The 128296-nt window shown below is 37.6% G+C and overlaps 4 protein-coding genes across 4 annotated transcripts; 1 reads left to right on the top strand and 3 right to left on the bottom strand.

The window, feature by feature from the left end:
• Positions 1–29459: 29459 nt before the first annotated feature.
• On the bottom strand, positions 29460–64543 carry LOC114364953 (ubiquitin carboxyl-terminal hydrolase 8-like). Its single transcript, XM_028321309.1, has 9 exons — positions 64520–64543; positions 64199–64378; positions 63579–63738; positions 53330–53445; positions 37056–37144; positions 36030–36166; positions 35449–35527; positions 34303–34390; positions 29460–29559 (listed from the first exon to the last, which is right to left on the bottom strand). The coding sequence occupies exons 1-8, from the start codon at positions 64541–64543 to the stop codon at positions 34309–34311; spliced, it is 867 nt and encodes a 288-aa protein (XP_028177110.1). The 3' UTR covers positions 29460–29559; positions 34303–34308.
• A 16616-nt stretch (positions 64544–81159) lies between these two features.
• On the bottom strand, positions 81160–93133 carry rempA (intraflagellar transport protein rempA). The gene is made up of 13 exons (XM_028321306.1): positions 92614–93133; positions 91316–92536; positions 89669–91228; positions 89422–89596; positions 88877–89055; positions 88389–88535; positions 83601–83639; positions 83056–83168; positions 82427–82556; positions 82133–82205; positions 81945–82037; positions 81522–81638; positions 81160–81277 (listed from the first exon to the last, which is right to left on the bottom strand). Exons 1-13 carry the CDS (start codon positions 92758–92760, stop codon positions 81183–81185), a joined length of 4089 nt encoding a protein of 1362 aa, XP_028177107.1. The 5' UTR covers positions 92761–93133; the 3' UTR covers positions 81160–81182.
• Positions 93134–93264: 131 nt separating this feature from the next.
• nbs lies at positions 93265–95441 on the top strand. Its single transcript, XM_028321307.1, has one exon. The coding sequence runs from the start codon at positions 93371–93373 to the stop codon at positions 95357–95359; it is 1989 nt and encodes a 662-aa protein (XP_028177108.1). The 5' UTR covers positions 93265–93370; the 3' UTR covers positions 95360–95441.
• On the bottom strand, positions 94308–97334 carry LOC114364952 (ribosomal L1 domain-containing protein CG13096). Its single transcript, XM_028321308.1, has 5 exons — positions 96862–97334; positions 96628–96766; positions 96019–96445; positions 95629–95782; positions 94308–95540 (listed from the first exon to the last, which is right to left on the bottom strand). Exons 1-5 carry the CDS (start codon positions 97236–97238, stop codon positions 95471–95473), a joined length of 1167 nt encoding a protein of 388 aa, XP_028177109.1. The 5' UTR covers positions 97239–97334; the 3' UTR covers positions 94308–95470.
• Positions 97335–128296: the final 30962 nt, after the last annotated feature.

The raw sequence follows: 128296 nt of genomic DNA, 5'->3' as shown, positions 1-128296 counted from the left end.
GTATAACCGGAAAACCGAAAAAATGCCGCTTTCGGTGGCCCCCACCACTTAAGCACAACTCCGTCGAAGTCGAAAACTTAGGAGAGTCTTAATGGGCAACCAATGAAGCCATTAAAACAATAAAATCTTTTGTAGGAATTATTTCCGATTTAAAAGCTAATTCTACTGGACTAATAGGGTTTTTATTAGTATACGAATGATTTTCAGTTTCAGTTATCTTTGAATCGCGTATTGTTGCAATAACATAGGGTTTTTAAAGTTGACTTATCGGCACATTCTATCGGAATACTTTGATTGGTAACGAAGATAAAAATATCTCTCCAAAACCAGTTAAAACCAGACTAACTTGAAAATACATTATTTGAATTTGACTGTACTCAGTCATATTCCCGTTTTCACAAACAGGTCTCACAGTGCGCGTGGACGCACAGAGTGACACGCGAACCAATCACAGAGCTCTATTCAACGCTGTGCATTCGATTGAGAATACGGGCGATAGATATTGAATTGAAATTCAACCAATCAAAAGCCACAATCTAGTATACTGGAGACTGAATGTTTTGAGCTTCGTCCTGTCCGGGCATATGGACCTACTAGCTTTCCACCCGCGGCGTCGCCCGCGTGGAATTTTGTCTGTCACAGAAAAACTTTATCGCGCGTGTCCCTGTTTCAAAAACCGGGATAAAAACTCCTGTCCTTTCCCGGGACTCTATCTCTATGCCAAATCTAATCAAAATCGGTTCAGTGGTTTAGGCGTGAAAGCAAGACAAATAGACAGAGTTACTTTCGCATTTATAATATTAGTATAGATTCTAGACTAATAAGATACGTAAAGAATTTCCACGACCAGTGGAGCTACAAGAATGACAATCAATACCCTGATAATGAAAAGTCAAACAGGTAATAGATTTCAAAGATAATCGCTAATAACCTTCACGAGGCTTTCGATTTCTACTAAGACTCGCCACAGACTGCAGACTTTTACGCCCGTATTCACAAACATTACTATGAGGTCTCACATTGCACGTGGACGCACAGGATGACACACGAACCGATCATCATCTCAGCCATAGGACGTCCACTGCTGAACATAGGCCTCCCCTAATGCTTTCCATGTTACCCGGTTGGTAGCAGCCTGCGTCCAGCGCTTTCCTGCTACCTTTATGATGTCGTCGGTCCACCTTGTGGGTGGACGTCCCACGCTGCGTTTTCCGGTACGCGGCCTCCATTCCAGAACCTTGCTGCCCCATCGGCCGTCAGTTCTGCGTACTATGTGCCCTGCCCATTGCCACTTCAGCTTGCTAATCCATCGGGCTATGTCAGCGACTTTAGTTCGTTTAAGGATCTCCTCATTTTTGATTCGATCGACCGAGCATAGCCCTCTCCATAGCACGCTGTGCAACTTTGAGCTTCTGTATAAGGCCTATAGTCAGAGGCCACGTTTCCGAACCATAAGTCATCACAGGAACCGATCACAGGAGCTCTATTCAACGCTGCGCATTCGATTTGCTGCTTCACTTCCCTATATTATTATGCAAGCATCTAAGCCTAGCCACAGACTCAGACTTTGTCGGCCGATAGTGTGGTCGTGCTGTTTATCAGTATGAAAGAGCGGACGTTGGTGTCGGCCGACTAAAAGTCTGCGGGGAGACTAATTTGTATGATGAATCGGCCGATACCAAATCAACTTGTAATGTGCGCACTTCCATACGTCTTCATACTGATAAACAGCCCGACCACACTATCAGCCGACAAAATCTGTTGTCTTAGGGCGCTTGCAAACGCACGGCAAGCACGCGGCATTCGTCCGGCACGTAACGTCCAAATTGAAAGCGCCTTTAGACTCCTCCAGTACGTACGCACATTACACCGATTTGGTATCGGCCGATTCCTCATACAAATTAGAAGCCGACCTAACTGTAAACTGTAACTATCGGCCGATAAAAAGTCTATAATCTGCGGAGAGTCTATGAGGAATCAACCGATACCAAATCAGTGTAATGAGCGCACTTCCATTTATGTTCATACTGATTAACAGTCCGACCTTAGGGGAGGCCTATGTTCAGCAGTGGACGTCCTATGGCTGATATCATGATGATGAACAGCCCGACAAACGACAAAACTATTGATAATTTGAAGTCACGATAGCCGAACGGTGAAGGGGTCGGACTGGCCGACGTGATCCGGGGAACGCGGGTTCGGTCCCCGCCGCCGCTCGACTATTGTGGTGAGCTCACTCGTGACACAAGCATATTTAGCTCAGTACGAGGGGTTAACGGGACTACTAGTAATTTGTGCAATAACAAATTGCTAATAAGCTGCTGATTGACGGTACAGGTGATGGAAGAGCTGGCACATTTCTTGGCCAAAGAATCAGTTTGGCCAATCAGCGCGGAAACGCAGCCAGCATTCTGGACACCATGTCGCATTGCTTGGACAGCGATTTGGGACATATTTTTTATTTGTAAATATTTAGTCCATTTAGGCTAATAATCTTTAAAAAAAAAAACCCTGCTTCTGGCGCAGTCGGGTAAAAAGTCTGCAGTTTGGGAGCCTAAAGCGATTATCCCGACCGTGACATTGGCCTGTCCCATATTTCAAGTCGAAAAGACTCCACTGTCCCTGACCCGCTGGGACCTCGACTGAAGCTCACGCTACACCCAACCTTGGACAACTTCCTGTCCCATCATGAACGTTAATGTCGGATATTCGAAGTTACATTGTCGTGGGTAAAAGGGCATTTAAAATGGTGAGTAGATACCAGCGTCAAATAGTTCGTGACACAAGTGGCAAAAAAATTTACAGCAAAACCTTATTCCAATTGTAACAAAGACGTGTTGTGAACTTTTTGGCTACTTTGGGTGTCACGAATTATTTGACGCTGACTGTACATAGAGTTTTGGTAAAGGGCGGTACATATTATTAAACGACACTGAAGCATCAATGTGCAATAATCTGGTCTTAATATGCACCTGATGTCGTGCCCTGAGTGCCCAAGCAACTGCACTCAGGAGGATATGATGCTGCTGACAAAGCCATTCTTGTGGCGGAGTTTTGGGCTGACAATGTGTAGTGTAGGTTTGTTGTTGACACGAAAAGAAGAAGATGTAATTTTAAAAAAAGACATTTTTTATGCAAGACAAGGCCGGTATTTGACCGCAATAGCACCTGATGTTAAGAGCGTTTACGTCTAGCGTGGCATGTCAAGTTTAGGTAATTTCGATGCTATTTTTATTCACACTAAAATAATTGTGACTGTGTGCGTTTTCTCACGCTCTATAGTCAAACCAAAATACTTTGATCCACCACCGTAAAAGTGTGCCAGGCTGTCAAGTGACAGCTCAAGGAAACTATAAAATCTTCAAATCTTCCAACACCGACTCCATAATTATAAATCATGGTATACATTAGTCCTAATAAATAATAAATACATAAATTCTTTATCAAATAGTAAATTATCAAAGGTTTTTTACTATTTTGAGAATATTTTATACAGCCTATGTTCAGCAGAAAAAAATTGAATTTTAATGGTGAGAGATTTTTTCAAATCGGTTCTATTCAAAACAAACTTTTCCTGTTAACTATTCTTTTTTATCCGGGCAATGCATAACATTTCATACCCACCAGCTGCGGGGGCAGCTAGTGGGTTATGTGGGGTTCTTCCTACCAGAAGGTGGGTAGCCCCTACACCCACTAAAAACCTGACTGTTTCTGCCATGATCCATATGAGTGATATGAGGGAACGCGGGACATCGCCATTGGCTGTTTAAAATGGTACCTGCCTGCCTGTAGCATTCGTCCTTAGCCGCCACCAGACACCTCCATGTCTAGCGACCGAGGCCTGTTAGGAAGGGACAGTTGGAGACCATAAGCTGTCCTCTTGCGCCCAGGGTGTCGGCGGCGGATAACCGGAGTGTCGGCTGAGGCCTCTCGCTCCCGCTTTCTACTGCTTCTTTCTGTGAAAGAACACTTTCACAGAAAGTAAGCACACTATACCATAAGATTATTTGTCTCATAAGAATATATTTTATACTAATGTAGATATTGTTTCCGAAAGCGAGCGGGTTCATTCCGTACCTGTACGCTTCATGCGTTCTCTAGCAAAAGCTGAAAATCAGTGTTCTGCCCTTTTGAGGGTAGTGTTTATACTGAGCTCTTTGCTTTTTGCATCGCTGCGGCACACATCACTCTGACGCAGGGAACTATTTGAAACGCTAGTCATCTTTATCTTATGTTGTTTTGTCACTTTTGTTATGTTGCAACTGTTGAAATTATTAATAACCTGTGTAACAAAATACCAGTGGTGTCACCTAGTGTGTTTCTTGACTAACTAACTTTATTTCGATATTGAATTGAATTTCAATAGCAACTATACATAATGTGTGTGTTAAAAGCATTAAAAAAAGTGTGTTACAACAAATAAACAGTTTATCTATCTATCTCACGCCTCTTCCCGATTGGTAGGGAGAGGTCATTTCCAACCGCCGCTCGTTCGCTTAGGCTGGGCACTGTTGGAGCGTGTCAGTCTGCTGCGGTGACTCACGTGCCAAGACTGCAGTGTTAACTGACAACCATCTACAGGCTCTCGGCCTATACGGTGGAGGAATGGCCCGAAGCACCCATGGCCCGGTAGAACCTGGGTCGCCCTTTGTGTGAGGCGATCATGCCGTCGCACCCACTCCTCTAATACAGGCAGAACTGCCTCTATGGTGCGACGTAAAATTTGGCTGACGGCCAGGCGTACCCTTCAGCACTCTAGGGCCTAGATCCTCAAGCCTCTACCTTTTGGTTTCCACCTCTCGTGGTGCACGTACACGTACATTTCCCCTTGGGACCTATGGTCACCTCGCAACTGGCGTCTATTCTCGGTTGTCGACACTAGCTTTGTCGCCACTGAGGATAAATGGCATAAATAATATCGATTGTCACCAGTGGTGACACATACTTTCCCAGTTGTAGCTACAGGCTTTCTCACAACTTATGACAAATTAGAAAAATACATCCCAATTATGCCTAGTGGGGACGTACACAAATATTGACACAAATGTCATCGTGCATGACATACGTAAAGTAAAAGTCAAGTAAGACCAGATGAATACAAATATTATTAATTTTATTAATAATTCGTACGCGTGGACCTCGTTTTACTCCTTAGTTCGTAAAATCTGTTGTTTGATATCATGTTGATAGATGGCGTTTCACGGCTTCCCCCGCATGAATATTTACGAACGTCAAAAACAGTAGTTTGTCCAGCGCTGTAGATTTTAACCAATGACGATAGATTGCGCTTTTTAGACACGTCTTATTTATTTATTGAAATTTATTTGTCACATATCGTCATAAATTATAGCCTATAATTATGTTAATCTGGTTTATAAACAATAATACTGTAAAGTTTCAACAAAATCCGTTCAGTAGTTTTTGAGTGAAAGAGTAACAAACATCCAGACATCCAAACTTTCGCATTTATAATATTAGTAGGATTGTTATACGTCGCCACTAATGACAATATTTTTTTTCCCATTTATCCTCAGTAGGGACATAGTCAGTGTCCACAACCGGGAATAGACGGACTGCGGATACTATGCGGTATCCACGAATTACCTCAGCCTGTGCCTCAGTGATATCATGCGTTGCGCTTTTTTGAACAGTAGGATGCTCCACGACTACACAGCACTGTGCCATACTCGAGCCCCATATAGGACCATATAACGCGCGACGCAAAAGTATAGTCAGCGACTCAGTGCAGCCGGGCCTCCGAGATTAGGCATCAACCGGCTTAGTGCGCCGGCGGTAGCCAAAAGCTTAGGGGTGAGACGATTCAAGTGGCGGTCAAATGACCACTGTCCAACTAACTACAATCCGAGGTACCTACCGCAAAGATTTTCCGACTGTAATATGTTGTGTATGTTCCCCCTACAACTAGGTGGGACCCTGCTGGCAGAGCATTCCTATTAACTATTCTGTAACCACCTATTTATGGCAAATAAATTATTAGTATTATTCCTCTTTATAATATTAGTAGGTATACATACATAACTTGCTGTTCCAAATTTTCGTCATTCGTTTTCGTTTCATCGCTAAAAATAACTTAATTTTATTTTTCATTACGTCTGAAATAGAATTTGTAGTAAAAATAGACTGTAATGAAAAATAACAATAAAATATTTTAATTACCACGTGATCGCAAAATCTACCACCAAGATTTTGCGGATACACTATAAAAGTCCAGCTACCTGTCAAAGATCAACGTACGCGTGACACATGTCAGCAGAGCACCGAGCGACGTGACCTCACTCTGGAACGCCTCGAGGCGGACTGAATTTGAACGATTCGTGCGCGGCGATTTATAGTAGTTTTCAAATACTCATAGAAAAAAAATTACAATGAATTATTTTAAATTTCAAAGTAAATATTTTAGATAAGATATTCTTCTATTATATTAAGCTATTTTTGTGTTGAATAAAGGAAGAATATTGGTGAAAAAATCACTTTGATTTTTGGGTATTTCACGTTCTTTTAATTTGTGATTTCTTATTGTAAAATGCTTAAAACTAAAAATTTTCTCAGATAACTATTTGCCCAAGGATCTATGCTATAGGATATAAATGTTTGTTAAATCGTTTTCACAGTATTTTTATACAAATTTCAGCTTGTAAACTGACGCTAAAGTGGAAATTTACAAAACCTGTGTGGACTTATCTTGATAGAATTCTTAAATACTGAACTAATCGCAATATTTTCTCAATTAACTATTTAGAAGACGAAATTGCCTAACTATTTATGCCTATAACATATTTGTAATATTACTGGTTAATGATTGTAACGAGTTGAAAAAGTACTGTTTTTGCGCCAAACGGCGTAAACGCTCTTAAGTGAGATGCAGTCTAGGATGGTACATATCTGCCCTGTAAGTGCCATTTCACTATCGCCTTGAAAAGGCCCGAATTATAGTGTTATCTAACACTGAAATAATTTTTCAAATTGGACCGGTAGTTCCTGAGATTAGCGCGTTCAAGTAAACAAACAAACTCTTCAGCTTTATAATATTAGTATAGATTATATTCATCCCCTTTTCTTCCCATTCTCATAGATGTTTCAAAACGGATCAGCAAGCGGCCGGTATTTCATGTCACAACTCACAACCTTGATTCGGTTTTCTTTTCAGTGTCAATAGTTCTTTTATTTTACAGTTATTATTTGTAAGAATATCTCGCCCGTGCAAATCGAACGCACAGCGTTGAATAGAGCTCTGTGATTGGTTCACCCTGTGCGTCCACGCGCACTGTGAGACCTCATAGTAATGTTTGAGAATACGGGCGTCTTTCTATGTACGATGTTCACATGTTATCAGTCAATTTTCAGCCGCAGAGGCCTGTAGCAAGCCGTCCTTGGCCCGTCACTGACCCCGCGCCAAGGTCACGCCGCTACCAACCTAAATGTTTATAGGCTGTATTGAACAGCTGATTTGTGTTGCTATATAAAAGCAGACTCATCTGTAACTAGAACTAAGCGTTTCGATGACTCTTTTATAATGCGAAAAGCTAGGGACTGGAATTCTCTGCCTGCTACTGTCTTTCCCGAAGATAATCCAGGCCTTTTCAAGAATAGACACTTACATGGCAGATATGTGCGTAGTACATGAAGCGAGCTTCATCCGAAATCTTCAATAGGAACTGGCTATCTAATTGTTATGACGATAGAGTTAAGATGGTGGTAGCTAGCCAGGGGAATTTAGAACAAGCCATAACACCAACAAAGCCGAGCAGAAAGTTTTGCCTCCACTTTGAATTGAACCCTGACCTCTAGTAGACTTAGAGACAGAAAGAGTCGGTTTAGTTAAAACTGAACTGCTTGTCTAGTAACTCAATAGAATTTGACAAAATCCTTGGCTTTCACTGCCTTGAAGTGAGGTAGGTATCCTTGAGGGACAAGGCCAGAGGAACTTCGGAGGTACGAAAGGTGGCACATCATGGCACCTTGTGCTGTTTGTAATAGATGCGACTTTGCAACAGAAATGTATCTGTAAGCTTTTGAATCGAGGAAGACAATAATCCATACTTTTAATGAGAAAGTAACTCGGTCTACATTTCACGTCAATACTGAACCAATTTTGATTAATTTTGGTACGGAGCGAGGTTAATTAGACCTTGAACACCAGATTATTGACTATATTTGTACTTTTAAATAATAATTAACCTGCCTCCTACACGTCTTCCGACACTCGAGAACTTTTCTGCCCCTGATGGCGTTTCTATTCTACTATCCAGTATAACATGACAGTTTAACTTTCCCCCAGGACAAACTTGACCTTCTCTGGTTGGGTTTTTATTAGCGGTTAAGTAGATCCTGGCTACACAGGAGTTGCAGCGGTGGGAACGAGAGGTGGGCATAGTCCCGTTTATCCAGTATATGTACATTGCTTTCGTATACCGTTCAGTGTTTTCTAAGTCATCATGAAGTCAACGGTTTTCCTTGGCCTTGTTGGCTTGCAAAAAGCACGCCATTTTTTATCAGTTTTTTTCGAAGTGATTGTGATAGTGTTTTTGTTTACTCTTACTGAATAATACTGTGCAATTACGCAAGTATTGTGCCGTTGTTGGGCAAAATATTTTATGGTTTAGTTTGAAATAAGGGTCATTGGGTATCCTTACAATTTGTCCCAATTTTGAGCAAATATTCTGGTGTTGATTCCCAACTCCAGCTGTAAGTGATTCCATGTGAAATATGTATGTGGGAGGCCTTTGTCCAGCAGTGGACGACATTACCCTACTAATTTTAAAAGAGGTAAAGTTTGTGAGGTTGTACGGGCTAATCTGACAATCATTTTACCAATATAGTCACATTATTTGTGAGTGTCATTTTAACCCGATAAATTAACTTTCTGTGACAGAAAGTTTGTATTTAAATTAATTCAGGTGCTTTGCTAGAAAACGCCAATTTGTATCAGGCAACCCTAAACACAGGCGGGGCTGGGGTAGATGTAAAATAAATTGAAGACAGAAAAGCTTGCTTTTGCGCGGTTTCCGCAACTTCCCCTCATTGTCTGAAAGTCTGGGGCTTGAAAACTTTACTTTTCCTGGCTTCAGGTTCTTTTGCCTTTGTACTATTTTGAAGCTGTTTTGTACGTCTGTAGGCGTTTGATCACAGACAGTACGACTAGTCGTGACGACTAAACGCACAACTATCATGGTACTAATAGTAGTAGTCGGCCGTAGTAAGGACAATCAGTTCAGGTGGGGATTCTCAGATGGTTCAAACTTGGAGTGCAAGTGTGGTTATGTTCCCCAGTCGATGAAGCACATGATGTCGTGCCCTGCGTACTCAAACTACTGCACGCAGGAAGCTTAATGAATGCTACTGACAACGCCACTCTTGTAGCGGAGTTTTGGGCTGACACTGCATAGGTTTATTGTTGACACGACAAGAAGGTAGTAGTAATGACAGACTAACGGAAGATCCGTGTGAAGGGAGTTGCACTATGCCGATTATGGTTGTCAGAGAATTACAAAGCTATTAAATGGGACTCTTCCCGCCAGAAGAACAAGGCACCAGAAGGTATCCACGAAAATCGCGTAGGGAAACTACCACCATCGTTCGTTCGTTTCATTCAAATGACGTCCACTGCTAGACCAAGGCTCCAAAGGCTTCCCCCAAGGATTTCCAAACGACCGGTCCTACGGTGCCCGCATCCAGCTTCTACCCGCGACCTTCACCAGATCGTCGGTCCACCAACAGGTTTAAAAGAAATATGATTCCATGTCTCGGAGAGCACGTTATCTTTTTACCATGGTGCTTATTATGCGAATTAATTTCATACGTCTAATCGCCCACACAATATGTTTCATTATGCCAAACATTGGACCACACAGCCCTCCAAAGCCTGTGTGTGATGCACATAACAATTGGCTGTTGGGACCAAGCTTGGAGCATTATGCAACGTGTGGAGTGGCGTAGGCGTACTGCAGAATAGAATAACGACGCGGGACGAGATATTAGCTCGTAATGCAGACCCTAACTAGCTACGGTCATAGTTGAGTTTAAATGAAGTTGAGCAGCGTTTCCAAATAACATTCGTTCGTTCGTTTCAACCGAAAGACGTCCACTGTTGGACAAAGGCCTCCCCCAAGGATTTCCACTAAGACCGGTCCTGTGCCGCTCGCATCCAGGCACCTCCCGCGACCTTCATCAGATCGTCGGTCCACCTAGTGGGAGGNTAGTGTAGCCTGCCCACGCTACGTCTTCCGGCTCGTGGTCGCCACTCAAAAACACTTCCAAATCACATGCGATGAAGAATTCGTATATGAATTATTGTATGTTTTCTCCATTATTTACGGTTTTAATAAGCCTTGAATGCAGGCAGCGCAAGACAGGTCGTTGTGGAAATACTTAAGGAGGCCTTTGTCCATGGGACGTCATTTGACAGGAACGATCGAAGCCCTAAGTACAACGATCTTGCCATTAGGTGCACGCATATGCAATTTTGGAATTTTAATACCTGAATAATACCTACGAATCATGGTGTCAAGCCTTACTAGCCGCCATAAACGTCTGATAAGCTTAGCCGCACGTGNAATCATGGTGTCAAGCCTTACTAGCCGCCATAAGCGTCTGATAAGCTTAACCGCACGTGCTAATCACATTAATTTTCGATCAATCAAGTGAGTGGATTCAATCCTGCAATATCTTGACCAAACTGGATGATAATGCAAGTAATTAACACCGTGTCCTGTCAGGGTTCGAATCCAGTAACTCACGATTACTCTCTCAAAAACTGATATCATTCTTTTTTTTTTGTTTTTTTTATGTGACAGGAGGCAAACGAGCAGACGCATCACCTGATGGTAAGTGATTACCGTCGCCCATAGACACCCGCAGACCCAGGGGCGTTACAGGTGCGTTTTAAGGTGAAGATACGCTCTCCTCTTGAAAGCTTGCAGGTCGTATCCGTCCGGAAACACCGCAGACCAGTCTATTCCACAGTTTGGTTGTACGGGGCAGGAAGTTTCTAGAGAAACGTACTGTTGTGGACTGCCAACCATTCGAAGCAATACGAGACCAATGGTGTCGGTGTCGGATTGGCTGAATCGAGATCCGTGGAACGCGGGTTCGATCCCCGCCGCTGGACTACTGTGGTGAGTCCACTCGTAACACAAGCATTTAGCTAACCACCAGGGTTGAATGGGACTAGGGTTGCCAGGCGTCCGGCTTTAGCCGGACATATTTGGCTTTTTACGGTCGTGTCCGGCCAAAAATTGTCTTGTCCGGCCTGTCCGGCTTTTGTTAGGCTTTTTATGTGGTTGCCGCGCCAGGCGAGTCGAGCTACAGAATAATATCAAGCGCACGCATCAGGATGTTGGTCAACCGATGATGATAGAATTCACTTGTAAGCTATGACACTAATTGCACACACATGTCCGGCTTTTAGGGTAAAATGTCCGGACAAATGAAGCAGAGTCCGGCATTTGTTTTTTAGGACCTGCAACCCTAAATAAGACAAATATTCTTAAAAAAAACACCTGACCCTGGAAGATTCACAGATGGAAACCTCCATCACGTGCCAAATATATTTCTTTGAACGTTCAACGTTTGGATCCAAAATATTTTTAATCATAACAAAATTGCGGGCAGCTTGTTTACTTTGGCTGGTCATTAGTCGCAGAACTTATTGACACAGGAATTAATTATGTGCTATAACTTTTGACCGTGGATCCACCTGCTTGAAATGATTTCCTGAACAGCATTGCAAAGAAAAAGTTTGACTTTTACTTAAAAGCTGTGCACGTGACATTGGCGGAACAGTGTGCCCTCAGTGTAAAAATCACAAGTTTATCGCCATCAACAAAAGAAGAAGACTTTTGGACTGTTAGAGACGCAAATATTAGGCCTCCCCAAACCGCCTAGCCAGTATGGGGAGTTGTAAACTGAATCCCATCAAAAACAATAGGTACTTGTCAAAAAAACCAAGTCTCGCAACTCAGTTGTTCTACGGTAAAAAGTTGTGAAATCCATGTAATACCAAGTCCAGGCCAGGAAATCTTTAACGTTTTTCATAAATATATTGACTTGGCCATCGCATGAAAACACGTGTAAATTAAATTATTTAGTGCGTATGGGGAGTTGTAAACTGAATTCTCCATTTGCCTCTGCTAAATTAGAAAGGGTTGTGTTCTTGCAGGGGAGACTTAATGAACTGATGATGTTATAGCTTTGATATCAAACGTAACATACACTTTCTTACTTTTTCTGTCATCATAGTTACATAGAATCAGATAAAGATACATAAATAGTACATGACTAGGTACCTATACAAATACATAAACATTCGGCCTCCACATACATATTTTATGACTTACATAGAAAATGCAAATTTTAATCTCCGAAACTACAAAACTCACTTACTCAACGTCAGGCTTCGACAAAAAACGAAGCAATCACCTGATATAGATGACCCACGCTGAACTGTCCCGCCAAACTCAATGACAGGGGGGCGCTACCATCGTTCAACTATATGGTTTCCAACATGGTAAAAATCTGAACCAGCGATCCGGTATTGACGGTGGCGCCCCACTGTCAATGTCATCGACAGGACAGTCCAGTATTTTGGAACTATAACAATGATAATATTGACATGTAAATGTGATGTCAAATAATTAACAACGACGATATTCCCATTGTGGAATTGTTTTTTTATTGCAATCATTAAAAATGTTTTTGGAAATTACGTTTGCTTAAATCACAACAGTTGCATTGGCTTGTGGAGCTCGTAGATAAGTAGATATGTAACTGATAAAATGTTTTATCATATCTGTGTCTGAGACAAAGCATTATTTCAGCAGCATTGTACGCTGTCCTATATTTTTTTATCGTTGTTATCCCTTGCAGGACAATATGGTGGGTGATATTTTTTAGGGTCTCACACTAGTGACAATGTAGTGGTCAGCTAGACTGCTAAAATCCAGAAGCCTGTAGCGGCTTAGATAGGCTACTTGAAGGTTCTTTCGGGGGAGATCTGGGATTGTTGGAGTAAGAAGAAAAATTACAAACCGCACAATGGCCCATTCAAGAGGCTAAGTGCGATTCGAATGTAAAGTGCAAGTTGCACTAAGGACCAAAATAAAATATATATGTGTATTACACACATAACACATGTCCTCAAATGAATTTAAATCAATTCATTTGATAGTAATTTGGTTTTGATGCTGAAATGTAGCCGAAAGAAATTTTCTACTATCCGTGATTAAACTGTTTGATTTGTGAAGATTTAGTTTGTTTTCATAAAGTATAGATGACAACACATTAGATTAAACATTTTTGTTGCACACTCAACCTTAACAACAACATACATAAGAATCCACAGGGTTCAGCTTTATTTGAAAGAAAGAAAGAAAAAAAAATGATTATTTGGCACCAAATTGGTATTTGATGTGCTATGTACTTCAATTTTTTTTTAAGAAATGATGAAACCAATTAATTAATTATAAATTATTTCGAAACATCAATCAGAAATGTTTACATTAACGTAAAAAAGAATATTAATGACTAATCCCTGATTTAATTGATTTTGTCATTTAATTTTTTACTATTAAAGGATTAGTAAGTTAAAGTACCTATGTAATTAGGCGTTCTAGTTTACTAAGCAAGTTTAATTAGAAAAAAAAAGTCACTAACTAATGTGTTATTGTTTTACTAAAAAATGAAGTTATGGAATGTAAAAACAACTTTTTGGAATGTTTAATCACTAGTCCAGTTTTAAAATGTAGTATGAGAATGAGCAGCACAAGTCGATACATTATCGTTGCAAAGTAGAACCTATTGCAAGTGTGTAAGATCCCACACTGTCTAGCTTATCTTGCAGTGTTAGAAAAATGAGACTAACAAAGCTAAATATTTTTTTATTTTTTTTTGCTGTGATCATTTGCAATCAGTCCCAAGACTATGAGCAAATCTGTTCTTTGATGCTGTCATGCGGAGTGGCTTCCCATTGGAAGCATCAACTCATCTGCTGCCCAGAGCTACTGGCGGTCCTCTAGCTCCAGGATATGATGACGTTTCAGTCGTCTCACATACTGGTCCATGGTGAGTTGGCGAGCAAGTTCGTTAGGATGATGGATTAACCGCTCTTTGTAAATAATTTAAAAATCATGTTTCTTATTAGACTGTGCTGCTTCTTCTCAGCACTGGCCCATTTATTGTCCTGAAGCAGTGGTAGGGATAATACTTTGACATTTAAAAGTGCCTTTTAAAAGCCTACTTGTAAAATAAATGCCTTTTTAAGACGGGAAATGTAATTTTTCATGTCAAATTATTAGGTATTTCTTTCTTTCATTGTATGCCACGCCTCACCTGGAATAAGACCAACGAGCTCCAGGTGGAAAAAGATCATTAAACGTAATTTTCAACGAAATTAATGTTAATATTTAGCTATCGTTATACATATTTAAGTATTTTAAGTTCAGAATGTAAGTACGGATAATTTGCAGTATACTTGTTACGACTAAACAACATTCAGTGTAGAAATTAACAAAATAAGTATTTCAACTATCTGTGCTGAACGTTAGTTTGAAATTGCAAGTTTTTTATACGGTTCAATACTTTTAAATTTCATAAAAAATTAAGGAACAGTAAAAACTGTAAAATATAAACCAAATTGACAGTTTGATGTTCTTAAAATGAAATAAAAATAAATTAATGTAAGCAACAATATGTGTAGAAAAATTAAAAACAAAAGAAGTTAATGTTCTTAGAAGATTCTTATTAGAAAATTATCAAGAACTAGCTGACCCGGCGAACTTCGTACCGCCTTAGCGTAGAGATTTTCTTTATATTTTTTTCCGTAAAAACCTTGTACAGAGTATTAGAAAACTACAAAAAAAAAATCAGCCAAATCGGTCAAGCCGTTTTCCTGTTATGTCGTGACAACGGAAAACGGGTTTCATTTTTATATATATAGTTATCAAGAATGAAATCCTTCACAGTCAATTGTTTTAGTGCGGGAAATTAATTAAAGTTGAAACTTGACTAAATGACTGGACTGAACAGTGTGCAGATGTAAGATAATAACTAAGCTCCTAAAGCAATGATATCCAATAAGATGTGTCTCTTATAATTGGGTAGGGACATTCAATGGACCAGGCAATTGACAATAATTGTGACAAAAACAATTTGGAGGTCACACTGAACTATGGCGGCGCAAGAGAAAAAAATAAATAAAAACTTTACACACAAAATTCTACACTTTTCCTATACGATTATAAGATGTTAACCATACGGTTGTCAGTGACATGTATTACAACGCGCGGAAGAGTAAACAAAGTACAACCTAAACTGGTTGTATTAATGTTATTTTTTTACAAACCAACACGTTTCGCCCCCTTATCCATCACTGAAACGAGTTTTGGAGTAATGTTTGGGCCAACCTTACTGATGTATGCAAGCGAAGAGTGGAAAAAACCAATGGTCACCAACACAAAAGTACACATAATATAACACTTTAGGCATCACTGTCGTCCGCACACACTTCATAAACAGAAAAACACACAAATACAACACTGAAACCACTGAATTACACCGCCAAGACCTTTTGTACGCACCTTAGTTTTAGTTATGACATGTGTAGCTAGTTTTACAACTGCGAAATTTCCAGTCCCAATTGTTTTCTCCAGCTCATAGTTACCGACGCACACGAGCTGGTCTATCGGGAAATGTTTGCTTTTGTGCATCGGCTTGATTTCGTTATCCATTTTTGTGAAAATCGAGTGAAAATCCACCCGAGACACAGCCTGTCCGAATTTTTTTGTCTACTGTTGTTAGTTCGCGTCGTCCGCCGCGCGGCGCTACCGTCGCTCACGTCATTGCGATGGGGACGTTAATGTGGACGCTCCAAGGTTCCATTAACAAACTCGTATAATTTAAATATCGGAATAACACTAAACAAACATTTTAACTCACGAAACTGCTAATGTGAATAGTAAACACTTTTCTAATTATTATCTAATCGGCCGCGCCGTACATCGCTGGCTCTTATCAGTGTTTCTGTTATCAATGCGTAGGGGATTCAATTGAACATCGCTCAGTCGTGAAAAAAGTAGTCAATTCACAACCTTTACACGGCTATTCGTGTCTCGCTCGCGCTCATTCATTATTAGTGTGTTAGAGAGGGATGTGTAGACTAATCTCTGTCATGCGACTAGGTGTGTGACGTCAGAGGGGGCCGCTGACGTCACACGCGGTAAATTCAAATGATCAGACGGGGTACCGTACGTCAAAGAGAACTATTGATTTCAGCACTGCGTTGCATTCACAAATTGAGCTAGTGTGAGGCTAGTGGATACGCATAGACTGCATTGTATTACGTCAAGGTTTGCGTAGGTTACCAACTTGTGACGAATTTCAGGTTCTCCTCGTGCGGAAGCCTTTAGGGGAGGAGGTGCCTGCGCCTTGTTTCGTTCATAGTGATATGAGCAGACGTACTTAGACGTTGAGATGAAAGGAAACTGAACTAAGCTTGTCATTGTTGAATTTCATTCATAATGCGCGAAGTTTATTAATAAATCTATTTTTGTTATACGACAAGACAGGGAAGAGATGTTATTTTAAATAACTGCTCAAATGTAGACTCGAGTAAGCAAAATGCTTTGTTCAACTTTACTAAGAATGCGAATTCAACATTGTTTTGTGAAACTACATACAAAATAGGTAATGTAGGTTCAACTAAAGAAAACTATTGTTTGAAATGATGTAGATAGGTAGGTAAGTACATTAGGTTAGGTATAACACCACCACATTTACTTTTATGTGTCAAAGAGCAATTTACTCTTGTCTGACTTGTCTCTCCCATAGTAGGATTCACATTTTTCAATTTAATTGAATAATTATTCCAAAGCTACTAATACTTAACCGATTAACAGCAAACTGACAAATAATTCGGTTTTCAGGGCCTTATAAAGTGTTTTCATCAGACTGCTCGACTGTTTATGATGAGGTACACATCTTGCTAACAACGGAGAAACTAACGCCCTTATTCACGATGCTTGCTTATGTGAAGCAGCAAATCGAACGCACATACCTGGTACTATCTGGGAGCACGGCAGTGCCCCCACCAAGTCGAACAAAAAAGCGGCACGGCCGTAGTACCATCCTTTTCTTGAAGCAATTCATTCGACCGCTTGTAACTTATTCGTTGTGGATAAAACTAGAAGGCTGAATTTTCATTAGCTATGCAGGCATTGCAAAGACACGGTATATTTCAAATTTCATTAAATTTGAACCAGTAGTTTAAGAATTATAACGGGTCATAGTTTCTTAATTTTGTCACTCACTGACTGACTCACCGATCATCAAAATTCTAAATGCACTTCTAGCAGACCTAGAAGCTTCAAATTTGGAATATAAGTAGTGTTTAATGTATGAATCAAGGAAAATTAAAATATTTGGGGGCACGGTAGTGCAACCGCCAAGTCGAGTAAAATTTTTCAATTTCGGTCCAGTTTTCTAGATACATAACTGCTGTCTACAAAATACAAAAAGAAATGAGATCCCATCAAAAACAATACTTGTCAAAAAAACCAAGTCTCGAAACTCAGTTGTTCTACGGTAAAAAGTTGTGAGATCTATGTAATACCAAGTCCAGGCCAGGAAATCTTTAACGTTTTACATAAAATTATTGACTTGGCCATCGCACTAAATAATTTAATTTACACGTGTTTTCATGCGATGGCCAAGTCAATATATTTATGTAAAACGTTAAAGATTTCCTGGCCTCATGGCCTGGACTTGGTATTACATGGATCTCACAACTTTTTACTGTATAACAACTGAGTTGCGAGACTTGGTTTTTTTGACAAGTATTGTTTTTGATGGGATTTCTTATTCTGTGGCACAACATTGAATAGAGCTCTGTGATCGGTTCGTGTGTCACCGTGTGCGTCCACGCGCACTGTGAGACCTCATAGTAATGTTTGTGAAGATGGACGCAAGACCCAGTTTCCACCAAAACAGACCGGAGGAGGAGACATGAACAAATAATGGATACCTTTAAGATTGGTTATTCAAACGCATCTTCCACTCAGCTTTGGTGGAAAGCAGGCTTTATTTATTTTATTTATTTATTTATTTACTAGCTGACCCGGCAAACTTTGTTCCGCCTTAATGGCAATAAATAAGCAGACTTTTTTTTATTTCGAACGGGATAAAATGTATCCTATGTNGACGTTGAGATGAAAGGAAACTGAACTAAGCTTGTCATTGTTGAATTTCATTCATAATGCGCGAAGTTTATTAATAAATCTATTTTTGTTATACGACAAGACAGGGAAGAGATGTTATTTTAAATAAATAACTGCTCAAATGTAGACTCGAGTAAGCAAAATGCTTTGTTCAACTTTACTAAGAATGCGAATTCAACATTGTTTTGTGAAATTACATACATAATAGGTAATGTAGGTTCAACTAACTAAAGAAAACTATCGTTGGAATGATGTAGGTACATTAGGTTAGGTATCACTAAGTTAACACACACCACATTTACTTTTATGTGTCAAAGAGCAATTTACTCTTGTCTGACTTGTCTCTCCCATAGTAGGATTCACTTTTCTTAATTTAATTGAATAATGATTCCAAAGCTACTAATACTTAACCGATTAACAGGAAACTGACAAATAATTCGGTTTTCAGGGCCTTATAAAGTGTTTTCATCAGACTGCTCGACTGTTTATGATGAGGTACACATCTTGCTAACAACGGAGAAACTAACGCCCGTATTCACAAACGATGCTTGCTTATTAGGCCAGTAGAATTAAACACAAAAATGAATTAAATCGGAAATAATTCCTACTAAAGATTTTAGTGCTTTAATGGCTTCATTAGTTGCCCATAAAGACTCTCCTAGGTTTTCGACTTCGACGGAGTTGTGCTTAAGTGGTGGGGGCCCCCGAAAGGGGCGCTTTTTCGGTTTCCCGGTTATACCGCGTAAAGGACTTACCCTATCGAAAAGTGGTCTTCCTGACGATTGAAGGGCATTAAAATTTAATCCTGCATTAAATAAGACCAAATTCATATGTTTTGAACAAACCATTCTCGTACAAATGTTCGGCAAAGTAGAAAATATGTGTAAAATTAATGACCCTCTCCACGTCCAATAGCTCGTCGTCGTCACCCGTAGGCTCCCAAGCGATCCCAATCGAACGCACATACCTTGGTACTATTTCTTATTCTGTGGCACAGCGTTGAATAGAGCTCTGTGATCGGTTCGTGTGAGTCCACGCGCACTGTGAGACCTCATAGTAATGTTTGTGAATACGGGCGTAAGGCCCGGTTTCCACCAAAACAGACCGGAGAGGAGATGAACCAATAACGGTTACCTTTAAGATTGGTTATTCAAACGCATCTTTCCACTCCGCTTTGGTGGAAAGCAGGCCTTATAGAGCTTAGCACCTTTTAGGTACGGAGCCATAATTTTGTAGCTGGGAAAAATCACCTAGAAGGTTACTTTCGTAACCTTTTAGGTGATTTTTGAACTGCATTGGTTACTTTTAGGTTACACTAATGAAAAGGTTACTTTTATATAAATGGACTAGGCGTTCCAGATACGCGTAAACTGAGTAGGTACGCGTACCAGGGTACTCGCAATCCGTACGCACCTTTATATTCTCTCATGTGAGTCATGACCCCATGTGAAATTGTATTCTCAAGTTGACTGGGTTTATTCAGAATTCTCGATATTAGAAAGAGAAAGTCAAGTGTGCTCAGGGACTTATTTATAGAAACTTTCTTTCAAATCAAATTAAAATATAAAACATCTAAAGCGTGTATTAAACGGCCATTAGCCCAATAATCTTAATACGTAATTCTTACCCTACATGAAGTGTCCACACAATCTAATAACGTAGAGGACATTTTTTTCGAACATTTTAGGGTTCCGTAGTTCTGACAAGGAACCCTTATAGTTTCGATATGTCTGTCTGTCCGAGGTTTTGCTTGGAAACTATTGGCACTAGGGAGCTATAATCACAATTAAAACTTCTTCCACGGACCTCCCCCCCACCCTCCCTTTTATGAAGGGCAAACGTGATTAGCAATGAGCTGGACCCTGGAGTTGAAAGGGAACAAAAGTCATTTTCGATTGCTTGTTTGTCACCCTAATTGAGTTCGTGTGAGACAGAGAGGGAGAGAGAGAAATAAATATAGATGACCCACGCTGAACTGTCCCACCAAACTCAATGACAGGGGGGCGCTACCATCGTTTAACTATATGGTTTTCAACATGGCAAAAATCGGAACCAGCGATCCGGTATTGACGGTGGCGCCCCACTGTCAATGTCATCGATAGGACAGTCCAGTATTTTGGAACTATACCAGACAATACATCTGTGACAGCTAAAACTTCGTAATCGCTCACAGATATGGATTAGAGTAGATACAGCAAGTTGATCGTCAAAGCGTGCCATTCCGATATGTCCAAATGGACATACATGGTCGAGTGATGTTCATGTAATCCGATTACAACAATCGCTTACGATGATTTTACGAGAACAGTAGTACGAACACGGTAGAATGAAGATATTATTTACGGATTGAGAATTGTAATTAACAGCACAAGTAGCAAATAATTAATTAGAATAAAGTAGCAGTAGAAGAAGTATAAAGTAGCATTGTTTTTAATACATATCCTGCGATGTACTCTTAAGAGTTAAAACCATGGTCCCTGTATGTGGTGCACTCATACCGATCCCAAGGAACCGTACTTACTCATAGCAATAAGACACACACCGATCCATGTATTCATGCACTTGACAAATTTATGTCTTGAAACGCTGGTAGGGTAAAAAAAACNTCCTTTTTTATGAAATCGAGACTTTTCAGTCGATTTATCTTATTGTAATTAGGTAGGTACTTTGAATTCAATAAATAAGTAAGTACATGATGCGTTTTGTTTTTGTTAGTTATAAAATAATTAAAAACGTATTAAAATTTTCCCTACTTTCGGGAAAATCGCCTTCACTGTCTACACTCCCCAACAAAATTGACACTAATGACATAAGATTTTTGCCTCACTCTTGACGAAGCGTTTGTATGAAGACTATCCAGTTTTATTAATCTAAGCTTAGGAGTCAGATTATTTCTTAAAAAGAACTGAAGTTAAATTTATAAGTACAAATTTAAAAACTGTTTTATTGATTTAAGTCTGTGTAAATTTATTAATAAGAGTTTAATAGTATTATTACTTAAGTACTTTCAGATACCTACTTACATACAGCAATAAGTGAGAGTCAGACTGATTACTAACTTTATTATTTAGAATTTTCATAATTTTACTAGTACAAATAGTACGTACTTACCAAAAATTACAATTAATACCGAAAAATATAAATAAAAGTGACTTTATTTTCTATAAATACGTATTTTATTTTTCTTTTTATGTACTATAATCAAAACTGAAAATCACTAAATACTAGACCAAGTAACTTTGCAATCCGGCCGGATCCGGACGGATCCGGCCGGATTAGCGTCAATCCGGTGAAATCCGGCCGGATTGAAAATGATACCGGATTGCAATCCCTAGTTGGGAGTAACCTAGGGTGAATTAATATGAGATCTTTTTGCCCCTAGAGGAGGGCTAGAAGGGAAAATATAGAGGGAATCAGGATATACATCTACTATATAAAAATAAGTCGGGTTTTCCTCCCTGACGCTATAACTCCAGAACGCACGAACCGATTTCCACGGTTTTGCATTCGTTGGAAAGGTCTCGGGCTCCGTGAGGTTTATAGAGGAATTCAGGAAAAATTTCAACAGAAAAGCGGGAAGGCGGTAAAACGGGATCCACGCGTACGAAGTCGCGGGCGGCCGCTAGTACTTTATCAATAAATAAAACAACTTTTTAAATAATTACTCATTTAAATATATATTTCTATAATAGAAATCTGTTACGTATCTATACATAAATATTACAAGGACGCCAGTCCCGGTTCATTATTATAAAATACAATTACAATAATAATAAATTAATTTAATATTATTTATTAATAATTTAATAATAATTACGGTGATTTTCAACAATTTAGCGACTTCTTTGGTTAAGTTAAGATTCCTTTGTGAAAATAATGAAAATGAGAATTAATTTACAATAATAATTATAATATCAACAATTAATAAAATTATAAAATAATGTACAAAAACAAAACGATCATACAATCTTTCAAACATTGGCGTGCCGCCATATTGTATCATAGGGTTGCCATCTTTGAAAAATCCTCATTTTGGGTAAATAAAAAAACAGTTATACATAAATAACTGTATTTATTTACCTATTTTCAACATCGCTTCCGAGGCAATATAATATTTGCCCAGAATTTTTCATATGAGTAACAAAGCTACGTTATTGCTCGTTCTAACAACAAAATTTAATATTTATATGGGTATCTAATACATTTACATGGTAATAAAATACTAAGAAGGCAACCTTATTTTATAAGACGTTTACGAGGGGGCTCTGTTAATAAATAGTTTTTTTACAGCTGTTGTGACGTCATCAGTTTAAATGTAATAATACTATTAGATATTTCTTTGTCATATCAAAATAAGATATAATTCGAGTTCACAGTTTTTTCAATAATACATCGTGCAGAAATAAATACTAGGAAAATACGGTACAAGGTAAAAATACTGAAATATACATTAAACATTGATTTACTAATACTGTTGTAAAATGACGCCACAAGAGCTTTCAAAATAGGGATATCAACACCATTAGTCAATGGACTAACTTTTTATTGATTTTAAAGATTGTAAAATTCAAATTTAACGGCTAATTGAAACCTTATCTAGGTTTTCAATTGTTTTTTTCATAATTTGTTTCGGAATTTATTGATTAATGGTGCCAACTACCGTATATTCTGTGGGCTCCCCTAACCCCCCATAAACGGTCCACACTTAATTTTACCTATCTGTTTGTTAGCTCTCTAAGCAACTGTGAACATATCCATTTTTACAATTTAAACTTTCGATTTGACAAGTGCTCGCTGTAATCTGTGGAGATTTTTGTTGAGCAACGCCATCTATTGGCGGGAATCAGTACTATTATAACTGATATGACTATTAAATGATTATAAACCTTATTTTGTAACAGATAAAGTCGAATTTGATAACAGATTTAGAATCTAAGGGCGATTAGCAATTTTTTTAACGTATACTTGTCAAACCGAATAAACCAACTCACTCAAATAAAATATTATGAAATACTAAGCATTGCTTAAATGCCAAAACACACTTGTAACAGTAGTTTTTTTAAGTTACCCCACCGAGACCTTAACTAAAGCCCGGTCTGTGAGCACGTAGAATTTTGTCCAATGACACCAAGCTACCCATCCTTATCGCTCGCGCGTAATTATATTGCTGTCGCGACTGTGCGACGGGCGCCCGCAGTGAGTGTGCGAGCGCGACAGCAACATAATTACGCGCGAGCGTAGTAGGGTAGCTTGGGGTCATTGGACAAAATTCTACGTGCTCACAGACCAGACTATACCAATGTTGACGTATTTCAAACCATATTCCCTTGCGTTAAGATCAAAAATCAAAGGCTTAAGATCCCGGTAGGGCTAAAGGGCTATTCACATGGTACTATAGATTTAATAGACTACTTGACAAATAAAAAAGGTTACATTTTGAATTGAATTTTGGTTAATTTCAGGTTAAAATGAATTCTAGGGATGGGCCATCGTTCTACATTTGGTTTATCGATATTGCCATAAAATCGATCATTTTATTCCCCATTTGATCTCAATCATACCTAATGGTAAATGATGATGAAGCATGCTTTCTCGGTAAATACCAATTTATTCGAGTAATAAAGACACCTAGGTTTATAGTATTAATCGAGTTGCTCTTAAACGGCTCTGGCGTATATTGCTATCATAAATTGAACCTTATTCTCTTGTCATAAGATCGAAAATCAAAGGATTTTTACCTGCTGCGTCAGGAGGGTTGTTTTTTTTAAACATGTAGAGGGTTTTAAAACTCGGCCCATCCCTAAAAAATTCAATACAGACAATAGCACATCAATCAAACGCTAAACGTGGCGAGTGACGTCATCGTCAAACGTTCCTATGACGCCACACGTCGACGTCAAAGTCTGAAAGAGACCTAGCCTAAACACTGTGGCATCTATGTACTTGTGATAGGGGCTATATTGCAACGAAAATGTGATGTGCTCACTGTATTGGTCAAATATTTCGCGACACCCAAAGTGGCCAAAAATTTGACAACCTTATTCCAATTGTAATAAAGACGTGTTGCGAACTTTTTGGCTGCTTTGGGTGTCACGAGCTATTGATGCTGTTTTTTTTATGCATAACAAGGCAGGTATTTGACTGCAATCGCACCTGTTGTTAAGCGAGATGCAGTCTAGGATGGTACATATCTGCAATGTAAGTGCCTATTCACTCTCGCCTTGAAAAGGCTGAACAAGAATTTAAAAACAATGTCAAGTAGACTATGAGAGTTTAACGAAGTGACTTATACTCGACCATTCGAGGGCTGGAGCGCAACACTGGAAGAAGACAGAAAAATAATAATTAGAAACATTAAAAACAAAAGATAAACAACAAAAAAGAAAAAAATATTGAAAAGACAAAAAAAAAAAAATCAATGAAAAAAAAAAGTTCTGGCAGTACATAAAACAATTCAAAGACAAAAAAATGTGAGTAAACGAAAAAGAAACAGTTCTGGCAGTGCATATCTTGATTATTTTAACCGTAGAACTTCTAAAAAAAGAAACGAAAAACAAAACCTTGATTATTTCACTTCAGATTAAATATGTAGCATGATAAGTCGGATTTAACGGTTTAAAATCAAATCAAAATGAATTTTTTACATTTTTGTGAGTAAAAAAAAAAAAAAAAAGTATGGTAAAATGTGAATAGGCCTTTAGGATTTTTGTTGAAATCACCCCCTGACAAATAAAAGTTACAAGCGTGCTGAAAACTAGTGCAAAGTGACGTTTAGTATGGAAATGTTATTTTAAACTATAGTGGGACATCATTGACATAGCCACGATAGCTGAACGGTGAAGGGGTCGGACTGGCCGACTCGTGATCCGGGAAACGCGGGTTTGAATCCCGCCGCTCGACTATTGTGGTGAGCCCACTCGTGATACAAGCATATTTAGCTTAGCACGAGGGGCTAAAGGGGGCTATTCTTAAATATAAAAAAAATTGAAAGGTCCCAGATATGACATTGAAAGGAGGGCGCTACTATCAACACTGGGTTATTAGTGCAAATTTTCGCCACTTGACGTTTCAGAATTGATTGACTATTGAAGCCCGGTCTGTGGGCACGTAGAATTTGGTCCAATGACCCCGAGCTACCCATCCTTATCGCTCGCGCTCTGTCGCGCTCGCACACTCACTGCGGGCGCGCGTCGCACAGTCGCGACAGCAATATAATTACGCGCGAACGATAAGGATGGGTAGCTTGGGGTCATTGGACAAAATTATCCGTGCTCGCAGACCAGACTATAGTATTCAGCGTGTAACTTTTATTTTATTAAGGTTAGTGTTTTGCAAGGCAATCCAATTTATTTTTCTTTATCTACGCTCGACTGTCGCACGTTTGAGCGCGGTCACAACGCAATTAATTACATAATTTGCATTAAAGACTAGCTTTTTATAAAATTAGACGATTCTCAATATCTTGGGCACATTCTCTATGAGTTGTATCTGCATTCAAAAATAACTCTTTTGTACTTGAAATTGAATCGAAATTTTACTGTCATACAATCTAATCGTTTTGTACAGTGAACGTCAAATAGTTCCTGACACCCAAAGCAGCCAAAAAGTTCGCAACACGCCTTTATTACAATGAGGGTTTTCGCGAATGAAAAATCCGCCAGATGGTAATACGTAGACGCGAGGTCCAAATGCTGCATGATTGGTTATTTTTGACATGACATTGACAGATATGCCAAAATCCACCAATCACGCAGCAGTCAGACCCCACATCCACGTCCCGCCATCTAGCGGATCTTTCATTCGCGAAAACCCTCATTGATATAAGGTTGTGTTGTCAACTTTTTGGCCACTTTGGGTTACACGAACTATTTGACGCTGATTTTAAATAAGTATTGATCCATATTACAGGCATGAATCTACATAAAATAATGGCATCACTTGCACTCCTTATGGATTAGAAAGAGAGAACAATACATGGATTGTATCAGACCATATTGAGTTTGGAGTTCCTTCTGTAATTCACCTCAACTTGTGTGTGGCAAATCATAGAAATTGAGTCTTATTGGATTGCAATAAGTGCTACTTCGCAGCAAGAATATTATGTCTGTGCTGATAACTGAATAAAGAAAAACCGCACTTAAATACATACATAGAGGTCATGTTTAGAGAATGCGCCCAAAAGCTGGAATCATGTGTTCTCTTTAAATTATTTTAATTTGTATAACAATATCCCATCTGAATGATGGTTTTATTTTTGGGGGCACATTGTGGTATTTAAAACTCTGTAATGTAACACTTGAAGTAACAGTCTTTGTGAGCTTGTCACCCGTTGTGCCACAGAGGTGACAATTAGGAAAAAAAGGTTAATATTTGTCCCTAATGGCATGAATAGAAAGTGAACAGTTGGGAAAAATTGTCACATTTGTCACTCGAGTGACTGGAAAGCGACTAAAGCCCGTATTCAAAAACATTACTATGAGGTCTCACAATGTGCGTGGACGCATAGGGTGACCACACGAACCAATCACGGAACTCTATTCAACGCTGTGCGATCGATTTGCTGCTTCACTTAAGCAAGCATCGTTTGTTAATATGGGCGTAAGTTGGTTCGTGTGTCACCCTGTGCGTCCACGCGCACTTTGAGACCTCATAGTAATGTTTGTGAATACTGGCGTAAGATAACTTAGAATAATGAGCCACATTTTTTTAAATTAGAACAATAAACAGAAAGTTTTCTAACTTAGAACCTTAAACCTCAATTATTCTAAGTTATCACAACCGTTGAAAAATCGGGTCTCAAAAATATAACTTAAAAAATTCCCAATGTCAATGTGCCCCCAAAATATTTTTAAATCTACCAATAATTTATCCTTAACATCGTGAACACATTTACTGTGAATTCCTACACTTTACTTCCGTAATTTGTACATTTTTTCAATAACCGCCATCTTGGATTTTTATTTTAAACAAATTTCAAAGCAAAGTGATGATTGTTAGGATAAATTTCTCATATTTTTAATATTTTTATAATATTTCTTGGATTTAATTTGTTTTTAAATAGTAATTCAATAAGATTTTTTAATTTAATTTGGAGTATTCACCGAAATATGACTAGGATCTCAAGAAAACCATAAAAAATGTACTAATCAAAATACTAATCAAATATACACACCAACACATTTATAACGAGAAACGATTATTTAAACGCATTTTCCAAATTAATAAATCTATTTATTAAACATGATTTTTAAATAAAATAATATATTTTCTATTATATTAGTTGTTTGTTTGTTTCATAAATAATATAATATCACCTCTATTGTAAAAGCCACAATTGGTTTGAATTAACTATTATACCTATTACATATTTTATTTTTTGTGAATGTATTAACATATTTATTTCAACAAAACGAAATCGATCTAGCAAAGGTACATAATATACAGGCATATTTCATAATAAATAGTTGTCTGCGCTATGTATGTAGTAAATAAATTATTATTTGTTTTGATATATTAAAAGAAGTATGGATATTATTTTTAAAATATGTAAAAAAAGCATTTTATTTTATTTCAAATCAATAAACTGCATTTTTAAATTACATTTCGTAAAGCCGAAATGTGTTTTAACCACAATGAAATAATATTATTTTCATGTATTTGATTTGATGAAATATTTTCTTTGTATTGTCGAAGTGAAAGGTTAGTTATTATTTTGATTTCAAACTTTTGAAGTATGTATTTATTTATTTGTTATGTATTTTATTTATCTAGCATCCGGCCACTGACATAAAATTAATATTTGGAGCCTATTATTGACGCTCATAAAATATGCGCGGACGCGAATGTATAGTCACCGGACAGTGTCCGAAACTTGAGATTGTCATTAGTGTCCGAAACACCAAGACTGGAAAAGAGTGACCGTAAATTATGGTTATTGGCTAAACTTTGGCTGATGTCTGTAGATTTTCAGAATTTTTTAAAATGAATCACGAAAAACATTTTTTTATTATAAATTCAGTGGGAATAACCGAATTTAAAATTAAGTACACTGACACATTGAACTGTTTGATAACTACGCAATGTTATTTGACACAGCAGTGTCCGACGTCCGGACAGCGTCCGAATTTCACTATTCACTAACTGCTCGTTTGAACGTCCAGCATCCGGATGACATTTTAAGCTAAGGTTTTTAAGCGATCAAGTGTCCGTAAACCGCTGTCACCGCTGCCCGCTGGAAACGTCTAGCGTCCGAAACTGCGAACGGTACAGTAGTGTCAGGGTGTTATTATCAAGTGTCCGTAATCCAGAGGGTTTCCGAGCATCACTGTCCGTTCTAATGACCAGCATCCGAACAGTACAGTAGTGTCCCACTGTTGCAATCAAGTGTCCGGATCCGGACACTTCCCGGACAGTGTCCGAATCTGTCCGTTCAAGCAGGCAGTTTTATTAACGCGTCCGGCCAGCGTCCGAAGTGTCCGGGCTAGCGTCCGAAGCACGGACACAGCCGGCCCCCCGCCCCAAGCGCGCGCGCCAGTACCGTTCGCTACGCGCTGTTCCGCGCCAGCTCGTAGAATAGCACGTACGCCTCGGAAGACACCACGTTGCGCTGGTTGATCGGTGTTACTCTGGAAAGATACAAGTAAGAAATAAATAAATTATCATATACATAGCAGGAAGGCGCTGGATGCAGGCAACTACCACAAAATATAACAGAAGGTAAACTCCATACTAAGCGCGCTCGAGCCACGCACACATAGACACCGCTCACGTACGCGTTATCAAGACTGTCTTGGACGAATGCGAGGCGCGACTGCGTTCGCTTGAGTGACGCTGCTCACGCGTTTGTGAAATAATTTTTATTGTGCGAAAATGAGTGAACAACAAAAAAGGGGTATTATAACATTTGTTAAGTAGATGGTTGCTTACACTCAACATTAAAAACTAAATTTTCGTTTTTTAAACTACCAATTGATTCCGGGAGGTAAGTAAGGTATTTATTTGTATTTCAATAGTTCGTTTAACGTTGACAAATTAAAAGCCAACTCAATTATTAGGAATATCCAAGTGTTTTAAAGAGGTTTTAGGAATTATTGGATAATAGTGTCAACCACCCAACTACATACTACGTCATAGTACTTCCTTCTCGTGTATTTGTTTGCAAACTATTACTATAATAATAACGTACTAAACATAACTACACAATTATACGTGGATANGCCTATTCGCTCTCGCCTTGAGAAGGCTGTACAAGAATTTAAAAACAATGTCAAGTAGACTATGAGAGTTTAACGAAGTGACTTAGACTCGACCATTCGAGGGCTGGAGCGCAACACTGGAAGAAGACAGAAAAATAATAATTAGAAACATTAAAAACAAAAGATAAAACACAAAAAAGAAAAAAATAGTGGAAAGACAAAAAAAAAAATAATCAATGAAAATACAAGTTCTGGCAGTACATAAAACAATTGACAAGACAAAAAAATGTGAGTAAACGAAAAAGAAACAGTTCTGTACCTCTAGTACGAAAAACTTTCGAGTTCGTTTCGTTGCGTCACACACACACACAGACACATCACAGCGCCCCCTATATTATAGCCGCCCTAGGGGGCGCTGTTTAATTTTTCATACAAAATTTTAGAGGTACTGGCAGTGCATATCTTGATTATTTTAACCGTAGAACTTCTAAAAAAAGAAACGAAAAACAAAACCTTGATTTATTTCACTTCAGATTAAATAGCATGATAAGTCGGATTTTACGGTTATCATTTTAAAATCAAATTATCAAAATGATTTTTTTTACATTTTTGACAGTAAAAATAAAATAAAAAGTATGGTAAAATGTGAATAGGCCTTTAGGATTTTTGTTGAAATCACCCCCTGACAAATAAAAGTTACAAGCGTGCTGAAAACTAGTTCAGTGACGTTTAGTATGGAAATGACATTTTAAACAACATTGACATGGCCACGATAGCCGAACGGTGAATGGGTCGGACTGGCCGACTCGTGATCGGAGGAAAGCGGGTTCGGTCCCCGCCTAGGGTTGCAAGTGTCAGGACATGTTTGACTTTTTACGGTCTTGTCCGGCCTGTCCGGCTTTTGTTAGGCTTTTTATTTGGCTGCCGCGCCAGGCGAAAGTCGAGCCACAGAATAATATGAAGCGCACGCATCAGGACGTTGGGCAACCGATGATGATAGGTAGTGAAGTAGGGTAAAATGTCCGGTCAAATGAAGCACAAAGTCCGGCTTTTGTGTTTTTGGACCTGGCAACCCTATCCCACCGCCGCTCGACTATTGTGGTGAGCTCACTCGTGACACAAGCATATTTAGCTTAGTACGTACGAGAGGCTAACGGGGGCTATTCATAAATAAAAAAAAATTGAGTATCCCAGATATGACATTGAAAGAAGGGCGCTACTACCAACACTGGGTTATTAGTGCAAATTTTTGCCACTTGACGTTTCAGAATAGCTTGACTATTAAAGCCCGGTCTGTGAGCACGTAGAATTTTGTCCAATGACCCCAAGCTACCCATCCTTATCGCTCGTGCGCTGTCGCGCTCGCACACTCACTGCGGGCGCCAGTCGCACAGTCGCGACAGCAATGTAATTACGCGCGAGCGATAAGGATGCGTAGCTTGGGGTCATTGGAAAAAATTCTACGTGCTCACGGACCAGACTATAGTATTCAGCGTGTAACTTTTATTTTATTAAGGTTATTGTTTCGCAAGGCAATCTAATTTATATTTCTTTATCTACGCTCGACTGTCGCAGTTTTGAGCGCAGTCACAACGCAGTTAATTACATAATTTGCATTAAAGACTAGCTTTTTATAAAATTAGACGATTCTCATATATCTTGGGCACATTCTCTATGAGTTGTATCTGCATTCAAAAATAAATCTTTTGGACTTGAAATTGATTCGAAATTTTACTGTCATACAATCTTATCGTTTTGTACAGTGAACGTCAAATAGTTCCTGACACCCAAAGTAGCCAAAAAGTTCGCAACACGCCTTTGTTACAATGAGGGCTATCGTTTTAGCGCTCACTAGTTAGCGCCACTGTAGAGTAAGGTCCTGTCACTTGCTAGTAGCGAAGACAGTGGCGCCAACTGGTGAGCGCTAAAGTGGTAGGAGGACTATCGCATTTGCACTCATCAAGATGGCGCCACTGTAGAGTAAGGTCCTGTCAATCGCCAGGGGTGCCAACTGTTAAGTATAAAAACGATAGCCCTCATTGGAATAAGGTTTTGTTGTCAATTTTTTGGCCACTTTGGGTTACACGAACTATTTGACGCTGATTTTAAATAAGTATTGATTAATATTACAGTGGCATGAATCTACATAAAATAATGGCATCACTTGCACTCCTTATGGATTAGAAAGAGAGAACAATACATGGATTCTATCAGACCATATTGAGTTTGGAGTTCCTTCTGTAATTGACCTCAACTTGGGTGTGGCAAATCATATAAATTGAGTCTTATTGGATTGCAATAAGTGCTACTTTGCAGAATATTGTCTGTGCTGATAGCAGAATAAGAATAATCGCACTTAAAAACATACAAATAGAGGTCATGTGTAGAGAATGCGCCCAAGAGCTGGAATCATGTGTTCTCTTTAAATTATTTTAATTTGTATAACAATATCCCATCTGAATGATGGTTTTATTTTTGGGGGCACATTGTGGTATTTAAAACTCTGTAATGTAACACTTGAAGTAACAGTCTTTGTGAGCTTGTCACCCCTTGTGCCACAGAGGTGACAATTAGGAAAAAAAGGTTAATATTTGTCCCTAATGGCATGAATAGAAAGTGAACAGTTGGGAAAAATTGTCACATTTGTCACTCGAGTGACTGGAAAGCGACTAACGCCCGTACTCACAAACATTACTATGAGGTCTCACAGTGCGCGTGGACGCACAGAATGACCACACGAACCAATCACGGAACTCTATTCAACGCTGTGCGATCGATTTGCTGCTTCACTTAAGCAAGCATCGTTTGTGAATGGGCGTAAGATTGGTTCGTGTGTCAGCCTGTGCGTCCACGCGCACTTTGAGACCTCATAGTAATGTTTGTGAATACGGGCGTACGATAACTTAGAATAACGAGACACATTTTTTTTAAATTAGAACAATAAACAGAAAGTGTTCTAACTTAGAACCTTAAACCTCAATTATTCTAATTTATATCAACAGTTGAAAAATCGGGTCTGAAAATTATAAACCTAAAAAACTCTCAAATTCAAATTATTTATTGCATGTCACATGGGTAAGGGTTGAAAAGAACATAATAACTCTCAAGGTCAATGTGCCCCCAAAATATTTTTAAATCTACCAATAATTTATCCTTAACATCGTGAACACATTTACTGTGAATTCCTACACTTTACTTCCGTAATTTGTACATTTTTTCAATAACCGCCATCTTGGATTTTTATTTTAAACAAATTTCAAAGCAAAGTGATGATTGTTAGGATAAATTTCTCATATTTTTAATATTTTTATAATATTTCTTGGATTTAATTTGTTTTTAAATAGTAATTTAATAAGATTTTTTAATTTAATTTGGAGTTGTCACCGAAATATGATCACTAAGATCGTAAAAAAATCATAAAAAATGTAAATACTAATCAAATCTACACACCAACACATTTATATCGAGAAATGATTATTTAAACGCATTTTCAAAATTAATAAATCTATTTATTAAACATGATTTTTAAATAAAATAATATATTTCCTATTATATTAGTTGTTTGTTTCATAAATAATATAATATCACCTCTATTGTAAAAGCCACGATTGGTTTGAATTAACTATTATATTACATATTTTATTTTTTGTGAATGTATAACATACTTATTTCAACAAAACGAAATTGATCTAGCAACAATACATAATATACAGGCATATTACATACTAAATAGTTGTCCGCGCTATGTATGTAGTAAATAAATTATTATTTGTTTTGATATATTAAGAAAGACAAAACATGGCAAATAAGAGATTGGTTGTTATTTTTTAAAATTATGTTAAAACAAACGAACATTTTATTTTATTTGCATTAAATGTTTGATTTCAAATCGATAATCTGCATTTTTTTAATTATATTTCGTAAAGCCGGCATCTAGAACAATGGTAATTTTGGTATTTTAACCACCATGAAATATTATTTTCATGTATTTGATTTGATGAAATATATTTCTTTGTATTGTCGAAGTGAAAGGTTAGTTATTATTTGATTTCAAACTTTTGAAGTATGTATTTATTTATTTGTTATGTATTTTATTTGTCGAGCATCCGGCCACTGACATAAAACTGATATTTGAAGTCTATTATTGACGCTCATAAAATATGCGCGGACGTAAATAGTCACCGGACAGTGTCCGAAACTTGAAATTGTCAGTCAAGTGTCCGAAACACCAAGACTGGAAAATAGTGACTGTAAATTATGGTTTTTGGCTAAACTTTGGCTGATTACTGTAGATTTTCAGAATTTTTAACATGAATCACACAAAACATTTTTTTTTATGAATTCAATGGGAATAACCGAATTTAAAATTAAGTACACTGACACATTGAACTGTTTGATAACTACGCAATGTTATTTGACACAGCGTCCGACGTCCGGACAGCGTCCGAATTTCACTATTCACTAACTGCCCGTTTGAACGTCCAGCATCCGGATGACATTTTAAGCTAAGGGTTTTAAGCGATCAAGTGTCCGTAAACCGGACAGTATCCGAACTTCACTGTCACCGCTGCCCGTTTGAAACGTCTAGCGTCCGAAACTCCGAACGGTACAGTAGTGTCCAGGTGTTATTATCAAGTGTCCGTAATCCAGAGGGTTTCCGAGCATCACTGTCCGTTCTAATGACCAGCATCCGAACAGTACAGCAGTGTCCCACTGTTGCAATCAAGTGTCCGGATCCGGACACTTCCCGGACAGTGTCCGAAACTGTCCGTTCAAGCAGGCAGTTTTATTAACGCGTCCGGCCAGCGTCCGAAGTGTCCGGGCTAGCGTCCGAAGCACGGACACAGCCGCCCCCCCGCCCCAAGCGCGCGCGCCAGTACCGTTCGCTACGCGCTGTTCCGCGCCAGCTCGTAGAATAGCACGTACGCCTCGGACGACACCACGTTGCGCTGGTTGATCGGTGTTACTCTGGAAAGGAAAAAGAATAATAATAATAAGAAATAAATAAAATGACGACCTCAAAAAATATTATATTCTGATATTAGTCTGGTCTCCGAGCACGTCGGTACCGTACCCATCCTTATCGCTCGCGCGTTATTATGTTGCTATCACGCTCGCACACTCACTGCGACAGAAACATAATTACGCGCGAGCGATAAGGATGGGTAGCTTGGGGTCATTGGACAAAATTCTACGTGCTCAGAGACGAGGCTTTAGCCAGTCTATTGAAAATAAATAGTAGTAGTAGTAAACTGCACCCAGGAGGATTTAATGAATGCTACTGACAACGCCAATCTTGTGGCGGAGTTTTGGGATGACACTGTGTAGGTTTGTTGTCGACACGATAAGAAGAAGCCACCACTCGCAAGAAAACAATAAAGGCTCTTAAATTTAGTGTTGCAAATGGACGACAAACGTCCGGCTCAAAAAGTCAAAGATTTCGTAAGAGGCAAGCGAGCATCAGGCCTCCCCAACCCGTCTGGCCAGCGTAGGGAGTGTAGGACAAATCCTCCATTTGCCTCTGCGGATCTGTCATCATCATTTCAGCCATAGGACGTCCACTACTGAATATAGGCCTCCTCCAATGCTTTCCATGTTGATCGATTGGTAGCGGCCTGCGTCCAGCGCTTCCGTGCTACCTTTATGATGTCGTCAGTCCACCTTGTGGGTGGACGTCCCACGCTGCGTTTTCCGGTAGGCGACCTCCATTCCAGAACCTTGCTGCCCCATCGGCCGTCAGTTCTGCGTACTATGTGCCCTGCCCTGCCACTTCAGCTTGCTAATCCGTCGGGCTATGTCAGTTCGTTTATGGATCTCCTCATTTCTGATTCGATCTCGTAAAGAAACACCGAGCATAGCCCTCTCAACGATAAACTTTTATCGTTTTATCGATTTTAGGCGATAAGCCCATGCATTTGTCGCCTAAATATCGACTAAATTTTATAACGGCACGCTTCCTAGTCCTAGGTCATCTTCCTATGGTGGAGACTCAATGATGATGATGATGATGATGATAATATCCTTACCTGGAGTCGTTATACTCGTGCCAGTCGCCGGTGTACGGATGCTTGCAGTACGCTGTGTAGTGGCCGGAGTATGTCGTGCCTGCAACCAAATAGCTAGTCAGTATGGCGTCTTATGTCGTTGGGGTAGGTATCATTTTGCAATGACAAAAATGTAGTTTCAGTAGACAAATTGACAGTAAAGTATGTTGCACCTTGTTATAGGCAAGTGGGTACAAAGTTGGGTGGGTGGGTACAAAGTTGGTGGGTGGGTACACAAGTTCACACATGGAGGTTAAGTAGAGGTATCTATTTGGAGTGACATTTTATTAACCATAGTTATATTATAGACCTTCATCGGATCGCTCCAGACATAACGATGTTCGCAGACGCGTCTTGTTATTACGTCACTAAGAAAAGCGCCTTACAACACAAGCGGGTGGGTGGGTACACAAGTTAGGTGCGTGGGTACACAGTTGGGTGCGCTGTACCTGAGTGGTTGCTGACGGCGTAGAGGTTGTACACATTGTACCTGAGTGGTTGGGTACACAAGTTGGGTGCGTGGGTACAAAGGTTGGGTGGGTACACAGTAGGGTACGCTGTACCTGAGTGGTTGCTGACGGCGTAGAGGTTGTAGACGGGCTGCGCGCGCACGGCGGCGTAGGGCGCCATGTCCAGCCCCGTCAGCGGGAACTCCACGAGCACGTTCAGTTTGCCGCGGAAGCGCTCGGTTGGGGAGAACCTTGAGATAAGATACAGTCATTGCTTATCCAGTCAGCGCCAAATACTCAAATAGTTTGTGACATCCAAAAAGCCAAAAAGTTAGAGCGTGGTTTAGACTACAAATTTTGTAGAAAACTACCGCAAGCTGTTTACTACTATGTATGTAAATAGCTGTGGCAAAGTCAACTTCTGCAAGTTTTATTTCTATTCTAAACCTCGCTTTACAATTGGAATAAGGTTGGGTTGTCAACTTTTTGGTCACTTTGGAACGAACTATATGTACATCTTAGGGCAGATTCTAACATGAAGAATCTATCAATTAATTCAACCCAAGAATTTTGGGGCTTTCGATTCGATGATAGTTAAGAGCTATGATACTTATCCCCATCCCGTATCCATCCATCGTATGGCCATATCATGGCCCACCCTGAAAATCCTACTAATATTATGAACTGGCTTTTGCCCGCGGCTTCACCCGCGCGAAATTTAATTTGTCACAGATCGTCGTAAATTACAGCCTATATGTTATTCTGGGTTATAAAAATTAATACTGTAAAGTTTCATCAAAATCCATTCAGTAGTTTTTGCGTGAAAGAGTAACAAACATCCAGACATCCACACAAACTTTCGCATTTATAATATCAGTAGGAAGTAGGATGCGAGTTTGTATGGATGTTTGTTACTCTTTCACGTAAAAAGTACTTAACGGATTTTGATGAAACTTTACAGTATAATTGTTTATAACCCAAAATAACATATAGGGCTCTGTGACGAACTAAAATTCACGTGGGTGAAGCCGCGGGCAGAAGCTAGTAACCCATAGATACGCCAATGATTGTCAGTTTTTTGTATGTATTATATTGTGAGTGTCCAGCTAAGTCTACAATAACGCTATGAGTGAACCTCACCGTTTCAGATGCAGCACGAGAACTTGCGGAAACTTGTGCACGGTGAACCACTTCAGACACTTGCGACGCACGCCGCACTTCGAGCACGTCTGTGGACAACGCACAACAGGTAGAACCTTTCTTAGAAGTCGAGAGAAAATATCGTATGCAATCGAGTAAACTAAAAATATTGGGCACGTAATCAGTCTCACAAATGTGATTAGCTGTGAACTGTGATAAGTACAACAAATATCATGAATTTCGTATGACGCAAATTATTGATGGCCCTCACATAGCGGGGCACAAAGTATGCAGAACTGACGGCCGATGGGGCAGCAAGGTTCTGGAGTGGAGGTCGCGTACCGGAAAACGCAGCGTGGGACGTCCACCCACAGATATATCGCACATTTATCAACCTGGAAAGGGATCGTAACCGTATCAACTCGAGACGGTCAGTATTCTTTGTATGAAACTCCATACTGCAACGCCTCGCCTCGCGGTTAGCTCGCGAAAGGCAATACGGTGTTGATTCCTTTCCGAGTTGTTAAGTCTGCTATGAGCTTAAGGTTAGCAGGGAGGCGCTGGCCGGGCAACATGGAAATCATTGAAAAGGCCCGAAGGAAGTTCTGCAGTGGACGTATTATGGCTGAGATGATGATGATGATGATCGGAGGGGATGCGTCGGTAGGCAGTATACCAAACTGAATTTGAGCCACATTTCGGCATGCTTGAGGATGCCGCCGGATGTCTAGTCATGCTAAAGGATGTCCTGCCGCGCCATCCCGATAATGTCGCTCAGTCCCTAATATGGTATATTTTTTTATTCACAACGAGGAAACTCTTGGCCTGTATCTCACCTGATGGTAAGTGACGATCAGGCCGAAGGTGGAAGCGAGCTTCACCCGGAAACCTCAACCACGGAGGAACTGGCTATCTTACCTCTAACTGCCGGAACACTACAATGCTGTCAAAGTCAAAGTCAAAATTTCTTTATTTGTTTGGACTAATAAATAGTTCTTACAAATCGTCATTTTGCTCTTAAGGAGCCTCTACATGTCTCATAATCTTTTTACCCTACCTGTTGTTATGGCAACAGATTTAGCTAAGATGGTGGTGGACTTAGAACAAGCCTTACCACCAACCAAACCGAACAGAAAAATCTGCCCCCACTGGGAATCGAATCCCAGACCTCTGCATCTGGAAAATTATTGAACTCTACTTGTACAGAAGAGGATGACAGCAAGCAATTTATACACCAAACACAGAAACTATCTGACATACTAGAGAAGCAAAACCCATATTGCTCCTCTGTCCACACTACATCATCTAAAGAAGCGGAAAAGACACGCAATATATACATTATAGGCGACGAGCAGCTAAGGGGACTTTCCTCTGTCCTAAAGAAAACAAGATCAGGTCAGTGGAATGACATATACAACACTTCAGCAATGATACTCACAGGCGCATCAAGCTCTCAGGTACTGCCATACTGTGAAAATCTAGCAAAGAATTTGACCAAGGATGACATTGTGATTTTAAGCTTGGGCTCTCATGACAATGACTTGCATTTGCTACATTCAAACCTCTGTACAGCAATATACTTGTTAAACAAATCATTTATTTATATTGTCCCTATATTGAGTAACTTACACTTTAATGAGTATAAAATGTATAAATCTATGGAAATGTGGATAAAACATTTTCCCAGGTGTAACCTAATTGAATATTGTGATCTTTTGACATGTAAAGCTTCTTTGATTTTAAACAAAATGTGTAATAAAATAAGTATAGACATTGACTATAACGAGTATAAAGCTCAGTTTTTGACATATAAAAATGTGATAAAAATGATAAATGATAAAAATAATGTTAATAAAATTAGTAAAAATCTGTGTAATACAATAAGCTCCCCTAAAAAGGGTACAATACCATTTTATTTTAAAACTAAGTGTAAAGTGATTACCAACATTAAAGATGTAAATAATACGCAGAATGCGAGTGCAAATGTAAATCAGCCATTGCTTAACAATACAGACAAGACATTTTTTCGTCCCGAATAATACAGATGTACTATTTACAATCCTCCATCAAAATATACATGGATTAATATCTAAAAGAGAAATTATCGAGATCACTTTATCTGAAATTAATTTTGATAGTCCGGATGTCCTTTGTTTCACAGAAACATTTGTGAAAAATGGGGATGAAAAACATTTATTTCTAAAAAACTATACGCTGGCGGCTTACTATTCTAGAGAAACTAAAAGGGGGGGAGTTTGTATTCTGGTGAAGAATGGACTGATATACCATAAAGTAAAACTAGGCAACGATAATCTAGCCGTTGATCACAACTTCGAATACTGCTCTGTCAATATAAAAAATATAAACACAATTATAGTCTGCATATACAGAATTCCCACCTCAACTAGATTTAATATTGACCAGTTCTTTTCTAGGTTCGAACTTCTTTTACATAGCTTTATTACTAAATATCCCAAGAAAAAAATTGTTATCACGGGTGATTTAAACATTAACACACTCGAAAATAGTTGCAAAAAGGAACGGTTATCTGAGTTACTGAACATTTATCGTTTAAAATCACATATTACTGTGCCCACGAGAGGTAAATCTTGTATTGATTTAATCTTCAGTAATATCGAAAATGCCACTGGGTCTATTCTAACGTTGTGGCTTTCCGACCACAATACTGCACAGTTATTGACCTTTCCAGTAATAAATAAAGGCATGATACCGACGAAAACGTATTTATACAAGCGTTGTTACTGTGACGAATATGTTGAAAAATTTAGAAATTATTTGAGCAAGTTATCATTTTCTAATATACTTTGTAATAAAGACTTAAACTTGGCCTTCAGGGACTTTCATGATATTTTCAGCACACTTTACAAATCATGCTTTCCTATACGCAAAGTCACCATTAACCAATCATCCAAACAAGCTAGGTGGATTACGAAAGGTCTAAAAAAGAGCTGCAAAACTAAAAGAGTGTATAGGTACAAATATTATACTAGCAAATCTAAAAGCGATAAAATCAAATACCTAAAATATAATAAACTTTTAAAAGCATGCATAACTAAGGCTAAAATAAACTCAAATAATAAGATTGTATTGGGTAGTAAAAACAAATGTAGAGCCACCTGGAATGTCATAAAAAGTGAAACTACGGCAAACATTTCACGGGAACATATACGTGAAATTTTACACAATAACCATGTAGAGACTGATCCTACTGCTATTGCCACTGTGTTCAATGAACACTTCACCAGTAGGACCAATACTGCTGACTCCAGAATAGAACTGCCCAGTAGTCAAAAACAAAATAGCACAATATTTTTGACTCCAGTGGATGCCCAAATAGTGGAAAAAATAATTTCATCTTTAAATAGCACCCTTTCGGAAGGTTATGACGGTATTTCCACAAAGGTTATAAAAGCTTGCAAAAAAGAACTAAGTACTACTCTAGCCTACCTAATTAACCTGTCATTTGAAACTGGTACATTTCCGGAAGAATTGAAACTCTCAATTTCTAAACCACTATTTAAAAAAGGAGATAGAGTAACTGTGACAAACTATCGTCCATTAGTATTGATACCAGTAATATCAAAAATTTTTGAAAAAGCCATGCATTTTAAACTAATGTCATTTTTTAATAAATATCATATTATAAAAAAATCTCAGTACGGTTTCCAAAAGGGAAAATCAACGTCACAAGCAATGTTTGACATGGTAAACGAAATTTTGCAAAACACCAACCAACGTAAGCATACATCGGTGTTATTATTGGATATGACCAGTGCATTCGATTTGGTACCTCACGACCGCCTATTAACAAAACTTGACTACTATGGAATTCGGGGACCAACCTTAAAATGGTTGCAATCATACCTGAATAATCGACGTCAATTTGTAGAAATAACATACCTAGATAAATGTAATGTAACGCAAATATGTAAATCACAGGTAAAGTGTAACCCACTTGGTGTACCTCAAGGCAGCGTGCTGGGGCCGCTCCTATTTCTTCTTTACATAAATGACCTACCAGATATCTTGACACATAAAACCATTCTGTTTGCTGACGACGTATCGGTCATAATCACTACAGAAAAAACCTTATCTCTGGACGAACATAATCTTGACATAATTAATACACTGACATTACTTAATTCATGGCTTAATGATAATAATTTAATGATAAACTTGACTAAAACAAATCTAATTAATTTTAATAATTTAAAACAGAATCATGACAATATAAATTTTAATAATCAATTAATATGCTATAAAAAACAGGCTTCATTCTTAGGAATTACACTAGACTCCAAATTAAATTGGCAGACACATACAGATAAAATACGCAACAAATTGAATGGTTTCTCATACGCGTTGTACAAATTATCTAAAGTAACTAGTAAAGAAACAGCCACCGTTGCGTACTATGCATACGTAGAGTCGTCACTTAGGTACGGTATCATAATGTGGGGAAACAGCCCTGGAGCAAAGCAAGTATTTATTGCTCAAAAACGCTGTGTTAGAGCTTTATGTGGGATTGCCCCTGACGTATCATGCAGACCACACTTCTTGACTATGGGAATATTAACACTAGCCTCCATCTATATTTTGGAGATAGCAAAATTCGTAAAGTCAAATCACGAACTATTTACTGAAGCAAAGGACTATTATAGGACTAATACAAGAAATCCACATAGACTCATATTAGACATAACACCTAGAACTGCATGTTTTCAAAGAAATTGTTACGCAATGTGCATTAAGATTTTTAATAAAATACCTGCTTGCATGAAAGAGCTTCCTTACACTAGTTTTAAGTCGACATTACGAAAATGGCTCATACAAAATGTCTTCTATACAATTGACGAATTCCTAAATAATCAATCTCTAATGTAATGTAATTTAATAGTGTGACATTTTATTAATTTTGTAATGAATATTTGTATGCTAAAATTTAGCATTATGGGGGCTTATTCGCAAGAACAAGGGGCACGCTTTCATCAAAATATAGTGAGATTTGAGAGACGACGTTACCAAGGCCAGTATACTGAAAGCATGATAGGGTTAGATTTTTATGCAAAAAATCTTCTATGGAACGTGACAGGAAATTAGAACTTTTCATTTTTAATAAATATTTGGATTCTATTTTAAATTTTCTCTTGTGAGAATGAATCTTAAATGGATGTTTGGTATGTTTTAATAGTTAGAAAGAATGAAAAAAAGAAAGATAAAAATATATTTGTCAACAAATTGAATCATCTCTATGTTCATGTTTCATACATTCATTGATATGAATTTTTCTATTTTTTACACATAAAAGCAAATTCAGAACAATTTTTTGTTGTTATTCTTAATTCTAGGTCATAAAGCAATAAAAATAAGCTATGCATAACCCGTGCGCAAAAATGCTGTAGACAGTTGTAATTTATGTATTTTGAGGTCGACTTAATTCCAAATTCTGTATATAGGTACATTTTTGCTTTCATGAGTTATTGTTGCTCGAAATTTAATGTGTCATGAATGTTACTTTGTCCACCCGTACTCTACTATACGAGTATTATAAATAAATACATTCATTATTATTATCACGAAGTACGAGTATGTATTTATAAACACAATGTACATGAACACTTTTGTGTACATTTGAAAGAGTCTGGAGGTTACACGAGTGTCCCACTGTGCATTCTCGAATCCCCAAGATATAAAACACCCAACAAAAGAACACGTGGAGTTCAACGATATCTAGCCTGGAGACATGTGTTATTTGGATTATTGGAAGGGGATAATAGTCAACAAGAATGAGGAAAATTGTAGGGCACGTACACAGGTCCATTGTGTTAATAATAAATTGCTCCGAATAACTAGCCGAAAAAGAAACTTATCTATGAGTTCGTTCGTTTCAGCCAAATGACGTCCACTGCTGGACAAAGGCCTTGTAGCGTTGCAGTTTTGCTGTTTTTGTACCCCTGTACGACAACCCAATCCGCACACAATATTCAGCGTAGTAGTAGTAAAAAACAAAAGAGCGGGCAACCCCACCCCTACCACGCTGTGGGCTCGGTGTCCGAGCGGTCTCATTCCTTTGTGCGCACGCGCAACGACCGCACGCAGTATAAGAAAAATGCTTAAGTGACGTCACCAGGACGTTTTTACCGACAAAAAACGTAATTATTTTAAGTTGTGCNATCTCGGCGGCCGTATATCAAAATCTACACGTGGAAAGCATAATATTTCTTCATTACAACGAGTACCAACCGGAGTAAAAGTCCGGAGGCAAGATGAATAAATTAATTAACCCACCGAGCCTTATATAAATAGGAATGTGAGGGACACAAAATAAGACAATTGTATGAGATTGGAGAAATTGTTGTGTTAATAGAATCAGGGTAACGCGACGGGCGGGGTAGCGTGCGAATACGTTACTATGCCGCGGTCAACCGCGTCGGACGGGGCTTCACTGGACGCGTGTGGATGATAGTCACGTAGTGTGGTTTCAATAATCTGATTATTGGTTTCTATTGGCGTTTATATCACATATTAGTGCGGTTAGTAACTGACATAAAATCCTGTTTGAAAGCTCCAACCAAAAATATGTTTTACTTTCTTTCGGTTAAAACTGAAAATAAGACAGTACTTTGTTCAGTATTTAGTCGAACAAAAAAAGATTTTACATGATGCTTCCGATTAACTCTACTTAGTATTATTTCTAAATTTGAAGATAGACACACCTTGGCGCAATTATTTTTTTATCTTTCTTGTAAACAAATTAATAATCACATATTTCAACTTGGATTTAATTGTACCCCGATCTTCTTTTTTCATGAGAGACTGAAAGAGTTTTATTTCATCTATTTTCCATACGTAGTCAAATTGCATCATGTCACCGGGCTGTAACTTCAAACACTCCGAGTTTTGATGTGTAACTTACTAACTTACATCTCTCGTCTTCGGCTTAAGATTAACAAAACAAGGGAGCTGAAGTTTAACAAACATTGTTTACGGGTCACGGGTCCATTACAGTAAATAATGTATATTAACCAGCCTGCTAACTTTCTCATGCTTGAGACATCACATCATGTATAATATAGGTTAGTGCATGCAAATATTGCATAGCATAAGTAGTTTTAATACGTCCTTTATGTTAATTGAAATAACTGGCACACGTATTAACAGACGATCACACGTGAATCTCTCCGTCACATCTTATGCATTTGTGATTATGGTCGACTTTGATATAAACATGTATATTCTGTGTTGTCATCTGTATAGGTTTGTATTTGTTTTTTTTAAATCCTACATAAAATATTATAAATGCGAAAGTTTGGATTTTTGGATGTCTAGATGTTTGTTACTCTTTCACGCAAAAACTACTGAACGGATGTTAATGAAACTTTACAGTATTATTTTTTTATAACCCAGAATAACATATAGGCTATAATTTATGACGATCTGTGACAAACTAAATTTCACGCGAGTGAAGCCGCGGGCAAAAGCTAGTATTAAATGAATCTATCACAACTAACATAAGATGCCACATCGTACTTCATCTTTCGTACTCAACGGCTTTGATAGCTTACACCACTTTTGTCTCCCCTTGAAAGACCCATTGCAGTAAACCCATGCAAACAGCAGTTTAATTTCCCTTGAAAAAGCCGCAGGCGCTGTTCAAATATTTGGCACGGAGCGACTCGTTTATTAGATTTCTTCGACCTCTGTAAATAAATTTAACTACATATTTTCATCAATTTTTTCGTCAAAGCATGTCCCAAAGAATTTTATACCATCTACATAAATGTGAAAATATGTATATGCCTGTTAATGAAAGTATAATAAAAATAACGAGATGCAATTTCATCTTTGCATTTGATTTAACAAGAAAAATAAAGTACATTTTTTATTTACTAGAGTCATCTAGAAGAGCATTATAATAACTTTTTTTTTTCATAACAATTTCAATTTGCCTTTGTTTCAAACACAAATTTTGATTTGAATTATTTGTAAGTGCCTAAATCTGACAATAAGAAGAAAATAACACATTTATCTAAAATTGCTCGCTCTCAGTGAGGCCACGAAAATTCTCTCTAAATATTTGGTCGGAGGCAACTCGTTTATTACATTTCCTCGGACGGCGGCCCCTGCACAATTTAATTGTGCTCTCCACCTGTGCACAAATTCCCTTATACATACAAAGCGATGTCTTCTGAACGTTAGCTTTATTCCTCTTAATAGCACAGCCAGACATGTAATATATTGGCTCAAATAAGTGCACGTGTTTGCAGAATTAAGGCTAAGGTAAATTCGTTTGGGTGACGCGCGTGGGCCAATCCAAAATGAGAGTACGAGTTCGTAAAGCTATTTTACAAAGCTGATATGATGAAAGATTCGATTTACTTTCAGTCCATACAAAAATTAACACCTGAAGCCTTAGTGTGAGTTTACATCAATTGCGCACACTAGTGAGCGCGTTAAAAAATATAGGAAAATTTTAGTTCTTGAAAGTTTCCGCTAGGGGAGCTGTACAAATGTACAAACAATCCGTCATACATTTATTTTATTGTTAGGAGAACAAACATCATTTAATGTAAAGGTTCGGACAAACCAACGCGTGCAGCGATGGCGATGGCGATGGCGACCACTGCGCGTGCAAAAGTTGTTTCACACTGCCGCGACCGCGATGGCGATCACTGCGCGTGCAGGTTGTCACTGTCACCACAACTGTCCCGCATATTGTCAATCACGCCTATTCGGCAAAATGGAAACTGAATTTAATGATTTGTTTGGAGCTTTTGATGCAATTGAGACAGTGGAAACACTTTTTCACTCAAGTTTATTCAGGTGGCCATATATTATAGAATGAGACAGGATTACATGCGGTATAGGTAGTAGGTATTGGTTACTCATAACCAAGCTATATTTCTGGCTTCGTTTGTAGTCCCTAGAGCCCTAACAATACCTTTTAATTAGATTTAAAGAAAGGTTTGATAGGAAGGAGGACTGCACTAAGGCTTTCTTGGCCTCAGTGGGGTAAATGAAACAACGCGGACGGTTGATATCTGGTTTATTACTGTTATGCTATTCCTATATTATTATACAAGATTTACATAATGTACACAATTCAATGTGTCCAGTCCAATGTGCCGTCGGTGTAGAGTGCCTACGGTGCACGTGCGCACGTTCGTTCAGGGTTCATGGGCCAGTCGGCTAGCATGTTGTAGGTCGCGGTCGATGCTGACGTGCTCGTACAGTATCCTTGTGGGCAAGTAAGATTATAACCAATCCATCTTTTTTCGTTCTTATCGTTAAATCTTGGTTAAATCGCACAAAACTACACAGAACTCAACACAACATCTATCAAAATCAATTTTCATTTTTGGTGCAACAGTCATCTTGACATTTACTTTTTTTAAGGCAAAGGAAATTACATTATGCACCCAAACCACAAAGTACATAATAGTCCAAATACATTTTTTGTCTTTAATAATAAATAACCCAAACATACAAAAAGACATCAGTTTTGATCAACTAGGTGTTTCTAGTGGTAGAAGTAAGTTTAAGTTGAAGAAGCAGGTTCTCGAGAAAACTAGAATAATTTCTTTATTACATAAAAATAAATTCTGATATTGATACTTTATTCTAAAACCTTTTTTATTATTCAAGTAGGTCAGACTAGTGGTATGTTATGAATAATTCATTTTTAATTGTGTAAAAACTTTTTAACAGATCCTACTTACTATTTATTACATCGATTTTAAAAAACAGAAATGTCACAGAGACAAATGTCGCGATGATTGCTGATCGCTGCGTGCAGACGCTGCATAGATCGCCGCGACCAATGACAGGACGCGTTGATGTAAACACATCGCTACAAATTCATACACGCTGTCTGGTCGCCATCGCCATCGTCATCGTGCACGCCAGCTGCACGCGTTGGTCTGGTCTAACCTTAATTGTTTACGCGTTCGCTAGTCAACTCACACTCAGCCCTCTGGTGATTTTACGTTCCAAATTATCTGATCTCTACATTTTAAAGTACTAATACTAGAACAATTTCAAACAATATCTACTCACAAATTATGATGTTGACAGTAACCCTCATCATACCATGACAGCGGCATATTTATAAGTCTTATCTGACTTTTGTATCATATTGTTTCATTTTGTCTGGATTCTATGGCAAGCCGTTGTTAATCAAGCCAATGTTTTGATTCCATTTCAAAGTTGAGAGTGCCTTTTGTCTAATATCCTTTGTTATGATTCAGCAAACTACAAATTAATAGATAGCACTTACCACTGCGAATGGTATTAATTTCTCAGCGGGCGCCTCTATTTGTTTATTTTAGCTTCTAATTTGTTTTATTTCAAGCGAAAGTCCGATGGGAACCGCAATTTAATTTACGTTTTATGGATGTTTCCATCTTTTCAGTTTTTGTTGGGCTGTTTTATATTTATTTGGCATGTCCTATTTTTCAAACCGACGATTCTTTTGCAACAACGGCTCTCAAAAAGGCTCGGTCAAATTGGAGTTAAATTCACGCCGTGTGCGTTTTGGCGAACAAAACCGTGGCGTGAAAAAGTGATGAAATATGTATCTGGAAAAATAAATAATTACCAGCGGACAAAGGTTTATATGGCTATTGGATTTCGCGATCATTGTTGACTAAAAGTTACCTGCTCTCGATACAAAATGTGATTATATTTTTGAAATATTATGTGAATGGATACATTTTATTTCAAAGTAATCTTATCAAAATTGTATACTAAAAGAAGGCCTTTAAGGCGCTTTAAGGAAAAGCTTACGCTTTCCTCTTAGGTTATTATTACGTTACTACTACTTTCTGGAGGTATAAATCCGATCATTATAATAATGACAGGTCGTGCATCTCAAGATCGCCGTACATTAAAAAATAATCATCTAAATAATATAGAAGTAACTGACAGAGAACCCAAGTTTTACCTTATTTTCTTGCTACTACTTATTTGCGATGCATTCGAGCGGAGCGAGCGAACGGAGTGAGTTCACCTCCGCACAATGACTGCTGCTGGAATAGGTAACGGAAAATCAATTTGTTCGAGTAATATCTGTCGGTACCAATTGCTGAAAGTTGTCGTGTCGCGAAACCTTGGATTGGGGTCTTATTCTGAATAAATTTAATTTATGCTATATCCTGAGATGCAAGTGCAACCCTAGTCATTATATTATCATAGAATAAATCTTCAAGAGCCCGTAAAGAAAACTTTGTTCATTCGTTTCAGCCAAGAATTTCCACAACCGGTCCTGTGCTTATCATTTTAAAATTAATGAATGTTCCAATTTCAAACCCACTATGGACTTTCATGTCCATAGTTTGCAGAGACCGAAACCGGTCAACACTCTTGTTTTAAAATACTCGCAAGTTTTCTTTCAGTGGGGAAGTTACCATACCCATGTACCCATAGTACATAGTACCCATGTGACATGCAATAAACAATTTGAATTTGAATTTACTTACTTAGATGCGGGTAGCACAGGACCGGTCGTTGTGAAAATCCTTGGCTGAAACAGGCAAACGAAGAATATCATCATTCAATAATACTGACAACGTCATCCAAAACTCGCACTGACGTAAACCTTCCAGAAACTTCCAGAATAACGCGTCCCAATCTCGCTCGCCTTCTGAATACTGCGTTTAATATTTTTGTCGGGTCGAGTCGACGACTCCGCACGAAGACGGCGCACGGTAATCAGGGAAATTATTTACTCATGTCTACGAGCGTGCAGGGCTGCGGCTGACGGGATATAACTAAATCTTGAAGACCCTCGACTTGGGATCATATAATATATGCGATGAAAAATTTTTGAAGCTAGTATTTACGTGATAAGCTTGGGTTTTTGTCGATCTTTCTAGTAGTTTCTGGAATAGGTAATTTATAGTTTATAGCATTGAATGGTTGCGTCTCTAGGCCTTATATTCTTACGTATGACATTAGAGTTGTGACCTAAATAATTGTTACACTCCACATTATGTAAGAAGGTATAATTTTGTAAAGTGTAGCTGTAGGTATATCACATTTCAAATAAAGAGGAGTAGCTAAAGTAGTTTATACCTCTTATTTTTGCACATATTGATTTCATATGACTTCTCCATGTAGTTTAGAACTTTGCTGTTCTGTATCAGAATCGAATGGTATAGCATGATGAAAATCATTGTCTGAATTTGAACAAATTTTAACATAATTAGATTTTGTCTTGTTATAATATCAACTTTATAACAAACACCCGAATAGTGAATTTCTTTTGAACTCCTATAGTTCCCGAAATAAATTCTTAAAGAATACATAAACATCTTCTGCGTTAGCTCGCTTCATCACAGATCACTTTTTTACTTTCCTGGTAAGATGATTTCGATCAAGAGCCGGTCCATTTACGCAAAAAATTCTTCGCTGATTGCTTTTCATTCACAATTTTCATTAACAAAAGCATTCTCAGCCCACCTAGCTCCCTCACCAAGGGCATCAGCCCTAGTACATTTCGCAAGCAGAATGGGAAGCCAAGGGGGAATACGCTCCGGGGACGCTTTGTAAATAGTCACCGCAGTGGCTTCTTGCAGATTAATTTCAAGTGAGAGTGCACGGAGAGCCGTATTGAAAACGCAGCCTGTGTTGAACTATGCTTTGCTTTGCTCAAGTCTTTAAAATGGGTATGGCTTTTTTCTTGCAAGGCTTTTAGCGTCTTGGGCGACCGACCTGAGCTATCGGTCATGGATTTTACGACCATGGCAAACCTTTTAAGGAAATGGTTATAAAGAAAAAGTCCTTATCGTGGATATTTTAATATTTTTACCGCAGTCATTTATTTTAAGAACTATCATTACATGTCTACTCATCTATTTTCGCAACATAACATCATGACATGATTTGCAAGCATCAGTGATGAAAAAAATAATAATAATAATGTTATGCACATAAATTGTATTAGCATAACTCGCACTGACTCGAATTTGAATTTGCCTATAGTTAATTTTTTTAATTTAACAGTAGTATATTTTCTAATAATGTGAAAGTCAGCTTTTAATATTTGAAATGTGTTTGTTCTAGATTCCCGTTGAAAGGGATTGATCTTTCATCTAAGCAGTCAATTCAAAGGAAGTCATTGAGGTAGTTTAATATAGTGCTGATGAACCAATACGGCGCTATTTCCATACCAATAAACATCGTTGTTCTGCACGATTTGCATTCGCCCGAGTTTAGCGTCTGAGAGCTGAGCGTCTTGGAGTTTATTGTAAATAAGATCGATCCGCTGACCTGAAATGCTTACTATTTCGTAAGCTGCTAATAGCTAGTAATACTAGTATCAGGAATTGTATCAGGAATACCTGCACATGGGGACAAAAATTAAGAAAGGATTGCAAGGACTTGTACTGTACTTTCTCTGAAATTAAAGCACGCCTACCTTTCTATGTCAATACAGCTTTGAACAAACAGTCTCACATATAAAGCAAAACATTGTGGTATCACAGATTACTTTAAATTACTTCGTAGAATATTCTGTTTGACTTACTATTCGATTATACACACGTCATTTTATTTCTATGGTGTCATAGAAATCGAAATATTACCAGTTTATTATTCTTTATGTGGGTTATAAATAAGTTCTATACCCTTAATTTTAAAGGCTAGATTTATGGTCAAAAAACGTATATTAATTCAAGGTTCAAAGTTAATTTCGGTCTCTTTACGCATACAGTACAACGCTTAAAGCTTAAGTAAGACCTAAATAAATTCTCCCAAAAAGTAACAGAAAGCACCGTAACGAAATAATATAGTGGTCCTAAAGGCAAAAGTAAATTTGCAAATCGTAACTTTACATAAAGGGCCTGTTGCGGCCTGTTCCGGAATAAACGGTGTGATTTTATTTGTACCGAGACGCCTATAAATTGTTCCTGGCTCTGGTTGGTTCAGAAGTTTTTACAGCCATTTTATACGTCCGAACTATTGCTTCAAGTTTTTACGACTATAATTATGACGAGATTTTTACCAACGATGTTTTCGGAAACAACTAAGTTGGGTGTATGTCAGTCCATTTGGGTGAAATATTACTCTTAATTTTGGCTGATGCCCGCCCATTTATTATGTATTAAGTTCTTGTTATTGTATTAAATTAAAGTTTATTACGGATTTTAGCGCAGTAACTAAATTATTGATACAAACAAGCCTACGTACCTTTTCTTCCTTTAACTATTCGCAAATTTTCTTTTTCACCATTAGTGAAGCAAAGTATTTAATGGCAGTATCTAGTTACATAATGTTATTTATTCCCCTCCAAATAAAGCCATGCTTTGGGCTCAAGAGTGTCCGTTCTAGCTTTACAAGATCTAAATAAGTACATATTGCGAACGTTTTAAAGACTTATTTGCTACCAACTCTAAAATGTATGCCAAGCAAGACTTCGATTAACGGCATACACCCAATGCGTGGGGATTTTCCAAAACGTCGTACATCTTCCTTATTTATGTTTACAGCTTATACTGGCCGCAGCCATTTCCTATATAGTTTGAATCCGTTTATCGGATTTCAAACACGTTTCGGTCGAATCCCATATCGTAGGACTTGATATATTATAAGAGTGGCGCACCCTTACAAAATTAATGCACGCTGCGAGAATCGGAATGATCCCGCAAAAAACTCGGATACAATAAGAATGTTCTGCCTGGACAGCTAAGATGGCTCTTCAGATGTATGTACGAAGTTTTTGCTAACAGGTAACCAGACCCGCTTCTGAAATAAAAAGGCTCAAGTTTATTAATAATTCATTTAAACACTTTTATGGGTGCTATCGCGGTTAAATGGATCAGTTGCACCTTTGCGGCCATTGTTTTGGACCATTCTAAAATGTTTTATCAGTCTCGTATCAGGTTTATGGTCAGTAAATAAAAAGTTTTATTTTTGTTTCGATGTAACTTGTTTGTTTTCAAGTTTGGAGTCAGATTTCTTTTGATAGCGCTGAGCTTAATTTGTTAGTGCCTTCTGAAATAATAATACATCTTCATAATAATGCCTAAATTCTACATAAATGTTTGTGACTATTACACTCTGTATAAAATAATAGTAACATTTTGATATCAGTACAAGGAAGTATTTCCTTTTTAAGTGAAACAAGGAAGAAGTGAATCTTCAAACAATTCAATATAATACAAGGACTCAATCCAAAGCAGAAACGATGAAGAGACAACCCAATTTATCTGGTCCAAATGATTCCTTGACAGCGAGTAACTCTTTGAACAAATGAATACTTATTTCCAGTAAGCCCCCTTTGGTAAAGACCGTCCGTCAGTCTCAGGAACTTTTTGTGCAAAAATCCAGACGAGAATTCCAGACATATTTTCGCGGATGTCAGATGTGATGTGGAGTGAAAATAATGCCAAGACTACTGGCTTGCTTGTAGAGAGATTAAATTTATGAGGAAGAAGTAAATACACGGAGTTCAAAATGAAATTTTTACTCTCAAGAGCAGAGTCCTAATAAAAAGAATAGATAATGGATGAAATGAATAGTCTAATATTGAATTTTATGATCATCGTAAAATTTGAACTATCCATTTTTATTTACTGCATTACGTGTTCGGTTTACTTTCTAAGGCTGGGTTGCATCATCTTATTTAAACCTTAAAGTTAGGTTTAAAGTTTAGGTTAGGTTACCGTTACTGTTAAAGTTAGGTGGCACAACTCAGCTTATGTAAAGTTTGTAATATCAAGGTATTTTAATTAAGGTCTGGATGTTGTGTAAGCACTTATTATGAGTTCCATTAGAAGTATTTCCAAAGAAAAAAATGAGTAATAAAATTTTATTCTATTTTTTGACAGGTTTCTTTGGAAGTGGCGCCCTCTCTGACGTTTATTTGAAACTGGTGTGGCAATTCATGCTTTATCTTTTCGTAGGTTTTTATCTGGGCACACACCGATTTAACCTAGCTATGTATCGTTATCAGTGATAACTCACAGTTACGGTTAAATCGAGTGGAGAGTAGACAACACTATAATTATTAGTTTTTTATTTGTGACAGTGATAGTGAAATAGTGATGGCTGGTGCAGGAAGGGGTGAAGGGACAGGCCCAGCTGTGGGCAAGCTGGAGTCTCAAATTTATTGCATCAAATACACACTTTTCTGCTTCAATATCATCCTATGGGTAAGTACTGTGATAGTTATTACATGATTACATTACATGACGAACGACGACAAAAAATATTGATTTTTGACAGCTTTGTTTAGAAGTGGCGCCCTCACTGACGTTAGTTTGAAGCTGTTCTAAATCGGACAAAGAACACCAAATGGCGCGTTGCGTGGTGTCTAAAACAATAAACAGGTGTGGCAATTCAAAAGCTTTATCTTTTCGTACGTTGTTATCTGCGCAAACACAGATAACCTAGCTATGAATCGTTATCTAGCGATAACTCCCAGTTACGGTTCAATCGAGTGCGAGAGTGGACAACACTATTTTCTTAGTTTTTTATTTGTGAAAGTGATAGTGAAATAGTGATGGCCGGTGCAGGAAGGGGTGAAGGGACAGGCCCAGCTGTGGGCAAACTGGAGTCTCAAATTTATTGCATCAAATACACACTTTTCTGCTTCAATATCATCCTATGGGTAAGTACTGTGATATCATCGATTAGTTATTAATGCGTTGAACATGGTTGCATTACATGATTTAAGGCTGGGTTGCACCATCTTACTTTAACTTTGACTAACGCCAATAATCTTCGTTATAGTTACGGTCAAAGTTAGATGGTGCAACTCAGCCTAAGAGTTCTTTGTTCGCATTGAGTGTCAAATGCAGCTTTGTTAGTCACGTCAATATAATTTTTTTTTAAATGTTATGTCGTCAACGAATGGCACAGTAAGATACATATTACTTACTTGACCTTGACCTGTGTAGCAAAGATAAAGTAAAGATAATGACTGGGTACTTAATATTTATTTTTTATAAAAATTGATAATTAAAGTAAAACAATGGGCATACTATTTTTATGTTACAGTGCTCTAGACTTAACCGAAACCCATTGAGTACCCTATATTGAATCACATGTATCTATGACTCATAAACAAACTCAAGAATCTGTATATGTATTTATTTGTTCTTTCATGAATTTACTTCAACTTTTAAGTACGCGACTTATTCTAAAGCAACAACTCCTTTCCATTAATAAATGTGAATTAAAACATTTCAATGTGTAAATTAAATAAATCAGTCGGCATACAGTTTGTATAAAAATAATAGTTTTAACACGCTGCATTAACCCAAAATAAAAGTGCGAAGCATATATAACTTGTTATCATTAACTGATAACAGTGTCCTGTATTCCGAGTACACTGTAGTCATAACGTGAATCATTTAATAAGTAAATGATATAAATATCTTCAGCATTACGAAGGAAGTACTTCGCTTCCGTTTCACTTGAATAGAGTAAAATAAATAGGTACTTGTGTACATTATTTTCTTATTAACAAGACGACACATTATTGATAGAGCAAACTTTTAATGCGTTTACCCTTGCATTTCAGTGTAATATCTAGTTATGTAAATAGAAAAATAATATGAACTTGTATTTACTAATTGAATGAAAAGTATGTTGAAGTGTACTCTGCACCTGTATTCTAAGCAAGGATATTAAGTATATATACAGAAATGAGGAGATCCGCAGGAGAACCAAAGTAACCGACATAGCTCGCAGAATTGCTAAAATCAAGTGGCAGTGGGCGGGGCACATAGCTCGTAGAGACGATGGCCGTTGGGGCAAGAAAGTTCTCGAGTGGCGACCACGGGCTGGAAGACGTAGCGTGGGCAGGCCTCCTACTAGGTGGACCGACGATCTGGTAAAGGTCGCGGGAAGAGCCTGGATGCGGGCAGCGCAGGACCGTTCATTGTGCAAAACCTTGGGGGAAGCCTTTGTCCAGCAGTGGACGTCATTTGGCTGAAAAAAGAAAGAAAGAATATTAAGTATGCCAATTTCAGAAAATTATGGACGCCAATTTTCAAAACAAATGCTATTCTACCCTAGTAAAAGGGAATTAATCTAATGTTAAACTGGTTAATTGAAACATCGCGATGATCGAAATAGACCGAATTCGAACCGAATACAAGAAGTAAATCAAATTGAACTATGGCGGTCTTTCAATACAAATACACCTAAAAATACTTGCAATAGTAATAATTTAGTTAATCATCATTTCAATTGTCCAGCATTAACTTCCATAGCAGCTGAGCTTTTGGATAAACTAGCTCAAAACAGCTTAATAATCTTAACAAACTCATAGTTTCCTCAGACTAAGACGTCACTAGCAGTTCCATTCCTAATATCAAGATTGTTAAAATAATTTCAGCTACAGCATATCTGCTGCAGAGTTGCGAACTTACAAATAGACAGGTACAAGTTTGCGGAATTCCCACCAAGTTGAGGAGTCGGGGTCCATGACGCCTTACTATAGATCACCCGAGTTGCCGTCAAGGCAGACATTAGCGGCATATGGCGACGTAGTAAATCCAAACTTGCCACCCGCAAGTTGCTGGACGATGCTCCTGATAATTAATTGGCAAAATTGAAATTAATGACGTAATTAATTCGTAAAAGGAATAATATTGTAGCATTTTAATGCATTACTCATCACTAGAGAGTAATACAAACCATAGTTACCATATTATCATTTAGAGATCCCGAAGACTATAGTCTATCCGGGCCAGAGTGAATAGGCACTTACAGGGCAGTTGTGTACCATCCTAAACTGCATCCCACTTAATATCAGGTGCGATTGTGGTCAAATGCCTGCCTTGTTATGCATTAAAAAAAGATCTAATATTATAAACGCGAAATTGTTAGGTTGATAGATGTTTGTTGATTGTACTTCACGCTGAACTATTGGACGGATTTTGATAAAACTTTAAAATGTTAGGTTTTATACATCAGATACAACATAACTTTAGTTATTTTGGCTTAATTACATTTTATTATAACTCAGGCGAAATCGCGGACAAAAGCTTGTAAATAATAAAACACTATCAAGCAACTAATAGAATGGAATAACTTTTCTATTAACCAATTTGAGTTTCATAATCACAAATCACGATGGACGAAGGTAAACAATATAGGTTACAGAAGGGTCACCTTACAACCTTTTGTGGCAACAATTTAATATTGAATATCAGCGATCGGCTACAATAGTTTTCTGTTCATTTGTCAAACTTATCTTCAAATATGGTTTTGTGATTTGTTCGAAGTGAGATAATACCTACTCTATTGACAAAATATCGTATCGAGGTCACCTGCCTCCACCTTTGTGGATGCCTCGATTTGGTTTTGTTCGCTTGCCAGAGAAATTTTGGCAAGTTTGATAATAAGGTAACCAATGCATTGGTTGCTTCAAGTCAGTTGTGATGAAAATATTGTTTTCGTGCCCTATAGAAATGATGAAGAGCTTATTGGAATATACTCTACACTTTTTTTGGAAAAAAAAACATGTCATTTTGGAGTTTACCTCACCCTAAAATAATGCGAAAGTTTCATAGGATTTTTGGATGTTTCTTCTTGTATGTATTTCTATTTAAAGAAACTTTTCAGTGTAGCAGCTGTTGTAGGTAAGCCTTAAACATTCAATTATGTAAACTTACCGAATATTTAAATGAGAAACTACCTAAATATTCAAATCTAGATCGTAAAGGGCAAATATAAATACCTAATACCTACATTAAAGTTATTTCAATCTTGAAAGAGGAATACTTAATTGCTAAACAACATTTCACAAAATTACTTGAAAATGGAATAATTCCTGGAATGGATTGGAATAACATGGAATTTTTCATCACTGGGAAACACAAATAGTTTATCCAGGATTTTCACCGCTTGCTAATGACTTCGAATCCAATTATTCAAAACAGTTTGCACAAGCAACGGTGATCGGCGCGAACTACCTACAAATTGCTTCGGCGACTCGCGCCAAAAACGCTGAAGAGTCGTTCAACACCTGAACACCTACTCCAGGTATTCCAGCGTAAATGAGGAGTAATTGCCGAAGTCGTGGAACGGTCGTTAATTGACTCCTGGATCTGGGCCAGGAATCGTTCAAAATCTCGTCAGATTCGACCTCAGCTGAATATACGAGTACGAGTAGATTGTTGCGGAGTCAAGTTGAATGCTTTTAGTAGCACGTCTTGGATTGATATTCCATTAAAGTTTAGTACTTACACAATCAATGGTCACTTATTAAGGCTCATAGTAATGGTGCTAGATTACAGGCTCCAGGCTGATTAGCGCTGCAATGGGAGTAGAAATAAAATAACATTTGACAAGCACAGCTTAGTGCAGCAGTCGCTAGATAAACTACTGATAAACTGTAAATCTTTTGTTGGCAAATAAAATACTTTTACTTTTTTTAAAATTTATTTTAAATCATCATCAAAATTCATCAATAAGAGTAGGTACCAGACAAGTTCAAACAACGTATCTAGATATGCTCAAGTAATTACATTTTTCAATATACACCCAGTCCAATTTAAATAGAATAACTGCTAATAACTCTTTCTCAGTAACCTTAGTTTTATTTTCAACATGATTATTAATTTACAATTACATTGTTGATGCAAAATCGCACATATCATTACAACTACTTACATAAAACGTAACTACATTATTGATTTAGCTTGACGTGTTATCGTCAATACAATACAAAAAGGATAAAAATGTAAAAATCACATACCCCTATTTCCATATTCCAGACCCTAACTCATACAAATCCACCAGCAAATCTTATAAGCACTAGGCACTGCTTAATCCGAGGTGAACTTAAATTCGCGGAGCTCTTGTTTGATTGAGTCCCTAACTAAGCGGTGTATTAAGGGGAAGCTCGTTTAGCCCGACTTAGAATGTAACTCACACAATGGAGTTTCAATCACTTGCAGGATGCAGCGCGCATTTGCCAAATGTTCTATTAACAGCACGCGTATCGACGAAGTTCTAACTGGTTGGACTTTGGGTAGGAACTAAACTTTGACATCAAGAGTGAAGTTGATTCCAGCGAAAGCCATGTTTGCCGCTTGTGGTATTAATTGTAAGTTTAAAGTTGAATCGATCACTGCGATTAGAATGTTAATTTGTTACTTGAATGAAATAGGAGTCCTATAAATTAAGTAAGTAATGCCCGTTTTCACCATCAATCCCTAATTTTTAAGAGACCCCTATGAAAACAGAGGTCACTAAAAAAATTAGGAATTGATGGTGAAAACGAACATAAGTCTATTGTTACGAGAATCTGAAACGTGTTGAAAGAAATAAAACTTTTTTATATTACGATATTCATTTAAGGCACGAAATAGCATCTTCTCCTTAAAAAAATCATTATCGAAAACCTTTCCAAGACCACGTGAAGCAAATAAGTCATAGAATATTCAAATAAGGGCCTTAGCTCCATTTTCGAGGCGGCCATCGTAGTTTTTTCTATACCTACCTTTTGACTACTGATCCAAATTTTGCAAACAACATTTTGGCAAAAAAATGTGACTTGACTTTTTTCCCTACGACGCGGTTTTTCTTCACTAAAATTTAGATTTCATATTAACATAACGAGTAGGTAGTAGGTAGCTGTACAATCTAATTTTTTACATGAGTCACCTTTTGATGAAATGTCATCAGTAGAATAAAATTATCATTTAAATTCTGAACGTAGATGCAAGCAATCATAAAAGTAAAAACTCATTTCAATTAGGTGCAAGTAAAACAAAAAATCTTATCCGAGCTACCACAAAAAATGGGCAAATTAAAACCTATCAACGAAACGGGAGACGAAAATTAAAACTTTTTCTTTGAACTTCCAACTGAAGTTGCACGACATAAAAAGAGTTCAGAATTTTCTCCGTTGCACTTTCATTTAACTAATTATACGGTCGGCAGGACTTCAAATGGTTTACAGTTTGGAAAAATTCTTGAAAATCCGGGAGACAATCAAAAATGTGATTGGCGTAGTCATTTTTTGGGTTATAAATATGTATGTGGATGCACACCCGCCGTGACATCAAAGGGTGCTGGAACAAGGGCGGGCTTCCAGATTATTCGCTGACGCTCGTCTCATTCCATTTGCGAAATTTATTTTCCCACAATCTTCACATAGACGCGGCTAAGTCTCGGGGCGGGCCGTAAAGAACTCGCCCTACCCATACGATTGCGATTTATACGAAATTGAAATAACTCGACGACATTAAATTATGTTTTCAACTGCAGGAAATTCAAAATCCTCACGAGTTCGCTGAACGTTTAATATCTGCGTTCGGAATTGCCTTCGATTTTCAACTGGAATCGTTCAGATTAAATGGGCAATAAGAAAATGATCGTTTTAGAATTCTATTTGAAGCTTATTTTTATTTTGAATTTAATGTGTTTGTAAACATTTTACGGTCTTTAAAAGTACCAACATTGAGACTTTTGTACGTGACATAAAACATAATGTAGTGTAGGTACCTGCTACGGTATATTATAACGCAATTTAATATGCATTCGGCAATAATATGCCTTCTACTTTCTTATACCTTCTACTCCCTATTCATAGTTCTATGTATAGTAGGTATAAAAAGTCTAGAGTATAAAATTTATTCACAAAGCTTATTGTTAAACGGGGTAAGTGAAGTACTCTACCCATATTTTTACATCAAGCATTGTTTCAGTAAACGTGTCAACAAAATACCTTTTATCCCTTTCAAGCACAAAACAACTTTGAAAATACATCGAAAATCCACGCCACGAACTAAACAAAGCCTCCGATAAAAACGTCAATCACGCCTCCAAAACATTGGATAGATTTGTTTTAGAACTTAAAATAAGACCGAATTCATTCTCGCTGAGAGTTGCGTGGTATAGATAAAACCTTCCATATAAGATATTCAAATCCCTTAAGTGCACGGAGCGGTTGAAATGCGGGAAAAAGTCCCATTTTGAAGCGTTGTAAAACTCTTTATTATTCTAGCTTGCCAGGTGTCTCCGGAGATACAATGGGGCTTGACGGCCCAGTAGTGGGTATATACGCGTTAAAAGGTTCGCTATTGCCTCGCTGATGTTGATTTGGGAACTGATTTAACAAGAACGATTGACGGGGCTTTGGAACCGTTAATAAAACATGTTAGAGGACTGCTGATGGAAAGGGGAGATTTAAATTGCTATAACTGTAGTATAGTCGATGTGAGTTCATTTCTTATTCACTACTTCGACTTACTTATAGACGACTTTGTGGTAGCAATTAAAAACTTGAAAAAAAAAACATTAATGTAAACGCGAGGGTGTACAAGTACTTTTTCATACTAAAAGTAGTGGACTCATTTTGATATAATTTTCTAGTAGGTACTATTTATCGAAACCGGCGTAAATCAAGCCCTAGTAACAAGTTAATTTAATAAAAACTTTTTATGAACATGATGGAAGAAGGAAAAAGGATGAAATAAGTGTTAGCATATTTCATTGACTGGGACTTACATTATATTTTTGGTGAGACTATCGACTCGACATTTGAAGCAACGGGGTTCCTCCCTAATACTGGTTCTATATTTTGAGGTCTATCTATCACTGAGGCTCGAGGAAGTGTCTTGCAACGGGCAAAAGAGATGGATAGATTTGAAAATACGGAAACAACGTTAGAAAACAGCCCCGTTTAGTGTCAGTTATAGCGACAGGTATATTTTTGTTGCAAAATCGCCCTTATTGCCATTCCATAAGACCTAAAATTGTTTAGCCTTGTGCCTTCGACTAAGTATTCTTAGAATAGATATTGTACGCCTGAGCGTGTAAAGTCTGATGACGCCGATGACTGTACTTTGCGATAAGATTAAATTGTATCATCATCAATAGTAAAGCCAATTTAAACCCTTTGTGCCACTCTTTAAAATATTCTATTGTTTCCTCCATGCTAGTATTGGCATTTAATCCTAGGACCACCACTGCTCTCATACTTCAGTATGCTCGCTAGCGACACTGAATGTATGACAGATTGTTAAGCGCCCTTAGCGGCTAATTTCAAGAACTAAAACTTCATAGATTTTTTGACGCACTCGCTAGCGAGCACTCCTAACGTAAACTCATGGTAAGTAAACTGAAGAAAAATAAGCAACTCCACAACCCTTGTCCCATTACACAACATCAACACTGTAATGTCATATTCCCGAGCCGGAATAGCAAACAACGGAGACTTTTACGATACAATAAATTTTTAACACGCCAAAAAGACACCCTTTGAAATGGTGCCCTCAATGAGAATGAACTCAAGTAAGTGTGTTGATAATGTTTGGGTGATAAGATTTCGGGTGAAATATACTGAGAAAATATGTTCGTTGTTCTCAGGTTTTTCAGATTTTCGTGTCATATTTTTGTTTATTTTAAAGTTGTGGCACTATCAAGAAGATTAACACTTACAGATTATTTTAATTAATGCAGAAAGCTTACAGATCTTCTTTAGCAAACCGATAGGCCTCCATAATAAAACGTTTGTCTATTGATAAGGTAGGTATTTGTTTCAGCCAAATGATGTCCACTGCTGGACAAAGGCCTCCCCAAGGATTTCCACAACGGTCGGTCCTACGCTGCCCACTTCTAGGTACCTACTTTCCACGACCTTCACCAGACCTTTCGGTCGACCTAGTGGGAGACCTGCCCATATTACGTCTTCCGGCTCGTGTTGGCCACTCGAGAACTTTTCTGCCCCAACTCTGGGTCTCTCTCTTTAAATTATTTATTTCTTTATTTTATTATCTGTCATCATTGGAAAGCCCTAGAGTCGACACTTAACCCTTCTATTTTAATCTGATTAATTTACTTCTAAAATCAAGTGGCAGTGGGCGGGGCACATAGCTCGTAGAGACGATGGCCGTTGGGGCAGGAAAGTTCTCGAGTGGCGACCACGGGCTGGAAGACGTAGCGTGGGCAGGCCTCCTACTAGGTGGACCGACGATCTGGTAAAGGTCGCGGGAAGAGCCTGGATGCGGGCAGCGCAGGACCGTTCATCGTGGAAAACCTTGGGGGAGGCCTTTGTCCAGCAGTGGACGTCATTTGGCTGAAACAACAATTTACTTCTAGCGGGGATAATGACTGTTTAACTTTCCCCTAGGAGTTATATAGGCCTCACTTGTTGCGTAGTTATTGGCGGTCGAGCTTTAGATAATAGACCCCTTTCCTTCCAAAAACCTGGTAACATTTTGTTGCCTTTCTATTTAATAGCATAGTATAATAATGAGTATCTAATAGTAGGTAAATCACTGACTTAATGTAATGAATAAATTACTTCTGAAGAACAATAAAGAAACCTTCCAATTCCAAATGGTATTTACTTTCAATATAAATCTTAGACAATTATAAGAACTTTTAAGTATGTGTGCCGGACGGTATGGGGTTGCAACCCTGTGCGGACCCTTGATACCGTACGCCGACACGGCGCGATGCGGGGTGCAGCGCGAGCGGGAGAGCGAGACGAAGGGGGCGGGGAGCGCAGAAATGATAACTCGGTTGTGGTTGAGACTGTGACCGGTTCCTCGGAGCANTACAATTGACCCTAATTATTTATACCTACTACTGCTTCGACCTTTTAAGATTTTTTCATAAGCCTGTTCATAAAGAAATAGATCCGTTGATCCGCGATCCGTACCTACTTTTGACTCTACGCCGAGGCATCTAAAACAAAATGTGCATTTAGGTACTTATATCACCTTTTTATCTACTTATTTAATAAAATACATTAAGTATGTATCTAATTAATGCTTAATGCATGCAACTATGAATGAGCCTAGACTATATTTTCAGTAGGTAGGTATGCCTGTAATTGTAAAAATATAATTGTAAAAATGTAAAATAACCACGTGAATGTTTTATAATAACTTATCTTATTATAAGTATAGGTACTTTAAAACCAATTTAAAATATTATGTAGTAAGTATAAAATAAGGTTCCGGGGGTTAATTGTACCACGGGGTTGATTGTACCGCTACAATTGACCCCATGGAGACTGGTACAATTGTTCCAAGTAGGTAGTCAAGAGAACTTCACCTAAAATTCAGTCATTTTCACAGTGAATGCCAATAATTCGCTGTCATTACAAAGTTTAGAGCCTGGATAAACTATTGACAACAATACTTTGGTAACAAATAGCATATTAGGCAACTTATGGGCTCATATATTTGACATAAAAACTTACTGCGGCTGGGCAAAAAACAAAAATCATTCCTGTACACCTTCGTTTCTCAGCACAAGCGCCGCCGACTGGTGAGCGGATGGAAACACAAAAAGCGCATATTCTGACGCTATGCACACAATCTAACGTCGCTTGTATGAAGAAATATCGCCGATGGTACTATTGACCCGTGGTACTATTGTACCCGGTCTCCCCTATGTATTTCAAAAGGATAAATAAATAGCTGATTTCAAAGGGACTAGGATTTTTTACGAAGTTAATAGTATAATAGAAGCTACTCTGGTGCTCTTCTGACTTAGAAAATCTTTCTAGATGATAAAAATAAAACTTACCTTCATAAATAACGCCTACAACGACCGTCGCAGTACCAGCTAAGTACCGGCGTTCCTTGAAGCAGACGGCGGCGCGCGCGCAGAATATTATGAAGTATAGTGTCAGGATCGACAGGTGGGACACGTACCACAACGAGCAGAGGAAGATGTTGCCTTTTGTCTGGCGACAAATAGTACAGTTATTGGTGTATCAGGTAAGACCATCTCCAGTTGTAACGGGTGAGATTTTGCAACAGAAATGGCGTTATAGACTAATGTCTAATGTACCTAGTTCAAAATTAGGTAGATCTACAACTCGATCGAGCTAACTGCGCAACTCACTGGAATGCGAATCTCCCTTCCACTAACCCGCACACGTCCCCGCGTTTGCTCCGTCCGTCACAACGTCACAGTTAACTCGACGGGGTTGTAATATGTTTAGACGGGCTTACCTACTGATGCCATCACTGATGATGGCTATTAGAAATATTAAGCTCGTCAAATCGACCAGACTTGTTCGAAATGAAAAATGTTGATTTGCATCATCGGTGCATAAAATAATCAAAACTTAAGCTAACATTATGTTGCAAGATATTGATTTATAAACAGTAGGTACTATAATAGTGGATATTTTTTCTTACCTTCAACGCCTGCCAGAGCAGCAGCGAAGCCACCAGGATCTGGTAGAGAGAGATGCACACCGTCACAAGTCCGAAGACCATGTTCACGGCCAGCAAAGGTTCCGAGTTGAACAGCACGTCTGACACTGACATACGCACCACACTCGCCAGCGATATTAGAAGCGCGATCGATGATATAATCTGGGAGATATTATTATACTAGTTAGTGGTAAACTTCTTCCTCATAAAGGTAGCAGGAAAGCGCTGAATGCAGGCCTGAGGCTTATGTTCAGCAGTGGATGTCCTATAGCTGAAATTATGATGATGAATGGTAAACTTTACTGTATGAATGATATCAAGACACATCTGGCCTGGATTTATTTTACTATCAGCGAAGGTTAAGAGTTGAACACTGACATGCGTGCCACACTCGCCAGCGATGTTAGAAACGCGATCGCTGATATTATCTAGGACATATTAATACATGGTAAAGTAAGCTTTACTTGAATGGCATCAATCCATATCTGGCCTGGATTACGATTATTTCACTATCAGAGAAGGTTAAGAGTTGAACAGCACGTCTGACACTGACATACGCACCACACTCGCCAGCGATATTAGAAGCGCGATCGATGATATAATCTGGGAGATATTATTAAATTAATGGTAAACTTCTTCCTTATAAAGGTAGCAGGAAAGTGCTGAATGCCGCACCAACCATTGTGAGAAGCTTATATTCAGCAGTGGATGTCCTATGGCTGAAATGATGATGATGAATGGAAAAATTTACTATCGAATTGAATGGCAAGACACATCTGGCCTGGATCAAGATTATTTCCGAATTCCGTCCACTGCCGGACAAAGGTCTCCCACGGACTTCCACAACATCCGGTCCTGTGCTGCTCGCATCAATCATTGGCATCAATCGCGACCTTCACCAGATCGTCGATCCACCGAGTGGGAGGCCTACCCACAATTTTCCGCTCTGGGAGATAGTAAGGTACCTAAGTTACAATGTCGAACATCAAGCCTATCTGTCCTGGTACAAGATCATGCCCACATTCATTAAATTATAATGTACAAGAATATTGACAGAAATATTTACATACGATTAATTTACCAATGAAGCAATCCCGATGTACAATACTCCGTGCCACAGGCTTCTGCCACACATAGTTTTCACTTCACAACAATTGGAGTTGATCACAAAACCCGGCATTATACTAAAACTGAAATAAAATGTAAAATATTAAAATAGTTGGAAACCTTCACATCAAAACTGAACTGTCATAATAAATCAATGTCAAAAATGATTAATGTGTTTATTACCAATGTCAAAATATAAAAAGATTGTGTTAAGATTATTTTATTAATGATTTATTTTTCATGTTTCAGCCACAGGATCTCCACTGCTGAACAAGACCTCCCCCAATGATTTATCTACATATATTGGCCGGTTGGTAGAGCAGCGGCCTGCAATCTGCATCCAGCGCGAGGTCTACGTCCTATACGAGGTCGTCTGTCTACTTTGTGGGTCTACTTCTGCGTAGTAAGACGCAGATGCTAGGGATTATTGTTACTAATTTTAATTCGTTTTTAGAGGGGATTTTTTAAAATCGTAGACGTCTTATAATCTCTACTACCTTTATCCCTGCTCCGAGCGTTCTTTAATAAAAATTCCAAGAACTGATCCGGAATAAATAAAATGTAATTTTCGTAGGTACTTATTATGAAAATAAATGTGCTAATTTTTGAAATTGTTTCCTAATGCAAAATAGGTTACGGCGTAACAATCAACAAATTTACATTTTACAGTCGAAATAAAACGAATATTTCCATAGAAAGTAGCCCGTTATATGCTGGGAACACGTGACGTAAAGTAATAAAATGTAAACATTGGTTCTCAAGCTTGACAATGATCCAAATGGATTTAGAAGATGGGATAATTTATGTAATATTATTTTATCCACAACGAGGAAGTTCTTGGCCTTATGGAAAGTAATGCTCAGGCCAAGTGGAAGCGAGCTTCGCCTGGAATCCTCAACCACAGAGGAACTGGCTGCCCTATCTTATTTGGACATTCATTCCGGATACTTTGGCTGCCCTATTCATTCCGGATACTTGTAATGACAACGGAGAGGGTAGGAAGTATAACACATAAAAGTATAACTGTAACTGTAACATTAACTGATTTGAACTGAATTAAGCATTTTAATGTTGCGTTTCTATGATAGGTACTGGTACACTGTTTGAGAGCCAATGTAACACGATTCTCTTTTTGTGCGCGGAATTTGTAAAAATGTTAAATATTATGTAGACACATTGCTGATATTATGCGGCCCAATGTATTCGTGTCGGAGGGTAGTATTCGTTACATGTGGGATTTAAAACAATCCTAAAATTAATCCACTCAACAAATTCTGTAACAGTTGACTACCCTACCTACTTTAGGTCCTTTCGAGTTTTACATTGTGACTTAATCTTTCGGTTCTCTAATGTTTTCAGTGGCACATAAAGTAAGTGACGAAAACTTTAGTTTTTCCGAATAGAATCGACTTTATGACTTAGTACCCCATTAACCCATGATTTATATTATTTTTTTAGTGCTTTAACAAATAGGTATCAGTCTTGAATAGATATTCTTGAGTTGATTATCTTGAGTGTCTTTTCAAAATATGTAGTATAATTACCTACATATTACTTTGAATTTTCAGGAACAGTTTCCCAACTACTTAACTACAAGACGAAATGCATCAAGATTGTCTGGTTCAAGTAAGTAAAGTACCTAATTCTTAAGTAGTTTCACCGCAAGCACACTCATTTCAAACTCATCTGCGGCAGAACCTGTACAAACACAGAATAATCTGCGAAATACCTCAAGTGGGTTGTCATTAAACTTTTTCGTGTTTGTAAAGACTCGGAAAAACGTAATGGCCCTGTCCTAATAGCGGCCATTTTACTTCCAAGTTGTGTGCTTATTTCACTCCATGTTTATTGTTGGAACGCACGATTCAGGATAGATCGGAGTTTTACGTCCTACATTTGCATTTTATTGCTAAGAAATTGATAGTAAACTAAATAACTAGGCTTATTTCCATATTTATTTATTTATTTATTTATTATTCATTATTGAGCAATTACATATTTGATCCAAATAGCGTCCTAAATCCTTTTTAGGTTTGTCTAGACACTATTGTTCTCTATACAAATAAAAACAAACGTTTTAGTATAAGCATTCACAACACTTTCAGATATACAAAATATTATTTTAGCGAGTGCGCACTACGATGACGAAAGACTCGATATGGGTAATTGAGTAATTTATAGGTAAGTAAGTAAGTGTAGGTATGTAGGTAAGTAATTAGTCTTCATCTAATAGTAAGTGTAATTAAAACCACCACTACGGAATTTTGGACTGTGTTCAGCACTATAATTTAACCCTTTCAGATTTTGGTACCATGCACAATAATAGGCTAGATGACAAAATTTTAATTATTTGTCCGTCAGACAGAAAATATAGTTAAGTATTGGTACCTAGGTATGAGTCCGCCTCTCCTTCTGCGAAGAGGTGATGTTGCAGAAGGAGACCGCGGAACGGGCTCGGGAAGAGGATCCCGAAGCCCACGCGCTCCGGCGCAGACGGCCGGGAGGAAGGAGGAGATTCGCTCGCCTCCCTCCCCCTCCCTAGGTGAGACCAGCGGGTGTCAGGCCGGGGGGAGCATCACCCACATTGCACGGTCCCACCCTGTCTGGGGGGGTCTACCAGTGTACCGGCAGACCCCCTCTTTAGCGCGGGAGGCCCGGCAAAGGCTGGGCTATGCGTGGGTACGGCGTGGTTGGAATCGCAAGCAACCCGCGTCGTACCAGTTATACGCAGAGGGTACACCGCAGGTTTTTAGTGGGTATACTTGTCGGGTGACAGCCGCTATTGCTGCCATCCGACAAGGGAGTCCCACATAACCCGCCGCTTCCCCCGAGGCGGCGGGTATACGCAAAGTACTTTCCTGCGCAAAAAAAAAGAAGGTATACCTAAGTCCGCCTAGCACCTCTCCTGCACTAATTAAGTAGGTACTTAATGATACCTGTTACATTTCTATGAAATCATAGGATTAGTTAATCGGCAACCTCCGAAAACTAGTCAGATAGCAAATAAAGATAGGTCTACAGAATTTCACTCTCCGTTCTGTGTGGTCTTAAATCGCGATCGTCGCCGAGCGTTCGATATCAGGCTCCATCACTAAACCCTCATTTCGACAAAACGATTTCTATATTTTCGGCACTCTCACTCACCCTGGTATACTCTAGCGAGCGAGGAAGACGTGAATAGTCGACAATATCGAATCAGTTTTCGAGGGTAGGACCTCCAAAACCGACGGCAGCCATCTTGGGTCACAATCAATGTCTGTTTATTAAGACAAACGACGCCGCCCCAGATAAGAGGGGACATCTAAACCCGGAATTCCGCAAGTGACAAACTATGTAAAAGATAAATTTGAAACGAGACTTGCCTGCTAAGTTTTGGGTTCAAAACTTTTGTAGCGAACACGCGCCTACTGCTTGAATAGTAAGAGTGTGTAACTTTACTGGAAACTTTATGGTTTATGAAACCCTACTTTTTAATAGGCTGAAAAAAATTACAACGGAACGTAATATTATGACTTTTTCCTCAATCAAAAACCACACACGATATATTTTTTTCAATAACTTTTCAATAGCTTAGCCTCTCTCCATCCAGAGGCCCTGGGTTCAATTTCCAGATGAAACACAAGATTTTTTTGTTCCCAATTTGGTTAGAACATAGGTCGGAAACATTTTCAAGTTTATTAGAACTCACTATATAAAGTTTCAAGCATAGATGGTCTTCCGACCCTATCTATAACAGAGAATCGAAAATCTTTGAAAGCGTCGTCACTGACGTCGTTTTACAATATCGATCAAAGGCTTTTCAGATTGTAAACCTAAGATTAATCACGTAAGTACTTTACTATGTAGACTACTCACAGAGTCATTACTTCATAAAGTAACCGAAGTAAAATTGGCTCCGTCTGTAATGATGTTGCCGCAAGTCAACTATGAGCGCATAGTCAAACAAATTGCATAAGTTCGCAACTCTTCAGGCGCCTCTCGGCTGAAAAATACTCGGCAACTTTCGTAATTTTAATAGCTTCTTGCTGGAAACAGTTGCGGAATAAATTGTTGGCAGACTGCTGAAAGGAAAGGTTTCTATGTAATAAGCCTTTTACTGAAATAAGTCAACTTTAGAAAACTGGAAAAACTTTTGGAACTTGTCTTTTCGTACATACCAGATTGCTATCGAATGATGGTAGGAAACGTTGCCTTACAAAAAAGTAGGTAATGTGGTGTGGATGCTCCTAAGACATATCTCATAATGATGAAGCTTTTTCCGCACGTACAATAAATATAATCTTCTAGTACTGTAATGTAAGGCCCGGTTTTCACCAAGGTGGAGAAAAGCCGAGAAGTGTTTTGAATAACCAATCAGAAGTTCGATTGTGTAAGGTTATTAAGTATAAAGTCAGTTAATCAAAGCTTTTGTCTGTCAAATGGTAACGATTACTTTACACAATTCCACCTCAGATTTCATTATTTCCACTTCTCCGATCCGCTCCGCGCTGCCGCCGCTGTCAAATTCTATAGAACAATTTGACGGCTCGACACTTCTCCGCCCCCCTTGGTGGAAACTGGGCCTAATGACATCATTCATAACTTTGAGAACTTTTACAAAATCACAATATTTTTTTTTATGCATATCTAATGAGGCAAGTAGGTTATTGGTAAAATAATAACAATAAAACTTCTTTAGAACTTTTATTCTCAGTATCTCGTATTGTAAAATCATACTTAAGTATTTACACAATACACAAATAGAAGTCTAAAAATCCATCACATAAAGAGTTGCCTATCCAACTGTACCTATCCCTAAAAAAATTGCTACAGTACTACTTAATATAATTTAAAATAATAAACGTAGTACAAGTTGGTGGCTGACGGCCGATCGCATCCTGCAGGCGGCAACAGCGAAAAAGGCATTATGTTTTCGAATGATCTTACAATTTCAATTTGTATACGAATTTGCACAAATATTAGCAAACTTTCCGTATAGGTCGCTCAACGAAAGTGGAGGCGAACACGTATCCAATACATAGTTTACAGAACTCAACATATTACACTCGATTACACATTCAAGTTCAAATAAAGAGTACACTAGCTACCTTGCTCTTGTTAAATGTCTGCAAGCGAGACAGAAAGCACTTGTCAGTCCGACTACGCAAGACGTCAGCGCAGACAGCGTATACAGATAGTCACACGAGTTCTTGCCTCAACTCTCGTTGCGCGGTCTATACCAATTAAAACTTCAAGAACACGTCTCTGAAATCTGTAAATACTTATCTATGCTAACAAACATGGACCACAGCAAAAGTGCTGCCACGTTGAAAGGCCAAGATCGCCTGCAGCTGCCATCGGGTGTCAAAACACATCTTAGCTTTTGTTTTTTGTCAATGAATGAATGATTGAGACGACAGAAAAGTTAAATACACGTGCCTATTTTATTAATCTACAAATAAGCCTAAGGCGTGTGAGACACGAGCATAACGTTTGCTTGTTGCAAAATCGCATTTATTAGAACGAAATCAGATGCTATATTGTTTAGCTTAATGTGCCGTTATCCGTATACTGGACCTGTCGAATACCTATCTTTTCTGTCGCCTACATACCGACTGTAGGTACTTTGTTACAATTTGTTCCAAAAAATAATGCACCTATGTATTTTTATACAAATAAACTTATAAACTAATTACTAAATATTTATTGTTAACCACTTATTGCTTGAGGTTGTCAATACATAATAGTCATTGTAAATGAAATGTACAGCTGATATTTAATATGAAGTTAAAAAATATTTAAGTACACACTACAAGGAGACATGTTTAATTGTTTAGACCGATTGATTTGAGCACTTACATTACTTAATGATTATGCATTTATGAACAGTTTGTATGAAAGAAGCTAGCACCAACTCATTACAGAGACACAGACAGTCAAATTATGTTATATTTTATTTTTTCTTCCGCCTAAAGGGCGACAGAGACGGGAGACCGCGACCGTATACTTGCCTTAGGTATTGTCTCCTGTCTCTGTCCTACTTGCGGCAATGTATAGCATCAGCGATAAATTGCCGCCTCAAGACATCACGCGTATACTATAACTTGTAACACTCATGATATAAACGTAATGCTTGCATATCACTCGCATACCATTTTGTTCTTTCATTCAAATCCTTTACAATTCATGCCAGCTCCTTTGAAACAAACGAAGATTAAAATTAAAACTTAATTAGTAATAATGAGCGTGTGAATAATAACCAATAATTAGCTAAGCTGCTAAAGATTAAAATAATTTTTTAAAAGAAATTCGTTGTAATTTTATAATTTAGGCCAATTTCATTTATGACACAGAAGTCGATGAAAGTTTATTGAACAAGATAACAATAAAAATGATTAAAGGAATTTTAAGCGTTATTTTTCAACGAAACCACAGAGCAATACAGTATGTGCAAAAATCCTGTCGGATTCGAAAGGAAGTTCTATTACTCAAATATAAAATTATGTATGTGACCAACATTACATTGTTTTAGCTAAACGGAGTGTATTTCATAGCTTCTGTTGTTGTTCATAATAAAAAATATATTTGAGAACTAGACTCAGACTTCCGAATCGGAAAGGATTTTTTAAAACTGTATAACTACACTGGACACTTTCTTGTGTGGAAATGAACGTGAAAATGACTCGTGATACTCGATTCAAAATCGATAATTCAAATAAGTAATTGATTGAATTTAAATTCATCCGATACTGCACGCGGTTTTAGGTTTACTGACATGGCAGTTTCTATAAATGCAAAGAAATAAAAAGATACAGAGACCAGCGTATTAATCTACCGCAATAGGACAAATTACTGAATCAAACTTCACAGTTTCCGCAACGGATTCTCAACATTATGACTTAGTGGTAAGATTCAAATTTCACATTATGCGGAAGGTTAAACTGCTGGTAACTGTACGCTATAATACAATAACAGAATCTGTTTAATTCCACGTTTCTCTAATCAATAGATCAAATCAATGTAAGCTTTGATTTACTTGTCCATTTTAAGGTTTTACAGATCAAAACAGACAAATAAATATTACTTTGTTAATACTCAGAAAGATGTATAAAAAGCAATAATGAACATGATGCGAATTTTAGATATATGAAACAAATCACTTAAGTGGAACATAGCGAAAAATAATTCTGTAGAAATAATTAAGACTTAACAGAAAATATCTTCTTGGTAAACACGAATACAAAATAATTAAAACACTAAAATGTACAAAAAGTATACAATATTTAGCATAATAAAATAATTCTATCAACTAAGTAAATATATTATATTTTCACTAAATAAATAATATTTGTGACTAAAATTACTTATTATGATAGGTGAAACATTTTGTTCTTTAAGAAAAAATAATCGTCAAGGAACAAGAATATAGAAGACTAGCATTAAACTAGATATAATTTAAATTATATCGATAAAACATATGTAATAAAATCTAGCATAACACTATTACTTGAGTAGATTACTTAAAATAATAATAGAGTAGACAAACCGCTAATACTGAGTTCATTGGAATATATTTATATTTGAAGGGAACTAATTTCATATACGTTTAATGGAATAGTTAATTTTAAAGTTTTCTAGACAACAACGTATGTTTAAATAACAACGCGAATGAACCGTAAACAAAAAGTATTAAGTTTTTTTTTGCAAACAGTATCCGAATTATTATAAAATAAGGTCTGAGCAGAGAAAACATGAGCCAAAATAGAAATTATAATAATAACAATTATTACATATGTAACATTTTATTTACGCTACATTATTTTTATAAAACATTACTAGTCCGTCGGGTTTATAAAAAGTTAGCCTACCGATTCGAAAATCCTATAAAATCGTAAGCGACACTACATTTATTTGCTGCCTATTTTAACTTATGTATAAGTTATTGTAAACGTGATTATGTAGCTACACTATCCCTGAGTTACCTAAGCCTTGTAATCAATACTAAACATACCTAAATACATTATAAGGTACGATTAAATCACGATACCGTAGCGATATCATTTAAATATACGAATATGTCATTTACAGTCGAGTATTGAATATGCAGGGCAAGATTGAAAATAATTGAAGGAAGCCCTTGGTTTATATGTAAAATATCGAGTACAATCGATATTTTGAAAATTAAATCGATACTACATATTTATGGGCAACACGATTATCGAATCAGACCCAATATTTATATCTGACATTGACAGAGAGCTTAATATTTCCCAGTTTGAGTAAATATTCTGATTTTGTTTAATTCATTGTGAACTACACTAGATATCGACCCCTAATCATCGATTTGAAAAATTGTATATAAATAAACATAAAAAAAGCTATTTTTAAAAGTAACTCTCCGCGTGGGGCATATTGCATTAAATTACGAATTAGAATAGTTGATAATTGCCTTGTAGCTGCTAAACTTAGAATGCTGCAGACATTGCAAATTGCAAAACTGTCTATAGTTTTAATAAAGACGAAACGTTAGCTGTCATCTTTTATTTAAGTTGTCGATCAAAACATTTTCGACATTGTTTGCTGCCTCATTTGACCATCAATTTGATTTCGTACATACAAAAACAAACAGGTACTCCAAATGCATTTTGGTTAAGAGCGTTGTAGCAAAAAGTTGGCGTTCGAATTTTAGGTTTTTATTGCTTGACGTCGCGTAGTGAGTGCGCAAACTGCATTTATCTGTACAATTTCAACGCTGCGTCGACTAAACGATCTTAATCCGTAGTTGTATCGTACCTAAGACAGTACATCATACATAATAATAAAGAAATAATGTATAATTTACCTATTTGATTTTATCTCAGATCAGACTTTTAGCAAAATCAAGTTACGTTAATTAATGTATTTTTTACACTTGTAAATCCCGCGACAAGTTTTTAATCTTTAAATTGAGTAAAGTAATAAGTTGATGGGTCTGAAAGAACTTATGTTTTATTTTATTCTTTTTACAGCATCAAAAGCTTGTTTATGAAAAATATTTACTATTTAAATTTTACTTTTGACTTTTTAGTTTTTATGATGCGGGTTGGAAAAATTAAATTTTATTCTGATTTTGTGACGTTTCCGCACATAAATATGGATAGATAAATAGAATGAAATGTATGAAAACGANGTGGAAAATTGGGGATGAACTTTTTTATACGCAATATCTCCGCCGATTATAAATCAATTTGAACGATTATTTTTTTGTTGAATAGGTATTATCAAAAGGATGGTTTCATGCGAATTTGAAGAAAATAGTTCACCCCCATGGGTGGAAAATTGGGGATGAACTTTTTTATACGCAATATTTTTAATTTTTAGTTTTTTTTTGTGTTCACGCATTTGAAGTCGGTTTTATTTTTTTAAAAGTTAATTATATTAAGTTGTAGTCAAAGGATGGAAACTATTTAAAGGCACATGATGTTCAAAGATTTCTTTTTATTAAAAAAGCATACTTAACACGTTCACACTGCGTTATCGGGTCGAAGTGACCTTAGGTGCTGGATGCGTTGGTGCGGGATGGATATATTCGGTCTTTTCAGTAGTACGAAAGATAAATATTGTTTTGCAATCGTTTCGTCAAACACAGTAAATATTTGGAAAAAAAAAACTTATCAGGTCCTTACGANCTTAATCTTACTACGAACTACCTAACTAGAATAATGAAATGTAAAAAAAGATATGAGATTGCTTATTTCATCCAATTTGAAGTAGTTCTACGAAAATCATCATCAATCTGTTTAAAAAACGCCTGCACTTAGATTAAGCTCCGAACATCAAAACGTATCGTTTACAAAAAGAATAGCGTTTTGTTTACACAAATCCGCCATCAACGAAGCAATAACAACTGTCATGGCGAATGTTTACGTTTCGGCCAATTTGACGAATTCAATTATGCCGATATTATTCGCACTTCATTCGTTAATAATCTTTTCATTAATAAATAAACAAGCGAGTCTATTAAACCTTTAGTCTATTTAATTTTAGATACAAAAAATGTATTCATAACTCAAACTCTCGGGATGCATCGCCCGTCAAACACGAGTGTTCTCAAGTTAACTAAAAATACACCGGATTAGATTGTAATTAAGAAATATAAAGTACCTACTGCACCCCAAAAAGCGTATTTGTCTGTTCTGAACGCATCCATCTAACTTATCTTGGTACGAGCACTCAAAACATCTATTTTTAAGCCAAAACTGAAACGGTTAAACCGTCGGACGCGGGGCAAATGTAAAAATTTCATATCTACCGAAGTCGTTACGTACAAAATGATTGATTTTATTGCTTCGCGTTCCCGGATTGATGTTTTAAAATACTTGCGCTCTGCGTTCTGTGTCAGTCATGGACCTATAAAAAAAGGCGGACGGAACTCGCGCTACAACAAAACTGTGACGCAAAATTTTGGCGTTTGTCTATTGTGTGAGTGAATTTAGGGATGCCATGTTAGCCAAAACATTTTACCCATTTATTTTAACCTCGTAAGTCCCCGCGTACTTGTACAAGTACATATTAAGGATAGTAGTTCAGACCTGACATTTAAACTACATAGCAAGAGTAACTGCCCAATGTACTTACCCAAGTACAAATCTTTCTTTCCCCATTTACCGGGTAGTTTTTTTACAATGGCAAAAATGATACGACCATACTCATTCAATACTCTATGGTCAATTCCGCCATGTTAGACAGGTAACGTCAACTGTCAGTGTCAGTGTCATTTTTTCGCAAAATGGTCACGGGGTCGGATTACCGGCTGGCACGAGGATAGTTTATCTGTTTATATCAAAGTAATCTTTGGTTTTTTGTCTTGTTTTTTAAATGTATCAGTAAATATAAATTATAGTTTCTGTAAATTAAACTAAATTTAAAAAGAAACTTAGTATTTTAGGAGGTTCATGATCGGTCAAAATAATTTGTACTTGATATAGTACGTTAGGCATTTGTTACACAAAAAAATGTATGAAATTTGTATTAGGTATGAAATTAGCGTTTTTTTTTTCTTCAATGTTCATTACTATGTAATTTCTTTCATAGTATAGCTATGTCCATCATTCTTTTATTATTTGAAATTTGACTTCAAGAGCTTACTTTTACGTATAAAATGCTAAAATTAATTTTATTTTTTTAATTTGAATTTAATTTTCAAAGATAGCTCGTCCTAATTGTGTTCCGTTTCCATTAAACAAAAATAAATATATATTTTATACAGATACCAATTTTCAAAAAATGTTTTAATTTTTTTTATAGCTTAATGTTGTTTCAATCTACCTACAAAATTTCATAACATTTGAATTTATGGCTTTTTAAAAAATCCCAAAAATATTAGTATGAAAAAATAATTTTGGTGAAATTCTCCATATAAAACGCTAATGCCAAATAATTATGTCTTAAGACTGAATTTTATAATTATTGCTCACTTAAGTGACGTTTAGAAGAAAAAAATAATTTATTTTTAATACATAAATAAAACCTTTATCTTAATGATATTTTTTTTTACACTGTATAAAAAGCCTAACGTACTTACAGGAGTACAAACTATTTTCAATATTTTTCTTTTAAAACAGGTGCTAAAGATGCTTAACTTACAGTAAAAAATACAAAACATAAGGTAACACTTAAAAAACTATGTAAAACCGTCAATATTTTGTCTCGGTCTGAAGCACATTTCTTAGTTTGTACTTGGTATAGTACATCCGGCAGATATAAATACTGCTGTTGAAAAAACACAGGACTTACGAGGTTAAGAAAAACATAGATCGGCAGATGTTACTTGGAAATGTAGACAGAATTATTCCGTGCCATTTTAAAAGGATAAAAGGTGAATGCGTTGAGGTAGGCGCGAAATTTTCAATGTTCAAATTTTCTTACATGGTTTGCAAGTCAGTGTGTCAGGGTATGTAGTTATGTACATAATGTTGATCAAAAATGATTCACGCAGTNGGCGAGTACGGCACGAACTGATGAAGGTAGGTGCCCAGTCCACATCACTCTCAAGGTGTTATCTGGGACTCTGTCAAGTGCTAGATCACGCATCTTCCTCAGCAGCTGTGAGGGTTTTTGGCTTCCTAGCTCCATCTCTCCGAGTAGTTTTTGAAGTTGTCTGGACTCCGATTCTTCGTAGACAGATAGTAATCGTTGTTTCAGAGCTTCGTATTTGTTGCTTTCCGGTGGGGATAATATTATATCTCCAACTTGCTCGATGTCGGCCAGTTCAAGTTGAGCCACGACGAGATGATATTTTGCTTCGTCTCCCATCTTCTGGTTAGCGATAATTGACTCGTATTGTGCGAACCAAAGTCTAGGCTTTTGACGCCAGAATTGTGGAATACGGGCTTTAACGGAGACTGCTGCCATTTCTTCGTTGTGTTGTGTGGCTTCAACCGTTTTCTCGTTGCAGGTGTTCATGCTTGCGTGGGTCACCAATTTAGTGTGTTGTACTNACCGTAGAATTCACCGGGTAGACGAAGTGCTTGATTGTACAGTAGTTCGGCTGCGCTGTGTCCGATGTCTTCTTTTATCGCTGCTCGCAATCCCAGTAGGACGGTAGGTAGCTCGCGTGTCCAAGTCGTGTTGTTTTGAAGGCGAGCTGTTAGTGCAGTTTTCAGCGTTCTGTGCCAGCGTTCGATGATGCCATTCGTTTGAGGATGATAAGCAGTAGTGCGTGTTCGATGAATTCCTAGGCGTTGTGTTAGGAATTTGAATATTTCTGATTCAAATTGCCTGCCTTGGTCTGTAGTTATTATCGCTGGGCAACCAAATCTTGATATCCAGGCTTGATAAAACGTGTCGGCGACTTTTTCAGCAGTGATGTCTTCCATTGGATGAGCTTCTGGCCACTTAGTTGCGCGGTCGATCATCGTTAGACAATATCGATAATTATCGGAGGTAGGTAGTGGTCCGATAATATCGATGTGTACTTGATATAGACGATCTACCTTCTCGAACTGTGATATAGGTGCGTGGGTATGCTGTTGTACCTTCGCGCGCTGGCAGGGGATGCAGGTTCGAGTCCAGGTAGGTATATCGGCGTTCATTGATGGCCAGAAATAGCGCTTGCTGACTATTTTTCTTGTGGCTCGTATACCGGGGTGGCTGAGGTCGTGAATAGCTTGATAGGCTTGTTTCCGGAACTCAGCTGGTAGGTATGGTCGAGCGATGCCAGTTGAAGTTTCACAGGTGATAGGTATTGAAGTGCCGGGCATGATTATTGTCTTGAACTCGTGCTTCTTGTCTTCTAATAATTTTTGTAGTTCTTCGTCTTCGTTCTGTTGTTTAGATAGTGATGAATAATCAATCGGTGAAGGACATGTTATTTCATCAATTCTTGACAGGGCGTCGGCGACTTCGTTGTCTTTGCCGGCGACATGACGAATATCGGAAGTAAATTGACCGATGTACTCTAGGTATCGAGTCCGCCGCGGTGTTTCATTTTTGCTGTTTGCAGTCAGTGCGTATGTTAGCGGTTTGTGGTCGGTGTATATTATGAGTTCTTGCCCTTCAAACATGCGTCGAAAATGCCGGATTGCCATGTAGATTGATAACATCTCTCGATCATAGGTGCTGTATTTCTGCTGGGCGTCGCTGAATTTTTTTGAAAAAAATCCGAGCGGTTTCCATCTACCCTCTATTTTCTGTTGTAAAACAGCTCCAGCGCAGGTATCGGAGGCGTCGGTCATCAGGGCGAAAGGAGCGACTGTCGACGGATGCGAGAGCAGGACGGCGTTAGTGATGTCTCGCTTGCACTCTTCGAAGGCTTGTAATGCTGCGTTGTCCCAATCAATTCTTGTTTTATCGTTTCTTTTCGAGTTGTGCATGTATTTGTTCAATGCATTTTGATGTTGAGCGGCGTTTGGAATGTTTTCACGGTAGAAGTTAATCATTCCTAGGAATCGCCTGAGTTCGTGAATTGTAGTCGGTTGCGGGTAGTTTTCAATAACTTTCACCTTCTCGTTTGTTGGCTTGATACCTTCAGAAGAAACATTGTATCCCAGGAATTCTATGTTTTCTTGGCCGAAAATGCATTTGGCGGCATTAATCTGTAGGCCATTTTTTTCTAGTCTGGTGAATACTTCTTCTAGTAATAACTTGTGCGAAATCTCGTCCTCCGTAGCGCAGAGTATGTCATCAACAAACGAAAACACAGGTAGGCCTCGCATGACGTCATCGATGTGTCGTTGAAACGTTTGGCCAGAGTTTCTCAAACCGAAGCACATTCTTGTGAATTCGAATAGGCCAAACGGTGTGATGATGGCGGTCTTCTTAATATCCTCTTCACGGATTTTAATTTGGAAGTAGGCCTTTTGCAGGTCTATTTTCGAAAATATCTTCTTGCCTTGCAGGTTGAAGGTGAAGTCGTGAAGTCTTGGTATCGGATATCGGTCTGGGATCGTTACAGCGATGGGACTGTCCGAATCAAGAACGTGCAGGATGTGCCAAGAGGCAGATGAAACGCCACTACACATTCTCACGGACTGCGGACCTTTGATGCGCAAGCGGAGCTTACACCTGGGCAAACACATCCTAAGCCCACAAGATGGAAAACATATCGCCCCCCAAAACGTACTGCAATTCCTAATAGCGCCGATCACAATAGATCGGTACCCGTCGCAGTCATACTAGGACTTTATTGAACTAGAATAGCCGCTCGACTCAATAAAAAAATAGTTCTTCTGCGTTCGAAACACAAATTAGTACAGTATAGAAGAGGAATAAATTGCAAATAGTTGGTACAGTATCAGTATCGGCGCGCCGACAGCTGGTCGTCGGCGGCGGCGGCGTGAAAAAATTCGCGGCGGCGGCGGCGCGCCGGCGTGGCGCCCACCTCTAGGTCTGTGTTAGGTAGGTACTGTTTTTGAAGTCCTCTTCTTTGTTTACATGTTCCGGGTCAGATATTTGTTATGCTTCATTTCTTATTTCTTTGTGTCATAATTGAGTTTGTTCACTCTTTTCTATTTCTTGGATAGTAGATGTTTAAATTTTAGTTCCATTCATCCACAACCTCTTAAAAACTTGAGTCTTTTGTTTTTTTTTAACTAATTACTACGGCGATAACTGTGATTTTGGGTTTTTGTCGTCTTCTTTGTTGTCTGTTTTCCTTCGGCCAAATATTTCTTATATCTATTTTTTTTATCTTGGGGTAAATAAATCTTCTCTCTTCGATTATTTGATTTGTTTGCAGTTTTGTCTATTCCGTCGATATATGCGGTTCTGGGTTTTTGTCCTCTTTTTCGCTGTCTTTTGACATTATTTTTCAATATCTAATGTTTCTTATGCTGCTTTTCTTATTTCTTTTTATGGTGGTTTAGTGTGTTGTACTAAGTAGTTGTAGGTAGATGTTAAGTAAAACTCGGATGCCGTAATAAGACTGAGATATTTATTTCCAAACTAGGGTTCTTATATTATCAAAAATGTATTCCAATTAGTGGGTCGTCAAAATAAAACTGCGAACGCATCGCATAGCTCGCTAGTGTAGGTAGGCCGCTGCAGCTGAAATCTACGCCACATAAATACGGCGCGTGCCCGTTGTCTCGCTCAGTGACACCNACGGGATGGTCACGCCGCTGCTCTTGCGCATGTGACGTCACCCATCGCCGGCGCACGTAAATACCGCGCGCAGCCGCCGTTCGCGCCAGTCAGTCTCAGGCGGGCGGCGCGTGCGGTCAAGCGGTGGAGCAATATTGATGATGCGATGACGTATGAGCTAGGTGGCTACAACCACATTAACCGTAACATATACATAATTATTATTCTATGTCTTCACGGAAATTCACTCCATAGTTTTCGACGGACATAAGTACCTACTCGTACTTGTTCTTGTAACATTCTACAAGCACTTGAGAATTTAAATAACTTCTTCGATACTTTGATCAGGTGACTCTGTTGATTGGTTGTCATCCTCAGACGATTTCTGCATTCCCCGTAACTGTTGATCCAGTTCTGAAATGTTCAGAGAGAAAAATTACTATGTATCTTGAAATTTTTTAAATAAACAAAAAATCTATTTGTTGCGCACGTCGAAGGCATCCTACTAATGTACAATATCAACAATCAAATCGGCTAAATGGATTTGGTATAGATAGACAGTAGATTTTAAAAGGCAAGCGCGCGATAGACTTTTTCTATGACAAACCGTAATTCACTTGGGCCAAGTCGCGGATAAAAGCTGTAATTAAATACATACGTGCTGCATCAGGATGGTTTGGAGCATACTGGAGAAGCAATTTGATGACTTTATCTTCGGTTATAAGTCCGGGACGACCACTCACAGTTCGCAGCAATTGTTGACCACTTGTTACACCTGTAAACATAATAATATTGTACTTTTTGCCTGTTTGGTATTGCCATGATGAACGCCCTTGTCTTGTGCCAGTTCCGACGGACTGAATAAACCTAATGCCGCAAGTACACTATGCGGGAATTTGATTGAGACGTATAGTGTAAACACGCGCTTCGGTTAGTTTCGCCGTGTGTCTCGGTCAATTTCTCACATAGTGTACTTGCGCCATGACGATTTACGATAAGCAAGTGGAATGCACTTGCAAAGACATCAAAATTTCGTGACTGCGATTTTTCAAATTTAAGAATGAAGAGTTTTTAAGAATACCTGCATTCTCTTCACCGGATTCTAAAGTTTTCTTGACGTCTATGAAACGTTTTACTATAGTGCTCTGCTCTTGTAAGGCCATTGTTTGAGCTCCTGGAAACAGCAAAACAGTATCCAACGGTTATTATAACTTTATCGTAATAACTTTACTACGCATTAGATATTTTGACTGCTAATAGCTTGTTTACCTGATTCTGGATCAGAAGACTTCGCAAGACATCTTGTTGCTTCTTTTAATGCTTCTAATGCCTTTTCATAGTTCTGCAAAGATAACATAACTTATTCAATATTTATAATAATTTATTTACTCCCATAAATATTATGGTACGTCAGCGTAAAATACTTCGTGACACCCAAAGTAGCCAAAATTATCGCTTTGTTACTATTGGCATAAGGTTTTGTTAACAACTTTTTGGCTACTTTGGTTGTCACGAACTATTTGATGCTGACTGTACTTTACGTCATGACTACGATTTACTAACGTCATATTCATCAACTTCGACTTTAGCGCATTCTGCGTAGAACGCGGCAAGTTTTCCGTACGCCTTGGCTCTGGTGTAGAAATGCAAGATGTGCCTGGTCAGGTCTGGTCTCGAACGCCAGTCGGCTCTTCTGAAAAGATAAATGCACAAATAAGTTTATTTGGAAGTAATATTATTTACAACACGATCATGTTCACTGCGCACCTGACTAGAATAAGACTCTCCCGCGTTCGCCCCGTCCTTACTAAGAGCGTCGTTGTGACGTCAGGGCAGCCAGGTGCGCAGTTAACTTGACGGGTTGTTATGCACAAAATTTCATAGTTCATTTCACCAAGAACTTTAGTGACTGACATTAAATATTAAAAGCAGTCTTTTTTATCATAATAATGGGTAAAACATGTTGCTACGTTCAAATGACTTCGTCAAGCATTATCTATAACTATTGAAAACCTTTTGGGCCACCAAGATACAGGCTAAGCCTAGTTTGGGGCCCACTGTTATTGATATACATCTTGCTCTTTTTTCTTACTGTTATTGTTAACACATCTTGCCTCTATTATTTTGTAATGCAAAATGTAACCTGTGCCTATTTAAATAAATACTTTTTTCATTTTTTTTTATTTTTTTACCTGCGCAAGTAGTCAGCTGCCATTAGCTGTGCAGCGCGGTCGCGAGTCGCCGCTGCAAATGTCGCGATGCGGTCTGCGTCTCCTGAACGCATCAGCCATCGCATGGCGCCTGCCTGAAAAATAACAATTTTATATGGTTGCAGTAAATATTGAGTTTGTTCATTGAAACTGGAAACATAGTGCCTAAAATACTGTGCGCGAGACTTTAATAATGATAAGACACAACACACTATTACATAACATAGCTAACGAAAGCAATTGTTGGTTGCTTAGATACATCACAGATGAGACAGAGAAATCACCTAACTTATCGCTGTAAGACAATACCTACTCTTTTCCAAAATGCGCGAGTTGCTCGACTACCTAGTAGTAGCTCATAGCTCAGGCACCTGTAAGGCTGGTTTCAGAATCACGCAGACGCACGCTGACCGTCAGCGCTGACAGCCGAAATGTATGAAGCGTCGGCGTTGAGCGATCAGCGCTACTCAGGAACGTCGCTCGCTCAGCTCTAGTTAGCTCACAGCTCAGGCACCTGCAAGCAGTACCTTGTCCCCGGTGTGCGCGAGGCGCTTGGCCGCCTGGTGGTAGAGCCCCCGCCCGCCCAGCACGTCTGCCAGGCGCCGGAGCAGCGCGTCGCGGCCGCTCGTGCCGGCGGGCGCGGCCAGTCGCTCGCTCAGCTCTAGTTAGCTCACAGCTCAGGCACCTGCAAGGNGCCGTCCGTTCGCGCCAGTCAGTCTCAGGCGCGCGGCGCGTGCGGTCAAGCGGTGGAGCAATATTGATGATGCGATGACGTATGAGCTAGGTGGCTACATCACTCCCCCCTCAGCGAAGCGTACGGGAGGCTTCGATGTTCTTCCTGTTCTTGTGACGTAGGTGTGCAAGTTGTTTGAGTGCTTGGGTGCTTCAGCGTCTTCAGCTTCCGTGTTTATGATGAATGCTGGTTTCAGTCTTTCAATTGAGATGTTCGTGCGTCTGAGTGGCATTTGAATGGCGAAGTATTTGTCGTTGCGATCGATGACTTTGAAAGGTCCGGTGTAACTTGGTGTGAGTGGCTTGCGTACGGCATCGTTCCTTACAAATACGTGGGTACATATATGTAGATCTTTATGCACGAACGTAGGCCTCGACGACGATCTTTGTTTTTGCGCTTTGTGCATAGCTTCTGTGAGGTCGTTATGAAATTGTGACGATGTGAATGACGTCACCGGTTCACCGTAGAATTCACCGGGTAGACGAAGTGCTTGATTGTACAGTAGTTCGGCTGCGCTGTGTCCGATGTCTTCTTTTATCGCTGCTCGCAATCCCAGTANGGCTGGTCCCGGCTGAAGTCGAACCACCGGTACCGCAGCGACGGCGTCAGCTTCTCTGTCACTTGCTTGACCACTTCCGGATTGTACATGTACTGCGGCTGCTGGAGTGCGCGGAGTGTAGCGACGCTGTTCTTTATTCGACTCGCGAACTGTATTATGTCCCGTGGCGCATCTGTAGGCTTCTGTACGTTGCGAAGTCGTTCGATCTCGGCGAGCGCAATCGTCTCCGGTCTGCCGAATCTTGTCTCGAGTTCGCCGATTATTTCCGCCGGGCTAGTGTTTACTATGAGTAAACTGCTAACCGCTTCCTTGGCTTTTCCTTTCAAAGCCCGTCGCAGGCGGGCTGTATTCTCGATTTCTGTGAAGTATCTCTCTGTTTCTTGATAGCCCGCNAGCCGCCGTTCGCGCCAGTCAGTCTCAGGCGCGCGGCGCGTGCGGTCAAGCGGTGGAGCAATATTGATGATGCGATGACGTATGAGCTAGGTGGCTACACCACCACTCTTTTTCACCACTGCAATTCCTGTATAGCCAGGATCTACAGCTGTAATGGTAGGATTTGGCGATCTAACTTTATTATTGCAATAACTACTGCAAATGTAATGTACCCAAATTTATGCACAATAAATTATTTGATTTGATTTGATTTTGATTTGGCCTCCAATAAAACCCAACCAGTGAAGGTTGACTAATCTCGAGAGACAGCTAACTGTCCAAACCTGCAACGAATTTAAGTAATATTATTAAAATGGACTCACCTCATCGAACACCTTCAGCGAATATGTGTTATCATCGTCCATAAAATAGACCACACCCCTTTTGTCCTCGATCTTAGCTAAATGTTCCCGTAACCATTCTAGAGCCACATTCCTTTGCTCAACACCACTTGCCTGAAATATGAAAAAGTAATTTAAAGTAAAAAGTTTCACAAAATTACAAATTTCTTGTCCTATATCACATAATTTATTGGTCGTCAGTAATATTTAACTACATTCTATAACAATGTTATCAGTATAGTTGAGTTAAGAACTGCAGACAAAATATTTCAGTGTTAATTTATAATAATATTATTCATTTATCTATTTGGCTATTAAAGACATTTGTTTATTGCATTTTTGGCATAAATCCTACATTTTATATTAGTTCATTAAACACTCACAGTCAAAATAAAATTGTTAGGTACATAATATCATCAAACCAATAAGGTTTCATTTTAATATTAGAAAATTGAACTAAATTACAAAACTCTACAGCCATTACAGCCAATGTTATGTAGTTATTATTTTCAATAATTGCTCAAAATTCACATTGTAGGTATGTTTGTTTAGAAAATAAACAATGTTTTTTGTGTTGGACTCTTGAGAAAAACAGATGTGAATTTAAGGCAATTCCAAGCATAGCTACCAAAAATTTAACAAATAAAATAATTTTCCAACATACACAATACCAACTAGTGTTGAAAAACTTTGTTTTGAACAGACATACATTGATGTCCAAAACCTGAAATATTCATTGTTGTAAATAAAAGAAAACAATCATAGTCATTATCTAGCCAATTGCGTTTTCATATCTTTATCCAACTTTTGGCACTAAGTAAACCATTATTGTTCTGTCTTTAATCGTAAACTACACTCGGCATCAAATAAATCGCACCTCCCGCGACAAGCACTTATCAAACGTATGCATCCCCACTTCCCACCAACATTGGTACCATTTGAAAGCCTAGTTTTAAACTTCATTTCATTAAAGGAAAGGTTTTTACCCCAAAAATGTGTCTTTACAAGGATCCAGAGTCACTTCTTTAAAAAATAGGTAGTTACGCTATAGCCATTTTTTATGACTATAAAACTGTTAAGTTGGGATTAATCGCTATCCATCTGTTAGAGAGGACACGTGAGATCATTATTTGGTTTTATAACCATAAAAATTGGTCTAATTGATCCCAGAGGTGAGCCCAAAGTGAGGTCTTTTTTCAAGTCACATTTATTGTATGTTAATCGTTTAAATCGTTTATGAAGAAATTAAATGTGTTTTTCTTAAAGGATATTTATTGGGCTTTCAAATAACACCAATATTGTTGGGGTACCATAATTGTGTCAGAAGAAAATCATTAAAGTTCGCGTCGCGGAAGGTGCGGTTTATTTGATGTTGAGTGTATTTGCATTATTAGGTCCTCTTTCCACCAAGGCGGAGCGGGGCATAGAAGTGTTTTAAATAACCAATCAAATTTCCTGATTTCCTGAATAATTAAATTTATCAAAACACATATCAGGGCCTTATGCTTTATAATAACACGAAAAACTTACCGTTGAGTGTTTAGCCTTGTGTGTCTTAACATTGAGGTGTGTATATTTGAGAGTTGACTCCCGAAGGAGATTTTCAACCAGTTTTGTCTTTGTTTCGGAGTCTTCGATGACAATCCAGTGAAAATTCTTCACTAGCATCAGAGTTTGTGATAACCTGAAGGCAGATATTCCACATGAAAGTTGTGAAAAAGTAACTAACATAATATTAAATGTGTATTTATTACCTAGCATTTAAAATGGAAGAATGTTTCCTTAAAAATTTGCAAAGGATTGGTAATGTTAAAAATAACTTCTGATTCACAAGATGAAACAAAGACTGTAGGATTTAAGCCCATTCACAATTTAATTTAATAGTTATGATTAATGGTTGTAGAAGACAGAAAACATCAATGAATACTTCTGAATTCAATATTAAACCTGGCAGAGCATGCAAGTATTTGTACAAAACGACGGAACTAATTAAATTAATCACGTCTGCACCCAGATTCATTGCCAAATTTTACTCTGGCCAAACATATGAAGTAAAATAATCGATTTCACCAAGGGCAGAAAACTCACGATTATACAAAACTTTACCTCGTCAAATCTGCTTTCTGGGCTAGCCTGGCATAAGTCGGCGTAATTCCATAGATCGTAGGCAGAAACGTCGCCACTTCTGGATTAAACTGGCATTGGAAAGTAGGCTTGCTATTGAAGAAGAATAACAGTACGAAAATCAACATCGCGATCGCTAAATATTGCTTCTTGATATTAACAAAAGGCATTTTATTGTCACAAAACTATTAACGGTGTCAATTCACTGTTATTGCACAACGCCTGATTGAGCTCAGTTTTGCCGGTGTAATGAATACATTATTGTTCTTTATTTCCAGGACAAATTACGAGTTTTAACCGCAATTGCGGCTTTCGATTTACGCCAAATGACATGAAATGACAGATGACTGGGATGATGAATGACGTCGACTTGTCGAATGGACGCCCAGTGATGTAACATACATACTGAGCTCAGGAGCTCAGCTGTTACACTGACTGAGCACAACGAAAAATACCTGTATAAATTAAATAAAAGAAAAAAGAGAATGAAATTATTTTAAAATTTAAAAGCAAGTAAAATCTACTGTGACATTAATTTATTTATATAAAGTTCTTGAGAGAATACAATAGTGGTGTATTGTATTAGTAAATAATAATTTGCCCCGGCAAATTTTAAATACAGTTGGTTGCAAGTTGTGATTTATTTGTTTACTAAGCTGTTTTGAATACTAAAAAATTTACAAAATTATAACAATGAGGGTTTTCGTGATTTAAAGATCCGTTAGATGGCAATATGTAGACGGGAGGTCCAAATGCTGCATGATTGGTGGATTTTGACATGACATTGACAGAAATAATATGTTAAAATCCACCAATCATGCAGCATTTGGACCTCCCGTCTACGTATTGCCATCTGGCGGATTTTTCAATCGCGAAATCCCTCATTAGGAGATTAGCCTCTGAAGATGGAAATACAATTAAATTGTAGGCAATTTTGTAAAATGTTGGCATGTTTTTGACTTGACATCGCTTTCATTCGTTTCAAAAATGAGCCCTAAAAGAATGTACAGGGTGTCTCAAAATTTACACGTCACACTGACACCTCTGGTAAATGAGCTTAAGACGCATCTAACAAGTATCAAATAAGTCCATTTTTAAAAATAACTAATTGTAAACTAATAGCCANGTAGAGCCCCCGCCCGCCCAGCACGTCTGCCAGGCGCCGGAGCAGCGCGTCGCGGCCGCTCGTGCCGGCGGGCGCGGCCAGTCGCTCGCTCAGCTCTTCTGACAGGGGAGCTGATGACTGCTCCACTATGTCTAGAGCTTCTTCATACTGAAAATTGTAAAAAAATATAGTGAAGGAAGATGCTCAATACAATCTATACCTATAAGGTTACTGACTGACTGACTCATCATGAAATCTTAAAAACTACAAGTGCTAGGAGTCTCAAATTTTGCATGGGGGTTCCTTTTAGAACTAAGACGCCCTTCAATTACATACATATTGATCTGTCGGCGCCGACGATCAGCGTGCGGTCAGCGCGACTCTAAAACCAGCGTAAGGGGGTAAAACGGGATCCACGCGTACGAAGTCGCGGGCAGGCGCTAGTACGTAATAAAGCTTCAAGTTTAAGGCTTTGTAACAAAAATAGTTTTCAAAGAATTCAATCGAACCTTGCCAGCTGTCGCCAGTAACGCGGCCGCATGCGAATGGTGGTCTGCTTTTCTCAGGTGAGCAGCCAACGTGTGAGCGAGTTCTGGGTCGACGCGATTTCCGAGCGATTCAACTGCAGCGATCATAGCGTTTGTATCTCCACACTGAAGTGCTAACTTCAATGCTAAGTGCGGTTTTTCTGAAAGACAAAAAAAAATGAAGTGGTTTATTTATCGTAATTGTCTGATTAGTTTTACAACTAATCATTTTAAACTAAAAAGGCTTGCTTACTGGCTTGGAAGCCTTTTTATTTGGAACTAGCTTTCCGCCCGCGGCTTCGCCCGCGTGGAATTTTGTCTGTCACAGAAAAACTTTATCGCGCGCGTCCCTGTTTCAAAAACCGGGATAAAAACTATCCTATGTTCTTTCCCGGGACTCAAACTATCTCTATGCCAAATTTCATCAAAATCGGTTGCGAGGTTTAAGCGGGAAAGCGTAACAGACAGACAGACAGACAGAGTTACTTTCGCATTTATAATATTAGTTGGGAAGTTGGGATTAGTACCTGCTTTTTGATACAAAGCTATTGCCTGCTCATTTTGTCCAGCGTTTTCAAGGATCGACGCTGCGTGCAGAGCGTGCGCTTGAGACGCCGAGCCAGCGCGCCACACGAGGTTCCACGCACTAGCCTCGGCAGCGACGCGAATCGCCGATGAGACAGCACCACATTTAATATACATCTAAAACAATACCAACATAAAACAAGATGATACAGTCGAACAAAAATACTTTCAAAAGTTTATATTCCATACCTTCACCGCACTCTCCGTTTTGTCAGCCTGCATTTCTAAATACCGCGCCATCTGGTACATAGAAGCCGGGTCCTTATGGCACAACTTCTCGGCTTCGTCAATTCGCTCCATGTGGCACAGCAACCTAGTCTGTTCCCCATGATCGTTAGCGCGAGCGTAAGCCTCGAGTGCGCCTTCTAAATCACCGATGCTTTCAAGGTAATGCCCCCACCAAGTTATAAGGCTCACATCATTAGAATTGACAACATACTGTGCAAGTAACTGTGCTTGACCCTGGGCAATCAGCATCCTGGGCACATGAGGTACCAGAGTGCCAGCACTTTCAAATAATTTTAATGCTGCACTTGTTTCCCCATTGGCCCATAACACTTTAGCAAGCTTATGCTGAGCACTCTTTACAAGCAATACATTTTCTCCTTCATTATCGCCATTACTTATTTCATTGAGACCACCCTCCTTAGCTGATATAAGCCGAGTGACCAAATCAGGTCTCTGAGCTGCACGAAAAAGCTTCTCAGCTTCTTCTGTCATACCAAGGTTTACCGCAAGAACTCCGACTTTACATACATCATCTATGCTATTATCATTCATAACTTTGCGCATCATGAGCGCACCTTTTATATTCCCCATTTTTCCCAGGCATACTGCGCCTACTTCAGGTCGCTTACAATAAACACACACTTTAGCCAAGCTGTCCCAAATAATAGAACTTTTGCCACCAGATATACTTGTGCCAACAACAACTGCTTTTTCTAAATGCTCTGTAGTCATGTAGTACAAGAAATCTAATATCTGACGCAAAATACTTGGGTCAGGATCACTAAAATCAGAAAATTCATTCATTATTATCTTCTTCAAGCTCTGTTGCGCTAAAATAACAACATGAGGTGTGTACAGAGAACACAGCATAAAATCAGTAAGGAAGTAATCTTCAGATGAGGAACACCAGTTTTTGTATTCATAAAGTTTTCCTTCATGACAAAAAAACAAGTGAATGCTGTCTACATCTGCTGATCTCATATGAACAGCTAATATTCTAGGATCATTGTGATCCCAAATGATTGCTATTGGAACACTCTGGTATGGTGGAGTTGCAGTTTCATCAAGATGCATACTTGTGACACTATCATTGGCGACATCCCAAAGGTATAACCTAGGGTCGGGTGCTAAACCTGCATTAGCAATGCTCAAACAAATATATCTGCCAACAGAATTTACTGATGCTCTCATAACTTCCCCAAAATCTTCAATCATTTGGTAACAGTTTTTAGGGGGAAAGGGCATTCTGAGACCCTTTTTAGTTATTTCAACTAATTTAAGTGTTCCATCCATTGTTGCAACTGTTATGAATTTGTTTGTATTTGTGATGCCAATCGGTTCACCTTCACCTTCTGTACTTGGCAGAATACCTAAACTGTTACCAGTTATTGTGTAACATTCAATGTGTGGATTTACCAAGCCAACCAATACATCATTATGAATGATGAGAACATCTGTTTTCCATGGGAAAGTTCGAATCAGGGAAAATTTCACATCACTCTCTTTGCTGCACATCCAAATCTGTAATGGAAACATTATTTATGTAGTTAAAAAAATAGGAAACAAGATTTAAAAATGAAATGTAAATGTTATAACATAATATTTTACCTGTACATCTTTTCCATCTCCTAATGCTACATATTGATCCTTAAAAGCAAATGCTTTAATGGTGATTGTAGTATCAATAGTTGACATCAAGTTATTTTTATTTGTAACTGCTATTTCAACAGCAGATCTCTGAACCATCCAAACGTTGGGAGAATAACCCCAACATACTGGTTGTTCCCTAAGAATAAATGCGCTTGTGATACAGTTAACATGCAAAAGGGGGTTCATTAGGCCTTCAGAGCCCCAGCTGACTTCTTTCACTGTACCCTTAACAGCTGTACTACTAATAAGTTTCCACTGATTTCTATGGTCCCTGCGCCACAGATATAAATTACCCTGGGATGTTCCACAGCACAGAGTGTCACTCAAGTTGCAATAACTTATACTGGTGAAAATGTCACCTGCAGCAATTTCTTCTTTTTCATTGGGCAAGACATCATTGTCCCCAGTTTCACTATCCCAAATTCTGATTAAGTTGTCTCCAGTTATGACAGCTACATAAAAGTTCCCAGCAAGTACTATACTTTGACCATTCCTGGCTGCCAATCTTACATGTGTATCGGTTGTCAGTGATCCATCATCAGCTGTTATGAACCTTGTCAAACTAAGAGCACCTCCAGACTCCCATGCAATGAGTAGGTAAATATTACTTATTATACCCATGAATATTATGTTGCCTGGGGCATTCAGAACTTCAGAGCATGCTCCAGTATGATCAATGTATAAAATTACCCCATTGTCTTGAGCAGCATAGCACGCATGGTTATCAGGCTGGGTGCCTTCTCTCATTCGGGCCGTAGTTCTTGGACGCCATGCAGCTAATGCATCTAAAGCATTTTCATCTCCAGCAACAGCTGCTCTAGCTAAACCTCTTATTGAAGATTCACATGAGGGACGAGGAGAACAGTATGTTACATGAGTTATAACATCTCCAAGTTGGTGATGAAAGGAGGTAAGTGGTGCACCAGAACCTGATTGCCATCCAGATAAGGATCCAGCAGCATCCGACGCCAGGAGCCTTCCGCCGCCATGGCTGAAGGCGATGGTAGTCAGTGCAGCATTGTGGGGTGCTTCAAGACGAGCCCATGAGTACTCCAACCAAATATAGAGCTCTCCACCGTCCCAACCCACTACTAACAAGCGTCTCGTAGGATGCCACGCCAGTGCTGTCACTTGATTAGACAAGAGTATCGGCCATTCGCAGCCTTCTAATGCTAATCCCTAAAAAGCATAGATAAGTCACATTAGGTTGTCAAACAACAAAATACATAGAAAGAAGCTATTTAAACCGAACTTACATTTTCTTGGAAGATTGTAACAAAACCACCCTTTTCTTGGTTGTAGGATCCAACAGCTAGCAATGGTAATGATGGATGCCAGGATCCAACAGTGGAAACCATATTCACATCGGTGAAATTCAATTTTGTATCAATGTAAAGCGTCATGATTTATATTTTAATTTATGTTAATTTCAGCAAGTTATTATACTTAAAGTTAGATGTCCGGGTGTATGTGTTTTACCAGAACAGCAAAGTAATGATATTAATCACAATATTAGGTATTTGTTGATTTGTTAAAACATTCTTTTAGATTTCAGTCTAAGATTTTTGACAGATAATGTTTGTTTGTTTTTAGTTTCCATGGTTGCCGAACCGGTTGCCGTAGCAACAAGACGTCACAAGTGTACCACCAAAGATATTATAAAAGTATTGAGCGAGCTGATTGAGCCACAGAGCATGGATTGAGCTTCTTCTTCTTCTTCTCTAGAAATACAAAATAAGAAAACCTTTTTTTAAGATGTTGTGAGGTGTTGTGGGTGTTGGGGACTCGGAAAAAACTTTACAAACATCCATGGTATTTTCCAATAGAAAAAACAATATCTGTATTCCATTGCCTGAAAAAAAAAGACAAATTGCGCGTCCTCCATCAATTTGACGTCTGACGATCTGTCTGATTGTGTCTGATTTCCGCAAACGAAGTCGGCGTTCTTGTTTTGTGTTTAATTTGTTGAAATCGAGTAAAGTAGCTTAATTACTGTAGTGTAAATCAACAAATATGTGGTATTTAACTTCTGAAGTCGATCACAGAGTGATCTACATTGCCGGACAAAACAAAGAAATAACAATTGGACGGAGTGCTGATGCCCAACAACGCAGTTTTGTGATACCAGATGATCCCTCAATCAGCAGAAAACATGCAACCCTTACCAACTTGCACGATGAATTGTTTTTACAAGATTTAGGATCTCGTTACGGTACATTCGTAAATAATGGTGAGGTCAAAGTGGAAAGCAACTCGATGATCAAACTCAATGACAAAGATATTGTAAAGTTTGGAAAAATGGGCAGTGTATGGATAGTACACGCAAAATCTTTTGTGACTTGTACATCCACTTTAAAAGGAGAAAATTTACAAAACTTGAAAACCTGTCTGACCAGCCTTTCAGGTACATTAAAAAGTGACTGGGATAGTACTTGTAAGTACCTAACAATGCCTGCAATCACTCTTACAATGAAAGTAGTATTGGCTCTGGTTCAAGGGGCACATATTGTTACTGTGGAATTTTGGAGTAAATGTTTGGAAGCTGTAAATTCCCAAATGGCTTTGCCTGATCCAAATAACTTCACACCTCAAATTATTGAGTCAACACTCAATAAAGAAGTTGTTTCATTCCTGCCTGATGATCGCAGAAAAAGTCTATTACTTGGCAAGAAAGTTGTTTTTTTCTCCAAACGTCAATTTGATATGTATAAAGCTGTTCTGACTAATGCCTCTGCTAGTCCTCTGCTCTTGAGTGAATCTAAGATGTCAAAATCGATGTTGTGTGAAAAAGATGTCTTTGTTATCCAGTACAATTTAACTTCATCATCTCAGGAAACACAAACTCAAAGAAATTCAATAGTGGATATTGTAAACTATTTGAAAAGCAAAGGAAAAAGAGTAATAACTGATGTTGAGATCGGTCTGGCAGTTTTGTATTGTTCTACTGATAAATACTGCAATCCAGACTTCAATTTCCCTTCAGAGGTGATAAAGCAAACTGATCAAACTGCCAAAAATCCTACAGTTCTTGCACAGGAAACTCAAGAGTACAACTATGGAGCTAAATGTAAAAAGGAAAATGTTGTGATCAATGAGAGTCTTACTAACACTTCTATGTCTGACAAAAATAATAGCTTCAAGAGAAAAATGAGTGATGATGACATTCAGAATAATATGACCAAGAAATTTGCTGCCGGCAGCGCTGGACATGAGGGTGGCATCAAAAGAAAAGTAGATGAGAGCAATGATACAAAAACGAATCCATCTAAAAAGCATGCTACCGAATTTGATGAAGATGGTTTCAACTTTGTTAACAGTGGGAACTCTGATAATACTTCAAGTGAATCTACAATAAAACGTCTAAATTTGGCAAAGCCACAAAAGCGCAAGTTGGACTGTGAAGATGAAGAGGATGATTTATTCCAATTTATACAGGACAGATCAAAAATACCAGCTAACACATCTAAATCCAATATTTTTGGTGCCAACAATTCTAACACAGATTCAAACACACATGACCATGAAACTAATGATAGGAACAGTGAAATTAATAATGTAGATTTATCTGCTTTGAGAGGATCTAAGCTGGATGAGCTAATGAAAAACAATGAAAAATTTATGAAAAGTGAGAATACTACTTTGAAAAAAATCAAAGAGGAAGAATTAGATGAAAAAATGAATGAGCTAACCTTGGGTACTACAATTGTCAAAGTGAGGCCAGATTTGATAATAAAGAAGGAGCCTATTGCAGTAGAAGAACAGTCTAGTCAGGTGAAGAATTTCAAGAAATTCAAAAAGGTTTGGCCTATAAAAATGCAGGTGACTATAATTCCTAGGTCATCCATGAGCATTTATAAGGTGGACAATAGCAAGGATGAAAATAGTTCAACTAACTATAATGAACAAGAGAACAACACAATTCCTAATGAAAGCGGTTCAATTAACCATGATGTTCAAGAAAATAATATGATCACTAATGAAAGTGAGGTTACTGTTCAATAAAATTGTAAGGAATTAATAAAATTCGTAAGGAAGATTGTAACTTTTTTATTAAAACGTAATTGTGTTACACATTTGATGATTAAAATATGTTAAAAATGTTTGTTTTCTCTTTCATTCATCATCTGATGCATTTGCTTCCTCTTTATCTTCCTTTTGATCCATCTCATTATCTTCACTGTCACTGAAAAGAGATACAATAAATTTATTTTACATGCTAAAATACAATAAATGAAAATAAAGCTTTTTTATACAAATAAAGTTAGTGTTACCTAGTTTCTTTTCCCAGTTTGTTTACTTGAACTGTACCATCTGGGGCTACTCTGACAGTACTATTAGGAATAGTAGACAGCTCATCTTCAAGGATTCTGAAGTTTTTAGGTTTATTCCTAACTAATCTAGGCTGAGTTATGGAGTTTGATGGTCCTGGAAAATAAAAACACATTAATGCCATATTTAATAATGCCGAAAGGCAGTAAATCCGCCTTATGTACACCGTTCTATGTGCATGGAAGTTTAAAAATAAATAAATATTTGAAGATAAACAATTTACTGCAAAACTCATGATTTATAAATAGTCTGCAACAATTTCAATGATGACTAGGTACATTATTATTTGCCTAGTTTACTTGTCACATCTACTAAAACTATATTATACTTACGCAATGTTAGATACAGAGGCACTGCCAATGATAGTGGCAGTTTAAGTGAAATTGATCTAATATTGGCTTCCCCTCCAGGATATTTGTCACGAAGTTGCTGTACTAAAGAGAGAACATTCTCTTTGACTTTTTGTCTTGGCATGCCTGTGTGTCCTACCACAATAACTGATGTTGCTCCTTCTGCCAAACGTAGCATAGCTGTACGTAATCCGAGATCAATACTTTTCTTTATATCTTCTTTTTTATGCAGCCTGACAGGAATTAGCATGTTGTGTTTCTTGAAAAACATTTTTCCTAATAAATGAGACACATGGCTTAATATTGATGTGTCAACCATAATGAAGTCATGTTGTGTAAGAAGTCTGCGTTTCAATTCAAACTGATCATATTCCACCCTTAGCTGTCTCATTGGTAGAACAGTTTTTACCTAAAACACCAAAAAATTACATTACATACAATTACAAGAAAACTAACTAGGTACATACAAGCTAAAGTAATAAAGGAATTTAAATTATTATTCTGTTTAAAATATTTTTTCAAGTTAAACTCCCATTGTAAAACAGATAAATTTTTTATGATTTTTAAGGGGGTATTTATATAAATACATACACATGTCACATTGGCTTGTCGGAGTTTTTCCTCCCAATGATCCACAGTAGGTTCATGATCAATTTTTTTACCCTTCTTCAAATCTGGTGTAATCAAACAAATTTCTCCTGTTGATGCTGCTGTACTATGTGGCAGGACACTGGAAAAAATATATAAGTATTAATTGAGTGTTCTCATCACTGAAAAACCATACAATAGAATGATTAATGTGAAATTCTAAAAAAATTTACTTACAATTTAATATTCCCTGTAGTAGTTTGTATTTTGATGCAGTTAATTTCTGCAAATATTTGTGTTTCATCATCGAAAATAGCATTTTTGTTTTTAGTATTAGTAGCTACTTGTTCTAAGGCAGCCAGACATAAATCAACATTTGCTTCCTTAATGTTTTTGGAAGGCATGACAAACTTTGTTTTCGGGGCTACATTTTGTTGGTCTTTTATTATAGTCTTTAACACATCTTTCTTTGGTTTTTTCTCTTCCGTTTGGGTAAGGATTTTCTCGACAGTAGTTTTAGTTTTACCGGTGCTTTGTTTCTTTACTTTTACCTTTTCAGGTTTCATTTTAAGTACAGGCCTTTTCTTGACGTCGGCTTTTTTTGATGACACCATTGTAATATGAAATATATCGTTAATAGAGAACTTTTAATTATTTTTAGTTCTAAACTTCTAGGTTATCACTCACGTGTATAGTTCCAAAATACTGGACTGTCCTGTCGATGACATTGACAGTGGGGCGCCACCGTCAATACCGGATTGCTGGTTCAGATTTTTGCCATGTTGGAAACCATATAGTTGAACGATGGTAGCGCCCCCCTGTCATTGAGTTTGGTGGGACAGTTCAGCGTGGGTCATCTATATTGGAAAGAAAACAGAAATTAAATTGACAAGGACAAGTCACAAATTGACATTTTATTGCTGTAATTTTTTTTGACAGCCACACTATTATTTGAACGTTTAGTTGAAATGAACTATTATTTGAACGTTTAGTTAATGAACTATTATTTGAACGTTTAGTTGAGGCAAAGATAATGTAATAAATATAGAGCTTTAGTTGCCAACGAATATACCATGAAGCTAAAGATAAAAATGGAGGCCAGACTTAGAATACCTACTTGAAGCACAACCTATGTATCACTATCTCGCTCTCTGTGGGCAGGCTCTCTCTTTCTAAGTAGGGTAACCTTTTATTTATTTTTCTCAGGACGACAAAGACTGATTTACGTTTAAACAGTGTGTCTTGATAAAGTGCACTTAATATGATTATGAAAAAAGGTTTTCGATGTTTTTGTTTTAAGATGAATTACAACATTAAGAAAGTGTAAAGGCATCGAAAACTGTGTAGAAAACAGATTTTAATTTGGCAGTTGACAGACGGATTTCGATATGGATTGATTACAGTAAACGGCCGTAGAAAACATTATGCAAAATTAGATAAGTAAGGTCCCACAGAAAGTCCCAGATATATCCTCAATATGGTCATACTACTTCAAAATGTCTTATAGAAACAAAAATTTTAAATTTGCTCAAAGTCAATGAAACTCAATGTAAAATGTTCTTTTTCTTGACATATGTAACATCTATATATATAAAAATGAAACCCGTTTCGCGTTGTCACGGCATCACGTGTGAACGGCTGAACCGATTTCGATAATTCTTTTTTTTTAATGTTTGTGGAAGTCCAAGGATGGTTCTTACGGAAAAAAATATTAAGAAAATCTCTACGCTAAGGCGGTACGAAGTTCGCCGGGTCAGCTAGTTTAATAATAAGTTTAAATACTGGTAAAACGTTTTAGGAAGTAATTACTGTGAAAATACAAAGAAATATGTTAACAATGATCCACTGTCAGAAATCACGAAATAAACACTTACGCGTGGAATTTTATATCACTTCCAGGACACATTGAAGTAATATTACTACGTATAGAACAGACATCGCGAACAAAATATGTACAGTGCGGGGTGCGGGGCGGGAATTTGACGGACAGCTGTCAGTCAAATCCATGACTATCAAGTTTCATAATTTATGGCGATAAAATCTGCACCAGAAAATGTCGTACTTCATTGATAGGATTGCACGAATAGTGACGTTCCTGCGGTCGCCTCATCATAGACATTGTGAATCGATTGTGAAAATAAACAAATCGGCTAAATTGTGTTAAATTTTCATTGTGCTCAATAGCAAAAAGGTTCAGCTACTTACATTATTTTCTTTTATTATATTGTGCGTTTCCTGTAATGTAATCTAAGCTCCCCTCCCTTAGACTTAAAGTAGCCCTCCTAGATAAGTGACAAAACGTAGCAGTTGAAACATTCGAAATCACTTCGCTCTGCCGTTTTTTGGTGTTAGTTACTTCACCTCTGTGATGCGATTTTAAAATTACAACTGGCGATTCCGAATTCACAACTAAGGGGACTGAGGCTAATCGTGTTACTTGTGCTACAAGTGCGTATGGGCTTCATACTGATGCTTAAGCCATTATTTATTTATTTATTTAAGGCTCACAAAACAATTATTTTTCTTCCCGATTAAAATCGAATGTAATCGATAATCGCCTTGAGAATCGTTAACTGGTATTTTCTAATTCGATAAAAAAATTACCCATCTCTAGTTTAGTGTGTAGTACTAAGTAGTTGTAGGTAGATGTTAAGTAAAACTCGGATGCCGTAATAAGACTGAGATATTTATTTCCAAAACCAGGGTTCTTATATTATCAAAAAACTTCGTTGTCTTTGCCGGCGACATGACGAATATCGGAAGTAAATTGACCGATGTACTCTAGGTATCGAGTTCGCCGCAGTGTTTCATTTTTGCTGTTTGCAGTCAGTGCGTATGTTAGCGGTTTGTGGTCGGTGTATATTATGAGTTCTTGCCCTTCAAACATGCGTCGAAAATGCCGGATTGCCATGTAGATTGATAACATCTCTCGATCATAGGTGCTGTATTTCTGCTGGGCGTCGCTGAATTTTTTTGAAAAAAATCCGAGCGGTTTCCATCTACCCTCTATTTTCTGTTGTAAAACAGCTCCAGCGCAGGTATCGGAGGCGTCGGTCATCAGGGCGAAAGGAGCGACTGTCGACGGATGCGAGAGCAGGACGGCGTTAGTGATGTCTCGCTTGCACTCTTCGAAGGCTTGTAATGCTGCGTTGTCCCAATCAATTCTTGTTTTATCGTTTCTTTTCGAGTTGTGCATGTATTTGTTCAATGCATTTTGATGTTGAGCGGCGTTTGGAATGTTTTCACGGTAGAAGTTAATCATTCCTAGGAATCGCCTGAGTTCGTGAATTGTAGTCGGTTGCGGGTAGTTTTCAATAACTTTCACCTTCTCGTTTGTTGGCTTGATACCTTCAGAAGAAACATTGTATCCCAGGAATTCTATGTTTTCTTGGCCGAAAATGCATTTGGCGGCATTAATCTGTAGGCCATTTTTTTCTAGTCTGGTGAATACTTCTTCTAGTAATAACTTGTGCGAAATCTCGTCCTCCGTAGCGCAGAGTATGTCATCAACAAACGAAAACACAGGTAGGCCTCGCATGACGTCATCGATGTGTCGTTGAAACGTTTGGCCAGAGTTTCTCAAACCGAAGCACATTCTTGTGAATTCGAATANTTGAAGCGTTCATGAGCAGACATTGCAGTTGAATATTCAAGTTCTGAATTTGATTATTGATGAATAATAAAATAAATCTACTAGCTCGATTGATGGTTTCATTTAATTTATTTAAATCAGGTTACCTATAATAATATTTTTTCGTTAATTTATGAAAATATCAAATTAGCCCGTAATCCTGAATCCTGATACATAAAGTTAGCCTATTAATTTAACACAGGTACGACTGTACTCAGTGTTGCACTATCAAATGCAATTGACGCGCCTCTATGCCAGGGTTTTTATGTTCCTGGTCAGGCTATACACTATTTCAAAATTATGGCTGAGACCCGAGAGATCATTATTTGGCTCAGCTTGCTGTTATAAAGTTAACAACTGTTAATATGAAATGCAATGCAGTTAAACTTAATATTATTTATATTTGACGACAGTAAGGCCCGTCTCCTAGGTCTTGATTTATAAGCATGGTTCACACAGCGATAAGCGCGCGGTTTCTAAAGGTTGCATCAAACCGCCTCAGAAAGCTTCGCCAGTGTAAGGTTCGATTCTCGCGTGTGGCAAGCGAATTTTCGAAAGTTTTGACTTCCGAAATTTCGCTCAACTATTTAAGTAGGTACTTTCCCTTCAGGTGGCATTACAAAATTCCACCCTGTATACATATTATGACCTTGCCAATGAAAACCCTGAAACCGCGCGGTTATCGTGTGTCTGAAGTTGAACAAGGCTATAACACCGCTCTTTTTTTCTGATTAAACAAAACTGTGACAGAGGAATAAAAAAAAATTGCACCGATTTATCAAAGTGTAGGTTTTGTGACTCAAAGGCACAGGCCTTCGCTGACCTCGGATGCTCTCATGGCGAGGATCATTCCGTTGGACTTGAGAACCCTGGCTGGCCCTGTACGAGGTCAAGAGAGGGCAACCCCTGGATGGACTTCCTGAGAGAATGCTACAGGAGAGGCTGCATGCCACCCAACTACTTACCGCACACGGCAGAGAGAGTGACGCTTGAATTCGTTACCTACCTACAGTAGGTAGGTTAGCTACTTAATAGGTACGTGTAAATCAGTCATAAGATCAGATAAGCAGATCAAAGGCAGTTATTATTATTTATTTATTTATACGGGTATGTGGGCACTGGTGGGCACAAAATGTATATAGAATAGAAATGATTTCAGTAGATAGGTCCTATAGCAAAAAGAACCTGTGGGTACAGATTGTTGGCTGATATCCAGAAAGGAACACCTGGAGGAAAGGTGTTACGTCCTACTTTCAATTTTGTGCGGTCGTTGTGGCTTTCAATTGATTTAGTGAGTTAGGCTGGTTTATAGATTTTATAATTTTATTTTGATTGTCCTTAAGCCTACCATTCAATAGGTAACCCTCGGGAAAGTACTCTACTACCTACGATGTGCAAGTGTATGTATAGTTTGTTGTACTTAAATATTATTTTATTTTACATTATTCAAGCATCCAAGTAATGTACTGTGGCAACTTAAATTACATATAAGTAACATTTTGTTGAGATTTCACAAAACAAAAATTAAATGAAAAGGAAATAATTCCTTTAGGCATTATGTCCGCCATTCGTACAAATTGACGCATTCAATTTAAAGAAATAAAATAAATATAAGAAGTCAGAAAGCTCTACCTACATGCAAATGTGGAGCTCTATTAATCAAAAGACGTCACTGCACTATAGATCTACATGTCTACTTGACCCTTTCCAATAATTTTGAAAGTAACGAAGATTTCGCCACTGTATTGAATTTACCGGTACCTACACGCGCTTTACGGTACTTAGGCAAATAATATCACAATGATGTGAAGTCTTGAGTGTCTCGCGTTAAGGCGATTCCCCGGTAATGTGAATAACGTGTCATTACGTGCTACCCGGGCTGTAAAGGTGCACAGTAAGATTTGCAGAAGTCGGGCTCGTAAAACGCGACCGCCTCTAGCTATGTAAATCAGTTTTATGGAGCCTTTTGGGAGAAAATCTTTTATAGGCATATGTATAGCCTTTTTTCTGATGGATGATGAACATTAGTTTGAAATAAGAGGTACCAAATATAAAATGGTTCAACTATTACGGTATGATGTACTTACAATACTTACATACATATCTAACGTAGTACCTACGCAACATTTACGCTGTTGTTTCCAGTTTATTTATTCATAAAGAAAAGTACAGATTTGAAGTTATTTTAAAGAAGTGGCTTACGCCCGCGCTGTTATACAATTTTTATTCTGTACAGCATTATCTTCGGGTATAGGTACTTACTTAGAATCGTGTTTTTTTATAAGTAAGTAGGTACATTAGGATGAACCTACATCTCCAAAAAACCTAAAGTTCGAATTGGTATGCTATAAATTTCATGAATTCAAACTGTGGTGAGGTTTTGGGTTTAATATGAAGTAGGTTGAAAGAAACCCATGTATCACAACATGAATTTTGCACCTTGTTTTTAACTATTTTGTTTGTTAAAATATTTAACTACTTACTAAGCCAATGATGAAATCCTGAAACCGTTTCAATTTGTGACTGCTCATTCTCCTAGATGAAAATTACCCATTCGGTTTTCCCTTAGATCTAGGTAATAGCTTAGCTACATCAGTGGACCTGAATGGGCTTAAAGCTTACTACGATGGGTATGGATATAGAGCCGGCTTTTCAAGCTCACCTTTAGAATACCTAGTAGACATAGTACCTAAATAACATTGTTCCTATCACACGAATCACCTAGCTCCAAATTAAGAACATTGTAGAGTAGAAACATTCCTTACAACAAAACAATGAACTTGCCGAATTGGTTTTGAGTGTCTAAGTTATGTAAATAAGATTAAAGTTAACTAAAGAAAACACGTCGTTTTTTACGTCATGTGCATTTAAATACACATTGCACAATACATATTGATGTTTTTACCAAGTGTCCCAACCTACCTAATATAGAGCTATCGGACAGTCTATCAGTTAACAACTCGCAGAATATCGCCGGGCATGTAGTTTAATTAATTTGAAAAGTTTATAACAGTCCGCAACTTTGCCCCTATAATTCAATTCCGATCATGGAAAATCGGTAGCGCAAGCTGCCAACGGTTCATGCAATATTAGATGAATAACATTACATATTATTATGTATGATCCACCGGATTGACAAATTATTAAATGTAGGTATCATATCCTATAAATAGGTACAGTTTGTTGGGTCGGCACGACATAAATTCACTATTTAAAATAAAATTGCAGTAGGTAAGTAGTCTAGAGAAAAAAAATGTCTTGTATTAAGGGGTAAGCTACGTTAGTACCTATACGGATCATGACCGTAAATGAACTTAATTTGGATAAAGAAAAAGAAACTAGGGTATCAGTCGGATGTCAATTCAAGCATGGCTGTTAATCATCACTTGGCAACGACTGCTTAAACTAGGTTCGTTGAGTTTTATTTTTCGGGCATCGTCTCTTGTTTTAATGAGCCAAAACTTTAGAGGGTGTATTTAAATTTTAACTGTTGATTTACTATTTTTTAATTATATTCACTAACGACGTCTTGTCTTTTTATTTAAATACCGTGATGTTTTATGCTTGGCTAGAGCTTCTTAGCTAGAGCATATTCTTCTAAGTGCCGTCAATATTTAAGACGACATGTGATTTTCCGGCGGCGAGTTAAACTGTGGAGTTAAAAATCACCTTTTGACTCTTTTTGTAGGAACTTCTAAATACGAGTTAACTCTTAGGACAAATTCTTCTACTTATGCAAAATATTAGCAATAGGTTAAACATACTTAGTAGGTAGGTACATATTAATATTCAAACTGATATGAATATTAAATAAGTAACCTAAAAATAGTAAAAATATATGCGTAGTGAATTGCAAGTCCATGGGAAACAAAACATAAATCTATCAGAAATGACAACCTGGAATTACCTTTTTGATTTACCACCAATCTCCCAGCATCTCGTTTAAACTACGATTGTTCGCCAAAACGCAAGATGTCGGTGTCATGTAAATATAAACACTACATCCATAATGCATGTCTTCAGAAGCTGTAAAGCACTCCCAAGGAATGCGGGCAACGTGCTTGGCTCAGCGCCACACGGACACAGCTTGAAAGGACTAATTGACTTCTAGATTTTGGCCATTAATGTTTCAGTGAATATTCTATGATGCGGAACTCACGGTTCCATTCCCGTAAAATGTTTCCAACGATTTATTCAGTTGCCCGTTGGCGATAAAAATGTGGACGGAATACACGGTCACGGAATTAGCTTCTCGGGTGTTGTCGGTTTTTGAATAACATATGAACACATATTTTTACTAATAAAAAATAAAAAGCTCAGCGTAAACGTAAAGTGTAGGTAATTTTGTGAACTCAGAGTATCTACCGTTCATAAAGTTGAAGTAGAGTTAAACGGCAGAACTTAAACATAATATAATTATGTTTAAGTGATAAAACGTCAATGAAACTAGCTGTTTCATTGACCCCTGGTTTTATGCCATGCCCTACTAACCCATTCGGTTTTCCCTTAGATCTAGGTAATAGCTTAGCTACATCAGTGGACCTGAATGGGCTTAAAGCTTACTACGATGGGTATGGATATAGAGCCGGCTTTTCAAGCTCACCTTTAGAATACCTAGTAGACATAGTACCTAAATACCTAACATTGTTCCTATCACACGAATCACCTAGCTCCAAATTAAGAACATTGTAGAGTAGAAACATTCCTTACAACAAAACAATGAACTTGCTGAATTGGTTTTCAGTGTCTAAGTTATGTAAATAAGATTAAAGTTAACTAAAGAAAACACGTCGTTTTTTACGTCTTGTGCATTTAAATATACATTGCACAATACATATTGATGTTTTTATACTATAAAAACATAGAAAGTCAATAAAAATACTTATAATTTCCCATTTCCAATTTTATTTTTCCTATCTTAATTTTTCCTCCTTCACAAACCTTTTAGCGCCCTCGGGAGACGGCACGAGTGATCCGACCCAAAAGCCGGACCTGATGACATAACTAGTCACTTTAGCTTTCTGGCTTTTCGCGACCGATTTTAAGTCGGATTAAATGTGATTTGAAATCCTGTATTTCTAAAGATGGCGTTATAAAGATCAAAGTTGTAAATTGAAGATGTACCTAGTTAACTGAGAAAAATGGAATTCGCTTAGATGTGGAAACGAGAATATAGCCTGCGTAGCTGTTTAAACTTAGGTACAGGTTTGGTTATTACAGATTCAAAGTTTCATTAGCGTCGGAAACCTTCGGGGCATCGTAGTGCTGCAAGCTGCGGACTTCAAAACTGTCCGAGTGTATTTCCTACATGGAAACGTAAATTTGCTTTGCGAAAACTTTTTGTCCATTAGAACTGGCATTATAAGTATGAATTGTGTTCAAAAGGCTCACTTGAGTCAGTACTTAAAGTGATTAAATAAGGCTCGCTTTTAAACTTAAGTTCACTTCAAAATTCAATATTCAAGTTATATTGCATTTTATAGCTTTTCTACATTAAAAATCATTGAGTTGAATGTGATTTCAGTACCTAACAATTTTATTGAACTTATTGGTCTTCGAAAAACTCAGTTTCTATTTCTTTATTGAATTACCCTTCATTGTTTTATAGGATTTTACTCAATGTAAGTTTGAAGACTACAATATCAAAGTTTTAGCAGCGGGGCGCTTCGGGGCATCGCAAAGTCTCAAGTGAAGTGCTGTCCATGCTACACTCTTGAATTTCTGTCTGAATTATGTGAGAACATTCTCACCTGTTCTAATTGGATCGGAAACCTGCTGCCGGATGATTTGGTTTTGTCCGTCATCTGGTTTGTAGGTTCTCTTTGAATTATATTGGCGACGATGGAACGTTTCGATTGTTTATTGTTAGACGTAAAATATCGAATAAAATCTGCAATGTTTAATTTCACGTTCTATTCTCCAAGTTCGAAATTACTGCAATAAATCCTTAGTTTTATTATAGTAGCTTTCTTAGGCCCGGTTTTTTGATTCTTAGTTAAAATAACCAATGGTCAAATTTGACAGATGTCAAATGACAAGTGGTTAAATATCAGAAAAAAATGTTTTTCGAACAATGGTTAGCTTGACTTTTAGTACATTTTTAACTATTCGTTAACATTTTGTTAATATTTAACCGTTAGTAGCAAAATTTAACAATTAGTTATTTTAACTATGAATCAAAAAACTGGGCCTAAGAACGACTTATTGGATGGAGTAATATAAGTAAGTACTTATATTCCTCCCGAATTAACTAAAGTTATTCGTTTCCATTCGACTTACCTACTTCTATTCCCAGTTCGTTAACTGTATGATTTATTTATTACACAAATAAAATATTACACTAGCTATAAGGGTTTGTTTTACAAAACTGTTTGAACATCATCTGCATTCGACTAGTGAACAATTACTCAGGGTAGACAAATAGTCAGTCTAGTTCTGTTTGTGCCGTTCACCGGTCCAAACAGGGAGAAACTCTGGACTCATCAACAAAGTTTTCGACTAGGTATGTAGAGTTCCGAACAGAGTAACATAGCGTAATATAATAGTTGTTCTTCGCATATTGAAATGGTGTTTGCTATGAGTCCGATTCTATCACGCGAGCAATTTCAACGTTGCTGTATTTTCATCGGATTCTCACCATCGTCGTTCTGTATCGCTCACATTCCATTGAAAGTACAAAATTGTTTCCTTTGTAAAGCGATGCAACGTGATCGTTCCGATGACGATGGCGTCGGTGTTCCGAAATCACTAGTCTAGTGTGATAGTGGTTTAAATCGGACCTAGCAAATATTTGGTGGCAAGGCAAGTGCAGTGAACGCCCGCGGCGAACTCGCCGCGCTTGCCGGTCGTTTGCTCTGCCGACTACAGCGATTCTTGCTACGCCGTAACGCCTTCGAGCATTTCTCAGGCGTTGAATTATAGAAGCTACATTTCTGAAACTATTCTGAAAATAGGTATGAGTTGGGGAGGTATTTTGAATGGCATAAAGTTCAAATACTTAGTATGCGGAAATAGTGTACCTAATTCAAGTACTCCTATTACCTATTACAATTACCTACATACAAGTAATAATTAACTTAATTACTCTTATGTAGGTTATATCTCCTATAATGTAACGATGCATGTGAAATGATATGTTGTTGGTAAATCTTTAATAATAAATAAATGTCTACTTACCAAATAAATATCAAGTAGCTTCCTAGAAAGAGAACGTGTCGTGTCGATAATCGACCATCCTATTAATGATAACATAGTATTGTTAAGATATAAGATATAATATTACTCAACATGTTTTGTCTAGAGCATTATTTTTGTAAGGTAATACATGATTTTATTGGAGCAGTAAACTAGGAATGATGTTCATGAAAACCCCACACTATAATATACTAAATCTCATTCATATTGCCCATTTGTTACGGTGCCAAAGTCTGGGCCGTAACACACAGAATACGCCGTGTTTTTTTTCTTGTTTTCGAAAGTGTGAGAAATTTAAGAGTATTTGCAATTGTTAGGCTGGGTTGCACCATCTTTACTTTAACAAACGTCAAATCAGTCAAACTCCATACAAAAAGCACCGGTTATCGTTATACGAGTAGTTACCGTTAAAGTTAGGTCGTGCAACTCAGCCTTAATATTCTTCTTTAGTTATAAGTTTTTTCTACTAATCAGTACTCGAAGAATACAACTAAGTATCTGCGTTATGGCATTGAATTAATATCGGAATTTTTCTTCAAACTCAGGGACGTTTATATTTACTTATAGCTTTTTTTATAGTTTTATCTATACAGAGTGGAAACGATATGTGATCTCACTCGATTATTTCTAAACTACACAAGATATCCAAGAACTGGTTACTGATCCTGAAAGTGCTTCACGAGCTCTATCCAACGGTACCAATAATAGGTTACAAAATAAACTGGACCTATCTGAAAATTAAATGTTTTCAGCCTCCATACATTTAGTAAAACCACATAATATTAAAAACTATACAAGATATCCAAAAACTGGTTACAGATCCTGAAATTGCTTCACGAGCTTTATCGAACGGTATCAATGATACTTCTAATATTGTGTGGCTAGCATAGTGGCATACATTTAGTATGGAGGCTGAAAACATTGAATTTTTGGATAGATCCAGTTAATTGTGTAACCTATTACTGATATCGTTTGAGCTGAAGCACCTTCAGGATCAGTAATCAGTTTTTCGATATCTTGTATAGTTTAGAAATAATCGGAAGAGATCACTTATCGTTTTCGTATATCGTTGTTTAGCAACCAAAGTAACATAGTATGTGGCTAGGCAATTGGTGTGATAGTCAAGGTACAATTTATTATGACTACAATAATACGGGGACGCAAGATTGCCAGACTCGAACCAACTTACTCCCAGGAGCTCCACAACTCCACCCAGATGTGATTGTAGCGTTGGCTATCCCACGACTCCGACAAGAGGTTTTAGCCGGTCCAAAACTGCAAATATTATAACATAAACATTACGTGAAAAATTATTCATCTTTCGAAACTGCAAGTTTGCTGGTAATCATTTACAACAATTGTAGGGAGATATTTTTCTCAAACGGTTCACGCATTCAAATGTTTTAGTTTACCTATAGTAAAATGTAATTAGCATTAAAGCTATATAGCATCTCCTATAAAAAAGCTGTGTCAAATCTCAAGAATTAAGTTATTCTTGCAAGGCTTTGTAAGAAACAAAACCTCAAAAACATTTCTCATATAATCGTCCTCGCAACTCTGTCATCATTTGGGGGCTGATTCACAGATTCGTTCCAACATTCCTGAAAGACAAATAGCGTACGTGACCGTTTGTCGTTGTACCTGTGTCTCATATCCTAATGCTTTTATTTAGCAGACATGTGTGGCTCCCCGGTCGTAAAGTCAGCAGGGCTCGGCCTGGGTCCATTGATTGTGGGCTCAAGGTGTCCGAGCCTTGGCCGTGGTTACTGCAAAAGATGTTTAGGACGCCCGAGAGAATTATCCCATTTCCGTGTCGGGTGTCTCGCGTGAAACATTAATAAGAACGGGCGACAAGTTAATTACTCGATAAACAACTGAAATTGAACGTTCTTATTATCTTTCAGCTGTGTAATGGCGAACCGTCCAACTGTTCTTTTTGTTACAGAAAGTAAAACGTAAAACGGTTTAATAAAAATATTTTTTGCTTAAGCTTTTAGACTTTTTTTAATGTTACGCACTTTGTTGCAGTATGATCGTGACGGCTGAGTAGGCATATTCACGAGCATGACACTGATCGTCAACGACGGCTTAGATAGAGTATCTACGAGCCTTACTTATGTAAGCTTTATTTGGAGATAAAAGGACCATAATAAAAACAAACTGATAAATATTTATCAATGAGCAACATAACAAATATAACATATCAATATTGATGAAATCAGGACCTTTGAACTTTAGAAATGGATACGTACGTATTTATATTCAAAACTAGTTACGTACTTTTAAACAATCTAAACTGGCTGAATCTCCCTATATCTTTCGTGGAACTTCCAAGATTAATGGTTGGAAACTGCTACTTGGGAGAGACAAGACGGATAGCAAATAAAGACTTATCTCAGGCAAGCTGGCGTCGATAGATAGGCCATAAATTAGATTGCAAGGGGCGACGCCGCCAGTGCCGTTGCACCGACCAGTATTTCATGAGCAAATCCGGATTGAAGATATGTCCCATCGAAGCTGCCCGCTAATACCACGAGGGATACGGACGCTTATGCTGTGAGTTATGATAATTGCAAAGCAAATTACGATCACAGTTTCCTTTACATTTTGATCAAAAAGTATCAAAAAACAAGTGAACAAAAATCTAAACGTCTTGTTTTATCTTGTCTAGATTTGAAATACAAACCTTATTTCAGTAGCCTTGAACAATTTATCTGTAAAACTGAATATTTTACTTTCGATTTTCTTGCAAAGTTGAACATAACAATAGGACATGTCCAGTTGTGTATATGTAAACTACATGGAACAAAGTTATGTGCCCACACGTTAAACTCCCTTGGGTGAATGAAGATTTTCTGAATTCACTAAAAGTGTAAAGAGAACCTATAGCTATTTGCTCCCGGTTCTAGAGAGACAATGTTTTATTCAGAAGATAAGACTGGCCTTTGTGTTACTTGGTAGAAGCTCAAATAAATTATTAAGGACAAGGTAATCACTCCGTTTGCAGAGAAAATACTGCGTACCATGAAAAAATGTCTTTCAGCGGCTACGGCTGCGAGAGTGTGGAGTGCATTATTTATGAATACGGAACTAAAATGTGTATGAAAAACGAAATATCGCCGAATTGTTTTGAAGAAAAGAGTCGTAAATAGGGGGAGTAATGTGGTGGTAGTGTATAGTGGTTAGTGCGAGCGAGGGTTGAGGTTCGCTGGAGCGAGTAGTGTTACGAATTTAACACTTTCCGGCTTCCTTTCAGTTTGGCTCTGAAGGCGTTGCATCGGGGAGTCGCGCTCGCCAACTCGACTGCCTCACATTCGTATCCGCGAGCTTCTTAAAATTTATGATATATACTGAATTTTATACTGAAAATGTTAGTCTGCCTCGGAATATCTATGTACAGACAACATAAGACTATGCATGTTTGTAGTAAGTAAATTAGTTCCTATTCTAATTAAATAATGACCGGAATGTTTTGCTTCACGTGCCGTCGTCTGTATCTACAATACACAATCAACCGCACATTAGATTATATGTACCTATACATTTTTATTCCAAATCTTGATACGAGTAAATCTCCATTTGATTCTTTTATTTCCTACTTTAGACGTTTGACGTTACTTCATAGCCGTTTATGTAGTTCCTGTATACTGACTAATCCACTGCTGAAGAGTCTTCAAAGTAATTTCAACTTAACCGGTGTCCACTGCTCTTTGTTTAAGCCGTTTGTAGACCGGCTTTAGTTTCATTTATTAAATTCTAGCTAGTTGTAAAATTTAATTTGTAGTGAGATTTTTGTATAAATTATTTAATTAACTCTTAATGATTACCCAAGACGCAATTTCAGCATAGTCTTTTGAAAGATGGACTACATTAAGCTTATTTTCTTACTATTAGAATGTATATTTAATTAATCTCAAATACGAGTAGGCCAATAGTAGAAAGTGAAATAGTTTTTTTTATTAGCCTTTTAAATCTCGTAGATAATATTATGTTTTATTAATTGAATAAGTACTATTTATAAAATAGCGTCTAGTCTACTCCAGCGCCAAACCTAGGCAAAGAGTTGTCTTTCGTTGACTAAATGTCAAAGAATGAAGTTTTATTAAAGAGTTAAAGAAAGACTAAATGCAGGTGGCTGCTGAGATCGCATCTACGGAGATTATAACTTATAAGACCCTCAGTGCAATCTTGCGCGGCCGGTACGAGGTTTACTTAAGCAGAACTTAGTAGACATTTTATTATCTCGAACGTGACGCCAGGAGTTGGCTCCTCCAGTGACCCCGGTTGAGCCAGACGTCGTGTCGTGAACTTTATTTAATTTCCTGATTGCGCAAACGAAAACTAGAGGGAAACGAACCGAACCCCGCGGTAATGTTGTTTGAACTCGCCTCAAACTACAATTTGTATAGGACACCTTTATTTGAATTTCCTCCCGGCGTCAACCGACTTTACATAATATATTAGGCACCAAGACGATGCATCTTTGAACACACTACGGTAGGGCACCCGTGTGTAGGCAAGTGTTTAAATAAGTAAACACTTTTGTGAAAATTACATTTGTGTCGAACGATGTGTAGGGTCGAGGACATGTTTCATTCTGTTTCATGTCAAGGGTTAATTTGTCTGTACACTGTCGGAGGTGAAACACTCAGTTAAACAGTATTTTGCAGCTCTAATTAGATTCAACAGGTAAGTAAACAAGAACGAAAGCAACTCTTATTTTTTTTATAATAAAGTTGCCAGGGCTATTACGCCTTTTTAGAAAACAATAAATTCCAATTCCTTCAGCTTCTCATTCCATTGTTGACTGTTTTTGAACTTTTTGTGTTTGTTTATATTGGGTAGGTACATATTTTTGTGTGGAAATTCATCAATAAAGCGTGTGCTGAATTTCAAAGCTTTGTATTACAATGTATTTGTACGATACATTTTAAACATATTACTAACTTACATTAAAAGTCGCTGCTATTTCGTCAGGCTGAGCAGACTATCAACTTGATGTACACGTTTATTCCCAGTATCAATTCCGTAGTCATGAACTTTCAACCCCAAGATGTGGGTCTCATACACTGACGGTCATATCTCGTTTAATACGTCTTTGGTGAAACTTGAGCAGAGTGGAGTGAGACAAGTTAGCGAGCAATTAGATGCGTCAAAGTTATTGAGATTGTGTGCATCCAACTTATTATTACCAACATTAAACGTACAGGATGTATGGGTGTGAGTACAAACATATTAATAAGAATGTTAAAGGAGATTTTGAAAGTTTTTAATTGAATGTTTATTAAAACATCGGTTAGGAGAGGGACTCAGAAATATTTAGAAAAATTGTATAAAGGGTAGCCGAAGAAAGTAAAAGTAAATAAATCGTTTGCAGTAAAGAAATGAAACGATGTTTCATGAATAATAAAGCCACTGAAACAATTTACGTTTTAAAGAAAATTAATGTAGACGCCTATAAATTGTGGAAAATGCCAGGACATAAAGAAGTAAAGAAAGTTTTCTCAGTAATTTTCCAGAGTTGCAAAACTAGAACTGAAATCGTGGTACACGTTCGCATTGAATTACATGGCTAAGTAATAAGTTGCACTTAAACTCGAAGTAGACCCCGCACTTAGGAAAATGTTTACGTTGGATTGTTTGTTTACTTTAGTTTTAATCAATTTGTGGTACATACAGAATTCCCAGAGCTCTTATTGGAGGATTTGAGGGTATCAAACAGGAAAGACGTGAGTAGATTACCATTGTAAATGAACAATTTATTTACAATGCTCCTACTTTTGTTTTTGCTACGAGAACGCTCTTTCTCTAGCTACAAACAAATAGAAACTTTTCAACGGTTAATTTAGAATATTTTATTTGCATATCCGAATGGGCTTGTTTCTTAGGAAAATACGTAGTTAAATACCTACCTGCTATTATTTGCTGAGTACACACCGAGTTGAGTGAATTAAGGCAAAACGGTATTCCATTTGAACAGTTGAACAACAAACCCAATCTGACCTCTGAACGGGAAGTTAGCGACAGTTGGTTCCGATCCAATTTATAAGGCGCTTACTCTGATTAATTAAATAAGTATACCATCTTCTTGTTCTTGGTGATAATATTATTTGAAGATACATAGATAGGTATTCTCATGCCCTAGAGGCGTAATGAGAAATCTTTTGTTGTTTTATAGTAGTGTAGGTAAAATGTTTAATACTAGTAAACCGATAAAATACCTGATGATTCTGCATCCTATCGTGGCCCAGTTAGAATTTCTAACTTTACTGACAGCATTGTGTTTTGTGAACCAATATCATAACCAGCCAGTATATTTATTTATTTACCTACAATATTCAAGCAAACTACAACAGTAATTTTCATGAACATGTAATTTTGCCGTAGCTGTACCTACATGTTCTTAAAAGATGCTAAGCAAAACTGGTTTTCGTTCAACACAAAGTTCTGCTGTAGTCAGGGTGTTAAGTCGCAGACTAGCGGGCCAAACTAAGGATTTGCATACATATGCATTCATGTATCCACTTTCTGTTGTGTTAATTAATGAGGTAGTGCGCTTGACACAAAATGCAGACAGAACAAACTTTCAAAGTTGCCTGGAACGTTAATCCTTCCGTCATTGACCTATACCTCTAGTACGAAAAACTTTCGAGTTCGTTTCGTTTGCGTATTCAAAGTGTCATCGAAAAATTTTGTATGAAAAATTAAACAGCGCCCCCTAGGGCGGCTATAATATAGGGGGCGCTGTTTAATTTTTCATACAAAATTTTTCGCTATGCAAAACCTTCACGTTTTGATAGCGCATAAAACAACTGGTCAATCAATATCATTTGATTGGTGATGTCAACTGTTCGTATCTAAGGCTGAGTTGCACCATGTAACTTTGACCGTAACTTTGACGATAACCGGTGTATTTTGTATGGAATTTGACAGATGTTTGACGTTTGTTAAAGTCCAAGTAAGTTGGTGCTACCAAGCCTAATTAGGAAATATCTGTAAAGAGATGTTAACTTTTAAGCAAACAAGTTTTTACAATATCTTTGTTACTTTGTTATAATGTTCAATATTGCTCCAACTTGATACTGAGACCGCGATCTTCTTAAGCCCCGGCTTAAAGCTATAAGGTTGCACAAAGTTTAATTAAAATCCGTTAATGATCATTGCGTGTGTACGGAGTTGCCGGCGGTTTATGCCTCTAATTACGCACATATAATTTGTCGGTCTGTATATTGGTGGCAGCTAGACGAGTGCGGGCGCCGGCTCCAATGCGCGCAGACACCTCTTGACAGATTAATTATTCCGTTTGTCGGCGCTCGCCTTTCCCCCTCCCTCCGCTTGTCCTATGAGCGTTTTTTGTGCCTATTAACATTCAACATGGAAAGAACAGTATTTTGCGGAGTCATTTGGATGGATTTTTCATTATAACGACTACTGTGATGTAAAGAGACTAACGCCCGTATTCACAAACATTACTATGAGGTTTCACAGTGCGCGTGGACGCACAGGGTGACATACGAGTACGAACCAATCACAGAGCTGTATTCAACGCTGTGCGTTCGATTTGCTACGTTACTTAAGCAAGCATCGTTTGTGAATACGGGCGTTAGGCTGAGTTGCATCATCTTAAGTACTTAACTTTAGCAAACGTCAAAAATCTGTCAAACTCCATACAAAAAGAACCGGTTAACGTTATAGTTACCGTCAAAGTTAGTTGGCGCAACTCAGCCTTACTGTACGTATAATTCCTGTACATAGGTATTATTTACACTGATCCCTATCAAAATTCTTGGTTAAATCTTAACCAAAACATTCTTGTAAATATAGCCAATTACAAATTACAAATGTAGAGTTGTAAATATTGAATGTTTGGTATGCAGAGTAGGTATGCAAGAGCTTATTGTCCCTTGGGATATTACTTACATCTTAAATGGAATGCCTTCGTTTAAATATGATAATTCTTTGGTATCCTTATGGTTCAATCCGATTACATTTGACCTAAATCATTTTTATTTTCTTCAAAAGATTTGTTGAGATTTTGTGTAAGCTTTTTAAGGTTTTGTAATTTTAATGTCTTACTTAGAAAATAAGTAGGTACTGTAAGAAAATAAAGACAGATACTTAACCTAACAGCCAAAACAAAACAAAGGTAGGAAAAAGAACAATTTGTTCTAAAATAAAGAAGACACTTACTAAAAGTGTGAACTATGAAACCGTAACATATCTTTTTATGGAAGGATTTCCGTTTACCACAGCCACTTTATCGCTCGAGGCTCAAGACTCAAGTCCTGCTCGGAAGAGCTTTAAATATCCTTTCAGATGGCTGCCAAGCCGTAATCACATTTTAGAGTTTTCAGGTTTATTTGTCTATCGTCTCGAAACTTTGAGCGCTTCACTGTAGTCTGCAGATTTACACATAGGCTTAAACGAGTTTTATTTGAGACTGCGGACCAAGTTCTGTGTAAATCCATTTTGCTGGCCCTCTTGTGTTCCGACGGAGCTGTTTTGAGCGCGATCCAATTTTATTTATGGCTACTATAGTGATGTTTGTTGGTCGGAAATGAAATCGTATTTCGCAAATACTTAAACGCGTAATTTAACGTATCTCACGTATGCATTCTAATCCCTCGAAGAGGATTGTTCTCCGAAGTGTTTCAGGCAGCTGTAAATTACATGCACTGCTTAGTTCCACGTGGAGGTTGCTTCTTAGTACGACTCGCTACTTCTTGCGAGAACAATGAACGAGCATTATTTTGTAGCAAATGGGATAATATATTTGAGCTCCGCTATGATATATGTTGATTGTTGAGATTTTAGGAAGAGTAGGTATGTTAATTTAATTCATAACACCGTCGTCCACATTGGTATGTAGAAATAATTATGAGTTGAACTAAATCCAAAAGCAGACTACAAAAAATATCAGTGAGTTACAAACGATTTTAAATATCGAGTCTCGTATTTGCATATTAACCTTTTAACACGTGGAACGGTAATTATGAAATCCTATTTTTTCCAGTGCACATCTGCCTGAAATGGAATAACGGCCGATCGACAGCCGGGTCGTGACAAGCGGTGCACCCTCTGTAAACACAAAATGATTGGCAGCAATTGGCACCAATGTTGGCAGCCTAATTTGTTACGCATCACGTTCTGTGAATACTACCTATTATATGGTAAGTAGGTATGTTTTTGGACTTTAAATGAGAATCTATTTATTTCGTGAAATGACTGATAAGTAGCTAGCTTATTCATTTAAGATTGATTTCAGCCGTTTTCGATTTCGAACAAATTGTGCCTTTTAACGTATAAAACAAAAAAAATACATAAAACTATTTAGTTTGTAACCAATGATTTTACTTTGTGGCTCAATAGTTGGACTTTCAGATCGTGTTTCTTCTTCTGTATTACTTAATTTTTCGCATTTCCTGAGTGCAGAGCAGAGCGCGTGTTGCCGTGAGTGCCTTTTCATTTGGCTATTTAAAGAGCAATTACACAGTTTTTATCTAGCTTAGTGGTGCAGTTTACACGCTACAAAAGTGTTTGTGGCTGCATGAATTGAAAATTTTATCTTTGAACGTGCAGATGACAGTGTTCAGCAAAGTCGCACATTCATTCATATTTTGGGCAGACGGAATGTGACTCTAGTTTTAGACGTTATTTTACGTGAACACTAGTCACATAGAACGAATTACGAATTGTAATAGTCTTTAAGTAGATCTATGTGAGTCACTTTAAGTACACAGAAGAAATCAATTGTTACCACGGTCTCATGGGTTCCACGAATTATACAGACCACATTACGACCACAACCAAACGCAAAGTTTATTGTCAGTTGTAGTGTTTTCTAAAAGATGAAGAAAAGATTCCTCTCTACTTTCTATGAGCCAAACTTTTAAGCGTGTGCATATTCCTTATAAGTTTATTAATCCTTGAGTAATAGAATCACTGGTGCAGTTCGTTCGCCGACAATTTTTGAGCTTTATTAAATTCTCTGGGAATCTTTCCCGACATTTTTTGCTCGGTTTTCAAATCTGTGTGAACGATATTGTGTTGGCCAAGTTTTAATAAAGGCCCCTAAAATCTTGCACTACGTAGATGGAGAATATGAGTCTATTAAAATCCTTTATGTCGTGCAAAGCGTTGGCAAATAGACGTATACCGCAAAAGGAATAAGTAATTCTGCTGCTGAAATGAATTAAATGAAATATTAATGCTATCATCAGCGAATATTTATTATTATTAATTCGGTAATGATTGTTAGGTATAGTTTATAACAATAAGGGTAACTCATACGCTATGACAACGAAAGACAAATTCGTGAATCTGAAAAAAGACACGGTAATAAACTTGTGAGTTGTTAATGAATTCACTGTTGATGCTTTTGCTAACCTGTCCTTTACGCCCGCTTTATTTATTTGCAATTAGGCTTATTTTTGCACGACAGTAAATGAAACACTAACACTCAGGCTTGTCAGGATAAATAGCGCGCTAGTCGCCGTAGGTAAACAGAAACCACCCACTAAACCAGTGACGAGGAAATATTTTATCTCTCGTATATTTTGGTTGCCGCTGCCGTTGTATTTTCAAGCTAACGGATAAAGATTTTAATTATAATGATCGAGTGGGTGGATTTATAAAGTAATTGCTTTCCCCTTTAATCAGAGAAAGATTTAGGACGCAATAATGAATGTGTATCGTGTTACCACGAGATATGTAATTACGATATTGAAGACAATACTCTGATTAGGCGAATGTGGGTGGGTTATTTTGCTCTACCAATTTGAAGTAAGTAGTAAAGTGTATGTACTGATATTAATAATGAATAAATTACTTCTTAAAAAAAAACAATATAAGATTTTTTTACATTTTCTAAATTAAAGCTCTCGCCCTAAACCGTACTGTATGCGTAAGATAATTTCAAATCGTACCCCCCGTGGAGCTTTTATCAGTAAGTACTCGTAATCAAGATCGTTGTGCGTCGAATATTTGTGCCACATCACACCCGTAGAATTTAAATGTAGAAAAAGGTGTCTGAATAAAAAACCAGTTGAAGAACAAGCTAGCTATACTTTGACGTGTAAACTTTTACCGGACTGAGGGTAGAATAAAACGTTTAACTACGAAAAACATTAGAGATTTATTCGACAATTAATAATTATTTACAGGTAACAAAAGAATCACTTAAAATAAAACTAAAACCGTTATCTTGCTTATAATTCGAACTAGACACAAAAATAGGCACTACGCGATTCTGTTCCGTCCGTCCCGTTCGGTGGCTCGAGCAAAAAGAGTTCAGCGCCGCGCGCGCCGCTCTGAGCCCCGCCACAAAACGTGACGTCACTCAGTGTTGCCAACACGGCCCTCCTGCATCGTGCATGTCCTCAGGCACGTCCGCATGAGGTAAGCCAACTCCAAGTGTTGACACGTGAGACCTGACGAAGATCAACCTGCAACAGTTGTCAATAAGCGCGAGTTCTCGGCCCATCATGATAAATGTTTTACAATCCTTACAGATTTTTCCTAGCAGTTCCTTTAATCTTAGGATACTACTGAAACTCTGTAAGAGATATTTGTATTAGTTGATTACTAGATAGTCCAAATCGAACAGATTATCTTTATACTTAGATAATTTTGTGTTGACTACTTTGTCTATATTCTACCTTATTGCCTTGAGTAGTGCCTGTTCCAGTTTATTCCTTTAGTCTTAGGCAATAACTGCTTCAGCTCACTCTCTTATACTTTAGGTAGCAAGACATAGTCCATTAGATTATCTAGTAAATAACTGAATTATACCAAGAATAGTAATAAAATATAAATTAGAGCGTTCTTTAGAGAAAATTATGTGTAAATTTTCTAGACTACTTAAACTTTAAGTAAATAATTTAATGTCAATACTTTAATGTAAATAATGTAATGTAAATACTTTATTATAAAATAATTTAATGTAAATAATTTAACGTAAAATAATTTAGTGTAAATAATTTAATGTAAATAATTTAGGAATATGAATATCTTTGAACATGTTTTATTCAATACCACCTAGTTAGTTTATAAGAATAAAGTGGAAAATATTTCATGAAAAGATTCGACCTTTNTAACGAGGTTCGAGTTATAGAGATTCCTTTGTAGTTCACAAAAAACGTCACAAACAACACAGTGCCACGATCACTGATAGAGGAAACTTTTTGACTAGTTTATATAATAGAAACGAGACTTTTAGCACTATTTATAATTGAATATTTACACTGATCGTTAAAAAGCGTATTGACGCAACGGATTTCCCAACTACCCTCCGATACCAAGTAAATAATTTAATGTAAATAATTTAATATAAAATAATTTAATGTAAATAATTTAACGTAAAATAATTTAGTGTTAATAATTTAATGTAAATAATTTAGGAATAGGAATATGAATATTATTGAACATGTTTTATTCAATACCACCTAGTTAGTTTATAAAAATAAAGTAGAAAATATTTCATGAAAAGATTCGACCTTTATGTACATAAAATAGTTAATAAATACCTTGCCAACACGTCTAATTTAATCAATATTCCATCCATCAATTTTTATCCAAGGCTTAATGTTTTCCGCCGCAGCCACTCCGTTATAGGCTCTATTGCTTCTTTCACTACCTCTCATATCATGCACTTCGTATCTATCATGACCCAGACTTTTTTTTATTTGGAATGGACCTTTGAATACCGGTAATAACTTTTTACTCCGTCCATCATTAGTTTGACTTTGAATTTTTATTAAGACTAAGTCTCCTACGTCATATTTCCTGGCTTTAGTTCGATTGTGGTCAAATCTTTCTTTCTGGTACTTAGCACCTTCACTAATATTTTTGACCACGGATTTGCGCAACTCAGTCACGTCCACAGTACGCTCGATATCAAGACTAGACTCGGGTCCTAAGCTGTCACTATTGGTATGAAGTCTGTATCCGAACATCACTTCACTGGGCACTGCTTTTATCGTTTTATGAAAAGTACTATTAATTGCTTGTTGCAATGAAATTATACACGTATCCCAACAATCCTCATCTAAATCAGCCCCCATAGTTTTCATACAGTCTAAAATAGTTTTGTTGAACCTTTCGGCTTGTCCGTTTGATCTTGGTATTCCAGTAGCTATAGTATGAAGCCTAATATTTCTTGTAATGCAATAATCTTTAAATAATTTAGACGTAAATGCCGAACCGGCATCTGTGATGAATCGCCTAGGGTTACCGAAAATCTTTGATATACTTTCAAGCTCAGAAATAACATTAATACTGTCTGTACTCGGCACTGCTGTTATAAAGACGAATTTAGTAAATGCGTCCACAGCTACTAATAAATATTTATTACCTTTTTGCGTTTCTACAAATGGGCCTAGGTGATCCAAATGTAGAGTGTGAAAGGGTTGAGCATGTTTAGGTAAAGAGTAAAGCTCGCCTTCCTTTGGACCACCCTTGCTCTTGTAGTAAACGCAATTGATGCAATTTTTAATGTATTTCTTTACCGTGTGTCGCATACGAGAAAACCAATATTGATAAGATATTCTCTCTAAAGTTTTGTCTACCGAGAAATGGCCCAGGTCGTCGTGGTTACATTTAATGATCTGCCAGATGCATGCTTTAGGGACAACCCAGCGACGACCTTGGCTCGTTCGTCTATATACTTTATTACCTAGCAGCTCGTATTTGCTAAATATGTCCTTATGATTGTGCGCTTCGCCTGACTCTAAGATCGCCCTAAGTTGTGCAATGTGTGGGTCTTGTAATTGAACCGACAATAACCAATCTGCCTCTGTTATCGACAATATTAGCTCTGATTCAGATTTCTCCCCGGATGGAACTGGATTTCTACTTAGAGCATCAACATGTTGCATGCGAGTGCCCTCTCTGTGTACAATATCGAACGAAAATTCCTGTGTTGATAAAACCCACCTAGCAATTCTAGGAATAATGTCTTTTTTGGTCAAAGCATAGCGAACTGCACTACAATCTGTCACAATACGGAAATGGGCCCCTAGTAAATAGTGTCGAAATTTTGCTAAAGACTGTACAATAGCTAGAAGCTCGAGTTCAAAAGAGTGGTATCTCTTCTCGTCTTCTGTAGTTTGACGACTGTAATAGTGAATAGGTTTTTCACCATTTTCAGTTACCTGCATCAAGATACCAGCAATGCCCTCACGACTAGCATCCGTGTAGAGTACACACTCTTTTTCCGGATCATACAAAGTCAAAACATTTTGTGAAGTTAAAGCTGCTTTAAGGTTTAAAAACGCTGTATCCTTTTCGGAGTTCCATACCCAAGACTGATCCTTTTTTAAAAGCTTTGTGAGTGGACTTGATAGCATGGCGCAATTTTTGATAAATTTACGAAAGTAACTGATTAATCCAAGAAACTGTCGCAATTGATGGACGTTTCTAGGCACAGGGAATTCTTTAACGGCTTTCAGTTTGTTTTCACTAGGTTTCAAACCCTCAGAATCAATTCTATAACCGAGAAACTCTATATCCGTTTTAAGGAAATGGCATTTTTTTAGATTTAAAGTGAGGCCGTTATCCTTGAATATATTTAATACGTTTTCAAGTAAAGCTAAATTTTCCTCAGCCGTTTCGCTTATTATCAATATATCGTCTAAATATAGTACTATTTTGCCAAATCTAAGGTTTCCCATGACTTTATTCATCATCTGCTGGAAACATGATGGTGCATTGACCAAACCAAAGGGGAGTCTTAGAAATTCGTAATGACCATCTTCAGTTATAAAGGCAGTCTTGTGAATGGACTCCTCCGCCATTTTGATTTGATAGTACCCACTTTTCAGGTCCAGACTAGTAAAAAATCTACACCCCTGAAGCCTATCTATGAGATCCTCTATGCGTGGCATCGGATATTTGTCCTTAATAGTGATTTTATTTAACGCACGGTAGTCTATACAGAGACGTTTCTCGCCGTTCTTTTTATTTACAAGCAACGCCGGGCTCGCATAGGCCGACCTACTTTCACGAATTATCCCATTCTCTAATAGCTCATTTACCATATCTCTAATGATTTTCCTATCATTGTGTGCTGTCCTATAAGGTCGAAACTGAACTGGTTTATTGTCGCTTAGATTGATATTCATTTCGTGTCCACTAACCTCACCTAGTTCACCTATCGTGGAGGCTATACATTGCTGATATTTATCAAAAAGTACTAATAATTCGCGTTGATGTGAATCTGCATCAAAACTCCCAATCGACTCATCTATGACGCTGCAAAATTCTTCAAAACTTTTTGCATATTGAAATGTTAGATTATTACCTATTCGCGAATACATTAAATCGGGTCGTTCTGTAACATTACGTCCAATCAAAACGTTGCACCCAGAAAGTTCGTCAAGGATATACATATCAACTTTATTAATTTCTATAGAATCCAATCTAAGATCGACTTGAACTATTTCCGTTACCGTTTTTAAAGTATCTTTAGAAAATCCTTGCAGCGTCACAGGTGCGGTCAATGGAATTCTCTGTATGTTTTGCCCGTCCACTAAATGAGACGATATAATTGAGCAACTACTTCCAGTATCTATGAATGCATCGTTATCTAAGCCGTTTATATGTACCCTCTTACAAAATTTGCTTTTTGAGTTAGATGACTGTACAAACTTCGTTTCCTGCTTTTCCGACTTATCAACTTTTTCCGATTTATCTATTTTTGAATTCTTTTTGTGATAACAAGTAGCTTCCGAATGACCTCTTTTGCCACAGAACTCACATTTCACAGAACAATGTATTCGTTTATGACTACCCCCGCAATTGTAACACTCTAAAGGTTTACGCGTTTGTGTGTGATTCGCATTCATCTGACTATTCGAAGATGAAGATGCGTTACTGTTAGTTGACGCTTGTTGAGATGTGATAATATTGGTGGGTTGAGTATATACCCTTGCGTTAGAAATAACCTCACGTGAGCTACTATTAGTGTTAGTGTTTGGTTTGGTTTTCAATTTATAAGTCCGACTATGCAAAAATCCAGCTAAACTTTCGCATGATTTGAAATTACAAGCTTCAACTGAGGCTGTAATATTATTATCACCAATATTTCCTAATATGATTGAAATTATGTCGCCTTCCGAGAAGTTTAAGCACAAACTATCTATTTTTGCCTTTTGTTCAAAAAAGAAGTCGTATAGGGACTGATTTTCGACAGGTCGACGGTCAATAATATCTTTTAGTAATTCAAACATATTCCTTTTCACTCTAAACGTAATGGATAATTTTTCCATCCAATCTTTCCATAACCAAGTAGTCCAGGTGTGATCATTGCGTAATAAAGACTCATACCACACTTTCGCCGAACCTTTGAGTTTATTTAATGCCTGATATCGAATCATACTATCGGTCCATGCAAAAGTTGACGCATACGATTCTATCACTTTTAGCCATGACGTAACATTGTCGGTAAGTGGGTCAAAATCAGGTATCATATTGTGCAAGGTAGGATTATGATTTGTACTCACAGTTTCAGTATCGTTTGGGTGCGATACCTTTGTCCTTTTCCGAGCCTTGGAGGTGGGCGGCGGCGTCCTCGGCTCGCTGTCGCTGCTCGTGGATGTGCTGCTGCTGCTTGGCGATGGCGAACGGACACGTTTTTTTCTATCTCGGTGCCTATTTTTGTGTTTTCTTTTACCTCCCATCTTAACTTATTTGAGCGCGTTAGGAAAACTCGTAGCCCGCTTCTGAGAATAAAACATCCGAGAATAAAACGTATAACTACGAAAAACATTAGAGATTTATTCGACAATTAATAATTATTTACAGGTAACAAAAGAATCACTTAAAATAAAACTAAAACCGTTATCTTGCTTATAATTCGAACTAGACACAAAAATAGGCACTACGCGATTCTGTTCCGTCCGTCCCGTTCGGTGGCTCGAGCAAAAAGAGTTCAGCGCCGCGCGCGCCGCTCTGAGCCCCGCCACAAAACGTGACGTCACTCAGTGTTGCCAACAGACGATAGGTTATTGTCGTCTTGCGTCGTTACGTAGGTGTTTTTTAGAGTCCCGACCCCGCGTCACCAGTAGGTGGGTGTGCGACGCAAATTCTCGTGTTTATTTTACGAGTAAGAAACCATCTCGGCTGTTATGTTTTTGTATTCCGCTCGCGGGCTTCTTTGTCCAAAATATTTCTCTTTATATTTGGTATTTAAGTAATTATAGTTACCCTCAAAAGCATTTGTGAAAAACTTTGTGGGAGTTTTGGCAGCTTTAGTAGTTGAGTGAGGCCTCTTGTTAGCTTTAATAAGCAATAAGAGTATGTAGCTTCTGAATCCGTCAGTAGCCAGTCAGTAGAAATAAATTGGTACACGAATACGTGGATTTTTTATTATTTCTTTCTTGATACAAAACTTGGCAGAATCCAGCCAGTTGTTCCGCACTGACCCCAGTTTAAATTCAGTAGACATGTTAATCTTTTTATAAGTTGACCGTAGGTATGTCATACTAAGACTAAATCTTGTTCGACCCATTATAGGGTAAGCCATTTACCTACTGTAGAAAAGTCCTTTCCATGTCGTCTCTATTAAGTTATCGGTTTAACTCAAGAAAGTTTTTTTTATTTAAAATACATTTCTAAAGTGCTTAACAGTAAACAGTGATCATATTGTTAATTTAATTATGTCTGTATGACTACTTTCGTCATATCACTCTGAATCCAAATGTGCTTTTACGTGAATAACTTCCCGAGTGTCATAGGCTACTTTAGACTTCAGTGATATACACAGCTCTCCAGGGATGCACAGTAGTATTGTTTAGACTACGGATGGCGAACCTTTATGTATAAACGTGCCACTTTTCTGAAAAAAAAGTTTGATGTAGTCATGGACTTGCCATTAAATAATGCGGATTCACTACTGTTTCTCTTTTCATGTATTAAACTTTAACATGTATCAATTGTTAGTAGCAATCATTTTGTAGTTACGGAAGAGTGGCTCCTTCTGACACAGGTGCAAATGCACTTAAAAGAATGAGTCAACCTTTGTTTTTAGTTATAAGAAACTTTGGTACTGAAATAAAGTTATTTATTATTATTTATTATTATTAATAATACCTAATGCTATCAATGAGGGGTATAGTACAAGTGGCGCCACTGGCGAGTGACAGCACCTTACTCTACAGTGGCACCAACTGGTGAGGGCAAATAAGTACGATAGCCCTTATTTAAAACACATTACATATTATTTTATTTTATAGTAAATTTTGTGATTGACGGGCGTGCCCTAAATATTGTGGCGCGTGCCATTGGTTCGCCATCCCTGGTTTAGACAATGCAACATCTAGAGAACAAAGTCGTGAGCTAAGACCACAGCAAATATACTGTGCCTTACTTTGTTGGATTAGTTGAATCCAGATTTTATATTTTACCAATTTTAGAAAGAAAAATGTGCAAGATGTTGAGCTGTAAAATCGAGCCTTCACCATTCATTAAAAACATTTTAACCGCTTTACATTATGCATATTACCAATCGATCTGTCGTAATTTTCCAATTTGCAGTACAATGGTCTCATCAATTCACTATTAATAGAATTCGTAGCTGTGTCGGACGGTGTGGGCTGAATAAACAGAGGTAATGAGGGTAATCTTTTGAATTATAGCTCGATAGCTAATGGGCTCGCAACGCCGCCTGCCTCCACCGGGTTTGGTCCAAACAGAACAGCCACTCTCTTAATTGTAAGATAGTGCCCGGGGCTTCTCTCGGAAAGACTACCCGGAACTTCTTGAAAACTGTATTTTGAGAAGTAAAGGCTAGAGCATAAGAGCACTCGGGAATTAGAAGTTTATCTCATATTTAAGATAATCGAAGAGTCATAGTAACAAAATTACTTGCATTTGAAAAAGTACAACTTATACCTCTATATGAAAAAACATAAGGAGTATTTTTTCAGATGCATGATATGGTGATGCATTGTCTGTACCTAATGTACAACATGTACGTTGAGAGCTTTTTTCTTTAGTTAATAAAAAGTGGACATCCTGCCAAAGCTGAATAGTAGAAGAAATTTACTTCAGACTTCAACATTTAAATTCTGTTTTACTTTCACATTCATGAAGGAGGAAAGAAGTCTTCAGAAATTGATTTTAATTTATTTAAGGGACTGGTATTGTATTACATAATAATTGACGATTTCTAATAACCCAAATTAAAACGTAAAATATCTTTACATTACGATTAGGTTTGATCTCGTTAAGCTGTGGTCTAGATTTGCTTCCTGTGACGAGCGGCTGTGGTAAACAGCTTCCTGAAAACATAACCATACATATACACAATATAAACAAGTAGATAACATTATTTATTTATGATTTGAACTTTTAATTGAAATAATTGTAAGATAAAATACATTTAATGCGTATCAATGAACTGGTATCATAATATTATTTGTGTAATTGTTTAATCGACTCGATTTTGCACCGAATTCCATGAAAAATATTCCAACGAAATATTTCACGGAATGATAAATCACATTCATTTTCATTCCCACAATTTGGGACATCTGTAAAATATGCGGACGACGACGCGACGCCACTTAAAGGTCAACAATGTAGCATTTTACGTCGTTGTAATAGATGCTATTTTGCAATAAAAATGTAGAGTGTGATGTGCTATCGCCTGAACTTTACAATAAAGCGTGTATTTAAGCTCAGCATTGTCACAGCAATCGTAGAAAATCTTGGAGGTTGCAAAGATGGCGAATGTTGTAATCATAGCTAAGCTAACTAACAAGATATTTTTTTCTTTTACATTGTGAACCACACAATGTGTAGTGGTGGTTTATTCTCTAAACACACAAAGTGGAAAAATGTCTACGTAGGGGCACGTTGCGCTGTTCTTTACAAAACGACTACAGACCGTTGTTGCTGCTAAATATTTGAGCTTGTTGGTACCAACTAAGCATAAACGCCTACGGCTAGTAAGTCATAGAGCACGTACGTATTCCAAAGTGAACTGATTTTTTTTATTACAACTGAAACTAGGAAAAGCATAAAAGCATGAATAATGGATTTTTTTTTCAATGAAGTATTTGATATGTTTAAGGTTAAAAATGGTTTATGGAAATAAATTAATGAAGTTGATACATTTTTAAAACTGTATAGGTACCTACCTAATCACATAAGGCCATAATATCAGCACTGTCAATTTGTGATTCAATTAGCAGTGTATTGATTTAACAAGCTAACAATTATATTTATTTTTAAATACACAAAAAGGGATTTTTATTTACCTACCTACAAAATTTTGCAAACATTTTCATCATTGTTCGTGTGCCTCGCCCTAAAACAAAACAATGATTGCTGAATTCTTGTTTCGGAACTAATTGGAGGGGAACCCAGAGCTGACAGCTATCTCATTACACTTGCTGACATATTATTGTAGAGTGGATAAACAATCAAGTCGAAAATTGGCTATTAATGATAAAATATGCGAGTAATTTTAAGTTAGTTATAGAAAAGTTGAACATTTAAAAGGTCCATCTAATAGGTGCCTTAAGATGGTATCAAAGCAAGATTCCCTTCGTTTCAGGCTGTAAATTTTTTCTTATAATTCTTATCTAATTTTAATACGATTAATCACCAACCACAAAGTTATTGGAATTATCCAAAAAAGGAAGTTTTATATTTATTTTAACCTTCCTATATTCTACAATAACAGAATTTTTATAAAAAGGAATTAAGGAATAACTATTTGTTCAAAAGATGGTATCTACGCCTTCTGTTTGTTGAAGGCGTACCTAATTACGAGGCGTGGGTAGTATCGGTCGTTCGTAAATCTCGCTGGCGGTCCGTACACTACACCGTTATTTAGGCATAGTG

This window comes from Ostrinia furnacalis, unplaced genomic scaffold (genome assembly GCF_004193835.3).
Source record: "Ostrinia furnacalis isolate ACB-3 unplaced genomic scaffold, ASM419383v2 OfSCF7521, whole genome shotgun sequence".
Lineage (NCBI taxonomy): Eukaryota > Metazoa > Arthropoda > Insecta > Lepidoptera > Crambidae > Ostrinia > Ostrinia furnacalis.
Note: the sequence above shows the minus strand (reverse complement) of the source record. Positions and strands in the feature narration are given on the sequence as shown.

What these genes read in the sequence shown, in the direction of transcription:
- LOC114364952 (XM_028321308.1), bottom strand. Translation starts at nt 97,238, where the DNA reads ATGGTGTCATCAAAAAAAGCCGACGTCAAGAAAAGGCCTGTACTTAAA. An exon ending in ACTACAGGGAATATTAAATT is followed by an intron (nt 96,767 to 96,861) that starts GTAAGTAAATTT and finishes TATTTTTTCCAG; the next exon opens with TGTCCTGCCACATAGTACAG. An exon ending in GCCTCTGTATCTAACATTGC is followed by an intron (nt 95,783 to 96,018) that starts GTAAGTATAATA and finishes TTTATTTTCCAG; the next exon opens with GACCATCAAACTCCATAACT.
- rempA (XM_028321306.1), bottom strand. Translation starts at nt 92,760, where the DNA reads ATGACGCTTTACATTGATACAAAATTGAATTTCACCGATGTGAATATG. An exon ending in TCGCGCACACCGGGGACAAG is followed by an intron (nt 83,169 to 83,600) that starts GTACTGCTTGCA and finishes GTTATTTTTCAG; the next exon opens with GCAGGCGCCATGCGATGGCT. An exon ending in ATCCGGTGAAGAGAATGCAG is followed by an intron (nt 81,639 to 81,944) that starts GTATTCTTAAAA and finishes TTATGTTTACAG; the next exon opens with GTGTAACAAGTGGTCAACAA.
- nbs (XM_028321307.1), top strand. Translation starts at nt 93,371, where the DNA reads ATGTGGTATTTAACTTCTGAAGTCGATCACAGAGTGATCTACATTGCC.
- LOC114364953 (XM_028321309.1), bottom strand. Translation starts at nt 64,543, where the DNA reads ATGTGTCTTGATATCATTCATACA. An exon ending in TGTAGGCGTTATTTATGAAG is followed by an intron (nt 53,446 to 63,578) that starts GTAAGTTTTATT and finishes GTGTTTGCGCAG; the next exon opens with ATAACAACGTACGAAAAGAT. An exon ending in CGCCGTCAGCAACCACTCAG is followed by an intron (nt 35,528 to 36,029) that starts GTACAGCGTACC and finishes ATTTGGTTGCAG; the next exon opens with GCACGACATACTCCGGCCAC.